The 111,322-nt window shown below is 41.5% G+C and overlaps 4 protein-coding genes across 5 annotated transcripts; 2 read left to right on the top strand and 2 right to left on the bottom strand.

Moving 5' to 3' along the window:
- Nucleotides 1–11,689: 11,689 nt before the first annotated feature.
- tns3.2 (tensin 3, tandem duplicate 2) lies at nucleotides 11,690–75,692 on the bottom strand. The gene is made up of 27 exons (XM_078169042.1): nucleotides 75,560–75,692; nucleotides 70,320–70,494; nucleotides 69,330–69,380; nucleotides 69,121–69,243; nucleotides 68,943–69,007; nucleotides 65,220–65,303; nucleotides 64,804–64,916; nucleotides 64,496–64,556; nucleotides 64,332–64,407; nucleotides 62,744–62,873; nucleotides 62,450–62,515; nucleotides 59,932–60,036; nucleotides 52,711–53,670; nucleotides 44,535–44,665; nucleotides 42,622–42,730; nucleotides 42,467–42,535; nucleotides 21,130–21,286; nucleotides 20,454–20,905; nucleotides 18,566–18,649; nucleotides 18,281–18,412; nucleotides 17,736–17,831; nucleotides 16,553–16,630; nucleotides 15,174–15,251; nucleotides 14,747–14,915; nucleotides 14,589–14,657; nucleotides 14,177–14,206; nucleotides 11,690–13,163 (listed from the first exon to the last, which is right to left on the bottom strand). Exons 2-27 carry the CDS (start codon nucleotides 70,485–70,487, stop codon nucleotides 13,022–13,024), a joined length of 3,798 nt encoding a protein of 1,265 aa, XP_078025168.1. The 5' UTR covers nucleotides 70,488–70,494; nucleotides 75,560–75,692; the 3' UTR covers nucleotides 11,690–13,021.
- A 2,346-nt stretch (nucleotides 75,693–78,038) lies between these two features.
- LOC117253982 (PH domain leucine-rich repeat-containing protein phosphatase 1-like) lies at nucleotides 78,039–98,991 on the top strand. The gene is made up of 17 exons (XM_033621924.2): nucleotides 78,039–80,023; nucleotides 84,164–84,360; nucleotides 85,099–85,224; nucleotides 85,417–85,565; nucleotides 88,749–88,895; nucleotides 89,406–89,633; nucleotides 89,852–90,054; nucleotides 90,158–90,218; nucleotides 90,322–90,417; nucleotides 91,783–91,938; nucleotides 92,125–92,325; nucleotides 92,583–92,745; nucleotides 94,646–94,776; nucleotides 94,896–95,012; nucleotides 95,776–95,970; nucleotides 96,098–96,335; nucleotides 97,090–98,991. Exons 1-17 carry the CDS (start codon nucleotides 78,415–78,417, stop codon nucleotides 98,248–98,250), a joined length of 5,178 nt encoding a protein of 1,725 aa, XP_033477815.2. The 5' UTR covers nucleotides 78,039–78,414; the 3' UTR covers nucleotides 98,251–98,991.
- A 1,583-nt stretch (nucleotides 98,992–100,574) lies between these two features.
- On the bottom strand, nucleotides 100,575–105,963 carry LOC117253540 (MARVEL domain-containing protein 3). 2 transcript variants are annotated; one of them, XM_033621047.2, is made up of 4 exons: nucleotides 105,698–105,963; nucleotides 105,183–105,285; nucleotides 104,180–104,298; nucleotides 100,575–102,150 (listed from the first exon to the last, which is right to left on the bottom strand). In XM_033621047.2, the coding sequence occupies exons 2-4, from the start codon at nucleotides 105,281–105,283 to the stop codon at nucleotides 101,492–101,494; spliced, it is 879 nt and encodes a 292-aa protein (XP_033476938.1). In that variant the 5' UTR covers nucleotides 105,284–105,285; nucleotides 105,698–105,963; the 3' UTR covers nucleotides 100,575–101,491. The 2 variants fall into 2 exon arrangements, with proteins under 2 accessions (XP_033476938.1, XP_033476937.1); XM_033621046.2 differs by having other exon boundaries at nucleotides 105,183–105,288.
- Nucleotides 105,964–107,282: 1,319 nt separating this feature from the next.
- c6h8orf82 (chromosome 6 C8orf82 homolog) lies at nucleotides 107,283–110,907 on the top strand. Its single transcript, XM_033620954.2, has 3 exons — nucleotides 107,283–107,581; nucleotides 107,683–107,731; nucleotides 108,789–110,907. Exons 1-3 carry the CDS (start codon nucleotides 107,417–107,419, stop codon nucleotides 109,283–109,285), a joined length of 711 nt encoding a protein of 236 aa, XP_033476845.1. The 5' UTR covers nucleotides 107,283–107,416; the 3' UTR covers nucleotides 109,286–110,907.
- The last annotated feature ends 415 nt before the right edge of the window (nucleotides 110,908–111,322 follow it).

Genomic DNA, 111,322 nt, shown 5'->3' on the forward strand with positions numbered 1-111,322 from the left:
CTTTAAGCCTTAACAACATTTAACTGGGTGAGTTATACTAAAAGTTATTCCCCATGCAGCTGGCAAGAATGGGGAAATTAGCTGTCAAGACCAAAATTGTTTTTTCTACCAGGCTGTAAATATGTGATGTGACGTGATGAAATGTTGTGCAACAATGTGATGTTGTGCAACAATGAGATGTATCTATGTAAGCTGAAATAACTTAACATTGACTCTTGCCAAGAACAGTGGTCTCCTGGGTCAAAGTCCTGTGATCGCAGGACAGCCTGCAGCACATAGTGTCATGTGTTCACAGCCTCTGGGCTCACAATTACATGAATTACGTATGAATTGCATTACTATTTGTAGATGCAAGTAAGGAAAGTGAATAAGATCAGCCTGCATAATAAAGTTCCTTGATTGTCCAGGGAAACAGTCAGACAGTGGAGGCAGTCAGGTGCCTTTCTTCCCTTTGTTACCCCCTTCCTCATTACCCCTGGCATCCCATGGTTAAATTTGAGGGGTGTGACAGGAGAGATGTGGGGCAGCGAGCATAGACACTGGAGGCTCTCCACACTGGTGCCCATTGTGCAGCCATCCCAATCAACCCAATTCTATTTCTGTCTGCCTCTCTCATTTTACTATTTTCCTAACCCTCCACTCAGAGTTTATTTGTTTATTTCTTGTTCATTTTCTTTCTCAATTAATCACTTCATTGATTTTTTTTTGTTGTTGATTTGACTCCAAGTCCCCCTCTGTCCCGGCCCTCTTTATAGGCTCTGCTTTCTTTCCTTGACAGCAGACAGAAAAAAAACTGGGTCATGGCATCCAAAACCTCACGAGGTAGAAATGCTGAATGAGAATACTGATGGGGCAAAAAAAGAGAAAGAAAGGAGGAACAGAAAGTTGGATGCAGAGGGCTGAACAGCTCAGGCCGCATGTGTCTTTCTCCACAGGAGACACACGTAGACTCACTAGTTTGTTCCCACATTCTGTAAAGTTTTTAAGTGCACAGACGAATCCAAATAAAAGACAGGAAATAAAAGAGAAAAGGAGAAAGAATGAGGCTGAAACTAAAGATGGAAAAAAACATAGTTGAAACGTGAACCAGAGGTACGTCGGGTCTAATAAAACACTGTGGAGGGAAGCAGGAAACAGCACAAAGAGACACACAAAAACACCATTCCGCTGACTTTCCTCACACAAAACAAAACTCACACAGCTCACTAACATGTAAGTTGTGCAGTCTTATTGGAGAATTAAACTTCATAACTCTGGTATTATTTTCATAGTTTGTTCTCCATCATTTCTATTAGTGCAGCCCACCTGAAATGTTGAAAATAATCCCATGCACACAAAAAACTGTTCACAACTACAGTAAGTACAGCAGGTCAAAGGTTAACCAGCAGCTGGATCTGCAGAATGCAATGGATGTTTACAGCAGACAGTTTTTAGGGCTGGACAATTTGGCTAAAAAATAATATCACAATATTTTAAGGCTATATCACGATACACAATATATATTGCAATATTTTGAAATCTCCTCTAAACTACGACTTCTAAAATACAAAATTATTAAATAAACTATAGTCAAATAAAGTTTAATGGAGTAGCTTCTGTCATAATAAAGTTAAATTAGTACTGTTGTGATAAAGTCAATAATATACTTTTATAGTAAGGCTAGATATAGCACTGTTATAATAAAGCTGAATAAAATATTGTTATAATTAAATAGATAAAAGCGGAACCACTGGAGCTTTATTTTGCAACATTTTTATTTTGAAGCACCCAGCTCGGCTTTGGCCGGAAGTGTTGAGGTTTTTTCTGTGATCTTGAAGCCTATGGTCAACAGTCAGACGTTAGCAGTTATCACAAAGTTTAACTGTTGCCACCGTGCCTTCAAATGTGAGGATTAACTCACTGTGAGCTGGAAACAAACTAACAGCTCTGCAGTTCATACACTGATTGATTTCTAAGTTGCGCCACTGCTCCATGGCAGCAAAATGTGATTAAAAATTAGGTCTGGAGCCCTGCAGGTGCAAAGACACATACTTCATCTGCTTACGCTATTGTTAATCTCATTAATTTAAACTGTTACTGCAGCGCCATTAAACGTGATGATTTATTCACAAACTAACAGCTCTCCAGTGCATATATTGATAATATTTATCAGTTGCAGTGGTGCTCTATGGTCACAAAAAGTGACAAGTGGTCTGGAGCCCTGCACTTAAAAAGACACACATTTTGCTTGCTTACACGCTATTGCTCGGGAGAAAGTGATCTGGACAGGCAGAGGAGTGTGTGTGACGCATCATGTTTGTGAGTCTTTCTTTATGTGTGTGACTGTGAGAGTGAGAGAGCCAAAGGACAGTACGAGAGAACTGAAATGCCAAAGCAAGTCTCTTGCCAGTTGCTTAAAAACTTTGATGTGACCATTTATACTCGATGTTTGCAATGTAGTCTTTTTATATACAGTACAGGCCAAAAGTTTGGACACACCTTCTCATTCAATGCATTTTCTTTATTTTCATGACTATTTACATTGTAGATTCTCACTGAAGGCATCAAAACTATGAATGAACACATGTGGAGTTATGTACTTAACAAAAAAAGGTGAAATAACTGAAAACATGTTTTATATTCTAGTTTCTTCAAAATAGCCACCCTTTGCTCTGATTACTGCTTTGCACACTCTTGGCATTCTCTCCATGAGCTTCAAGAGGTAGTCACCTGAAATGGTTTCCACTTCACAGGTGTGCCTTATCAGGGTTAATTAGTGGAATTTCTTGCTTTATCAATGGGGTTGGGACCATCAGATGTGTTGTGCAGAAGTCAGGTTAATACACAGCCGACAGCCCTATTGGACAACTGTTAAAATTCATATTATGGCAAGAACCAATCAGCTAACTAAAGAAAAACGAGTGGCCATCATTACTTTAAGAAATGAAGGTCAGTCAGTCCGGAAAATTGCAAAAACTTTAAATGTGTCCCCAAGTGGAGTCGCAAAAACCATCAAGCGCTACAACGAAACTGGCACACATGAGGACTGACCCAGGAAAGAAGACCAAGAGTCACCTCTGCTTCTGAGGATAAGTTCATCCGAGTCACCAGCCTCAGAAATCGCAAGTTAACAGCAGCTCAGGTCAGAGACCAGATGAATGCCACACAGAGTTCGCGCAGTCTCCTCTTAACAGTTGTTCTAGAGATGGGTCTGCTGCTAGAACAGACCCATCTCTAGAACAACTGTTAAGAGGAGACTGCGCGAATCAGGCCTTCATGGTCAAATAGCTGCTAGGAAACCACTGCTAAGGAGAGGCAACAAGCAGAAGAGATTTGTTTGGGCCAAGAAACACAAGGAATGGACATTAGACCAGTGGAAATCTGTGCTTTGGTCTGATGAGTCCAAATTTGAGATCTTTGGTTCCAACCGCCGTGTCTTTGTGAGACGCAGAAAAGGTGAACGGATGGATTCCACATGCCTGGTTCCCACTGTGAAGCATGGAGGAGGAGGTGTGATGGTGTGGGGGTGTTTTGCTGGTGACACTGTTGGGGATTTATTCAAAATTGAAGGCACACTGAACCAGCATGGCTACCACAGCATCCTGCAGCGACATGCCATCCCATCCGGTTTGCGTTTAGTTGGACCATCATTTATTTTTCAACAGGACAATGACCCCAAACACACCTCCAGGCTGTGTAAGGGCTATTTGACCAAGAAGGAGAGTGATGGACTGCTGCGGAAGATGACCTGGCCTCCACAGTCACCGGACCTGAACCCAATCGAGATGGTTTGGGGTGAGCTGGACCGCAGAGTGAAGGCAAAGGGGCCAACAAGTGCTAAACACCTCTGGGAACTCCTTCAAGACTGTTGGAAAACCATTTCAGGTGACGACCTCTTGAAGCTCATGGAGAGAATGCCAAGAGTGTGCAAAGCAGTAATCAGAGCAAAGGGTGGCTATTTTGAAGAAACTAGAATATAAAACATGTTTTCAGTTATTTCACCTTTTTTTGTTAAGTACATAACTCCACATGTGTTCATTCATAGTTTTGATGCCTTCAGTGAGAATCTACAATGTAAATAGTCATGAAAATAAAGAAAACGCATTGAATGAGAAGGTGTGTCCAAACTTTTGGCCTGTACTGTATATCCCAAGAGAAACAAGCTGCGGTACATCGAGTACATTAGATATATCACCCACCTTTAGTTTGGGTCATATGTTTTGCCTTCATATTTTCTTCCAAATAAGTTTGACTAATCAGGGTGTTTGGTCTAAGACCATGATTGACTTGTTTCTTACCCTGTTTAATGACCTTTTAGTCATACTGTCATGTCCCCTTGATAATGAACTTATGAACAATCTTTTTATTGTCCTTAATGGGAGTGATGGTTATGAAGGTAGCACCCAAGTTGTGATGAACATTTAAAGCTGCATTATTCATTCTTTGGGCCACTTGAGGGCACAAATTGGCATATCTAATATGGCTGATGTGGTGAGTGTGTTGGCAAACAATTTCTTTTTGACACCTTTCAGCAGATGTGATTTGGAGTCTGTTTGCAACCATCTGATGAGTGTAAGTCCAATATTCACTCTCTTTTAGCTGTTTTGGTCTCCACCAACTCCTAAGGGAAATATCTGTCTCTTGATGCCTATAGTTCACACCACACGACTTTAGCCCCATTTTTCCATTCGCCACAGTTTGTGGAGTTTCCCAACAAAAGCCTCAGATCAGAGGCAACACAGGGGCCTCTAGTTTCGCAGACCGGGCGAGGTGGAGGCGCAGCGCACCTGCACTTCACCAACTGGGTGTGGCCAGGCGGATTTCGCAAGTTTGGCACACCATGCGCACTGGCGCAGCTACTCCTCTTTCCCACCTCCGTCCCTCCTACCTGCGCAAGTCGGAAAGAGGGAGGAGAGAAGGCATGGAGTGAGTTTTACACACATCACACCAATCAAATGAGCCCCTCTCCTCGCCCTTAAATGCGCCGCGCGACGGCGTAATGAGAGTTTACTCAATTCGCCATGGCAGAAGAGAGCAGCAGCGTCAGACAGCCAAACTTCTCCCAGGAGGAAACGGATGTTTTGGTCCGGGAGGTCCAAGCTCGCAGTGTCTGAATATACGGAACTGCGAGCAGACCTCCACGGGCTAATGATGCAAAGGTAGCCTGGGAGGAGGTCACCACAACTGTAAATCAATGTTGCGTCAAAAAACGGTTCAATGATGTTAGAAGAAGGGCCAAACAAAAGCTCTCTGAGCACAGCTGCCACCGGGGTACGCATCAGAGGCCATGATGCGCGTCACCACTTGGACCACCTCGCGGAGTAGATGTAATTTGTTCCTATGTAATGAAAAAGAGTACAACATGAAATGACAATTACATTTGACGCGGCGGAATTCCAGTCATTATTCATGTGGCCCACCTGCATTCCAGCTCTGTCATGCCCAAATAGGATGTCCTTTGACGGTGCACCTTCTCTGCGCAAATCCTTCTCCTCCTCGCAATAATGTACTCCATCTTTGTAGATCACGTTAAGCAAGAACATTTTATCATTTGTATAGGCAATCACATGAAGCACGTAAACCCTTAAAACACCGAACATAACTTACAATTTGTTGACAGCGTTTCTCTTGTGCGCGCGTGCTGTCTCTTTCTCTCTGGCTGTCTCACTCTGTTTATTTTCTTTTGACTTTTCTAAGATGACAGATGCTGAACTCATTAGTTTGCAGTTGTGTTAATCAAATCAGGTTGGGTTTCCATTCCGCGTGCCAAACGTGCCAGACGGTGCCAATCCCCTTTGATCTGGCATCAGATGTGACGGGACAGTCGATATAGAGATACATCTATGTGTTGATTGCAGATAGTTGCATTGAATAGTGGGTTTTTTTTGGTATTTATTGCATCGTTAATGTGCCTGACATTCTGGAAACCTGCCTGTGAGGTTTGGTGACGTGTGCGCACTGTCCGCCGGTCAGCCAAACTTCCACTACACCAGCTGCGCTCCGCCTGCGTTGACGGTAGACCTGGTTTCAGCTGGTGAGCTTTTAGCGCACCTTTGGCGAAGCCTTTTGGCACGAAACTGTCACTGCGCCAAGCTGCTTCTGTCAACACCTCCCCCTGCTGCGCCACCACACCCATCTCAGCGCACCACGGTCTGCCAAACTACCAAACTGAGTGCGCCTTGGGTTACGCTGCTCGAAACGAGCTCTGCGCGGGGTTCACCACCCTGCGCCACCCTGCGCCATCCTGGGAAACTAGAGGCCAGGGTGTAGAGCGCTATGTCTGAACTGTTTGACGACACAAGTCGAGGGGTTCTCCTATGCTTTGCAGATGCATCCCAGATATCCAGCAGGTTTAATATATGGACCTATCAGATGTTTGTGAGTTCCAGCCAATGAGAGTGCAAGACACAGGTTGAGGGGAAGCCTGGGGGATACATCAGTACTACATCTATTTAAGACATCTACTTAAGACATCCCTTGAGTGGCTGCCTGTAAAAATAGGAACATAGGAACTTAGGAACTGTATGTGTTGCATTTGCAACACGGACCAAAGTTGCACCTAGAGGAAACAGCCTGTGAAGTCGTGTGGAAACAGGTTATTTTATGAACACGTGCCAACGACAACAAAAATCCTGCCTCAGGCATGGTATTACATCATTCTGTATGTCACTTCTTGCATGTGTTTTCATGACAAAATGTAGTTTGGAGACCAAGCATACTCATCTGGTATTCCTCCCAGTGAAAGATCTTGTAGTGTGTGACCCTGTGTCACCCGTCAGTCATGTAGTGTGAAAACCACAATGATATCAAGACACAGCAAGTTATGTAGTGTGAACTGCAAAGTGTAAACTTGGCATTTGCTGCTAAATGCTCCACTATGTTCACCAGCTAGTCTCTGACTGTGCCTGTCTGTTAAGTGCTGAGCAGGTAGTGTATTGTGGCTTTACCAAAACCTTTTTGCTGAAAACTACTGCTGCTGGAACCAAAAACAATGAGCTGAAAGATGCCAAAATGCTTCATAGAGGCGAGTTGGTGATAATTCTCTGTGGGTTTGTCACTAAAGGCAACATCTTTCACATCACACATAGTCATCTGATTCACTGTTGATATGAAAATATTGATTAGAGCATCTTTAAGGAGGCAAAATGTATGTTAAGACACAACCCCAAACATTTCAGCTTGTGCAGCTGAATGCACACTGAATCAGCAAAAGTGAGTCATCGCATTTAATTAGTGATGCAATGGCATGAGAGCCAACACACACACACACACACACACACACACACACACACACACCTACTCACATAATCCCTCCCTCATTAGGTGTATTGTGGGGATGCTGATGTAATGCAAGTTAATCTGTTGGCCTCTGGTTGGCTCGGTGGCCCAGCGGGAGCTCTTTGTGTGGGACATTACCCGGCCCCGCCCCCTGGAGACAGGTTCATTAAGACTGACGCTGATACCCAAGTACCCAGGCCTTTTGTGTGTGTGTGTGTGTGTGTGTGTGTGTGTTTCAGTCAGTTATATCAGAGACAATGCAATGAAGAGGGCCGCCATAAAGGCACTGCTTTCTCAGCTTGTGCCTGAGAGCACGTACACCAGAAATCTTGATTGGCATGCAAGTGTGTGTGTGTGTGTGTGTGTGTGTGTGTGTGTGTGTGTGTGTGTGAACTTTGTGAACCTGTGCACACTCACCATGTAAGTGTGTGGGTTTCTCACGCCGTTGTGTATTAGAATCATATTTCTGTGGTGCGTTCATGTTTCTCTGTTGTTGGAAGTGTCTTATCATTAAATCCAAAACAAGATGTTTCTGTATTAACTCTCATTTCCTGCACATACAAGAACACATATAGGTGTATGTGTGTGGAAAGGGTTGATTACCATTGGGGGTCAGTGATACGTCTGTCAAGAAGCTGTTAACTACACACACAGGTATCTCTTTTTGGCTAAATGCCTGATGATATCCATCACACTGACACACAAATCCTGCAGATCCAATATTACCATATAGCAGTCCTGCTCAATAGTCCCAACTCAAGCAGAGATTTTAAAGAAAGAGCTACTCAAATATAAACTGTACAGGAAATCTCAAATTTCTATAATTTCACAGCAGATTTTGTCAAATGAACCAACCTAGTTTTAAAATAATACAACCAGAGATAATGAAGAAATTAGTACCCCCATTAAAATAAAGTAGATGTTAAAAATGACACAATTTAAAAGAAAGTTACCAATGTAGCTTTACAGTTGGAGATATCATCTCATTCCATTATGTGTGACAGTATAAAATAAAGTATAACCTATTTTGGATCAGCTTGTTTCAAAAAGGAAATATTCAAACAAAAATATTTAAGATGTAATGTGTCATCATGGGTCATCATCAGGTCATACACATTTCCCCAATACTTTTTCGAAACTTTGAGATTGCCACTAAAATCTAAAGAAAAGTTTGGTGGGTGTAGTTGCACAGCATTTGGTGGCAAAACTTTGAAAATGCTATAAAACTTCATGGTAGATGTTCCTTTCCAATGCATACAGCACAGTTATTTACTCTTCTTCTTCTCTCGTATCTTAACCCTAAGAATGGTGGGAAAAGTGCTCAGAGTCCAGAGGTATTGACTCGAGTCGTCTGACTCGGACTCAAGTCTGACTCAATCAAAAATTCAATGACTTTAGACTTGACATGACGAAATAAAAAAAGACCTGGAACTTGACTTAAATTTTAGCATCAGTGATTCAGTACTTCACTTGGACTTTAGCCTTTTGATTTGAAAATACCTGATACCTTCCCCCAAGCCCAAAAATTAAAAATATGTTATTTTAAAAATTGTGCCACAAACCAATTATTTTCCAAATGAACAAACAAAACCACTTTCTTTGAACAAATCTGACAACATCAAATCAAGTTGTGGGAGAGAACCATAAAGACCTAACACTGAGTTAATGAGCACCAGTTCGAAAAAATGAATCCAAAGATAATTCTGTTTGTGTGCCAAAACTGTGTGGTTGGCAACAAAAAACAAACATGTGAACATATTTTCTAAAAACTGTGTTTTTTGTAAATGTAATATATTATTACTCTGTTGTTAAAATGGCATTACATTTGGTGAGGAGCACATTATGACTTGCTCAGAACTTGAAACTCAAAGTTTAGGACTTGGGTCTTGACTTGGGACTTGAGTGCCTTTACTTGAGGAAAAGTATCAATACTACAGAGTAAAACTAATCCATTACAAGTAAAATGAAGTTTACTTTAAAGTACTCTGCCAGCTAAATGAACTAAAGTATATAAAAAAACTTTCCCTATAAAAGGTAGCAGAGACAAATCAAAAAGTAGCATTGAATTGAAATATTCAAACAAAGTACAAGTACCTTGAAGCTCTACCTGAGTACAGCACTTCAGTAAATGTATCTTTCACCTATAATGAACAGTATAATTAGTGATAGCACTAATTTCTGCAGCCATATATCATATCTCTCAAAGCTAATTACATACTAACCATATTTGGTGTGGTAACAGCACCACATGACAAATAAAAAAGAAAATCACTACGTTTGTCAGCCTGGTCGCAGTCAGCCCTGCAGGCTGTGTCCCTACAGCCCACCAAATTAAAAATAGGAGAGGGATTATTTGTGGGCCGGTGTGGTTTTAGTGTGTGAGATGGAGTGTGTGTTTGCTCCCCTGTGCAGCCAGAGCAGCAGCACACTTAGCATGGGCTTTAAATAGCTAACTCAAATAAAGTGAGAGGAGGCCGGGGATCAGAGGCTGAGAGGGACTCTGTGAGGGAGGCATTCCCGAACGGAAGCTGGCCTTTGGATTTCCAAACAGCATTCGGAGCGAGCAATGCCAGGAATGTGATGTCGTCCAGCAGCAGCGGCGGCGGCGGCTGTGAAAACCGCCGGGCCACCAGGTGCTGGTGGGCCGCCTGACAGGAAGTGCGGCAGGAAGTGCAAGCAGAGGTCCAGCTAGGGGACAAAATGGCGGCAGGTGACTCAGCAGAGAGAGAGGACAGGAGCCAAACTGAAGGTTGCTACTGTGAGCAGACTCTCTCTCAGGTCTTTCTGAGCTTCTATCAAGCCTGAAATCTGTGAGTTGTTGAAAAGGGAAGACAACTCCCCCTCCGAAAGAGCCTCTTTCTCATCGACTAACCGCTCTTCCACACTTTGGCTCCTTTTTTACACACTGTGTTAAATTTCTATTCTTTCTCATCCTTTTTACCTTTTGACGGCCTTCTTTGTGTGCAGGCTGTGGGAAAGTTTCCCGTAATGGTGAGGTCATCCACCACCGACAACCACCCCACCACCACCTCCATCACCCCCACCCCCAACGCAGACACACACAAACACACACACACACACACACACACACCATCACTACACCCCCCCTCCACCCTCTTTGCTGTCCCTCTTTCTCCAGGCCAGCAAGACTGCAGGACTGGGATGTGTCCCCATGTCTCTGTCCCACTTCCAGTTCCACAGCTCTCTCCACAGAGACCAGGAACCTGAATAGAGCCTCATTCAAAACTGGTATCTGATGATCTGGCCTCTAAAAAAGTCTCAACCAGTACACACAGGCTGGAGACAGACAGATCAGCAGATCTCTGAGGCACCTGGAGGCCTATCAGGCATTTAACCACCTATTTCTGTCAAGTGCACACCCTCGGATGCTTTCTTTCCCAAATACACACTCTCACTCAAACTTGGACACACTTTTACATTGCCAAGTTTATTCAAGGGGGTGGTTCTTCCTGCATGTGTGGACCTGCTCAGGTCCTTTTGCAACTGTTTCTTGGTAAAAAAAATAAATAAATAAATAGTATGATTATAAAAGCATGAAGGAAGAGAAGAACTGATAATCAAATAAATAGTCATTCAGAAAATTGATATTTGTGAAAGACCTTCAAATTCTGTGCATTTTAGTAAGACCTCCACTCATCTGTACTTGGATTAAGTTTGCAGCATGAAATTTGGTGGCTGATTACTGCCATCTATTGGGCACACTGTAAGCTACAACGTTAGATTTTAAAGGGTCAGTTCACCCCAAAATCATTCCCCCCACCAGTTTATTTAGACATGCAGACAGTTTTTGTGTTCTTTGTAGAGGTTTTGAGATATTTGCTTTAAGATTAAATGACTTATTCTCAACCAATCCAACATCCAAAAAGTATAAAGTGTGTGTATCAAAGCCTGATATATATTCTTCCTCTGTGCCATAGAGTTCCATTGTTATCCAAAAACTACTAAAAACACATCTATGAGCCACACTGTCACACAGGGTGACATGTTCCTTCATTACCATGAATACACTGTAGTTTATTTTGATTCTGTCACACGTACACTGTCCTGCTGTCCCAAATACTCACTAAAGCACCAAATGTGGATTAATCTGCCACTGAAAATAGTCCCCAACAAATGCACGATTTCCTTCTGTTTGAGTAATGTTTGCTAAAAACTACAGTGCCCAACTGTTTTAGGAAATTACTAAGAAAATATAACTGAACAAAGATGAAAGCAGATTTCTGGCAGAATCTCCGACTGATATCTGAAAACCTTGACAAATATACTCCAATTTGGGTGCTACATGGATGTAACGAATTGTATATGTTGCCCTGAGCTTTATTCTTTTTCTTATCTTAGTCCTAAATGATTTGCTTTTTGTGCGTGTCCATCCATGAAGTTCTGCATGATGAAAATGAATAGCAATACTGAGTCACTGTGACAGGACTACTTTATTTGGAGATCTTGTGGTGACTATGGGGAGGGTTCCGCCACCATGGTTTGTGGGAGTGGCACTTTTTTTTATCTGTTTGTTTTAAATCAAAATTAAAACCATATTAAAAAAGAAAACATGAGCAAATAAAACCAAAACTATCTGCATGGTTAGATGCCACAAGTATGATAATGTGTTTTTCTTTATGGGACTTAGACACACCAATACTTTAATAAGATGCCAGAATTAGAAATGCTGCGGTAACAGATCAATGTTCATTTACAAATCAGCAAAAGAAGATGACATTGATGACAAGAGGAAGCTGTGCATGAAAAAAAACACTGAGGTGGACTAAAAGTTTGACATTTCTCACAGTGACTGCATTTGATCTCTTATTAGTGAAAATCAGAGTGACTTTTTCATGGCATAATAACTGTACATATATCTGTATTGGAGTTATTGTGAAAGAAACATATTGACATCTATATTAGTAATACAACAAGTATACATGGGCAGCCTGTGTAGTATCTTGTATGTAAAATACTACAACAATATGTGACATAATTATACAGATTCTGAGGTTCACTGCCTTTAATTCTAATGTACAGTATGTTAATATACAAAAATATATGACAAGTATATTTAGGAAAAAAGAGAGACTTTTACACATCTGTAAAAAGGGATAAATACTATAAACATAACACAAAAAAATCCATCTTAAGTATAAGGCGACCACATAACTGGCTTTGTCATGAGACAGTATTGTTGGTTTTGATTTAACAAATAAAATGGGTCTGTGGTTTGCTCAACAGTGATGTTGAAACCTGATTTACACATTTTTACTGGAAAGAAAAGCTTTCAGAATTATATTCATACTTAAAAATATGTGTTTATGCGCAGAATATCAGATATTTTCTGGGTGTAATCAGAATAAGAGTGTTGTATTTGTCAGCTGTGAGTGCCAGCAACAAGCAAAGTCAGTGTAATATGGTACATTTACAGAAAGTTTGAAGATACAGGTCTGATAAAATGGTCAAAATCAGATTTTCTTACTGGATCCTCTTGGAAAAGTGTGCATGATTTCATACAAATTTTATACAAAAACTTCTGAGGATGCATCTTAAAGTACTTTCAATGTCTTGCTGGTAAGTTTTACTTTATACATAACAGTCTCGGCTCCCTCTGGTGGCGGCATCCTGCAGTGCAGACGGTACAAAATACATGAGAGTGTCTGGGTTCATAGTTTTTGGCTCTTGGGAGCAAAAGTTGGTGTTGGGGTTGGCAGTTAATCCCCAGTCCATCCTCTCCAATCTGCAGTGAGTCTCTCCCTCCTTACTTCTTATGTGACCCAATCATGACTTTTGAGACAAAGTTGACGATGGCACTTGCTGGCTGCTCGGGGTCGTGTTCAGCAAACAGGTGGCACACGTTTTCAGTCTCACTCTGAGATTTCCTTGCTACAAATCCAAAGATCCTGGAGGAAAAGGAAAAAGACAAACATAACTATTAAACAAGAGCAGATTCTAGAGCTTAACTACAGTTTTATAAATTACGTGAGCAGATAGAAGTTCAGAGTCTTGCTTTAAGTTATACTCCTTCCTTTGAGTATCAGATTTTGTAGGATTAAAATGTCACTGTAAAAGGTTTGTTGTTCTCTCTTTGACAGAAATGTTTTTGTGGCAGAAAAAAAAACAATCTCTCAGACCACTCCTGCAGCAAAATTCAATTATCCATTGTATATTCTTCACTATGTTGCTTAAATGTGTTTTAGCTGAAATACAGCTACATGTTTGTGGTTTGGAGCACAGACCACAAACTGCAACATTCAGGAACCTTTGTTGCATTTCATCCCCCATCTGTCTCTATCCTCTTATCTCCAATCATCTCTGTGTGACTCTCTAGACTCCACTGACTCTTTAATAAAAGCATAAATGCCCCAGAATTATGACAGACATTTGGGAGCTTTGGAGAGCAACAATTTCAACTTTGCCATGAGAACTTGGCAGCACAGGAAAGTAATGTTATTCACATGGATTCAAGGTAACCACAACCCTGCTTCATGAGGAAAGAAATCACAATCTCTTTGTAACTGTACGGGTGGGGAGTGTTTGATATTTAAAGACAGATTTAGGATGGAGAATAACTTCAAGGCCGCCTCAGTTTTCAGTGCTGAACCTCTGAACATTATCAGTCAGTCTTACTAACTTGGCTGAATCAAGATGAAGTCTTGTTTGTTTGTTTTTTAATTACATAATGGTCTTTTGTTTTGTTTTTTTGGCATCTATTGGTTGCATGTTATTTCTTTCTTCCTGCAACCCCTCGGAAGACTCCAGAATTTTCAGATTTATCAGTGTGAATCAAGATGCAGTTCATGTCAGCAACTTTTTTACTAGTACTAGCACTAGTAAGAAAAATGTAAATACAGTGCATTATAACAGAGTCAAAAGAACCATGACAGAAAAAAGACAGTAAAGAAAAAGGACTTACTTCGCAGTAGAGCCGCTGCCTCTTGTCCATCTGTTTGGGACAGAGAAACAACAGTTTTCATAACATTATCAGCCATCAAATCTACAAATATATGTATCACATGTATACATTAATATCGCATTAACCATATGAGTGACAGTCTTTGTACCCTCCAAATATGGTCATAGCAGGATATCAAATTATATTATACAGCATGCCGATTTTAGTCAAATTCTGCAATCATCTCATATAGTGTATATTACACAATATTATACGTATAATATGAATTGTGACTTTTTGTGGTATTTTCAGCAGCTAATAAAGCTATTTAAATTACAGGCTCTAATCCTGTTTAATATTTGTTTATACTGTACTTGTGTACATGAATAACATTTAAAGAAGGATATGACATGTGCAAATATGTCATACTCACTTCCTGCCCTGTGGGTCCAGAGAACAGAAGATGACAGTGTTGACAGCGTAGTGTCTCCTGAAGAACAACCTGCAGAAGCAAACAGAGACCATCAGTGTGATCATGTTGATTCTCTCTGTATCTGTGAGTGTTTGTACTGCACATGTTTGAACACTCACTTCCTCTGGTTGTCAGTGAGCGTGATTCCCTGTGCCGACACTTTGAAGTGGACGACGGTGGACGCCGGAGGGGGGTCCATGGAGAGCGTCATTGTGGTCGCCTTCTGAACTGCCTGATGTCCCGTCAGAGATTCCAGCTCCACAGAGCCCAGGTACCACACATTGCATGCTACACAGTAACACAAGGAACAGTTCAGCACACAATAAAAAAATGAAGTTATATACTAATTTTGTTTACTGACACAAAACTATGGTGGTTTGTGTATTTTGTAGTAGATAGAAACTTCATGGAGGTTATAACTGATGCAGGGTGTGAAGAAAATAAATGAATGAGCTGTACACACACACACACACACACACACACACACACACACACAAGTCAAACAAACACACAGATCTGTGTACATATGTGGTGTCTGTCCCATACCTGCTCCCTGTTTGAGAAGCTCAGCTGCTGAGTTTGTCGCTGTTTGTGTAGACGAGTCATTCAGATCCTCCACTGGGTCTGCAAGCAACAACACACAGACAGTTTAGTGACACACAAACTGTATCTGTGCAGTGGCCAGTTGAATGCAAATGATGCTTTCGTACTGGGTATGTACGCGCTCACACACATACACTTACATGCATTGGTGGGAATGGCTGAAAACTGTTATTACCAAAAGAAGCAATTCAAATCTAATTGCAGTTTTAAAACAAACACATTAAATATTCATTTCTTTAATATTTCAACATATAAACAACATTACACTGGCTGCAGCAAGAAAACTATGGATGTGAAGTTGACAAATATAAATGCACAGAATGGTCTGTGGTTTGTGCAAAGTGATGTTGAAACCTGATTCACACATTTTACCTTCAAGAAGTCTCATAATTATAATCATACTCAGAATGACACTATTTAGTAAAATAAATAAATAAAACTTTTGCTTGTCATTGTAATCCAACATTGTTAAGAATTCTGATGCAGGCTAAGATCATCTAGCTGTCTGGGTAGTGAAACCAAGATTCCACTTTTTTAAAAACAATTCCACAGTATTATCAAAATTTTCTCCAAAAAAAAAAAAAAAGACAGAATTTCTTAAATGCATTAGTGTGGTGTGCAGACACTCTTCAGGTGATGTGCTGTTTGAATACAGTAAAGTTGAAGACAATGTCCTAAACAGTAGTAGAAGTGACAAATTACATCATTCTCTTTACTGTATCTTGGCTTAAAAGAATACGTCTACCTTAGTTTATCACTGATTTAATGCACCATCTGCTGAGCACCCGAAGTGACCAAAATCAAACACACCCACTATGAACAATGAGTGCATGCTGGGTCCGGCTAACATGCTAATATGCTAAAATGCCGTTGGAGTCTCTAGCTGTGACTTCTGAGTTTACTGATGGTGAGGTGTGTAAGGCCTTTTTGCTGTTTGTGGACTGGTTGTACTGGGACAGAGAGGCTGAGTGGACTGCTTATATTTTGCATTGACAATGGACGAGCAGAGAAGTTATACCTGGACCAGACTGTGAAGGACTTTGCATTGCACGAGACTCACGGAATGATGTACAGACAGTGTGTTCCACTACGTGGTGTGTAAAAACTGTGTAGGCTCTCTTTTTGCTTATGTGTTTGTCGTTGCAGTGGCTGCTCGCCTTGGTGATGGTTTGTTAATTCTATAAGAAGTGACAGATTATTCAATATTATGCAGCTAAAAATTAGTGTTGCACCCCCCGTGGTGTCCATAGGTGTTTTTGTTTTTGTTTGTTCTGGTTCATTCTTGTGAGGCTATACTGAGGAAGTTGTTGTTTGTAATTTACCTTTGTCAGGCAGGATGAGTTTACAGGGCAGAGCCAGAGGGGTGATGGAGTGCTGACACACCAGAGCTGTGAGACTTCCTGTAAGGAAAAAAACCCATTCATAATCAACATTTCACAAAAAGCCCCACCATATAGACTGATGTATAATGGAGCCAGCTGTACCTCATTACACTGACCAGTAGAGGGTGGCACAAGAAACACATTACAATCCTGGGATACTGTACTGTATTAACCTCAGTGGGTCCTCCCTGGTGAACTTTTAACAGATGGATTTGAGGAAGCAAACTTCTCACCGGACTGACTTACAGTCCTGAAGACAGCATTTTAAAATGTTGGCACAGATCAAAAGTGTTTTATTACATCTAGAGTGCAACAACCCTGGACTAGGCTCATTGGACAGAACTGGTACTTTACTGTAGCCATTAATATTTTAGTTTGATGCTATTTTCTGTTTTTCTACCACTAAAATTCAGAGGGAAATATTGCTCATTTTACTCCTAAACTTTTATCTGCAATGCTTTATTTTACAGGTCAGTAACCTCCTGATAACTACAGACCTGTAGAACATAGCGTCATTTTTCTGACAACAGTACTATCTAATTACTTTGCAAATAAATATTTTATAACACATGAGATAAGTTCTTTAAAGTCTGATGCAAAGCAGTAGATAAACTTACTAGGAAAAGCAGTTTGCATTTGTAACTCCTGGACCAGCCTCCACATTAGAATACTGCTTACATACAGTATTAACGCAACAGCACTTTAACTTGTTATTTTTACTTGTTAATGTTGAAACAGTTTGGTTTACTTTTCTTCAAGTTGTTATTTATATTTTCCACTCAGCTGACGAACAAGCCACTGTAATAATCCTGTGTAAAGGCTGTTTGATAAAGTGTATGAGTGTTTTATTCTGTATATCATTGCATCAGTGGGGTAAAGTATCTCAATTTGTATTGACTGCTGTTCAATTCACTGGATAAGCCAAAAAGAGACAATATCTATTTTATCCATAAGTAGCTTCTCAAATGAATTCCTGGAAAATCTGCAATATCACAGTCCATGTTCATATCATAATACCACATTATATGCATTTTACAATATTTTTAGAAAGTATTAGAATTCCACATTAGTTAAACCAGGGCAGAAAAAGTGAGACACTTTTATAAAACTTTAATACTCTCACCAAAGTACGGCTCGTTGGGGCAACCCTTGAGACGAACTCCTTTCTGCGTGCACTCTATCAAGAAGTGTCTCACCAGCTCATTGGACAGGTCCCCTACTGCAGAGACACAGAGAAAATATTTTGTTTAATTTACACAGATATGTTGTTACTGACTGGTAGATAGAACTTTTTTAAACGATTTAAACGAGACAAATATGTGTCTATCCCTTTGAAACTGTCTAAAAAATCACATTGTTTAACACATAAAACATAACTGAAAAAATGAATGAACTTCTCACTTAACTAATTTATAATGCTGAAAAAAGCTCAATTAAATTGGAAGTGCTTTCTTTTGTGTTCTACTTGTAGGTGTTAAACTTGTTGGTAGAAGTTTTTGGAACTTTGACAATTCACAGAAAGTTTTTGTATCTGTAAAAATCTCATGTACATGTATGTAAATCACAACTGAAGGCTGTGCATATTTCCTCCACATGGAAGACAGTTTCTGTAAAATAGCTTGGTTGCAGGGATCACATCCAGGAAAAAACTCGACATGTTCAGCCTACCTTTCTTACTCTGTTGTAACACAGACGGAGGAGGCGTAGCCACCTTCATGGCCAATCCATACGCCCCGCGAAATGAATGACTGTTTCTGACAATGAATGAGCCTGGCTCTTTGTCCTTCAACACTGCGATAGCTGTTCAGTAGGTCAACAGGGGGGAGGGAACACAGATAAGCTAAAGTTAGAATCATCATGTTCATACTGTACAAGCAGCAGGGCTTTGCACAAGGGCCGTATTATGTGCTGGGACATGTCCGTTAGGCTCTCCTGTCCAACACCAATATTTACCTTGGTCTCTGGAGATGTCGGGCTTGTACCAGAACTTGGAAGTGTCCTGAACAAACTTCACAGTGTCCTGCTTACTGCCAAAGTCTGCGAGACACAGATTAAAGCTCTACGTCAGGTTTCAGACAGGCTTTGGCACAAATATGACAAGACAGGGCAGGAAAAAGGACAGAGAGAGAGACTTGTTAAAGGGTCAGTAATCCTAAAAGTTTAAAAATGTATTATCACTCAACTCTGTTTATACTGTATCTAACCAGTTGTGTTTGTGGTTTTGAAAGCACTGAAATTTTCTAAAAACTCAACCTGTAGTTCCTGTGACGATGTCCCTGTTACTAACGATAATCTATAGACTAGTATTAGGTTATTCTCCAAATAGTAAACATTGTTTTTCAAAAAAGTAAAACCCATTTCTTGTAATATCCTGTCTTTATTCTCAAAATAACTCCATTTCAGCATTTTAACTTTTTACATATGACTTTTTCTTGTAAAAATTGTGATTTCGAAACTCATAATGTTACTTTTTCTCCTCTCTAAACTATTTCCCAAAATTCAAGACTTGTTTTATTGCCAAAAGTCCCTTCAATACTAAATTGGAGCTCCTTCCTACTGAATAAATATTGCCCATTTCTCTCCATTGTGTTGGGCTGGCAACAGGCGCTGCAGGGGAGGTGTTGTAATTTTTATAACCTAAAATGCAGTCTCCTCTCACTCCCGGGGCATCAACATACATCGCTTGAGCAGTGCCACCCTTTTGCATCTGTGTGAGACGCACCAGTCTTTCCACAAACTCCTAGTAAACCCATTCATGTCATTAGTAGACACTCAGAGCAATGGATGTAGTGTAAACAGTGTGAAAGTCTGCTTAGGGCGGGCAGGAGGGGAGGAGGATGGGTCCAGCAAGTACCCAGGGGACCAGTGTTTGAGACCAAAACACAACAACATTGGCGGCAGCTTTTGTGCCACTGAAAACCGGGTGTTTTTTAGCAACATCAGCAATCTTTTCCTAACCATATCCAAGTAGTTTCGTTGCCTAAAACTAACTGACAACCCCTTCTGCGTCAAGATGCAACACAAAAGGCTGCCAATGATGTCATTATAGTAATGCTGGGCTCCTGCAAGTAGTAAATCATCATGAGTACGGATGAGATCATGTTGCACCAAAATGGATTTGCAGCAACATACTGGTGATCAAATTTGCACCAGTTCTGTTTTAGTGCAGCAAGTAGCAGTAGCCTCTAGTCTGTGTAGATAGCTAGCCAGGAATGCACGTATGTAAGGTTTTTGTTCTCGCCCTGAATCAAGTCTATGGATCACCAACACAATCCACACACGCAGTGGTTAGTTTAGGGTAATAGCTTAGAGATGGTTCAGTTTCTGTAACTTTAAAAATGGTCAACTGAAGATGTTTGGTTGGAGCAGTATAAAGGGGATAAGTAAGTTCTGAGAAAATATAGTACTTCTGAGTGCAGTCAGAAGTTTTTGGTTGAAAACTGGATTATTTTCACAGGCAAGAGGGGACATTGGGAAAATCAACTCAACTTTATTTCTGTGGAAACATTGTGGTGATTAGAAAAAAAAAAATGCAAGCTCTCGCAAATATTGGAGAAGTTAGCTGAATTCTATTGAATTGATTATTATCGCAGCCCATTTTAGCCAGGACCAGAGATTTTGAAGAGAATTTTCCTTATTAAATAAACATTAAATTTAAAAAAAAAAAAAAAAAAAAGAGGATTTCGACTAAACATGAATTTCTTGAGGGACTGAAGAATGAGCTTGGGAATTGGTCAATGCTCGATGTTCTTTCTAATATTGAGTAGCTAACTCTTTATAAGAAGGAGACAGAACCAAACCACAGACAGTGACAGGAAGAAAAAAATCTTGGACAGTGTACCTGCTGCGGGCGATGGGGCCCCACTGAGTCCTCTGAGGGGGTCAGGGGTCATGGAGGAAGAGAAAGGGATGCTGAGACTGCTGCCACTGTGAGGGCTGGAAAACCCGCTCAGAGAGGGGGAGTGGGAGCCAAGCTCTCCTGCCTCACCCCCTCTCCTCTTCTCAGGCAGCAGTGGAGGGAGGCCACTGTCTCCCCCGAGGTTCAGACTCCCGAGGCCCTCCATGGCCTCCAGCAGGCTGTGCTCCAGGCCTCCGTTCCCCAACAACGAGGACAAGTCTGTGCTGTCTGTCTCTCTGCGCGCCCCTGGACCTCCACCCAGGCCTCTCAGAGCCCTCCGGGGAGAGCTGTGAGCATTGGGAGTGTTGAGGGAGAGAGGAGGTGAAGGCTGAGGGGGATACGGGGAGTTGAGGGAGTTTGGAGTCTGGTCGTGCCAAACAGGAGGAGGAGTGGAGCTGTAGAACAGAAAGAGACAGAACACTGTGCTTTGTTTGTCCAAGTCTTGTGTGATGAGAGAGAGAGTGTGCATGCAGCACAAAATTTATATTTTTACATTACAGTGGCCATGAATTATTGCTGGAACAATGTAACATGCTGCAACATTAGCAGACCCAAATCATGTACACTACGCATATAGACCAGACCAGATGTGTGTGTGTGTGTGTGTCTGTGTGTGTACCTGTCTGTGTGTGGGAGGGGGCTGTCTGATGACATGGAGCACATGGAGCCAAAGATCCTCTGACAGGACGCAGGAGTGACCGACACTTCTGATCTGAACAGCTCTCCCTCTGTGGAGCCGCCGGTGTGGTTCATACTGTCGAGGAAACTCCGGGAATCTGATAAAAAGAGACAAGTTCTCTGTTACTACACAGTTCTCAGATACTCAACCAGACACACTGTAAAAAGTGCAGAATGTGACTTTGTTCCATAAACTGCCTACTAACTGGTAATACATGTTTTCTTTTGTTTGGACCAGACGTTTGTTTGGATTATAAAACCACCAACAGACAGTGGCAGACTTAGACTGTCTGAGGGGCAGGGCAAAAACAATAAAGAAGGCACCAGCTTTATGCAGCCAGGCACCAGTGCAGAGGAAGTTTTCGAGCATGAAACAGCATCAAGTTTTCTCCATTTTAAGGTATTGCATCACTTTTTCTCCAGGGAGGTTGCCCTTCCATGTTTTATCTATCAAGGGAGCATCCAAGAGGGCACATTTTCTGCAATTTGTTTGATCATGAATCCACCAGAGTCTGGAAACACTAAAATAACCAATCATTTTGGATGGGAAGTTGGCAGTTTCTTTAACCTTTGACTTATTCAGGAAATTATGATTCCTGGCAGCAAGTGGAAACAAAAAGCATCCCCAGGCATCTCATGTCTACCTCTTGTCTGCAACTTCAGAGCTTCAATGTACTACAACTTTTTTCCAGTAGCAGTACTTTTATGTTAAACAAATATGGCAAGTGTCTTCTCATAACATCACCACTTCTTCCTTAAAATTTCCCAACTTCTTTCTCAAAATCTCAGCTTTTCTTTCCCCAGAAGAGGCCCTGAACCTCTGCTGTGTGTGTAAAGTGTGTTTGTGGTAGCAGGATATTGAAGCAGAAGAAAGAATCTAATTTCAACATCCACAGTTCCCCATATTGAACAGTCTGAATCATTTACATTAAATGTCCCCTGCCCCTCAGATGACCTGAGTCCCACAGAAAGTACTGGTAGGCATATATATATTAGATCTTTGGAAGGAGCTAGGCTAGCTGTTTCCAACTACTACTACTACTACTACTACGCTAAGCTAGGTTGCTGCTATTCGACATATTTAAAGTGCAGACATGACAGTAGCATCAAACTTCTCACCTCACTCATTATTATTTCTTTAAGTTTACACTGTAGATTTTGCACAACCTGCGTTGGCAGTATCCGTGTTGTTATAATAATGCCAGGAAAGCAGAGATTGACAGCATACAATAGCAGCAGATGTGTGTGTGTGTGTGTGTGTGTGAGATGTAGGAGGGACGGCATGCCAAACATCCCAACACGACATCCTGACATTCTGACAACACAGTGTGTCATTCAGCAAACACGAGGACAGGCCTCCTCAGGCCACAGACGGGCCTGTGAAGTACGATGAGTCACCGTGTAAAGAGTCAATCATTATAAAGAGCTCCTTGTTCGGCCAGCTCTCTACACCCACCCCCACCCCCCACCTCCCCCCTCCTCTCTTCTGTTCCTTCCCTTCATTCAAGCACTATGAGATGGAGGAATTTGGACTTTGTTTGTGATCATATTGGACGAGCTGCATCATCTCGAGTAGATTATATAATTGCACGTGTGCTGTTAATAAATGTGAGGAATGTTTGAGTGTTTGCGTGATGCACTGCCAACACACACATACTGCAAACACACACAAAATGTTTGTCAAACAATCTGAAAGTTTGAAGAGTAACCACTAAGCAACTCCAACAAAGTTACATGTCCTGTGTCCACACTGAAAGCAGGCGTTCTACTTGAGTATTTTTACCTTTGATCTTTAAATACATTTTATCGATGAGCATGAATGTTACTTTTTGACTTTTGTTAAGGAATTTAATAAACAATTAAGTACAATATCTATTTACTGCCAGTAGGCCCTGTCAGTATAATCTCATTCATTTTAATACATTTGTTTTGACATGTAATGGTGTATCATGACTTTGCTACTTTTATTTAAGTTAAGGATCTTTATACTTCCTCCACCGCTGGTCAAGGGTTTAGTGTTTAACGTGACTTTCCCACGGCTGAATGTTTCCCACACACATTTCTATAGTGCCAACATTATGTACGGTGTATCAGATGTCCATAAGTGCGAACTGCCTGGCAGCTGCTGTGAGCAGGACTCATTCAACTAATGAAATATATGTTTTGTTTGTTCAGTGTCTGTCAGCCTTTCAACTCATTAATTTATAGGAGTGCCCAACATATAGGTCGGTTTAACAGCAAATGTAGACCATAAGTACATTTACTCAAGATTTTGGGGTACTGTAGTATTGTGGGCTTTTTACATCGTCCATCATCCAGAATGTTGGCTTTTCCTTTTGATCTGATCTTTCTGATACTTTCTGCAATAATATCTTGTTGGGAATGCTCCCATGATTTTTAATCTAAATTATGAATAAAGTTTTTCTTTTTTACATTATTGTATCACTAGTTTCATTAAAATACGTAAAGGACCTCAACACTTTTCCCATCACTGTTTATCTGTGTCTGGCAATACTTGGTCAAAAATGTGTTACTAGTATCAGTGTTATGCTTAATACATTGCATCAGTTTGGATTTTGTCAATAAATATATGCATTTTTATTGCATTTTGATTTTAGTTCATACTTAACTTTCTCTCATACATAAAAACTTCAGAAATGATTGATTTGTCAGTTTGGTGCCATCTGATACCCCACATGATGCATCTGATAGACTACACACAGGCAGTCGACACTTAACTTGAACTCTTGGGGGTTAAAGGTCACGAGCACAGAGCAAGTTATGTTGTGGTCTGCCTTTCATAGGCCTAATTCTCTCATCACTGGCACACAGACATGTACTCATACACAGCTACAAATATAATCCATAGTTATAGTTGTTGTTGCTTGAAGTAAACAAATACAAACTGAGGGGAATGCACGAGGATTCCTCAAACATTCCCACAGTCCCTGTCAGTTTTCTCCCTCGGGATGATTCAGAGAAAGCAGCCAAGCTTCTTCTCCCTCTGTTCCCACGGCTGAATCTCCTCACTGTGGTTTGTCACATCTGCTGCTTCGCAGCTCATCCCAGCTCATCCAGTTTAATTACAGAGCAGCCCAAACTGTGTGTAACAACGGCTGACCCCAACCTGACCTCTGACCTCAGACCAGACTCTGCTCTGTGAGGCTGCATTGGTGGTTATTACACCCAAACACACCTTTCACCTCGTGTATCCAGGCTGCACAGTATCTATAGCTACTCACTCTCAGCTAGACTTTTATTAATGAAGAAACCTGGAGTGAAAGAACAGTCTGTGCCCCGTGTGAAGCACATTCGTCCATAAAAGAAAATTCTCTTAATGCCCAAAATATAAAGATTTCACTCATGAAATCCCCCCACACCCCCAAATTTTGGTCTCTTTCCCTTCCAACATTAAAGCTTTCTCTCTTTCAAACAATCCAATGGTGGTTTCAATGGTGAAACTGTTAACGTAATAAATGTAACTGGTCATTTGATACATATGACATGTCCAGGGAAACAAGTCCACATATAAATGCCCAAACACCAGGACCACATTATTTGTTGGTGCCTCCAAAAGGTACACACAGTCATATCTACAATTGTTCTCTGATCTTAATATGCTAAGGATAAGGTCTGGTTAGGGTTGGGGAGAGGATAATTGTTTGGGTTAGAATAATGAACTTCATTAATACCATGGGGAGCTTTGTTGCCATGATGACAACAGTAAAGACTTGGTTAAGGTTAGGGAATGATTGTGGTCAGGGTTTAAAGAAACAGACATTGCCTGTCAATTAGAAACAGGAGACAAACAATGTCTCTCATGTTTTAGTCAAACATTTTGTAGACTCATCCAACCACTTCAATCTTCTCCATCTAAAATATTGTTACACTACTGTTTTCTTTTTTTTTTCATGACAAACAAAAGACATCATTTCTACAGCTGCTAGAGGGTTTTATCATTATATCTGCTGAAACGACTGATGGTGACAGTGACGGGAAGACAGCATAGTTCTGGCTCTGTAGGGCAAATGGACTTTTGGATTAATCAATTACCCAAAAGTTCATTCATGTATACTGTCCACAGTTTCTAATTTATGTCATAAATTTGCCAATTTTAGGCTATTTTATTTAGGCAAAGCACTTGCACAGCTGCTTGTGTTTAGACCATTTCCACTCCTTTTCCACCAATGTGGACCATGTTCTGGTTCCCGCGCCTAATTTTGAACGGTTCGGAGCATTTCAACCAAACATGAACTATTTGTTTAGGATAGTCCTTATACCTCCTCTGTAACCTACCCATCTATCTAGTCGATCAACTACCACTACACCACTGGGTTAACCTTGACCTGAAGTGTGACCCATGATGACATCAGTGGGTGTGTCATATTCTACAGGTTGGAAAGAGATGATTGAGAAGGCAACAATAGAGACATTAAGAGAAAAAGGATGTGTAGTGGACTCATTAATAGCTGTTCCATGCTTGTTTTTGGATAACTATAAATATCTGTTACAACAGAACAACAGTTCATAAGTAATTAATGTGATCCCTCATGTTGCTACTACTATTTACTTCTGTGATGCATTGTGCTACGCCCTCTATTGATGACGCATCCTCCATTACATTGGTTTCGTTCAAAACCAATATGCAAATGCAGGCTGGTTGCTAGATAGCAGGAAGGTTCCGGGATTCCTGAACCGAACCTACCCATGAACCAGAGCTAATTTAGTGGAAAAGAAGTAATTGAGATGTCTGGCTTCTTTTGTTCAATGCAAAAAAGGGGTTGAGTACTTTGACTTAGTCAGCTTATCAGCTACTAGTACAGTTTTTCATTCCTTATACTGGACTGTTTACAAGCCCTTTTTTGTGGGTATTAATTGGTTTTACTTTAGTAAAGGAAGATGTACTTGAACATGTATGCAGAGTCATACATATATATACCTGACCAACTTTTGGTATCTATCTATTATCTATTTTTTAAACATTTGTAGAGTTTTCCCCCCCTAATTTTTATTCAACAGTGTTTTCTGTCCATTGTTCTCTCCTCACTTGTGCAGCTCTGAGTGAGCACAAAGCCTCTTCAGTCTGGGTCGAACCGTGCAAAACCAATTCCAGATGGCACAGGCCCATGTGGGCATGACTGCCAACCTCCACCAGCCAATAGGCCCTCAAAAAGGACCAATAACACACACAGATACACACACACACTTTCCTGATCGCAGTGAGTGATGGTTATATGGCGCAGACTGAAACTGTGTGCATACCTTCATGCTTGGTACGGAGATAATCCCATTAATCAATAAAACCACATTGAGGGTAAATGGAGCTAATATTTCTCTTCATGTTTCCCACTTTAGAGCACACTGGTTGTTTTATAAGCAGAATGATATAAAAGGCAAGGCAGAGAAAAAAATGAATTGCAGAAACATGAAAAACATACAGCTGTCACATGTTGGGTGCAGTTAAAGAGCTCCTGTGTTGTATTGTGACAAAGCAACGCCTCTCCTTGTCTCTCTTTATGTCTTCCACTCACGCATCCAAACATTTACTCTCTGAGCAGCATCGCATTAGACAGAAGGGTAAGCCTACACACATGCATAAACACTGTGATGCATGTGGAGTTATGCAGGACAACAGTGGGTTTGCAAACTCCCTGCTGACCACAGGAATGTGAGTGCAAGCACTTTGTATGCACACACACACACACACACACACACACACACACACACACACACACACACACAGAGTGGCTGACAGGTCTGAAGGTCTACAGTGTGTTACAGCTGTTCACAGCGGTCACAAGCTGCAGCTTCTCAGGGGGATGAAGGGAAAAGGGAGTGAAAGAACAACTCAGACAGGAAACTTGAACACAGTGAGGAGGAAGACACCTGCTGTGCTCCCGAGGCCCACTAAGAGTCCATATTACTGAGTAGTAATGATTGGATTTCCAAAAATTATTCAGGCTTAAATTAAGTGCTTTGAAAAGCCATGACATTAAATGCAAATGCCAGATATCAATTAACTCTGAGAGATCATTCATGATACTTGACTCTGATGGTCTGATGATACCCAGTAACTTACTGCATATGAAATGCTGACATCAGTATGACCTCTAGATATGATAAAGTGATTGGTGTCAATCTAAAACAGTATAAATAATATATTAGTTTCAGACATGTGAAAGAAATCCAGGTGCAGGCATACAAGTTTGGGTAACAAAACTTCCAGAACAACTGCAGGAAGTTGAGTGGTACGTTTCCGGTAATAGCAGTGAAGACTCAAGTTTCAGGTGCATGAAGCATGGTGCAGAGTGGAGGTTTCTGGCACAGTTTCCTGCATGCATGGTAAAGGGAAATGGTCTGAAAGGTCCAAACTCACAATAAGGTTGCTCTTTATACTATAAATGCTACAATGCTGCAACAAAATCCTCTGACAGTGCCTTAAAACTGCATTTATTTATTAATTTCTGTCCAGGAGAGCACCACAAACACCTTAACACCACAAATACCTTAGCTCTGGATTGGTCTCCAACAACTCCTGAGAAAAATACATCTGTCTCTTTAGCTACTAGATGTTCCAGTTTCTTCGCCAGATAGTCTCTAATTGTGTCCTTCTGCTGTTTGATGCTGAGCAGGTAGTGTACAGTGGGTCTACGAGAGACTGACCTACAGCGTATGTGTGTATTAAGACCAAAACTTTTAACTAGAAGAAGCTAAGGAGTCTTATTACATCAGGAACTTAAGCCCAAATCTGTGTACACTTGACCTTAAATTCTAGTTTGTTTGATTAGTGTGAACACTGTTCTGCATTTGAAAAGATAGTCTTGAGTACAGTTCATGTGTTCTCGGGTACCGATCCATTCTCATTCCCAGGTTGTCAAATACCAACGCTTTGTCACGCCCCTTGGCATCTGATAGCAATGCACAGGGCACCCATTAGCGAATCTATGTGATGCACAGCTGAAACACATTGTCACACATGGTTAATGTGAAATGGTTAGTCTTAAGCAGCAAAACTCCTTGGTTAGGTTTATAAGAAAATTCAGGTGGGGTTAGTTGAAAGCCCTGTGCATCTCATAAAGACGCTAAAGGGTGCCTTTGTTGTTGATATCACCCGCTGAGGGGCATGACAAAGTGTGGGTATTTGGCGACCTGGGAATGAGAATAGGCTGAAGGTACTGTCTGCATTAGGTGTGGAAAACCAACTGTACAAAAACACAGAGGTCGACTGCTATGTAAAGTGAGTAGCAGTCAGCAAGTAGAGTTGCAAAGGCATTTCTTATTGTTGCCTGTCTCCTCCAAAATCTGCATAAGCACGCAGCACCCACTGAACTCATCCTTTGAATTGCACGGCGTAGACAGACAGGCAAGAGGATTGTTTTTGAAATTGTCTCCAAAATATAAACCACAGTAAGCATAATGCAAAGGTCCACTCAGGCATGGGATTGTGTGGTTGGCATGTGCCACTGAGACAATATAATTTAATATCAAGTAGATGATGATGTGTACTTGGGAGGGGATGGGGGGTGGGACAATTGTACTTGGGCACAGTACGAATCAATTGTACTTAATATGAAAACACCCTAAAAGCTCAGTAGAGCTGCAGAGTCTATAATAGCTCTCTGCGGGTTTGTCCTTGTGGATGACTGCTTTCACGTGACTGGTAGTTATCTGATCCTTTGATAATAAAATATGAATTAGTAGAGCTTTAAGAATTCTTGAGTGATTTCTGCCAGAGAACGTGCAGCTCTCTCCCTGGTATGACTTGGCGCTGCATCAGAATGTGATCACTTGTCTCCCACTGCCCTCCCTCTCTCCTTGAGTAAAAATCAATCAGCTTCAGACCCTGCTGTGTCTTCCCTCCTCCTCCTATTCAGACAGAGAACACTTTTTCTGTAGAAGAGGACGAACTAGTAGGTGGTCGTCTGTAAATCAGATTCCTCTGTTCTCTCTGGGTGTGTTGACAGACAGCTTTATCGACTCAGTGAAGTGGCAGATGAGAAAGTTATGAGCCTGCTAAGGAGGGAGTGAAGAATAACAACGCTACAAACAAGTGAAGGGAGAGAAACAGGGTAACAGTAGACCAGGCGGAAATCACAGAGGTGTTTATTGGTGTCTGAAGTATACTGACAATGAGTTGATGCCTTTATAAACCGCAGTCAGAGACAGTTTGACGTAAAAAGAATTTCTGACTCTCTTCCTCAACACACATCATGCTTAGGATCAGACGTGACGATATGGAGAAATATCAGAGTGTTTTTCATGTCTGAATGAGTCTGAACTGCAAAGAAATGTCCCAGATATTTGATCATGTTTTGAAGCTGAAGTAAAATTCCTCAGTCTTCACCCATCTGGGGAAGTGATCATGGATCATAAGTAGTTCTCCTGTTGGGTCCATACATGTGGGTAGTTATAACATGGCGCTGTGCTGCAGGAATAACTCATTGTTCTAGAAAGATCTTTACACATGAGGCTCAGCTTCATGCTCTATCATATTTTTGACCACAAAGTTTGGTTTTGTTTTCACGACTGCTTTATAACCATTAAAGACTACCCACCTAAGTTAGAACTGGTAAAATGTGGGTAAAAAGTGAAGTATTTAAGACATCCAGGACATTTATCTATTGATACACCAGCATTTTAATAACTTTATTATAATGTGTAGTTTGAACCTGCTTTATGCTGTTCAAATAGCATGTATATGTAATCTTGATATCTTTAAAGCTTTAGTTTTAATCAAGACACCCAGACCAAATTAATAAGTTTAAGTTTAAGTTTATTCACTTTATTAATCCCCTGAGGGGAAATTCAATGTTTTCACTCTTGCTTGTCAATTACACACAGGTCTGAAAGACACACACATGCACAAACAGGACCTAATGTTTACTAGGAGAGGTGTCTATCTGCCAACAGTTCTGACGCCATCAGGTCACACTGACTGTAGGCTCCTGAACATGACTAGCACGGTGTTTGATGGATGCTCAGTACTTCCTAAACAGACAGCCCTCTCCAATGGGAAACTGAACTAAGAGTGAAACTCATCACTGCTCTCTTCAGAGCCAGACTTCACTGACTGCCTATCACTGCCTTGATGCGTTTGTGTTATTTTGTGACTTGGCTGTTTTTAAGGATACGTTCAGATTCAGCAAAGTGACACAATAACACAAACTAACTAACTAACTGATCAAGGCAGCTCCCATGTTTACTGAGGTGAAATTACTGTTTTTGTCAGTGGACTCTGGCTTCGAAGATAAGTTTCTGTTCAGTTCCCCATCAGAAAGGGCTTTCTATTTGTGAGGTATTAAGCATACGACTGTATTAACGAGACTTGGATTATACTGCACGAGTTGTGTGAGAGTTAGTTAGGTCAGTTAGTTAGTCAGTAGGTCCAGTTTGCCTATCAGGATCACACTGGAGTGGAAGATGCAGTTCTTTACATGCTGCACCTGGCCTACACCTACTTGGAGGAGCCAGGATGTCGTGTGAGGATCCTTTTCCTTGACTTTTGAAGTGCTTTTAATACTATCCAGCCCCCCATACTGAGAGACTGGTTGGAGAGGATGGGAGTAGGTTGCTTCTTGACCTCCTGGATAACAGACTACTTGACAGAGCGGCCTCAGTATGTCAGGCTTGGAAGTTGTGTCTCTGGGATGGTCAGGAGCAGCACTGGTGCTCCACAGGGAACTGTTTTAGCACCGTTCCTGTTCACACTCTTCACAACGGACTTTAAGTACAACACAGAGTCTTGCCAAATACAAAAATAATATATATAATAATAATAATAATAATAATATAATAATATAATGACAATACAGCTATCGTGGCCTGTATCAGCAGTGATCAGGAACGGGAGTACAGGGATGTCATGGATGCCTTCAGAGACTGGGGCAGTAAGTGCTGTCTACACCTGAAGAGCCTAAACCAAGGAGATGGTAATGGATTTCAGAAGAAAGAGGTCAACCCATCAACCAGTCTCCATACAGGGGGAGGACATTGAGGGGGTGCACACCTACAAATATCTGGTGGTCCTCTTGGATGATAAGCTGGACTGGTTCTCTAATACTGACGCCCTCTACAGGAAGGGGCAGAGCTGCCTGTTCTTCCTGCGGACACTGAGGTCCTTTGATGAATAAAGTTCTTTCTATTCTATTCTAAACAGACATTTTGATATAGTTTTGCTGTTACTAAACACAGACTTCTCTGACTTTCTTTGTTTTTTGGATTCTTCGTACACTGTGGAGTCATGCAAGAAAAACAAAGTTTTCTTTACAAATTCGACATAACATGGGGTGAGTAATTAATATACAAATGGTCATTTGGGGGGAAGAAGTATTCCTTTAATACTCATGAATATTCCTTGAAAAATGTAATGTAACTGCTCCAAACAACTCCTACCACAGCTCTCGTGTCAACTGATATTGGCGTCAGCAGGGAAAAATAAATATGCGACTTGGTACTGCTACTGAAATAGCCTCCCCAAGAAATCAACTAACATCAACACATTGGAACTGAATGAAATGAATTAAATACATAACTAAATATTTCTGCTTTAATACAGCTCTTAGATAGAACATGTCCCATATAGATTCCACACAGCCTGTAGCTTCACATGTCTTGCCATGTTGTTGCATAAGGCAGTGTAGATATACCAGACACCATTACAACATTACATGATGCTCTGCTACATCTCACACAGGCTGGGATTGTGACACCACAGACCACTTGTTGATTAATGTTGAGGAACAAAATCCTTGTTTCCTTCTTTCCACTTTGGTCTCTGCACCCTGAACTGGCCCTCTTGTCCACTGTGTCGTCAACATTTTCCGTCCTTGTGTTGTAGGATTTCTGCCTCTTTGCCCTTAATTTCCTGCTGTGCTGTGAAAGCCAAAATGTTCACACAGCAGACGTCTGTACAGCGTCTCAGAGCAGTACTCCCCAACAACTTTGTCCATAGGAAATTATCGATTTTCTCCAGACAGTCATGTAGCAACTCATGCCTTCAACCTGCTTTCAATGCTATCTAAACATTCCTGTTGTGTTTGGGGCTGCATGTATTTGATTTTCGATTAATCTGCCAGCTATTTTCTCAATTAAATCAGAATTGTTTGGTCTAAAATATGTCATAAAACATAAAGGAATGGGAAACACAGTTTGGTAATGCTTTCTTTTACTGGTTTTTGATTTCCTAATGATTGTATAACTTGTGTAGTGTGGGTCTAATTAAAGGGAAACAGAAGTTTTATTCAAATAACAATTTAAATCCAAGTGAACCAAGTACATATTCATTCACTGATCATTGATTCATATGTGTTGAATTACATGCTCACCTGTCGACACATTTCACATTTTTGGCAAAGACTTGCTTTACACTGACTAAAAGAGTCCCTAGTTTACACTGGCAATTAATTGGAATTTATCACTTTAAAAATGAATTGAACACTGTCTATTTTACCTGCTATTAGTGCCAATCAGTACAAATTATTTCTCGGTTACTTGGTTTGTTCAACAAAGAAAAGCAACAAATCTTCATAAACGAGAAGCCACAACTATTGAATATTTTAAATATTGGTTTAATAAATGACTTTAGTTTCTGCCGATTGACTAATTGATCAACTAATTCTCTCTGTTTGTCTAGTTGTCTAGTTGTGTTTATTCTCTGCAAAAAACACATGTTTTCTGTAGGGCATATGCACTATGACATCTGAGTGTAAAGGCTGAGGAATTTCACTTAAGTGGTATCGAGCATAAAATCAGTTTGGTCATTGCTGTGCTTAATTATTCCAGTTTTAGACACGTGGAAAATGTGTGTTACACTTCTGAAGTTCTTTTTGTATGACACTTATGCAGAGTTTGGAACTATTTAGCTTGTGGTCCAGCAAGATGTTGTTTTATTGTGTATGACATTTCTGGGAGATGTGGGAAGCAATAAGCACTCCTCCAAACAAAAAACCAACCGAATCATCAAAGAGTTTTTGGTTCAGCTTGGGTCAATAGTGCAGAAAAAAAGGGGGGAAACGGCCTCCATCGGTTAACCACCAATACATCAGCCTTCCATGACTGCACGATGGAGGCCAAAATAGCCTTTTAAAGGATGAGATCATGAACGCAGCAGTGGAACAAACCATGTCATCATCCCACTGAGTGTGAGATGTCAGAGGGGCTGCAGATACTGCTGTCCAGAACAACAAAAAAGCACAAAAAGACAGAGAGATGAGGTTTAGAAGGGGGTTATGTTTGCAAAAGAGAAAAGGCATCTGACAGAAAAATTCCAGAAGCTGTCTGCAAATACCAACGGCCTGGAGGAGACAGGGGAAGTGTTTCTGTGCATGTGTACCCTCCTTAAAATTCCCAGGGGGGGGGACAGAGGCAGAGATAACGCTATATAAACACAAGGGAGAATGGGCAGAAAACAGAGAGGAAAACGCCTGATGAGAGGAGGAGAAACACTGAAGAATGCATAGAGGAAAGGAAAAAGTTTTTACACACATGAGGAAGATCATTCAATCACACAAAGCTCTCTGAGACATGTGTGCATGCTCGTACATACCGAGAGACGCAGTCATGATGTGACACCCTCTGAAGTTTCTCTCCTCACTCCTTCACTTTCCTGTTCCAAAGCGTCTATCTCTCTTTGGTATGTTCTGCCTCCCAGCGTGAATGAAACTCTCCCTAATACCAGAATCTCCTCCTCTCCTCCTTCTCTAGAAAGCAATCTGAGCCTGACTCGCCAAAGGTTTTTTTTTCTTTTCAGGGGCTAGATCGTTTCACTGCCATGCCCAATTCCTTTCGTCCCCCAGATGGAAAAATAAGCTCCCCGTTTGTTCCTGGCTTGTTGTGACACAGCTCGACTTCTGGGTTTGTATGGAGGGAGGGACAAGAGGTAGAGAATGTCTCCCCCCACTCTCCTCCATACTTGCCTACATACCCTCCCTCCTCTTCCTCTCGCTGACCACTGAGCATTGTTCCTGCTGGGCCACTGCGAGCACTTTCCCCCAATCAGAATGGATTCCAGTGAGGTCAGAGGTCACATGTGGCCTTTTATGGACCAGAGAGACGGAGGAGGTGGTGGTATGGGGGGGTTGATCTGGGGGCTTAGGGCATGTGTGTCCACTCCCACCATCTGCTTGCCACAAACACAGAGACAAAGGCATGCAGACACACTGACCGTGTCTCCTGCCATGTGTCTAATCTTAGCACATCATAAATTACACCATAAAGCTCTTGATTGAATTGTGTTGAGTTTACTTTTGTGTCAGTGGAAACATGTGCTGCATGCCTTATTTTAACCCTCCATGTCACAGGAAATGAGCTCTACCCATCTGTGATGTTCATTTATCCGTTTAATGATCCAAAGTCTTCGCTTATGTAACTACAGGACAATTACAGATGTATTTTACAGATGTAAACAAAAACCTTTAAAACTATTGGATAATAACTTAGAGTGAGTTGTTGTCTAGTGTTTGACACTGTATGAATAGTCTGACATAACTGGAGATATGTTTGTTCTACCCAGTCTCACTCCCAACTCATCAAATACCATTGCTTGGTCAGTGCCCTTTGGCATCAGATGCCAACATACTCTGACCAACTGTCATCATATATGGTGTCTGCATAAGGAGGGTGGAAGGGGTAGGTTAGACTTTCACCCAGGAGCTTGCTGTTTATGTCCCATATGAAACCAAAGGTCCATCTCCTTATTTTAATAACAATGTAGTGTGCTAGTATGTGTAGCATACATGTCACATGATGTATGTGACGTACGTGACATGTGTCACATGACTTTATATTATGGTAGTAACAAACATACTTATTTGATGCCAAACCATGATGTTTTTTTCTAAACCTAACACACACACTGCTGTTGCCTGTACCTGAGGAAGTTAACCTAAAAACCTTGTTGCCTACAGTCTAACTTTATTTTGAAAAGAGACTGTATGCCTTTAAAGCAACACAATGGAGTTTTTTGAGCCCTCAAAATATATATCCAAGATCCTTGTGATGGTACATCAACTCACAATAGGTTGGATGATACCTCCGTCATTGCTTGAGAGCGTCTGTTTCGCTTGCACTGGCATTATGCAGTTTCGGGGTTTGGGTAGGAACCCGGACACAAAAAGGACTACAAAATATAGCAGCTTTACGGCATATGTCATATCCCCCTCCTCTCTTTAGAGTAGCATAGCCGAACAGAGGTGAACGAAGTTAGAGGTGGTTGTCATGGCATTCATTTCGGTTAGCGGCTCGGTGGAGGAGACATCCAGCTGCTCAGCTGTAGGCTGTGGGCGCCCAACCACTGGAGAGATTGCTGCTGCCACTGCTGTTGCTGCTGCTGCTAGGCTACCGCTGGTTAGTGGCTCAGTGGAGGAGATGGATGATGGAGGCTGGGTTAGCCGCCGTTCAGGCCTGAGTAATGGTAACCAAGCTGGCGACCTGGACAGCAGCAGTAAAAGATCTCCCCGCAGCGGTGAGGACCAGGCTGGCCATAGTGACAGTGGTGGCAGGTGCCCAGGGAATGACGGTGGAGTCCAGGTGAGTTGTTGTGGTAACGTTAGCTGATGTAGAAGCTGCTGTGGCAACCCAGTTACCAGCACAGGGAGCCAGACTAACATGGTTTGTTGCCGCGGTTGTGCTAACATTAGCCATGGTTGGGCTAGCCGAGTCGGTTGGGCCGGGTGTTGTGTCTCCGGGCTAGATATGTCCGTAGGTGTCAGACCAGGGATTATTTCTACATCTCCAGCCAGAAGGAGAATGAGAGCCAGAAATGAATGCTTGTGAGATGCACAAGCCCCATGAGACAGCCGGGTGCCTTTGTAGGTTGGTGTTTACCTGGTGGCATTCTTGCTCAGTTAGCGTTGATGACTCTTGTAAATAACAGGTACTGGCTGCCCATAGCTGAAGAGTAGGCCTGATCAAAACTTGCCCGCTACGTCTGCACTTTAGCGGGCACAGAAGTAAAAGTAAACTCACAAAAAGAATAAAAAGCAGAGATGGCAGTACAAAGTTTGTTGCTTTTTGTAGCAAGAGCACTGGAGCACTGGACCTGCCTGCCTGCGTCCGCTCAGCGTCCGCCATCTCAGTGTCAGTGTTTGAACTTGCCTTTGCCAGGCTGTGTTGTTACACATTACACGGCCAGCTTCAGGGAGTTCACCGGTATCGTTGGCTTGTCAACAAATGCACGCGCAGAAAGATTTTTGCGACAGTTGTAACAGACAATACTGTTTTTCGTCTGTAGGGGGACCCTGTGAGGTAAAAAGCACAATCCTCCAGTGTGTTGCTTTGATTAGTGGAAACTGTACATTTCCTGTGAAAACAGAAGATTATTTAAAAAAGTGGGCATAAATTGACACCCCGTCCCTTAGCCTCCATAACTCCATAACATGTGTGTGACTACTGACCAAGTGTCAGTATTTGGCAAGTTGGGAATGAGTTACAATACAATGGTACAATAGCACCAGTATCTGTCTGTTCAGTATAGAGCTGAAGCTAGCAAATGGTTAGCATAGCTTACCATAAAGCATAGAAACGGGGAAGGTGCTAGCCTGGCTCTGTCCCATAGTAACAAAATGTGCTTACCAGTACTTACAAAGCACAATACTTAGCATGTAACAGCTTGTCTGTTTGATGTGTACAACTGAAGGACACAGGGTAGGCTACACTAATGGGCAGCTGGCTACACCTTAAGTATTAGCCACAAAATTAATTAGACTTTAAAATGTCTGTGTTCTGGATCAATAACAGCACTTTAAAAGATGTATCATCTCTCTCTTGACAACAAATCCAATCATCTTGAGAGGTTTCCCTTGTCCTCTCTGCCCACTCCCCCGTACTTTCTCTTGCCCTTTGACCCCTAGAGTTCACACAGTCAAGTGTTTGTCTGAGCAGACCATCTGCCTCTGCCGAACCTCAGTTCATAACAACATCTACATTCCTTTGGCTGAAACCTGCTTCCGCTGGCTGAGAGCTTCTGCATATAACACTGTTTATTTTGATTTGGCCACAAGTACACAAAGGAAATGTTATTATGTAACATTTTAGAGCTGCGCTTTGCCGTCATGAGGAAATGAAAGTATACAAGTACGAAGACAGCAGCAGAGTTCATCTTCAGGTTGATACATAACAATATACTCAAATCACTTTGCAAAGGTATGTAAAGGATATAAAGAATGTTATCAATCTATTTACCATTAAATGAAAACTACAAGTATAATTATATCAATTTCCATGTTTCTCTGTTTATTTGAAGGGTTTCTCTGCTTTTTACTGGTTTCTTTGAATTTTTAGGTTCATGAAGTAGTTTTCAAACCAAATAGATTAAGTCAGAACCACAATGACTTCAAGGTAAACTTCAAATGACTGTGTAATCTGAAAGAAGTACCGCATAATGACAAACTAAAAAAAACCCAAACATTTTTAACAGCTTTTGGCTTGATTTTGTTTTACAGTCTTTACTGTTTTGGTTCACTCTCACCGCTCTTACCAACCACTGTTTATGCTGCAGCTTCAGTGAAAAGGTATAAAATCCCACTGCACTGCCCAGCACCAAACATCAGACAGATACAGTTAGAGACTAGCTGATGTACATAGTGGGGCATTTAGCAGCTTAAGAGCCAGATATTGTATTCATGATTTTGTAGAGACCAAAACAGAGCTAAAAAGGAAAGTGAAGATTGGACTTCAAAAGGTTAAAACAAGCATGACTCCATATTAATGCTGCTGTTGCTGTCTGCTGAATATGTAAAGTTGTCACAAATGGCCAACATTAGGTGACAATGAGTCAACATTGTATTTACTGTTTATTCTGGTGGCCCCAGGAGGACAAAAGATGATGAATGTTGCTTTAATTCACCATTTATGGGCAGATACAATCTGTTATCACTCAGAAATTTGGCCATTGGCATCTGATACAGATGCACTAAGGCACACCTTAGTGTTTGTATGAGACGCACCAGGCAACGTCACTGTTAGACGCTAAAGGCATAGCATAGGGAAATGGTCTGGGTAGATGGATGAGTCAAACAAACACTCTTTCTGAATTTCGCCCAGGAGAGCACTGTTTGTGTCACATAATTTTCTCCGGAGGAAAGATGACAAGAACACTGTTGCTGCAGGTAGTGGTACTAAAACTCTTTCCACTGTGAAAAACATGTCCTCAAACCCTCTGGTCTGAAACACCAACTACAACCAACAGCACAACAACATTAAGCTCCAGGAAATACATACCACCAATGGTGAGCCCTCCTCGGCCACAGAAATCAGCTGTAGCGCTACGCTGTGTGAACAACCCAATCTGGATTTTACTGGTGTAAAGCTGCAGGCTACAAAGAAGTAATGAAGCTTGTGACTAGATATGTTGTGGATGAAATGTGGATCCACGAGGGTCTCTCCATCCTTCAGACAGGGCCTTGGGAAAAAACTGTTCACAGGCAAACTGAGGACCCCCCAATGCTAACCTAGGACAATGTTAATCGCTATTCAGCCTGAGTCCAAGCTCTGTAGGCCTGTTAAGCAAACAGACATGGCAGTCAGCAACTAAGTGTTTTTCCATAATATCAAGCTATTCTGTTAAAGTTGTACTTTTTGAATTTTGAAGTCAATAAACTAACTGGGAAACCAAAATAAGAGCCAGTTTTCTTCCCAGTGAAACCCAGTTTTATAGATTCATGAATTTTTAACCTATGATTGACCCTATTAATACTTCAGTGGAATACTGAAATATACTCCCATAGGGTAACTTCACACAAAAACCATTACACACAACATACCAGGACCCCAGAATGGCCAGCGTGATTAGCCTGGTGATAACACAGTGGGAACACAGCTGTAGGGCTCAGCATAGCTGACTGAATGCTCCGCTGTTGTTTTGGAGCTGTCTGCTGCAGCCCACAGTAATCACTCCCCACATTACAGTAGCCTTGGGTCAAACTGTGATTAAAGTAATGACTCTAAACATCAAATGAAAATTATTTAAATGGGGAATCTGACTGTTTTGTCCTGACATAGCAAATTGTTTCCCAGACAATTGTCTGCTTTTAACGTGGGAAACAGGAAGCTCTCATCTGCCCCCCCAAACTGGGGTGAGCTGCAGATATTCTGTGTCCTTTGTTAATTCTTCTGTTCATCCAGCAGAGAAAAAGAATCAGGTGTTTTTTCTGTACACAAGGAATAATGACTCTTTCATCAGCTCCTCCTCCATCCTGCTGCCGCACTGTTCTGACAAACATGTTTACAATAAACAGGCGGAACTGCCCTTTAAAGGAATGAACTGATCTGTCTACAGCCAAATGTCATCATAAATATTACTTTGGTTTCAGTAAATGGACGCTGATGTCACAATATCATCCACTTAATTGCAGTAGAGGGAAAACTATGTATGGTGGGTTTGACTCACAAATGGGAACTGATAATAAACAGTTATGATTTTGACATTTTTACCATTACATCTGAAGATTAAAAGCAAGCTTGACTTGATTAACATCGAAACATCCCTTCAATAAAGGGCCTGGGCTGTTCCCTTTAAAGTGGAGGTTTAGAGTCCTGGTGCAATAGATTGAAACATTGTGCAGTTAATTCACTTTGTGAATATATCCTAGCTTTTAAGACGTGGGGCCAATTAGATTGCATCCATCTGCTGTTGCTCAAGCTCAGCCATCCTCACCAAAACTCAAGAAGTGGCCTAGCTCTGAATGTAGACACAGCGCATTTCACCATCCAGTTGGTTCAGCATTAAAGGAACATACAACCTGGTCTTGTTACAAGTAATCATAATGTTGAAAATTGAGTTTTGAATTTCAGATTATTGACTTTTCTGCATAGAGACATAATCTTTTGCATCTAAGAATCAATTTTTTTACAGCATCCCTACATACAATATGGCAATATAGGCCATGCCCACAACTGGTCAGAGATCTTCAACAAGTCCTCTTCAATCATGGTGGCTGGTTTTAATCACCTGCTACATTTGTTTTGGAAAGGGAAGAAACCTCTGCAATAATTTGGCTTCTGGTAAAAACTTGCTGAACAATGTACACTGAGGGAATTCTAATTGGGAGAAGTTTCAACTGGTCCTTGATTCTTGTATGCTCTGATGATTAGTATGAGTTAAGCAATACGTAGATGTACCGTAAAACTCGGAATATAAGTCGCACTGGCATATAAGTCGCAGTCTATTTTTTAAGGTCTCAAACAGGGAAAACAAGGTTTTATATTACTATTTGTTAAAAAAAACGTTATACAAGTTATTCCTACACTGTTTCCCTTTATTTTTAATTTGAAACACATTCAAAACACAATAACCTCTTAAGCAGCTTTGGTTACTTTTCAGATTGCACTTTTCCAAACAACCTCTTCAGGAAATAAAATTACGGTATAACAACATTGGTCAGCTTTCAGTGAAAATGTAGTGTAAAAATGAATAAATGAATAAAATCCTATTGTCTGTCCTGTTTATTGCTTGGGCACTGTTATTTACGTGACAACACCTGAACATAACACACACAGACACACATTGGCTGTTTGTTTCTACCTCTCCCCTCGCTGGAAGTCTTGGACCTCCAGCCGCCCGCCTCCGCCTTGATTAAACGCTGAAAATAAAATAAAAGAGGGAGACAGGTTTTTCCTATTTTATCTTATTTTGTTTTATTTCTCCCTCTCCTCTCGCTAGAAGCGTCGGACCTCCCGCCTCCCGCTCCCGCCTCCCGCTCCCGTCTCAAACACGGAGGTCTCCCTCTCCGCAGCTGAGCACCCACGGCATACGCCCGGCCTGTTAAATAGCCTGTGACCACTGTGTGACACAAACTCAGTGCTTTGGTCATTAAATAATGTCGGGCTCGGTTCGGGTTCGGACAGAAATATGCTGCCCGTGCCACACTCTAACACACACACACACACACACACACGGAAAACCGGACATTATCATAAGTTTATAAAAGACCCCCGGACGCCCCAGATGGGACGTGAAAAGTGGACATGTCCGGGCAAAAGAGGATGTTTGGTCAGCCTAACGTAGCGCCATCTTGTGGGTCAAATTACCTATGTCAGCATTTACCTTGGTCTATAGGTCGCACCGGTCTATAACCCACACCCAACTTTTTAGATGAAAAAAAAAAGGGAAAAAAATGCGACTTATACACCAAGTTTTACGGTAAGTGCACGTAAATCTTTTCTTCCAGCTGGTTGCAACCAGCAGTCCTCACTGCTTGATGCCACTGGACCTTTTACAAATGTTGTGTACATGAATACTATTTTCTTTGTTACCCACATGGGAGCATTTTTAGACATACTATGTCCTTTTTGAGGCTATTGTTTTAGCTGTTTCTGACCATTTAAAGTAAAGAAAAATGCTAATCGGTGTTATTTTCTGCACCATTACTTTACTATGTCCAGTTATATTCAGCAGCTCTCGTAAACTTTTAACTGAGGTCATGGCAGGTAGTCATGTCAGAATGCCAAGATAGAAAACTTGATTTTTTATTTACAATATTGTTATACTTGATAACAGAATCATGCATCCCCAAGCACTTAAAAAGAAACTGTTGAAATGACTTTTGTCAGTGATTATTTTAAATGGCAAAAAGATATTTTGATTGTGTTTCACTGTGGCCATTGACACAAATAATATGTTGTCTTTCCGGAGCTTGAAAGCACAAAATGTTTGTAACTATGACAGGAACACAACAGCTACTAATATCATATATGAGACACAACCATTGAAAGACGCTTGTGTTTTTTGACACTACAGTAAATTCCTTCTGCAGCTGTGTATTACATATCTCCTCAGGCAGGATGTCCCAGCAACAAAAGACCCTCCCCTCTCCTCCTGTCCCCTCCCAGAACAGGACGTGAGTGGACATCCTGCCTGCAGTGGTCTCTTCCTCTGTTACCCTCAACTATTATTAGCGGACGTCCAGTATCAGCTGTCCTTGCATGGGCCTGAGAGGATTTCCCAATCCATTTTTTATCAACTCCTCCAAACGCTTTTTACCTCAAACCTTAAAAATAATAAACAAGCCATCTGTCTGCCTCTCTGCCAGACATGACTTACCACAAACAGAGCCATGCCCACATATCCAGCCAATGGCAACAAAGGACAGGCCAGGTGTGTGTGTGTGTGTGTGTGTGTGTGTGTTTGGTATATTATGCCAAGAGGACATTCCAGCTGGCCCTTGAACCCTGTCCGGCAGCAATCAGGAGCTTGAGTGTTTGGGTTTAAACTCTAGTGCTCTCACCAGTCACACACACACCTATACATGTGTATGGTCACACACACACTTGAGAAAGTGTACCTTGTGTCCAGTTGTGTTGGTCCCACTGCACACCAGTCCTGAGCTGGGAAAATTCGGAGAAATGTTTCACTGGGAATAGAAAGCAGAAGCTGATAAGATTCCGAAATGCATACACACCCACATCAAGTAGTATCCATTTTGACGTTATCTCTTACCATAGGGCGTTGGAGGAGACACAGGGAAGGCCGGAGTAGGAGGAACGATGTCACAGCTATCTGTGTGTCCCTGATAGTCCACGCTATTGGTTTTGTAGAGATGCCCATGCTTTCAAAAAGAATAACAGAATTAAAAAAGTAAGAAAATAAATCAGGGGTGAAGTCAATAACATGTTTTTAAAGGGTAACAAGCCCACACAAACACACACATACACCAGCAGACATCAGTCTTGTGATCTGTGTGTGGCTACAGCCTGTGTTTTGGTGTAAACAGTCGGGCCATTCATGCCACCCAGCCATAAGAGTGAGTGCGAGAGCAGAAACCTCAAGCCTTTAAAAAAAGAAAAGAGAGAGAGGGGAAGGTAGAAAAAAAACATCTAAAGAGATGCACACAGTTACGTAATCATAATCTCAACAGAGAGAGAGAACTCTGTCAGTTTTTTCATTCATGTAAACCAGGAAAAAAAAGATTAAATTTACAGTTATTGAACCCAAAATAATTTGGTAAAAATATGATCAGAGCAAGACCAGTTAAACTGCATGAAAACAGCGATATATTTATCTGCAATCTTTAAAGCTGCAATAACTGATTTTATTTCTTTTGTTTTTTGGCCACTTGGGGGCAGCAGAAACAAGTTATATCGTCAGATTTGAGGGTGATACAGAGAACTTGTTAGCAAACAGCTGCTTATTTCCACAATCAGCAGTAATAAACGGAATAACATTATCATTCATTTTGAGTTGTGTTTGTGTCTGTCTGGTGAATGTAAGTCCAAAGTCACTCTCTTTTAGCTCTGTTTTTGGTCTCTACCAAGCTGCAATCTTTGAGGCTGAGAAATGAAGCCGTTGCAGAAGTGCGAAAAACTGCAGTTCCTCAAATCGCCACTTGTGGCTGGCTCTAGAAGCCAGTTAATCCCCATAGAACCTTATGTTAAATTGCCCAACTTTACAGCAGAAATAAACACATTTACAGCCTGGTACAAAAATAGTTTTGGTCTTTGTAGTTTATTTCAAAATTCATGGCAACTGTATGGGAGGTGAATTTTTTTTTATGTAACTCACCTGCTAACATTCTATGAAGGCTTAAATTTGCACATTTAAGGGTATGCTACTTTGGGCTATCTGCGAGGCAATCCAGTCCTAGAGTCAGATCCACCCCCCTGCATAGCTCCACTCTCGTGTCCAAATATGGTCACTTCTGGCTCCAAAAAACCCAAGAAAGTGATGGCCAAAATGCCAAACTCAAGGCTTCATAACTGCAGTCCACAAACCATTGGGTGACGTCACATTAACTGCATCCATTATTTTATAGAGTCTGTGGTATCTACCAACCCCTGAGGCAAACATCTCTTTAGCTGCTAAATGTTCCACTATATTCACCAGCAAGTCTCTAACTGTGTCTGTCTGCTGTTTGGTGCTGAGCAGGTAGTGTACTGTTGGTTTATAGAGCTATTTCTTTAAAAGCAGAGGCAACTTTTAGCTCATCTGCTGGACTGTGTGTACCATATAGGCTGAGTGCTTTGAAGGGGCCTGGGTTCAATTCCAACCTGTAGCCCTTTGCTGCATGTCATCCAATCTCTCTCCCGCCTTCCTGTCAACCACAGCTGTCCTATCTATAAAGGTAAAATGCTGCCCAAAAAAGAATTAACAATGACATTCTGAGAGCTATGAGAGTGAGAGTGAATTGTGGGTCGTACAGCTTAACAGTGTGCTGGAACTCACTATAAAGCTCTGGAAAGCTGAGGGAAGCCCCATTTCTCTGTAGGTTCATCCCTATTAGTGACCCCTGTGCCATTATGAGTATATCGTCATACTTTAACAGCTTTCTGCAGTTATAGCTGAGCATGGGTTAAGTTATATTACCAGCAGTCACAGTGTCTGTCAGGTCAGGTGAATAGCAAAACTGTGTTTACCTGAGATGGTGAGTAGGAAGGACTGTAGACTGGGGAGCCTCTGAAGCTCTGAGCACCACCCCCTCTCCATCCTGGACTATGGAGACCAGCATAGTCTGTCACATCACTGACCTGCATCTGCTGCCTCCACCCTGAGATAACAAAGGGGTGAGGGTGGGGACAAGGAGCGTGGGAGGCAGATAAGGAGAGTCAGACAGTCAGACAGATTATGATCTGAAATAAAATCAACCAAAGAATCAAAATCATTCATGCATTCCTTTATGAAATTAAATATCCACAGACTGTTATGTCTATTCTGGCAAGAAAACCCACAAGATTAAATGGATTCACACCTTGTTATGACCAGATGGCAATAAAAGGTGATGACATGGTTCATGTTTAGCGTGTTTGTCTCTGTCAGAAGCATCAATCAGTATGTTTATCATCAGTGTGCAGCTCTTGTCATCAGAGCAGACACTGTGTGACTAAGCAAGACCTGTAAAAACATCATGGCAGCTTGTCGGAAAAACATCTGTTGGAACACACAGTCGTTCTCTTTTCAGATCATCAAGAGAGACAACCACACATTTCAGTTTTATCTAGTTGGTTTTTAAAAAGATTCATACAGTATGAGAGCTCCATCAGTTTATTTTAGCTTCATGCTTTAGTATTAGATTATATGTCAGCAAATAAAAAACAAGAAAATACCACTTTGGACAAATAAAGAACACTGACAAATTTGTTTTTAACTGCTAAAAAACCCCTCTTGATGCAAAGGTTGTTCGCCATCCATTAATAAAACAAAAATGAAGCAATCCTTTTCAGAAATACTTGGTTATGTTACTGTTTATGTTAAAAGAAATATTGGCTGATATATAATGAGCAGATTTTTTATTTAACAGTCAAATATCAACATCTGTATTGGCATCAAAATTCCAGTATCACTCAGGTTCTGCAAAGTAGTAAGCTAAACCTTCAGTTTAAGTTAAACCAATGAAATGTTAGTAGTAAGGGGGTACAAAATATTGGCTATCAGCAACTTCAACCGAAAAATGTATTGGCCTCGAGTATTGCCATCACATACTGTGCTGCCACATCAGCATTCATACTAAATTATATGTATGGTCACATTGTTAAACTATCCATTGTCTCTGGTCCCAGTCTTTATTGTTAGTTGCAACTTCAGTTTTTTGCTTTTCTTTTTCCCCATAGACAACCAAGTATTGCTGTTATAAGACTAAAATCGGTATAAGAATCTGTGATATTATTATGCAAAGTAAAAGTCAGTGTGATTCCCCCATGAGCAATGAGGCCATTCAAACCATGTAAAAATAGAAATAAAGTTTTCACCTCATGCAGAGGTGGTGCTAGCAGTGTTATTACTGTACAGTGCTGAGGTATTCTATCACTTCATGTCTCTGCCACCTGTTAGTGAAGGTGGAGACTGAGAGAGGCACACGTTTTCCTCTTCAAACAATCATTTCTGGGGGTTTGAAGGGGGTTGAAACTCCTCTAAGACCGCCAAGGAAAAAGCCAAAAGTGCCTCTAGACACACATGTGGTCTATCCCTGAAATATTCAGGAACACTGCCTGCATGAGGCAGGGATTGATATTTAGGGAAATCTGTTCTGCCAATTTCCCACTTAAAGACCTACACCTCAAGGAAAATGCTGGTACGGCTGTATTGTGAATGAAAGCAGTAACACTGCAGGGACAACATGTGAAGAGTGACTTTCATTTGATGAAAGACACTTTCTCACAGGGCACTTGAATCAATCACAAGACTGCTGTGATGTATCCAAATTGTTTATGGTAAAGCATGAAAAAAACATCACTTGTCCGTCAGTCTTGTGGAATATTGAATAATTTACAAGAACACTGGCACCAGACAAAAACAGCTCCTCACACGCCATGTTCCTGAAAATAGTAATAATACATACATCCTTGCCCAATGCTATTCTTCTTCTGTTGAGTTTTATGGCAGTTGGCATCCAAAAGGCCCAGACACACCAAAGTGACAAGTGGCAATGAAGGCCAACTGTTGTGTTGCCTCACGTCACCTGTTTCTCAGCCAAAAAAAGCACTCTGTAAAGATTACAGTCAATGGCCAACTAGCTCGTGAGAGGTAATAACTCTCTGTACCAGCAGACACTGGTTGTCCGTATCTGTCATTAAAAAAAGAATTGGCCGAAAAGCCACCGACAAGGGCCAACAAGAGGTGATTTGTGCCAGCGGTGTGAGATACACCATAAAAACTAGTGTGACAGACCTTCACCAATGACCTGACACTGAAACATCAACTTGCAGTTTCTTTATTTTCTCATGTTAGTGGATTAGCCTGCTGGCAGCAGCGCTAACTCAGCTACCGACGCCAGTCTTAAGACCTCAGCTTGCAGATTGTAGCAGCTGTGTTGCTCTTGGAGTGAGCCAGGTTGGGTGACGTTGACAAATTAGAATCATTTTGTGGGGAAAAAAAAGATAATTTTGCGATACTGGGGCTAACTTTGTGTTAATATTTACATTTATTCACAAGAAACTAAAATTAGTAAGTTAGTAATGCAGACATGATAAAATAGATGTTTTTGTTCTTCTACCCAGCCTGAACATATTACCATGCTGCAGCCTTTGAAGACTGTGGAAACACCAAAACACACCATAACACTGAAACCAAAGTCTGGTGTGTGAGTCATGATAGAGATTGACCATATATGGGACCACACTCCATTGTGCATATCAACCATAAACAGCACTGTGGAACATTGTGAGCTCAGCTTTCATTGTGAGCATCCATCATCTCAAACTCACATGAAAGGCCAGGCTAGCCCAAGTGAAACTAATCCAGTTCCTCCTCTACACCAGAGGGCCTGCTGAGGGTGCTTCCACAGAGCATCCTTTTTTTTTTTTACAGTGTTGAGTATCACTTGATCCCCACTGTATTTGTAGGGAGGCTATTCTCTTTTGAAGACTGCAACTCAACAGATGATGAGAGGGAGAAGGAGGGCATGATGCAAACACACTGGAGAGCAAAGTGTTGTGTCAAACTTCAAAAGCATTCCTGATCACTTACAAAATCCTGCCTCAAAACATCGCCCAGAAAATCACATGTTACAAACAGACACTTCCACACACACACACACACACACACACACACACACGCACATAGTAACTAAGCAGTGAAATATTAGTGTTACTGCTTCCAGTATGCCCTCGGGAAATATCCCCCTGACAAACTCGCTGACCTACATACATACAAACACACATGCTCCATTTCCTGTGCTCAAATTCCATGATTAGAAGAAGAGCCTCACTGACCTGAGGCTGCACAAAAACACAGGGTTAGAGGTTAAACGTCAGCAGTAATGTAACCCTGCGTGGCACATGGCCGTGGGTCAAAGATAACCACAGCAGAGATCCTGACAGACGGGATTCAGGAGCTGTCACAGCTGCTCTCAACTGCGGGGAGCTCCCATGTGAACCATCGGGCCACTCTGAGGTTAGCTTTGATGGAACAGCTGCTCTGTATGCAAAGACCTGGGAAGTGATGACATCACTCGTACACCTATGACCCACAGTCTTCAAACAGAAAATGAATCAGGGCTAGAGGTCGCAGCAGAAATGTGCCTCTTCCTCCTGGGTGCATCCCAGTGGATGTGAGAGGTAGTAAATCTGTCGTGTCCCAGCAGGGGCAGAAGAAACAGTGAGGAGGCAACGCTGACACACATGAGTCATGAACACAGGCATCATCACTGTGATATGCTCAGGTTTGAAAGGTGGGACAAAGTCAGTGTTTGTCCTGAACAGGCTTTATTTGTCTGCACTTTTACACTTTTTTTCACACAACATGTCGAATCAATTCAATATAGGGATGTTGTTTTATACCGGTATTGACACTAACAGTGAAATTTAAAAATGTAATATTGATACCATGTTTAAAATACACATATAATAATATCGTGTAAATAATCCAGTGACTCTGAAATAATATCTGTTTCCTTCTGTTTTGGTTTTGTTTTGGTTTTGTTTTGACTCTGCTTTGGTCACAATAGTTGTGCAGTGAAAATCTGATATTGTGCTAGCCTTTTTCAATATATATTTTTTGTAAGGTAAATTAGTTATTTAATCTTTGGCTTTGGGGAGAATATCGGGTCATTTCCAAGTCAAAGGACTAAAGTACAAGTCAATCATTAGTTTGAGTACAATGCATCAGAGGCTCACATTTTGTCTTCCAGTGATTCCAGTCAGATAAAAAATATAACTGGAGGAATCAGACACCGTTTGGAATTGGCCACATTGAACTTCAGCATGGTTTAGTTAAAGTACAGAGTCAAATGAATAAATTACAGACCTGACTCCCTCTTGTAGATGAGAGACAGCAGTATTGATAGCCTGAGAAAAATTAACCTTCCTTGTACTTTTGTTAATGATTTCTTCACTCGACTAAAAGTCATGTGTAAGGACTGAATTTTATACTTCATTTTATGAAAAAGCAACCCTTCACTGCTGCATTTATATTTTCATTAGCTTTTACAGACAGTGAAATAACCAGCTGAATTAGCAAACAGGCACAGGCACTGGATGATTTTTGTTGCCCCACTCCAGATTCAAAATAATTAAAATAGATTGTATTATGTAGTGTGAGATCAGACATCTGAATTTCATAAATCGATTACATGAAGTGGAATTGCATAAGAAGGCATGTTGGAGACAATAGGGTGCAGTTATCTCATAGTGAACTGTGAGTCAAACTACTGATTGTCTTCAACTTTCATCACCGCTGAACTTCATTTCACATCAGTGAAGTTTTCACTTCAAAGACTACAGATTGACAGTATGGATGAACAAGTACACCATTATCTGTATCTGTAGCTCTTCAAACAGACAAATTATCTCTATCTGTATCCGCACTCAAAACAGGCGGAGTTTAAATACGCAGTGGGTGTGGCTTAAACCAGAAATGTGCGGAGCTTAACTCGACATTGTTATTTTAAGCCTGACATTGATATGAGCTGATTAGAAGTTGCTATATTTATTATTAATTAGAAAACTATTTACAGAACAGCATCAGAATTGAGTATCAGACCACTTTTGATCATCATGAGATTGAACACAGCTAGCCAAATGAGGTTTGTTTCTTCATCATCGAGTACAGATATTGACACATTATACTCTAATGATACTCGTACTACATACATTATCCTAACATGGTCTGTACCTGAAACTCATTTCATCCGAATATTTGGCTCAGTCCACATTGACTAGTCTGAATAATTTTGAAATCAGCTCTTTTTTTGATTTCCATAAGTCAGCTATCTGCTGTTTTTCATTTGCTTTTGTGGCCCTTTGAGGTAATTTTGTATGTTTGTGGCTGTTTCGTGTCTCTTTCAGTCATTTTGTGTCTCGATGAGTTTTTTTTGTTTTGTTTTGTTTTTTTGCCCATTTGTGTACTTATTTTGTGTGTCTTTCCTCTTCATCTCTTTGTGGTCTTTGAGGCCTGTGCCCGGTGGGCCTATTCAGGAATCCATCCATGAGTGAAAGCAACAGGCCTGCAGGTCTGAATGATAACTAGGCTAATAGATTCATTTCCTGAACTATGAAAGTTACAATCCCATCTGCTCCTGTGAGTGCTGCTGTTGACAGAGAAGATGTCTTATAGAGCAGAAACATTATTTTTTCACTGCAAACTTTTGGGTAAATTAAATTTAAAACAGATTTGTGTTACAGTACTGGTATTTCCTATGTAACATCATCAGATATGGGAACCTCTTAGGCATACTTCCATGAGGTTATTTTACATTGCATCTCTCCTTATGAGTTAGGATTTGGCTCTCTAACCATTAAGTTCAACTTTAACTTTGGGATCCTGCTTTTCCTTATCAGGACTGAACTATTCTGTTCAGTTTAATCAGAAGTTACACAGTGGAGTGTAGATCTAAATCTGCTCATGAGAAAGCTGTAGCAGTATTATTATATCCCTCTTTAACAATGTCAAACGTACTTGACTAAATCTTTTCTGATAAGAAATGACTCATTTAATCCCATTCAGCTGTTTGTAAAACTGGGGTTCTGTAATTATGTCAGTGTATAATGTTTTGATGGCAGTACTCCAGTTTCACTGTGGTGAGAGGTCTGACTGGTCCATCTTCACACATACTTTACTTATCTAACCGTTTCTTCCACTTCTGTAGATTTCCATTCCAAATAAGACAAAGTGGAGGGTAAACAAATCTTTGTGTAGAGACCAGATTTTACACTGCTTACATCAGCAGGAATATCTACCACCTGTTTAATCAAATGCTTCCACCCTTTCAGCAAACACCTTGCACACGAACAAACACACCTTCTGTAACAAACCCACATGTATTCGTCTCTCTCAGGTGGAGATTTCCAAAATGAGGCAGTGCTTCAGTCCTTTAGTCTGGATTATAAATGGGTCTCTGTATTGGCTGAGCTGGCACACGTGTATTTTCTTTAGTGTGGCATTCAGTCAGTCATAATGCCACAGTGGACTGTTTTATGTCTCTGTACAAGTAGAGCTGTGTAAAGGTACTGTTAGAACTTACCAAGGTAAGGGGTCAGTTTACCCAAAATACATACATTTTTAGTAATAGCTGTTTTTAGCAACTCAAAAAATGCTGGCTTTAAGTGCTGAGGGTTTGTAATATTCGCCTCTTGAATATCTGTGTCTGCAGGCCACAACGACGCTAGCAAATCAGTGAGTCTGCACCGCAGGGCTTTGAGCTAAATGCTAACATCAGCATGCTAACATGCGGCTGATGGGAATGACATTAGTTTTGCAGGTATTTGATCATAAATCAAAAGACTGGATCATGTGGCAAATTTCATGGCAATGCAACCAACAGTTGTTGAGAAATTTTACTCAAAACCACAAATGTCAGCTGGAGTTTTAACATTTCCAGTTTTGTGGGTCTGGTTTGGTGTGCGAGCTTAAAACAGTTTGATTTCATGCAAACTGACTGAACCTGCATTTGTCATTATGAAACTTTTTGGCAAATTAAAAAGTAGCTACTTGTGCTGATGGCGTCAGAGTGCTAAATCAAACCTCTATTGCATCAGTAATAAGCAATATTATCATGACATATTATGTTTATTCTATAATCAGACTAACAGAGTAACAAGTGTTGGGAGGGGGGGTTTAGCAGCGCACATTGTGTTTGTTTACTAGAAAGTTCATGTGTTTTTTTGCGTGACGAGGTGAGAGATGGCAGAGTTAGTCTCTTAAGAAAACTAAAGCTATATACACCAATATGGCAACACTGTGGATTTAAAGCTGACAAAAGAGGTGTCCTAACTGGTTGCAGGTGACACAGTACGCTGGTTTGAGCTGAGCTTTTGTTAGACACCCTGTTTCTGTTTATTCCTGTTACTTGCTTTGAAAGCTCCACAATGGAAAAGAATGGCTGATTCATGAAGTTGACATAAGGAATTATCTGTACAATAATTCCTTATGTCAAAAACCTAAATAAGGTGGAAGCTGTCTTGGGGGAGATTGCCAGGAAGCGAACAGTTTCTGGTAAGCTAAATGACCATTGCTTATAATAACCTACTTGCTGTTGGCTATATTGTCTTTCATTTCCAGTAAATATCACAATATAGTACGTATGCTTTCTGTTTTAAAAAGCAACTTTACAAATGTAGGAGAGACAGCAAGTAGGCTACCTTTCTATCTTTTCGGTGGTTACATCTCCAGTCTGATCTTGAGCACACAGCTGATAGCTATGTGGTTTAACAGAGGTGCATATTTAATGGATTCAGTGTAGATAGAGAGCTCCAGTGTAACACATTGTGAACTGATAGTTGGACGCTCATTTGCTGTAAGGACACAGTGTCATTTTGTTCCACTCGAGGGTTGCTGCTAAGTCAAGTGTGACACTTAATGGTAAAATTCTGTAAATCAGTCCAGTCTGGTGTTTGGTTTAATACACTGGCCCAACCCTAAGTTCAACCTCATGGTGGCGCTATAGGAAAAGCCAGAGGATCACCAACATCAGTGGGATTCATCCTCTGGGAACCATGAACGTCTCCACAATATTTCATGTCAATCTGATACTTGTTGACATATTTTAGTGTGTTCCAAAGAACTATGTTGTCAGCCAGGAAGAGAAGTTGGCGTTGTTTCAAACTAATTTTCTATTCTATGTTGTGATGCTTTTTTTTTCCATTTATTTTGAAGTCTTACCTGACCGATGGGTATTTCCCTTGTTGCTGAGGCCGTTGGTGTGCAGAGAGGCAGAGCGGGAAAGGGGGGCACAGCGGGTAGGAACAGGAACAAAGGTGGGATCCAAATCCAAAATAAGCTGGTTCAGCTGCTCTATGGATTCGTCAATGTCTGTGTTTAATGACGACAAATCCACTTCTTGGCAAGATGAAGGGTTTGTGGTATCAGCAGACTGTAGGTTGCGTGCAACATCTGTGTTCTGTGTGACATTGTGTGTGCCGTCCTCGTCCACCAGCACTCTCTGCACTGCCTCCCTGCTGCTGAGTCCTCGAGTTGGTGTGTCAGGAGCTGTCAGAGGTGACGGCCTCTGTTTCCTCACCCTGTTCAACTTCTCTTCCCCATCAGTTTGAAGGTAGGTATCAGTGACGACAACAACCATCTGCTGCTGTTGAACCCAGGAGTGTGTGGAGTACTCAGTGTGGGCTGATCTCTGGGTTTCAGGCAGGTTCTCGGAGGAGAGGGAGCAGATACTGCTAGAGCTTGGCAGGTCTGAAGCAGGAGCTGCTACACCATCTAACTCATCCTCATCATCTAATATATCAGTTTCCCTCTCGTTCGACGAAGCCTCTCCATTGACAGTATGTCCCAGTCCAGACTCATCTCCAGTCATCTCCCCCTCTCCTCTGCTGGATGCAGCAAACTCAGTCATGACCTCCAGAAGAGGCTGAGCAATCTCAAAGTCCACCCCAGGGAACAGCCTCCTTGCCTGGGTACACTCGTCCTGTGCAACCCCTCTCCTCTGTCCAGCTCCGGTTGGTCCCTGTGAGGCAACAGACAGGCCTGAATCACTGCTGGCAGACGGAGCTCGGTCGCTGAAGCTGGGGCTGCTGGCGGTCAGGCAGAAGGAAGCTCCTTCCTCACTACTCCTCTTCCTCACACCGTATAAGCTGCCATTTCCAGGGTCCTGAATATGAGGTGAAGCTGTGAAGACAAAATCACTGAGGTCAGTTTGAGGTTTATATGTTAACAGAAGAATGGAAAACAGATGCAAATATGACCTGTTGAAAGGAGGGTGGAGGTTTGGTGGCAGAAGTGAAGAGGGCATGATGAAATCAGAGGTTCTTCAACAAACAAACAAACAAAAAAAGCAGAAACAAACTTGAAAATTACCCACAGATATTAAATTTACAATAAAAAAAAGATAAATAACTAAGAAAAAACAGCTAATATTCATATTTAAGAAGACTGAACTGGATATTTTTTGTTTAAAAAAAGATTTGAATTATATATTATAACTTTCTTTCCATCAACTGTTCATTTAAGTGACTATTTGTTTCAGCTCTAACATAAATTAGTAATTTTCTCCAAAACGTGTGCAGCAGTTCCACCACTCAGAGGTTTACAGCAGCATGTACAGTACAGGCCAAAAGTTTGGACACACCTTCTCATTCAATGCGTTTTCTTTATTTTCATGACTATTTACATTGTAGATTCTCACTGAAGGCATCAAAACTATGAATGAACACATGTGGAGTTATGTACTTAACAAAAAAAGGTGAAATAACTGAAAACATGTTTTATATTCTAGTTTCTTCAAAATAGCCACCCTTTGCTCTGATTACTGCTTTGCACACTCTTGGCATTCTCTTGATGAGCTTCAAGAGGTAGTCACCTGAAATGGTTTCCACTTCACAGGTGTGCCTTATCAGGGTTAATTAGTGGAATTTCTTGCTTTATCAATGGGGTTGGGACCATCAGTTGTGTTGTGCAGAAGTCGGGTTAATACACAGCCAACAGCCCTATTAGACAACTGTTAAAATTCATATTATGGCAAGAACCAATCAGCTAACTAAAGAAAAACGAGTGGCCATCATTACTTTAAGAAATGAAGGTCAGTCAGTCCGGAAAATTGCAAAAACTTTAAATGTGTCCCCAAGTGGAGTCGCAAAAACCATCAAGCGCTACAACCAAACTGGCACACATGAGGACCGACCCAGGAAAGGAAGACCAAGAGTCACCTCTGCTTCTGAGAATAAGTTCATCCGAGTCACCAGCCTCAGAAATCGCAAGTTAACAGCAGCTCAGATCAGAGACCAGATGAATGCCACATAGAGTTCTAGCAGCAGACCCATCTCTAGAACAACTGTTAAGAGGAGACTGCGCCAATCAGGCCTTCATGGTCAAATAGCTGCTAGGAAACCACTGCTAAGGAGAGGCAACAAGCAGAAGAGATTTGTTTGGGCCAAGAAACACAAGGAATGGACATTAGACCAGTGGAAATCTGTGCTTTGGTCTGATGAGTCCAAATTTGAGATCTTTGGTTCCAACCGCCGTGTCTTTGTGAGACGCAGAAAAGGTGAACGGATGGATTCCACATGCCTGGTTCCCACTGTGAAGCATGGAGGAGGAGGTGTGATGGTGTGGGGGTGTTTTGCTGGTGACACTGTTGGGGATTTATTCAAAATTGAAGGCACACTGAACCAGCATGGCTACCACAGCATCCTGCAGCGACATGCCATCCCATCCGGTTTGCGTTTAGTTGGACGATCATTTATTTTTCAACAGGACAATGACCCCAAACACATCTCCAGGCTGTGTAAGGGCTATTTGACCAAGAAGGAGAGTGATGGAGTGCTGCGGCAGATGACCTGGCCTCCACAGTCACCGGACCTGAACCCAATCGAGATGGTTTGGGGTGAGCTGGACCGCAGAGTGAAGGCAAAGGGGCCAACAAGTGCTAAACACCTCTGGGAACTCCTTCAAGACTGTTGGAAAACCATTTCAGGTGACTACCTCTTGAAGCTCATGGAGAGAATGCCAAGAGTGTGCAAAGCAGTAATCAGAGCAAAGGGTGGCTATTTTGAAGAAACTAGAATATAAAACATGTTTTCAGTTATTTCACCTTTTTTTTGTTAAGTACATAACTCCACGTGTTCATTCATAGTTTTGATGCCTTCAGTGAGAATCTACAATGTAAATAGTCATGAAAATAAAGAAAACGCATTGAATGAGAAGGTGTGTCCAAACTTTTGGCCTGTACTGTATGTAGCCTAAAAGTGTAATGCTGGGACCTCATGGTGACATCTGATGGTGTTGGAGCATAGCAACATTTTTTTTCATTATTTGTTATTAACTCTGTCTTCTCTAATCTGGGTTATGGCAGCTACACTGAGAACAATGTTTCGAAAGATTTTAGGGAGTAATCAAAGTTATACTGTAAAATACAATTGTATGACGTTTTACCTGCAATACTACTGTATATGATTCACTGTGACGCGCGCACACACACACACACACACACACACACACACATCACCTGTTGGAACGCAGCCATCACCCCAGACACACTCCATGTAGATAACACAGAGCCCCTTTGTGTGTGCTGGCAGATGCATACGTGTGTAGTTGTGTGTGTGCATGTCAGGCAAAGGACATGTCCATCATAGAAGTGTACCTGAGGTCAGATAGAGCTGATTGCACATACACACACACACACACACACACACACACACACACACACGCACATATACTTGAACTGTCTGTAGCAACAAGAGAGCGCATTTCCATCATTATTTAAGTCTTTTTTGTTAAATATGAGAGTGAACTGATTAACTTTGGCTTTCTTCCCTATTGTTAGATATTTCATAGACACAACAATCAAATGCTGAACAAAATCCTTGGTCATGCTGCCAAAAACATATTGGACAGTATTGTATGAGAACTACACAAACAAGTTCTTTTCCTGATAAAGGCTGTTACATTCAGACGAGATAAGAAACTGCCTCGTACAGTTACTGCAACAATACATACAGTGCATACCGCAGCTGTATGAGCACAGCCTCTTAAGTCCAGAGAGGCAATAAAACTCAAATACCAGACAGGCATGGTAAACCCTCACAGCTGGTCTGTTAAGTCACACACACACATAGACACACAGATGCACAGAGTAGTACATTCACACACTGATAAACACTTTGTATAACTTTCACACTACTTTAAGAGCTTCAGTAAAAAGACACACATGCCAAATCTGCATCAAAAAGCTTACTTACTCTCTCACCGGCAGTCAGGAATAAACTTTCACTGTCCCTTCTGCTGACTAGAAACAGGATGGAAGTGCTTGCTGAAGCCTCCCTTCGGATTGTCAAAGAAGGAGGAAAAGAGAAACAGATGACAAGCTGAAAGGAAACAGGGGGCAAGGACGAGAACAGAATGAAAAGGATGAGGAGACAGATACAAAGAGAAAGGGAGGCTGAAATAGAGATTCAGAGCTAAGCTGAAGTTGTGTCGCCCTCTCAGGCTGCCACAGGAAGACAAGCAAAGAACATTCTTTCTCTTAAGGTGCTAACAGCCCCCCTGTGTCAACCCCCCTCCTACTCTCTCTCTTTCCCCTTTCTCGTGTCACTCCTTCCTTGCCTGCTTAGTCCTTGCACTACGAATCCCCGCCTTCACCGTCACTACAAAATTAGCCTTGCTTTGCTTCATCCCTCCTCCTCTTTCCTCCCCCTCGGCATCCTGTCCCGGCTGACACAGGTAGGTAATGCTGTGGGGAGAGTGCGCGCTCATGCATTTTTATGTCTGAGGGGGAAGGCAGAAGAAGGAAGGGTGGATCATTCACTAATACTGCATGCAGGCACATATTTCTGCACAGGTGAAAGAGTTTGTACAACACACATAATGCACTTTCAAGAAAAGAAACACAAAGCACGAGGGACCTTGAGCTGGCCAGATATGGAGAGGGGAATGTAAACATGGGGGCGGGCTCTGGAAAGACTTGTGTGCAGAAGGGGGATGGGGACATACTGGACAAATTGCAACCTGCAACTTGAACCTGAAAGCAACACGCTTCAACTGGAAAGAGGGAAACCAGATAAAGGGGGGGAGAAGAATAGGAGAGAGTAAAATAAGATGGAGTGATAGAGGCAGCAGAGGGGAGGGGTGTGAGTGGGCTGAGAGGGTAAAGTAGAACCACCTGTGGTTGAAAACAACATTCTTGCAACTGGCTGCATTGCTAACTGGCTGGCACCCTCATTATACTCATGTGCATGCGTGTGTGCTGGTGGTTAAACGTAATGGCCATGTGTGTGTTTGCATTCATGTGAGCGTCTGTGTAAATGTGCGTTTACATGCCACTTTTCTGCGTTTTTCCCCCAGTGATCGGTCCATCTAAATTACATGGCTGGCAGAGCAGATTTAGCAACGGCATAAAACAGCCGGAACTGAAATCTCAACCGCCGGTTTAAGTGATTGTTTCAGCTGTCTGGATGTGTATTTTTCTGTTGGTATTTTTCTTTGTGTGAACGGTTGTTCTAACTAAAAGGAAACTCTCTGACAAACAGCCGCCTCCAAATACACGGATCTGGCCCGGCTGCTGTCAAGATGAACGTCTTTGTGACCACAACAGTTGTAAGCTGTCACTCCGATGACCAGACAATTACCCACAGCACTGACCACAGCCAAGGCCAGAGTCTAAACAGACCTTTTCAGGGACTGGATCTGCAGCCACAGAAGGATGCAACCTCTGTAGAGCAGCCAAAGATACATTTACTGTTTTGTTTTGTTTTGTTTTTTGGCCACTTGGGGGCAGAACAGCTCCATGACAAGCTAAAAAAACTAATTTTCACAAATCTCTTTTAAAGTTGTTGCAGCTCTACAGCTGCCAACTCCCATTTTAACCTGATGATGTTTGTGTCAACCTGATGAATGTAAGTCCAGTATTTAGTCTCCTCGTTGCTCCATTTTGGTCCCCACCACCTCCTGAGGGAAATATCTGGCTCTTTAGCTGCGAAATGCTCCACTGTCTTCACCAGCTAGTTGCTAACTTTGTCTGTCTCCTGTTTTGGGTAGTGTATAGTGAGTAAAGTCTCGGCCATACTGAACGCATTGAACATCTGCAGACATGTACTGGTTGTATGGATGCGCACGCGGCTCCTTTCATACTACAATCCAGGGTTCATGTCTGTCTGGCTTTCTAAATATGCACCTTTCCCGATCCACACTCCATTCCAGTTGTCCTGGCCATCTTTGTATTCCTTTAAATACATATTATATAAATGTTGTTAACAAATGATCTCCATGCCCAACCTCTTTTTAAAAGAAGCTTGCAACATGTGTTGTGTTCTTCTTGGACAACCAGCTAGAGGTGCATACGCCACCAATGGGACTGGAGTTTGGAACAAGACATTATACTTAATAACTGGAAAATGTGCAGTTGGCACGCTTGATATGTGTATAGTCGACGCAGTACTCAAAGTCTGGACTGCACTCTGGACCACAAAGGGATCCACATAGACCCCTACGGACATGGGCGGATGACAACATTTACATCTCGCATACCTTAACAGACCCTATAACTATAAACTATAAGTTGGCCTTAAATGTGCCATCACACAAAACTTCTGACCTAAAAGAGGCTAAAAATCAGAAGGCAGAAATTATGAATGGGCCTTAAATGTGCCGTCAAACCAAAAACCTGAGCTAAAAGAGGCTATAAAAGGCTCTGTAGAGCTGCAGAGGAGATGATAATTCTCTGTGGGTTTTGCAGTCATATCAACTGGTTTTACATTACGTACAGTCTTTTTGATCCAAAATACTGGTTAACAGACCTTTAAAGGACTATACTCACGATTTAGCATGTTTTATCCGATTTACGAGGAGAAAACATATACTTAAAGCTGCTCTAATCAATATCAATAACAATGTCAAAGGGGTCACTCATAGTGATAAACCTGCAGAGAGTTATCATCCCTCGGCTCTATGGAGCTTTAGAGTGAGTTTCAGCTCATTGTTGTCAAGCCCACAACTTTATTGTTTTGGTGTACCCTCTCACGCTCCTGACTTACTTTCTGAACTTAGTGAAGCATTGATCAGCTAAAGAGCCAGATTCCCTCGGGAGATGGTGGAGACCAAAACATTGATTGTTACAGATGTAAACCTTACAAAACATTGGTTTGGTCCTTTAAAAGTCAGAACTAAGCAGCCCTGGATTGGCATTCTGCTTCCCTAAGAATGCCATGGAAACAGAATAAAGGTCACCATTATGTAAGAGCAGAGCAGACGTCTCCCATAGTGTGCCGTGTCTTTAAATATATTGTTGTCCTGTTAAATCCTGTCTAATAATTAAGTCGGAGACACAACAGGAATCCAGAACAGGAAAAGAAAGTGAAAGAAAGACACACAAGTAAAGAAGTATTTAAAAAATAAAGAGAGTTTACTAATGAAAAACCATAAAATGCACCTTACCTGTTTCAAGAGAGGATGTGTCTCCGTATGAATCTCGTCTAACCAAAGGGTCCAGGGTGTCATAGTCCACTATCACACAGTGTCCATTGTGCCACAGTTCTCTGCCTGCCCATGGAAATGACAAACAGAGCAGCAGACAAAGAGGCAGCAGCGGTCAGGAGTCAGTTAACAACGACACACACACACACACACACACACACACAAACACATGCACAAACACAGACACACACACACACACACACACACACACACACACACCAGCTGTTTCCAGATCTAATTTCAACTTTGATATAAGCAATAATGTGAGTTTTGATTTTAATTTTACTTCTACCTGTCTTCCTGTGTCTGAATGTGTGTATGTGTCCTGGATTTCCCCAACTGAGTGTTTACCCGTGTGCAGTATCTCCTATCTGAATTCCTGACAGATGTGTGTGTGTGATAACTCCTTATATTGCTTCCTGTTGAGAGGCAAGGAGTGTGATTGTGTGTGCTGAGGGCCAGTTTGACCGTTACGCCCTCATCATGGTGTCCAACACTGCCCCCACCTGGGTGACTGCTCAACTGGATGAATACTTTTTTCAATAATGAGTAGTGTGTGTGTGTGTGTGTGTGTGTGTAACACTCCAAATTGAGTCATTTCTGTCTCTTCTGCTTGGTTTAGGAGACACAAAGAAGCTTGGTGCAGTCTTTGTTCATCTGAGGCACTTATAGCCTAAATAATGTTTGTGTGTGAATGAGAGTTGGCTTTGCACGTGTGAGTGTGTTTAGTTTGGGGAGTCCAGGTGTTTGTATGCTTAAGTCTGAGCAATGGTTCCCAAGGTGGGGTCAAAACAAGATACATTTGAGGAGTCATGAGATGACTGACAGAAGAGGAAAGCTATTAATATTTTTTTCTCTTGTTTCTTCTAATCTTAACCTTTTTTTCTCATAAACTACTAGATAATGTTACCTCCTTTGGGACTAGTTTCTCTTTCTTAAAAAAGAGAAATCATATGACACATAATTCTTCTGTTGAACTGGTGACAAAGAAGCAGACATAACTGGGGCCACATACCAAAAATGTTGGGAACCACAGAGTTAGAGGGGATTTTTTTTTAAGGCAAATGTATAATTTGGCAATCATTGTTTTCACTTTACTATTTTTTTTCTCAGGGTTTTCTATGCAGGTAAGGTCCAGTTCACTTAAATTCCCAAAAGACATACTGGTTTACTTATCCCAAAGGTTGTCTGGCCATGTAAAAAGATATAATTCTATATGCAACATGCTGTCTTAGCTGTGTCAAAGTAATGAGAAATTACAACTGAAAAATGCTCTGTGAAAAATGTTCCAAGTTTTCATCAGCAGAAAAAAGTCTATTAAATATCTATGTTACTTGCTTTTGTATCATTCTTATCACCAGAAAGTGCCAAATTAAAGTAAAATTAAACCCTACACGTAGTAGCTTTAAAGGTCCAGTGTGGAGGATTTAGTAGGATATATTGGCAGAAACTGAATATAATATTCATAACTATGTTTCCATTACTTGACAATCATCGAAAATAAGAATAGTTGTTTTTGATACCTTAGACAGAGCGGTTAATATCTACATATGAAGTGGGTCCTCTTCCATTGATTCCAACATGTTGTTCTACAGTAGCCCAGAAAGGACAAACCAAACACTGGCTCTAGATAGGGTCATTCGTGTTTTTATGTTGGCTACCATCATTGTCCTTCACGCAAGGAACAAGTTTCAGTTGGTTGCAATCTGCTGCCTCACCACTAGATGCCACTAAATCCTACACAGTAGACCTTTAGTCCTGACAATTGCCATCCATATTTGTAAATTACTCACAAATAAGTGTTTGTAGCCATGCTAGCAACTCAAGGGACAGCAATATCAGTCTGTCTGTCTGTTTGTCCACAATTTTTGATCCAAACTGAAATATGTCAGCAACAACCCAATGGATTGCCAAGAAATTTAGTTTAGACATTCATTGTCCTGAGAGGATGAATAATAATGACTACCCTGACTTTACCTATTGCGCCACCATGAGGTCAAAATGTGAATCCGATACTTGTTGAGTTGATACATGCATAACTAAAAACATTCAGCCTCAAATGTAGGCCACTTTGCGAATCATGCTATTTAGCAAATCTTAGCATGCTTACAGAGTAGACAAAGATGGTAAACATGGTTAACATTATACATGCTAAAAAACATCAGCATGTTAGCATTGTCACTGTAAACGTGTTAGCATGCTGACATTAGCATTAAGCTCAAAACTATGTTGTGCCTAAAGCCTCACAGAGCTGTTCTCTTAATCTGGTTTCCTTTGAATAATAAAAGAAGTATGAAAAGTTTGAACCCATGTACTGTGGATCCTGGCTCAAAGCATCACAAAACCACCCAAAAACATCTGAAACATTTTCACATGCACATTTATTCTCAGTTCTGTTATCCAGTTCACTGTAATAATGTTTGCTGGTGCCTTTTGTTTTTATGAGCTGCAAAAAAATCTTTTGTTGGAGATAGTCTACCTGTAATTTTTTCAGGGCTGTCAGAAAGCAACAGCTCCACTTTTCCATCATCTGGGAACCGAGGATCTGAAATGTTAACAAAAAGAAAAAGAAGTTAACTTGGCACAGCGGGCAGATTTCCATGTGAACTTCACACCTGCACAGGCTGATAAAGGGTCCAAAGTTAGTGCAGGCAGGTCATATTTACACTGGAAGGAAGACTGAAACATTTATCAGTTACAGATTAAGATGGATATTGCAGTAGAGAATGATGGTGGCTGAGACAGCAGTTGGCAGTGTGCAGGTTATAAATACCTTCACTGGCACAGTCCAGCTCCGCCTTGCTGAAAGTGAGGGTGTGTCCGTGTACGAGGCCCGTATGAAACTGGAGACGGAAGACAACCTGCCGGCTGGCTGACTGGCTGTTTTTATCATAACACACCACCTAAAGCCAGAGAGAAGATGACACAGTGTCTTGCATGTGCTGCTTTTATCTGATTCACTCAGATTTATGCCTTTTTTTTCCCTTTCTTTTTATACATAGTTATATTCAAGCAAAGTAAGAGGTCAGTAAATTACTTCCTGTCAATTTGGTTAAAAAATGAGAACTGTTGAATTTGTTATTTAGATTTCTTTAGATTTTATTATAGGATTTGTTAGTCATTTTTTGTCATTTATTTTTTTCGATTTATATTGTTATTTATATTTTTCTAACTTCCAAACATATGACATTACAGTTAAAAAATGTAATGCTATATTTTACAAAACTAACACTACTGAATAATTTCCAATAATTCTCCTGGAAAGACTTTGCAATTTGGTGGTAATTACAGGAAGAAAGAGACAGTGATCTATTGGTACACTTCTGATTAAGTAATTGCAATTCATTTCTATTGCAAACAAGTCCTTTAATCAGGTCTTTCATTCAAGGTTACAGCTTTTAATTCAAAAGATATAATGTACATAACGTAAACAATATTATTTTAAAAATCAAACTTTTGCAAAAAGGGAAATAAAATATGGTTGCTGCAAGGTTAGCTTATTCTAATGATTCCAAGTAATGAATTATTTACATTTTATGCCATATATGGCAGTGGTAGTCATTACCTTTATTTATACACCTAAATGATTTAAAAAAAAAAAAAAAAAACTAGAATCACACCCATGTCTGTGAAAACATGGATGCTTCACACACATCTTCCCCTGGCAGCACAGAAGATCTATACAATCAACACTGTTTCAAGATGGGCACCCAAGATTAGTGTCACTAATTCAGCATCTGACCAAAAGTAAAGTTGACCTTTGACCTTTTGGAATCAAAATGTCATCACTTCATCAATTTATTCTATTAGACATTTGAGTAAAATTTTGTCATAATCAATGTATGAATTCAAAAACATGCTTTTTGAGGTCACAGTGACCTTTGACCTTGACCACAAAATTGTAATCTGTCATCCTTTAGTCCAAGCAGACGTTTTTGCCAAATTTGAAGAAATTCCCTGGTGTTCTTCAGATATTACATTCACGAGAATATGACCAACGGGGTCACAGAGACCTTGACTTTTGATCTTAGGCCACCCGATTCTAATCCGTTCATCCTTGACTTAAATTGGATGTTTGTGCCAAATTTGAAGGAATTCCCTTATGTTGTTCTGAGACATCGCATTCACAAGAATGAGAGGTTGTAACATCATAGTGACCTTTGACCATCAAAATCTATCATGGAGTCCAAGTGAACTTTTGTGCCAAATTTGAACAAATTCCTTCAAGGTATTCTTGAGTTATCGTATTCATGAGAATGGGATGGACGGACGGACAGACGCCTTGATAACATAATTCCTCCAGCCATGGCTATCGCTGGTGAAAAGGCATAAAAGTCGTAACAGTGTACATCAGCACTCACCATGATGTCCCCTTTGAGCAGCTGAGCTGGCTGCAGCACAATGTAGAGGCGGTCTGTCTGGGCTGCATTAACATGGCTGACATGGATATAAACACACATTACACACTGTATTCTCTTCTGAATAACATCCTGCCATGTCTATAGATTATTATATAATTTCTTACTAGACTGCCGATGTGCAAACAGCTTGTAGACTCTGGTAGACTCTCAGGAAGAGACAACATGCTGGGAAGAGGAAGAGTTTCATCATAAAAGAGAGCATTCGTTTGAAAAAGAAATGTTCAGGCCATGACTTGAGACTGACTTCAATCAGACAACTTTTGAACCTTAGGACACATTTTGAATTATAAGCAGCATCTTTCTTCTTCCTCAGTAAGTTAAAGGATACAGCCCTTTAGAGGGCTTCTACAATAGCCAGCTGCTATTTATCTATTTAGCTTCCTCTAATTCAGGTCGGACATCTGCTCCTTACCTCCATCTGGTTTTATTTTGGGAAGACCGTGAAGAACAACACACAGGAGGAAAGACGGAGAGGGACACATCCTCAGACCTCCCTTTAACATGCTCCCCAGCATCCACACATACCTGGAGAGCACAGAGAAATGTATTTAATCCTGTATTCTACCAAACGCAAGTATCTCAGATGACTTTATGATTGGATATAAATGTGCTTCTCATCAAGTCAGTGTCCTTGTTTCACCACGTTATTGTAGATTTATTATAGTTAAGTATTTCACAAGAGGATAAATCAGGTGATCAGTGACCTTGCAGTCTGAGGTCAACAGTCACAGCCGATCCTTTGGTCTACATCACAGATCAAAAACTATAAGACCTAACCAGAGCTGACCTTTGCCCTGTAGAGAGCCTGCTCATCAACCTTATTCTTACCGTTTTTGTGAGGGGGTCATCAGAGCAGACAGTGTGTCGTTGTAGAACCTCCTCATGGCAAAGTGGTCGAGAGAAAGGTCTGCACTGAGAGAGAGGATAATATTCAGATGGTGATGCGTCTAAACATCCTCAGTTCACCTACATTACAGTGTTTTCTAGTAGATGCAGCAAAACCAGAGATTTCATCTTCTATATTCCTTGCATTCTTCCTCCTTCACAAAACCTGACGCTAACATGACCCACAATGCATCTCAGCATGTGATAGTTCATTCTGGGATTTGTGTATGTTATGCCAGTAGTGGTTAATGTAGCCTGCAGCAAAGATGAGGAACTCTTCTTTCTAACTCCAGATTGTTCATTCCTTCATTCATCTTCTAACGGCTTCATCCTCTTGAGGGTCGCGGGGGGGCTGGAGCCTATCCCAGCTGACATCGGGCGAGAGGCAGGGTACACCCTGGACAGGTCGCCAGACTATCGCAGGGCTGACACATAGAGACAGACAACCATTCATGCTCACATTCACACCTACGGACAATTTAGAGTTATGAATTAACCTAGTCCCCAATCTGCATGTCTTTGGACTGTGGGAGGAAGCCGCAGTGCCCAGAGAGAACCCACGCTGACACGGGGAGAACATGCAAACTCCGCACAGAAGGGCTCCCACACCTGGGATTGAACCGCCAACCCTCTTGCTGTGAGGTGACAGTGCTAACCACCACACCACCATGCCGCCCTCCAGATTGTTTTCATTTTTAAATTTGTAGTCTTCAGACTCAACCAACACTGCCACTTGGGATTGCCAATGCTTGAGGACATTTATCGACTTCACACGGCTCACTCTAGAGCCACAGCAGGCTTTGTACTACTATTTCTGCATATGCAGTGGCACACCAACGCCTGGAGACATAAACCTGATTTATGGTTTGGTGCGAGACACTTTTGAAGAGTGTCGCTCAACACAAATTTATGGGCAGCACGATGTTCTCACGATGTTTGTGCTTCAGCGAAAGGTTTTAGTCATCTCCATGGTAACCAGAGACTCCCTGTGATTTTTCATGGTCCGAGGCTATTTCAGTTGCGTTTAGTGAAGCTAATCTGCACAGAGAGCTCTTTAAATCACACAGATACCCCACTGTATATGTGCTTTTAACTTATTACCTTATATTTACTGATTGATCTGTTCCCAGTGTGTCTGTGAGCGGCAGATTCCCCTCACCTACTACAGGGAGCTGGTAAATAAAATCAATATATACAAAGACTGTTGATTTTCTCTTGTGGTGCTGACATTGAAACTATTCTTGTTAAGTAAATGTCTGCTGTCAGTCAGCCTGGTGAAGGCAGTTTGGTCGACCCATAGATGTATAATGGACAGACAGCTGCTCCTGTGGACAGAGACACTGAGTGCAGGTTGGAGTCAGTGTGGATTTAAAACTACCTTCTCTGTGGTGAGTGCACCATGAAAGGCAACTGTCATTCAACACTCTTCTCTGTCGAAAATACGTCATTTCTGTCGAACAACACTCAACAAGGGTTTTGCACAACCGACCATAAATCAGGCTTTAGGTGTTTAAAACTCATGGAGGCTTCCTGTAAGAAATCGAAAATATTCCCGTGATAACTGTAGACAGTGTGTTCTGTGGATTATCCAGAGTAACAAGGACATTGTTTCTTAAAAAATATGCTGCTATTAACATTTTTAAAGGGATACTTTGCTGATTTTCAACCAGCTTTGTATCCTAACTATGCGAATAGTATGAGTAAATAACCTCTTGTAAACTTCGCTCCATCCTACCATCACCCAGATCTCCCTGTTCATCTCTCTGCACAAATCTTCCAGATGAATCGAAGCATGTATTTTTGCTGGCTCTAGGGCTACAAATTGTACTTCCACATCACGTACACAGAGCAGATTGAAAACAGAGAGAGATCCTCCCTTTTCTCTCTCTCAAATTCGGACCAAACTCAGCTCAAACTGTAAAACTAGGCAGTGCTGATTAAATATAAACCAAAATTATGTTACTGTTATATTTATATCTTTCCTTAATTTTCTTCAGAAAAATATTTTAAGTTATGGTTTAATTACAATACAAGATCATTTGTTATGGCCGGCCGACATATTGTTTCCTCCAACAAAAGGTACAAGCTTGCATTATGTCACCCAACAGCAGGAGTGTTATTGGTTTGGTGCAGCTCAGTGCGGTCTTTTAGTGTAGGGTTTTCTGCCTCTTGAACAAAAGTGAATGCCACAGCCCTCTTCCTCTGTTTTTTTCTAATCATGTAGCATCAATTTCAAGCACTTGCATCTTTCTACTGCATAGACAGGCTGTGTAGTTTGTAGTTTGCTGTTGAGTTTGCTGTTTTCTGTTCCTTATTGTCTATGGTGTTAGCTTTTGAGTCTGATGTTGATCTGTTACATGTCAATACAGATTAATAGTGTTCAGAACAACTACTTGTGCTCTGTGAAGCAGAAATTGTCGTATTGCTTTGTTAATTCCAATTTTCTCAACACCACCACAATCAAAAATCCATTCACCTCCACTGTTTTGGACAGCAGCCAAAATCTCACAGACAGAGCAAAAAAACAAAATTATTTGCATGACTTGATACCACCACAGAAAGTAAGTATGGCAGCAGGCTGGTAAGAAATATGTTTTTCTAATTTTGGAACTTAAAAAGTCCATGTCAGATTTACACTCACTCACAAACCTTTGCATACCTGCACTTACTCACACAAGGACACACCACAGAAGGACAATGGTCACAATCAGATATTTCTCAACACTGAGTCAGCTGTTCAGCCACGAACAGCACATACACACACACACACACACACACACACACGCACGTTCACACTAGTACAGAGGTCGACCTGCTCTTCCTCTTCTCTGCATTTTCAGTGGACAGACTTACCTCGAACTGACCTTTCCCTTCATCCCATGATTAGACATGTAAATGAGGATGTGCTTTTAATAACTCACATCTGAACCATAGAACAGATTATATGTGGCCACATAAGCTGAACAGGCTGTAATGTTTGCTTTAAAAATGCTTTCCACTAAAATTAATAATGCTTTATGTCTTCCAGGCCCGCACTCTGTCAGGCAGGTACATTAAGAGTAAATAAATTCACTGGTGTCCAACAGTATCAGGATCCCTGCCCGAAAATCAAATAACAGTCTAGTTCAAAGTCTCTTCATTTGTCCTGCCCTTTGGCTGGAGGAGTCGAGCGGTAGATCAGCCTCTGTTCACTCTATTGTTCTGTCAGTGCTCTTAGATCTGCAAACACGTCCGACAGAAAACAGTCTCATCAGGATTCTTCCTTTGGAAACCAGAAATATCTGTGCCAAATTTAATTGCAGTGTAGCTGTTGGTAATGTCAGTCTGTCAGTCATTTGTTGGTCCCTCACTTTGGTGCAAACTAAAATATATTACCCTTAAATTACATTCATGGTTCCTGCAGGATACACGGTGATAACTTTGCTGATCCTCTGACTTATCATCCAGCACCATAACCAGATTCAAATTTTAATGTGTCCAATATTTTGGTTTATGACCAAATAGCTGCAGAACTAATGACATCCCCATACGCCTCAGGTGTACTTTGTGTTTGGTGCTAACTGGTAAATGTTAGCATGGTAACACACTAAACTACGATATTGAACTTGGTAAACATTAAACATTGTACATGCTACATACTACACATTCCCATGGCATCAGTGTTACCTGGCTGATATGTTGCTGAAGTGGATGTAAGAAGCCACCAGAACTCCGAGCAGCCCTTTACGTCCCTGTGGACAACCACAGTCAGGATTAATAAACTTTACACACTCACCTGCAGTGTATAGATGGAGTTAAAGAACATGTCAGTGTCGGTGTGTGCAGAGGAATCGGTGAAGTTTACCCTGCAGTGTAACACCAGGACGTGCTTCGGATGTGTTTGCAGCCAGTTCTGCATCGTCGTGCACACACTGAGGATCTGATCCCGGTCAGGAGCCAGGAGGGCCACCCAACCTGTGTCCAAAATCTGACAGACAAACCACAAATACTGTAACTAACATTGCACTGCACCATTTGACCTCTGAAATTGGTACTTTGAATTGTTATCATTACCTTGTGGTTCATTCGGGTGAGGGTGTTATTCTTCTGTGAGAGGTTGATGAGCTGAAGAAGGAAGGAGAAATTGTTTTCATGAAAAGGGAATAACGGCATGAGGAAAGTTACACTTTCAATTTTATCCATTATTCAGTGTGAACTTTTAACCTTATCATTATCTAAATGTCTAACATGCAAATAGGACTGAAACAATAGTGAGTGCAGCGCTGGGACTTAGATTTACTTGTTTAAAATTTAAAAGGTTTTTATCTTATGTAAAAGTAAATTCATAATCTTTGGTGATCGTACAACCTACTTATGTTAAAATTCAGAGTACTGAAAATTACATTTTTAGTGGTGATAATACATACTAATCTACTCTGGACAAAGCAAAAAAACAAAGTGTATTGTAATACTGTATAACATCAAGGATTTCGCTGGCTGGCTTAAACATGATCTCATCCCAACTTGTCAAATACCGCCACTTTGCCAGTGTACCTAAATGTCAAAATATGATGGAACGTACACAAATATGTGATTTGGGAGCTGGTAAAATAAAATTTGACTTGACATGAAAGTAACCACAACAATGTTTAAAATGAAGGAAAGCCAATATAATTTTAGAGGAACATGCTGTTCCAGAAGTGAAGGGTGAGGACAAATGTAAAAAACAGATGTATTTATTGTACTGTAATAAAGTACAGTTTTCAGGTACTTGTACTTTGAGTAATTTCATTTGATGTTACTTTATACTTCGACTGCATTTCAGAGGAAAACATTGTACTTTTTACCCCTTTTTGTAAATTTCAGTTACTTTGCAGTTTCAGATTATTATGTAATTTATTCTGAAATGGGCCATTCTGCACAATGAGCACTTTTATTTTGGTATATTTTGATGCTAATGCTATTACTCAAGTGAATGCATGGCTTATACTTGTAATAGAGTATTTCTACATTGTGGTATTACTTCTTCAAGTACTTCCTCCATCTGTGTCTGTTCCATCTCACCATATAGTGGTGTCCATGCTTGGACTGCAGCATGAGAAGAATCTCCTGCAGGTTCTGCAGGTAGATCTCTTCCTGACACTCAGGAGGGCAGAATATAGTGATGATGCGTTCAGTGATGTAGGTCAGATCGATTCGCTGTGGCTCCTCCATGACTGACCTCGCTCGCATGTGCGCCCTACAGGAAGTGAAATGCATGTTGAGAATGAAAGTCGTGGAAATTTTAGGGAAGTGAGGGTTTTCACTGCAGGTCAGCAGATGTTTGCAGAGAATTTATCTGAGTTTGTGCTGTATCAGCTGGAACTCCTAAGTGAAGCAAATCTTTTTGGCCAACACAGATATGTGAGTTCAAGTCCGGTCAGCCTTATTTTAATCCTCAAATCCTTTTACGGGATGTGGTGCTACAACAAAGTGGGGTCAAGGCCAAACAAAATGGGGAACTGAACCAAAAGCTGAGTCACTGGAAACCTTCGTTGAGCATGTGACTGGAACCGAGGTAATGATGAGTCACCGAAGAATGATGCTGCCCCAGCACCAGATCCTAACCTCATGACTCATCAGCACAAACACACCAAAACACAGATTCACACAAGGACTGAAAATAATGACATCACATGACTGGAACGTTTTGTGTAGGTTTATTTTTAGTTTTACGCTCTAATGGGCCTAAAATTTGAAAAAAAAAAGTTGTATCTCATAAGTCATTTTCTAATTCAGTTTTTAAAAGGTCCAAATACAAACTAAGCTCTGTCTGTTAACTGTGCTGCCACGTGATTAAGTTATTATCTGTAGGTTAAAGGAGCTGGAGAGACTGTTAAATAATGGAAAGTGGGAGCTGTAGGGCCTTAAATTTGATAATTGTTATCAAAGGCAGTAGTAATGACAATGATACAAGTTAAGAGTCATTTTTTAAATCTTGTTTTAACTTAGTGAAAAGCTGATTTTTACTTTTAGTTAGCAGTCGGAATTAAGGGGGATCTACATCAATTTTTAAAGTCCACACACAGTATTCATGTGGTCTGAGACAGTGGCTCTCAACCAGTGGTCCGGGGACCTCCAGGGGTCTTTAAGGGAGTTCTGGAGGTGGGGGCTATAGGAGTGAGCCCAGTATGAATAAGGGTAGTAGTGAATACTCTAATCATAGGTTTCCATTCTTCCACAGTTCATTCCTCATCTTTAGTTGACAACGAGAGAATTCTGGTCTTAATCATATCTAACAACCCTTAATACAAAAAAGGTTGAAAACAACTGGTCTAAAACTGCCCAAAAAATAGTAAACTCTCCCCCTGATCCCAAAACTGGTGTGCTAAAACTATAATTTGTGATTGCTCAACTGACAGTGAATGGTGAAAGATGTTACAGATGACATTGAGAGCACCCAGGGGGATGTCCTGAGGATAAACTGAAACACAATGTAACTTTCAGGTAGAAAACTCTTACCTCATGTACATGAAACCAAATGGCACTGAAAAAACACTGCCTCAATTAGTTAGTTTTTAGCCACCAAAAAAAGCAATTTCAGTTTAATTGTACGCTGTTATCAGGGTATTTTCAGACAGCCTTTTCTTGAAGGTCAGAAGCTGTTATATCAAAACCACCAAACTTCATTGACAACTATAATTAAACTCAGACCTACTTCACACTGGTGTTGCTGGTCTACCACAGCATTGATTAGTTAGTGTATGAGGTAAAGTGGAGCAAGTATTTAAATACAGCATACACTTAAACTGACACTGATTTGTTTTAGGTGGTTAAAATACATGTTGCTGTGACCCCGTCCTCTGTGTTGGTAGATTTGGTTAACAAAGGAGATAGCAGCAACACTGTATGTAAAATAAGCACAGCAGAAACGTCACATGGGTCGCACCACTTCTATATATCTCTAAATGTTACAGATGCAGCTGAAAATGAAAACAGAAATAAACACATTTGCTGACCTTACACATCTCCACAATTGTGGATCACAAGTTTGAGACTTCTCTGGTTTCTGACTCTGAGAGAGTAGCTCATGTTCACAAATATTGAGCAAACTTTCCTAGGCCACAGAAATAACATACTGGAATTCTTAATTTAAGCTTTGTTCCCCTTTATGATATTATTAGTACGTCAAAGTTACTGCGTTAAAAGTGACAGCAGTAAAACCCAAAATCTCAAAAAAATAGTTTGACATTAGCTTAGAGTTTGACAGGTCAGTATGTGCTAAACTATTAATTGGCATGAAACAAAACCCCAAGTAAAACCACAGTTCATTATAATATTATAACTGTTCCCACCTGCTTCCAATCTTTGTGCTAAGCTAAGCTAGCAGGCTGCCTGATGTAGCACCACATTTATTGTACAGACTTGAGAATGATGAGAATGAGGTCTTAAAACTCCCAATAATTTAGTTTTTGTACATTAAAACAAAGACCTGTTCTTGAAAACCAAGAATAGGTGGGATTTTGAAAAGTCATATTCAGAGTACCTTCAGGGCACTGTTATTTTCACCTTGTAACTCCAAGTCCTGAAGACCTTCAGAATATGATCTGCTGCCACATTCTTCTGTAAACCATGAAGTGGATAATTCTGTGGTGTCTGGGCCCTGTGTTACAGCTTATAGACCAGGGCAATTACACACATGTTAGTGCATGTCTATGGGAAGGAGATCAACAGACGAGCGTACAAAGAGCCGTGGTTAACCTCGCCTTCACCCTGACCATGTGACCACAGCAGAGTAAACAGTGATACAACCATTTTTCACTGGAGCAACGTACAAGAATAACCTGCTGGGAACCACTGCAGCATGAATGAAAACACTCAGAGCTTCAGGTTCAATGCTGTCACAAGTCACTCCAATACTTCCTGGCCCATTTTTGGATGCTGACAAAGTCCACACTAAAGCAAACACTGGTGTATAATTTGTTAATCTGTATAATTTATGATGGCAGATCATGTTTGTTGGCATGGCTCATCCATATATGAGTACATTGGTGCATGGTGCATTAAAGATTTAAGTTGACTGAACTGAAATTTAATTCTTTTCTTTTCAATAAGTGCCATAACTAAATTAATTTGACTTAATCAGTTGGTCAAAAGGCTGAACTTTGTATAGAAAATAGTGGAAGCTCTCCAAGGCCCCTCTCACCCCTTAAAAGTACAAAATGGTTTAGTCCGCCCTCTGTTCTATGATTTGTCTCTAAATGCAGCTAGAGCCAAGTGAGTGACTGCTTATGCTGCTGGAGCGTCAGTGCACACTGTTATGTCTTTCCCTGCGAAAGGGAAATTGGGGTTTCAAAAAAGAAAAGAAAGATAGGAAAGAGGCAGAAAGCAAACTGACTTTGTAAAAAAAATCAAAAGGTGTGTGTGAGAGAGACATGAATCCAGAGAGGAAAGATGGGGGGCCCACAGAGACTGCTTATGCATAGGGCCCAGAATTTGGTGCTGCACCCCTGACGTACTGCACCCAAAGTCACAACCATGTGCCTATAAACATCTGTTTGCTTATTAGGGATTATTCAGAAAATCATTTTGCTACTTTATTTTTATTATTTGTTTTATTTCCCGCTTTTTCTTTCACTTCTGGCAGAAATAACAAGCAAAATAAAGAGACCAATTAGAAGAACTCACTGACGCTACTGTGTGACAAAGACCTGATCCTTCACTCACTTCCCACTGGAGTTCAATGGGGCCAACCCAGAGGACTGAACCCAGGAATCTGTCACTCCCACCCAAACACCTCAGTCAACATGCTGCCGACTTAATGAGCTGTATACCTTCAGCTGAGGCGGCATGGGTACAAGTCAGTGCCAACGACCATAAGTAAGCCCAATGGTGGTTAAAATGGTACACATCTGGGGCCCAGGCCTGTTTTGCTACGTGTGAAAAAAGTCCTTTTCAATCCAAACGTGCATTCCTCATGTCCTTGTGTTTCACAGTGTGTATGATGTGTCCCTACTGAAACAGTTGACAGGGCTGGGCAAACACTCTTAATGAGTGACTACTCTCCAATTATGTATTTCTGCTCTGTTTTTTCAACATTTTTAGACTTGCTGCAATCTAAATTTGTCAGTGCTCCGCCTGAGGAACCATAACAAACGGAAGTGAGTGACTTAACCACACACACACACACACACACACACACACACACACACACACACACGTTGCTATAGGGAGAGCTGCTTAGAAAAGTCCTTGAGCTCAGAGTCACCACATCTAATTATAGCCTCTATTTCCCATTTTAAAGGACGGCATTCTAAAATGGATTAGCCATCTTTGTTTCTTTCTTTTCTCTCCGTTCGGCACAAGTTGGCAGCAAAAAAACATCCTTTGCCTTCTTAAACACGGCAGGAATAAAGCCATCGGTTTGTCGGTAATTCAGCTGACAGATTCTTTGAAATTGAAAGTGTTTGTGCAAATTACCAGAACTGATATTGACAGCAACACCTCACTGTGACCAGCTATTGTTTCACTTTCCTCCTCCAGCGTCTCTTCCATTTAGATCCTCTTCTTCTCTGCCCTCTTCTTTTCCTGAATGCTTTTTGTTAGAGCAGTAAACTAATCTCCCTTTAGTCCATCTGATCCCCACACAGACTCCTTATTGAGTTATAAAATCTTATTTCTTGATAAATACATTAAATAAAGCCCACCAACAGGGTGAGGTAATTTCATTTTATTCTACATGTTTCAAGGATATCTCAATCAATTAGCACTACGTCTAATTAGTATCAAATTCATGTCACTTGATTCAAGGCAAGTTCATTTGCATTGGTAATAAATGTGATTATCACACCCCCACCGGCAGGGTTTTTCACTTGTCCTAAGAAAAAAAGGCTTTTAAGACTTAATGCAAGATTAAATGACCTCTTATAATGGACTGAATCCCAGTGGAAACATGTCTCCTGGGGTTCAGTGTCTTAATGTGTCAGTAGGCTAATCCCCCCCCCCCCCCCCCCCCCCCCCAGTGCATCTGCAGGGAGGCACTTTTCACTATTAATCCCCCCGAGATTTACCATCCATCACATGCTGCTTTGTTTACTGAAAGTGGCAGGCTATAATAACATTTGGATCAGCACCAGTGGCCGTTAACATTCACTCAAGGAGAGACATAATGTCCAGTTTGTCCCACATGAATGAACACTGAACCGGCCATGCTGAAAAAGAGAGAAGCCTCATGGGAGCAGATCAAATTTTACTGTAGTTTACTGTAAATCAGCTCCACTGAAGGAGAGTCATTAAACATTTGAAACAACATGAAGGGGTCTTACCTTTGCAGATGTTGTAATAAACAAGAAAATCACAGCAATATGAAGCCTGATGAGTGGAAGTCTGCCTGGTATAGAGAACGAGGTGGAGACTTGACAGGGGGAGGGAGGAAGAGAAAGAGAGTGAGAGCGAGAGAGAGAATGATAAACTATACAGTCACAGTGAAGCTTGCACTTTGCCCTCTGTTGGGCTGCAATGTGACAGCAGTCCACCCTGGTGCGCATGTGAGAGCGACAAAGACTGAGACAGTTATAGCATGCTAATACCTCTTATAAACACTCATTAGCACACACAGGAGCTGATTAAACGTTATCTGTGCCACAGAGAAGCCTAGAAACACAAAGATTTCACCAACCTCTTGATGTCCAGGATTCACAAATTCATGGGTTTTATATCACCGACCCTCATCTGATAAGGGAGCGTAACTACATCAAACCATATGAATGATTTATTATGTTGTGCTAAATAGCAGTGGTGGAAGGTAATTAAGTACATTTATGCAAATACTTTACTGAAGTACAAAGTTGAGGTAATTGCACTTGAGTATTTCCATTATCTGCTACTTTGTACTTCTACCTCACATGCTTGGGAGACATACTGTAGCTCTTGTGTGGTTAAAATGTCAAATATGAGGCTTTGTTATGGATTAAACTACAAAATAAAGTTGTTTAAATGAACTTCACCATGACCCATTATACCATTTACGTATTGCTTACACTCTAACACATCTGCAGTGATAAATAATTAATACATATTAATGTGGCACTGATCTGGGTCATTCTGCTGCATAATGAATACTTATACTTTTGATATTTTATGTAGGTAAATTGTGCCTTTAAGTAGCCTAACACATTGACTGCAGGGCTTTTAGCGTACTTGTAATAGAGTATTTTTATGTTGTCTTGTTAATACTTTAAATTAAGTAAAAGATCTGAATACTTCTGACCTGTAAAGAGTAAAATAGTGAGTGGTTCCTTAATTACTGCTCGCAATGGTGATTCGGCCTTTATACCACTAGGTGGCGCCAGAAGATGAGTTACAGCTAGGCCTACCCCGTGTTTCCTATTTGGCAAAAAAATAAACTAAAGAGCGAATCGTCGGGTCACTTTCGTTGTATAAATATACAGGTTAAAATATTATGAAATATTATTCTTAGTTCAGGCTACAAGCATGTTGTTTAAATGTGACCCGCCGAGATAAATAACAAAGTCATGTAACTGCACTTTATGTTGCCTTCACTGCCTCATTCAAGGTCGTACTTCGTGGCTTCTGTAGTTAACAAAAATACTTCTCGCACTTTCTTCCATGTGCTTTGTGAGGAAAAGCTCATTAATGTATAGGGCTCGTGGCGGATAACTTAATTATATTTTTGGGATATTGAAATAGATATTACACCATAGGAATATTGTACGTTGAACTTCACCACATGAATTTGACAGCATTGGGTACTAGTTATTTTTTGCACACAAGGTGTATGAAGAGCTTATAAAATATATTTTTAATGAATTATACTACCCAACTGTTTATATAAGTACAGCTGAAACAATTAGTCGATTGATCATTTCAAATCAATTGACAGAAAAATAAATAATAAACACATTTTATGGTTCCAGCTTCACAAACGGGAAAATTTGCTTCTTTTCCTTTTAACTGTCTTATTTTTCTACATATATTACTTTTAATTCTTTAAGTAGGCTACATTTTCCTGATTATACTTAGGTTACATACTCTTGTTTAAGTAAGATTTTTAGGTTACTTGCTTTTACTTGTTACAGTATTTTTAGTGTATGGTATTAGTAGGCCTGTTTTTACTTCAGTATACTAAAGGATATGACAGTGGTAGAACAAGTATTTGGATCTTGAAGTAGGCTAGTAGTGGTGGTGAGGAAACAGGCTACTCTGTCACAAGTAAAATCTTGCACTCAAATTCTTACTCAAGTACAAAAGTATTAGCATCAAAACATACTTAATGTACCAAAAGTAATTAAAAAAGAACTTGTACCAAATGAACAATAAATATTGCATTATTGGATAATAATAATCGATTGATGCATTTATGTGTTGATCACTTTGATTGTGCAGCTGTTAAAGTTTAAGCTAATTTCAGCTACTTTATTGCTATGTATTTTTATCGATAGTAATACATTATAATTTATTGTTAATTGTTGTTTTGTATTAATAACCTGAATCTGCAACGTCACTAAACCTATCAAATAAATGCGATGTAGGCTACTTACTTACATTCCACCACTGGGATCTGAGTACCTTCTCAGCCACTGGCTCATAATGTCACTTAAGAATCTAAAGTCTGCACCGTGGGTTTTGTTGATATCAGAACCAAACAGTAATCACTGGGAACATTCGCCCTTCCCCAGCTGTTCTAACCACGTTGAGAAGTCGGATCCCCTGTCATGTACACGCCTATGCGAATTCCGAGCTTTCGGGTGTACCTGAAGGTGTCATAATTCATATCCAATGAGACCCCGCCCTGTCCACCGTGTACTGCTGACCGTCACTCTCATCTGTCTATACAGTTGCGGTCGCGCCTTCTCGCGCTAGCTTCCATGGCGACCAACTAGGAAAAAAAACGTTTTCTCATCTCGACCAGCCGGTTAGCTCCCTTAAAGCGAGCTAACGGGCGTGTTACGAAATGGGATGATGTAGCAGAGCAACTCTTCGGACGAACCGCGCAGTACTTTAGCATGCTAAGCTAACGGGGAGCCGTGTACACATTTGCCAGGAGAACTAGCCAGCAACCAGAGCAGGGCGAGCTAACTGCTGTAAGCTAACGGAGGCTAGCATTCACCTGCAGGCTGTTCTTGCTAACTAACTGGCGCCGCCGTAGCTAGCTAACAGAATGGAAAGTGCGAAGGAAAATGAGCCTGGGGCGCCTTCAACCTCAACAACACCACAGGGGGTACTCGATTCTGGCAGTGACAGTAATTCCGTCAAGCCAAGTGGATTAACACCGCTGTCTGCGGGGAAGAGACCCTCAATCGGGGAGGATGACGGTGGGGGCGCAGAGGCGAAACTCTTCGGGAAGGGACTCGCAGCCACCTCCCTTCTTCAGATTGCGATAAGGAACGGGATCTATCAGAGCCAAGTTGCCAACGCTATCGGCGGTGCGGCCAAAAATATGAACATTCCCGCCGTTAAAACAGCCAACATCTACAGCCTGACATCAGCCAACAGCACCACTTCTGTCAACTCTTTGCTGAGCAGGAGACGACAGAGACACAAGAGGAACCTATCGCTGGGTGCTCCGCCGACCAGCAGCTCGCCCGGCGTGTCCTCTGCTGAGACGGCCAGTGCCGCGCCCTCGGTGTCGCCGCTGAGCACCCTCAGTCTGGATAGGAAGACTTTCCTTCGGCAGAAGCAGTCCAAGCAGCTCCAGGCCTCCGATAAGACATGGGTGAGATCGGACCTCCGGCGGGGCTGCATTCACGTCCATGACTGGCTCACGCCCTCCTACCCGCGGCCGGTGCTGTGCACAGTGGACACCACTGCCTCAGAGGTAGCCAGTAAGCTGGAAGGGAGCAAAGCTGGGGCTGTGTTGAGAATTAACTGCAAAACTGCTGCTGTAATTGACTTAAGTGATAACTGTAAAGATAGTAATGGTCATGCTGATGAAATCAAAAGTCTTAGTGACAGTGTGGATGTGAAAAACCCCAAAGCAGAAGAGAATGAACAAACAAAACAGTATTATCCTGATACTAAACTGTCCTCTAACTTGTTGGATGATAAAACTGCAAGTAACTCTTCATCTGAGCTCTGTCTCAATGACATTGGGGTGGATTTGAGCCTGAGTGTGGCAGACTGTTATGGAGTCTACTCAGGTTCAGATATGGAGAGCAGCACCTGTGAGGACTTCAGCCCCGGTGGACCCAGAAGCACAGAGCTACGGGACTCGCTCAGTGAAGGGCAGGGTTTGGGAACAGACTCCTCAGTGGTGAGCCCAAATTGTGACAGTGCCACAGAGGGACCTGACCCGTTCGAGAGCTCCTCAGATGAAGTAGATCTCACCTCTTCTCCAACACATTCAAGCAGCAACTCTGCTGCAGACCTGCCCGCCACAGACCCCTGCAGTGCTTCCAGCCAAGTTACAACCACACTAGATGACACCGAAGCTGGAACTGGTGATAATGTAGATACTCCCAAATTAATCAAACCTCCTTCTAAATGCCCCAGCAGCTCTCAGACTCGGCCCCTGTCCAGCCAAGCATCTGTCCAGCCTGACCTGGAGATCCCAGGGGGGAGCAAAGGATGGCCCGAGCCCATTAATACTAGTCCGACCCCGGCTCTTTTCGTCCAGCTGCATGGTGGAGCTGTGCGACGGCTGAAGGACGATGAGAGACCTCTTCAGATATTGAATGAGTACCTCACTAATCTGGGGTTTGAAGACCCATGGAGGGTGCAGGGGGAGGGAATGAACCCAGAAATTGGCTGCCTGATACGCTTCTACTTTGGTGAGTATTTTGACAAAGTTGTACACAAATCCAAGTTAATTTTTTTTCCACACAGGTGGATGATTATCTGTTTCTAAAGAAAGGTCTGCAAACATGTCCTGTATGTTTTTGAGACAATCAGAAATTTTTTCTCTTTTCCAAATGCACTGTATCTTAGCTGTCAGAGAGCCACTGGCTGTTAGTTACACCATGCCACTTTAGTTGTGCTCGACTCGTCTCTGCTCATTCATTGTTCATCCATTCTCAGTGTACCGTGAGCACTGTCATTGTGTTTGGTCAGTCAGACTGTTAAACAAGTGTATTCAATTGTCCCCGTGGGACAATACACAGTGTTTTGCCTGTAAACCCACCCAACCCCTCTGTGTGTAGGCCTGTAGGGAGACACATCTGGAGGTAACAGGTGTGCTCTGCTCTTTGGGCACACCAACCACCAATCATGAGGCATTATGGATCCTGTTTCACCTCTGCTGCTGCTGTTGTTGTTGATGTTGTTGTTATTGATAAAGATCCTGTTTTGCTGACAAGCAGGGTAAGAGGATGGAAAACAGGCATGATCTCTTCTGGGATTAGCACAACTGGATATTGTTTTTGACCTTGTTTTTAACACCATCAGCAAAGACAGAGGGGATAAAGTGTCGCACTGTGATGATGAAGGAAGAAACAGAAAATCTTTTTTTTACTAAAATTGATACCAAGTTCATTTAAGTGCATTCTCAGTTCTTTTTGAAGTGTTGTAAGTGTCCTTTTCAAGTCCTCATTCAAGAGCTTTCAAGAACACCTTTTTTCTTTGTCTTCACCCTTTGTTATGTTTATTTTTACACAACAAGAATGGGCATCCATCACATTATTACCACACATACCATTAACGTAGAGATCCATTCAAGAAGTTGTCAAAACAGGCTCTGCTCTATATCCTGAAAATATTCAACGGAGAGCTGGGTAAATTCCCCCGCCTTCCTCCCCCCCTCCGACTCTTGGCTCCCACAGTAACATGACAGAGGAACAAAGCATGACGTAGAGTTAGGCCGCTGAAAGCAGGGGCCCTTCCAGCTACTGCAGACAAACACGCAGCCGTGAAACAAGCAGTGAGAGGCTGGTACAGCAGGAAAGTGGAAGTGCTGCTGGCATGATGGGGACAATTACAGAGGAGAAGCAGTGTGATAATGTGAAGTGACTTTAAAATTCATGGTGCTGGCACAATGAGAAATTTCAAGTAAAATTGGAATAATTAACCACAAGTCTCTACTTGTTTTGATTTGTGAGCCTTTTAAAAACAAAGCACAGGTAGATCTGCAATGCAATGCTGAATGATTTATTTACTTCCAGACTGTTATTTAACAAAAAATACAGGCCTGAAGAGGAAAAACTATCTAAAATTTCACAAGGAAGCATTTTCGCCCCATGCTGCCCTGGCCTGTTGGTGTGAGCAGTATAAATTGTTTGTTAATGTTGATGTTCAGAACCACAGGAGTTTGAGTCAGCATAATCCTTCTGGCAAAATGTACATTACCAAGTATTCTCTTTCTCTCTCTCTCTCTCTCTCTCTCTCTCTCTCTCTCTCTCTCTCTCTCTCTCTCTCTCTCTCTCTCTCTCTCTCACACACACACTCACAGACACACACACACACACGCACGCGCACATGCACGCACACGCACACACACACACACACGCTCACACTGTGCTGACAGTAAGAGAAAAGTGACCTCAGTGAAACTCAGATTTCACTTCCTCAGTGTTTCGGATCTCATTGAGCAAATCGCAGCAGCAGACTCCTCTTCAGCTCGGAACTGCGGCACCCAGAGGTCACTGCTTTACTATACAAGGTTAAACAATCCCCCAGCAAATATGTCTGATTCTCGTACCCAAAACTCACCAAGTGCCCGCAGGCTGTGAAGGCAAACATCTAATTTTGTCCTCAGGGTGTGAACATCATGCAGCACCACACCAGCTGCACAGCTCAGTGATTTAAGAACTATGACGCTGGTTCACATTTTTAGCTGAAATCCAAAACACAGCCTCCAGCAGAGTCATGTAACTGCTGGACATTCGGTGCACTTGGGGACATGAGGCTTATCAAGGACAAGATGCACCAGAAAGTTTTGCTGGACAGGAAATGGCTTTCTGCTGCTTGATGAGAGACAGGATGTTCCCCCAGTTAGAGAAATGGCCGGACGGAAAGGGCATGTATGAGTGTGTATATTAACACACTATGTCTCGCCTGCACCGTCCAGGGAAGGGTGGACCCCACTGTATACTGTACACATTATTGTTTAGTTTAAAACAGCGTGTGTTAAAAAGAATCACATTGATCTGCTTCATCAGTGCAGTTATGTCACATTTATTCAGTCATAAGGCATTTGTGACAAAAGACACCACATGATGTCACCAACTGATTTTGAAATGCATGTGTGTGACACAACATATTGACACATGGAGGCTTTGACTAAATATAAATCAAATCTCATGAGACTTGTTTGTGTTTATAACTACAAGATCTAAGTTTACCGTGAATTGTTCTCCATCATGTCTTTATTTATATTTACTGACATCATTGGTGTTTGCACTGTCAGGACTCCATGTTCCTGTTAGAACCACAGCTACGTACAGAACTCCGTGTTCTTAATGTGTGCAGAATAGATCCATCATCTTGGAATAAACTACAGAAAGCTCTGAAATTATGGATGGCAGTCACCCAAAAATGATTTTAAACACAAGTAGAGCTGAAACGATTAGTTGATGCCATTTTAATAATGAATAAGGGCCTAATGGATGAATTTTTTAAGCAAAAATGTCAAACATTTGCTGTTTCCAGCTCTTCAAATGTCAGGCTTTGCTGCTTATCTTTGGCAGTTTAAGTATTAAATTGAATATCTTTTTGTTTTGGATTGTTGGTCTTATAAAAGCAGTGACAGAAATAAGTAACCCTGGGGTCTTTTATTGTTATAACGGGCATATTGCGCCATTTTCTAATAATTTGAAACGAAACTGATGAATTGATTAATGGGAGAAAAAAAAATCAGCAGATTATTTAATAATAAAAATATTATTGGTTGCATAAGTCATTGACATTATAAAGACCAAAATGGACAGAATGTGGATATATTTTTCAGGAAACTGAGTTTTAATGCCTTGCTATTAGGTTTTAAATTTTCCGTGTGTTGGTGTGATTTAGATCCGACTAACGGATGACGGATGACTCTGAGGGATGAAAGCCTGTTTTCCTACAAAATCCATTTTTTTATTTGACAAAAGAACCAGAGGCTCTCAAATGTTGTTCGAACACAAGCAACTGTACAGCAACTTTGCCTGAATAAAATACAATCTAAAAATGTCAAATTTCTGATTTAAAGCTGGAGCTATCTGATCAAAGATTCTTCTGCATATGACCAAGCATTCAGTACCTGCTCTCTGTAACTGAAGTATTCAGGTTTGATACCCAGCCCTCCTCAGAAGTTGGTTAGTCCCAGTGAAATCCAAGTGACGCTGTGTCTAAGTCAATGGAGGAGGCAACAGTGAGGATCAAGGTGCTGGTGTTGTAAGACATTACATAACAAGCTAATCTGATTTCAGGCCTCTCAGTGGCTCAGGCTCTTCATGTGTCTCCCTTTCTCTTATTCTCTGGTGTGAGTGTGTGTGATCACCAGAGCAGACAATGAAAAGCACCGACTGGAAAACCCAGTTTAATACGACACTGTACATTATCAATCAGTTTATAGTTGGTTTTACTGTGTTTAAACACACAGGGAGATGAAGGGGAACACCGCGCCTGGGGTTTCTGGCCAGTCCCTCGCTCTGCCCTGTGACTGTAACTGAACTGTGGCTGCTTTTTGTGTCAGCAAGGGGTTAATGTAACAATCACGCCTGAGTGACTGCTCACTCTCGCAGCCCACAGGCTATTAGCTACAATTCACTTACATAACCACATAGCTCTCTGTGGCTCTACACTTTCTGAACAAGAAGCCCAGTGTGAGACAGCTCATTCGCAAAAACCCAGACAGCTAAAAATATCATCTTCTATTGTGCAACAAGGCCATTATGAAATATAGAATCAGTGTGTATAATGATTGCTCCATTCAGGATCATCAGCCATCTCATTTAGTCTCACGTAACAGGGTTCTCTCTCTCTCTCTTTCTCTCCAGGCAAGCCTCGAAGTGTGGGTGGTTCTGAGCGCGTACAGCTTTCTGGGGTGTTCAACGTGCGGAAAGGGAAGCTGGCGCTGCCAGTGAACCGCTGGTCGAAGCGTCAGGTCACACTGAGTGGAACCTGCCTCATTGTCTCATCTGTGAAACACGCCCACACCGGCAAGATGCACATCCTCCCTCTCATAGGAGGAAAGGTACTTTCTCAAGTGTTGTCATGTGTTTACTTTGTTTGATTAGCACCCTGACTTGGTACCTGTTTATCAGCCTTAAAGTGACAGAATCTCTCTATGGCGTAGAGCAGTTTTAAAAAACATTTTTAAGTTGAGCTCAGAGGTCGTTCACCACTCCTGTGTGCTCCTGCTGCCCCAGGTTATGCTGCCTCTCCTGCAGCCACACAATTCCCACCTAACTACTAGTCTTTATTGAGATTTGGGCTGAGTGTTAATCAGTATTATTGTATACAGCTTATATTGTAGTTACACTGTGTCAAACGTTTTATGTCTCATGTCTGTGCAGTAAAGCACAGAGCCATGAGACAGTAAGTGTAGCTTTGCATAAACACTGGAAACAGAAAAAAAATGCTTGCCTGACACTGTCCAGATGTTAAAAAAATGCCCATCAGCACCTCTACAGCTCACCAATTAATATGTTGTATCTCATTTGTGTACTATGCGCAAATACCATAATGTAAAATAAACTAGTAACCGGTATGGCAGTGTATCAAAATTACGTGTGTACGTTGTGCGTTTTTAAAGATTGAGTAACTTTACCTCACCCAAAAAGATGGATTTAGGCCATCTCCAAAAGAGGTTAAAAAAGATGAATTTTTATATCATTAGATATACTTTTGGGAAAACAAAAGAGATGCCATAGCCATAGGGGGATTGGTTTAAATAAAAAACTGGGAAACTACTATATCCTCTATGTTGCAGGTGGAGGAAGTGAGGAGACACAGCCACTGTCTGGCTTTCAGCTCAGCTGGTCCTCAGAGTCAGACTTACTACATCAGCTATGACTCGTATACAGAGCACCTGCGCTGGCATCGGACGGCCTCAAAGGTACTTAAAGTGTGATATGAATGCGTTAGTGTCCACAGTTACACTCTTTGCTTCTATAACTGATTTTTTTATGGTCACATAAACCCAAGATTGACTCATGATGATGATGTTGGGATTTTACAAATCTTTACTGCCTCTTGTGGTCGCAAGTTGCTCATCATGTTGTCCTGTCCGTCCCCTTCTATTTGTCAGATTGCGTCCCAGAGGGTGAACTCGGTCGACCTGTCGTGCTGCAGCCTGGAGGAGCTGCCTGCTCAGCTCTTTTACAGCCAGGATCTCACACACCTGAATCTCAAAAATAACTTCATGTCGCAGCACAAAGGTGTTCCAGCACTCACCAGGTGAGTTTCCGTCACCGACACCATCCTGTGTGTTTTGGAACAATGTGACAGGAGGAGCCGACAGATGAAAAGTAGTATTTTCCTCTTTGTCATTCTCTCCTCTGGATGTGGACTGTCCCTCTGTGGTTTTTTTGCTGTCCTAGGGAGCTACCATATGGTCTAAAGAGGAACCAGCTTAGATCAAATGACAGATGACGTGTGTGTGGGCTGCTGTGTGGTTTGGATGATTAAAAGATTCCTGCACTGGTGATGAGAGAGTTGACATCCAGTCACCTGACCTCTGAGACAGAGGGCTTGTCTAATTGGTTACTGATGTAATTGTCTGATGTAGCAATGTAATTTTCAGCGTAAGAGAATTTCTGTGGGTCTCTGCAGTTATTCACTTCAGCTCGTCATCTGCCACTGGACGAGTGCCTCGTTAAAATATTGAAGTACAGGTAGCTACAACAACATCAGCATCTGAGCAATATAAGAATGAAAGAGGAGTCCCAAACCTACAATGCGTTAGTCTGTCTCTCAATACTTTCTGACTTCCCTACCTACTTCCTGTTTGTAGCTCTCAGTTCCAAGTCCCTTGGTTCCTGCTAAAACCTAAATCTTTGAACACAGGTATATACTAAGATTTAAATGACAAATATGCTGTGGACTGTTTGTTGTGGCAGATTGATACACATTTGGTGGTGAGTATTTCTGGCAGCAGGACAGAGTATGTGGGATCAGTAGTTGTTCATAGGATCAGTTTATTATTGGTTCTGGTCTTTTCACTGCTTTTCACTCGACAAGATGTAAAACGGAATTGTCATTTAAAGATGACGTCTGTATGTTTCTGCATACATATGCGCCCTATGGCAGGAAGAAATGGCTGATGTTATGTTTTGACTTTCATATTAAATACTATATATGACAGACCTTTCAGTATTTTCATCCTGGTGTAACAGCTTTCTAGCTAAATTAAAAATCCATCACTGAAAAGCAATGTGCCCTTCACTTGTGTAAGAATGAATTTAAAGGAGCATGGGGTCTGCCAGGGTATCAAAAAAATAGGGTGTGGTGGTGTGTTTTCCTCAAGCTCGGGTCCTCTACCAGAGGAGGAGCAGTATCTTAGCTCTTCCTAGGACTTTTCTGGACAGAGACCTCAGATGTTGTACCTGGAATCTGCTGGAGCCACTCTCCCAGTTTGGGGGTCACAGTCCCAGGTGCACCACTGTTGCCTTTACTCCCCACATCTTTTCTAGCTCCTCTTTCAGCCCTTGGTATTTTTCAAGCTTCTCGTGTTCCTTCTTCCTGATGTTGCTGTTGCTAGGGATTGCTTCATCTATCACCACTGCCTTCTTCTGTTGTTTGTCGATTAATACAATGTCCGGTTGGTTAGCCATCACCAGTTTGTCAGTAGGACGTAGTGACAACTAGCGATGCGGTTGCAGATTGCAACAGACTGAGTACACTTCGCTCACCCCTCCCTTTACAAGCATGTAGGAGAACCTACGGTGGTCTTCAGGTAACAAAAATGTGAATGGCCCTATCTAGAGCCAGTGTTTGATTTGTCCTTTCTGGTCTACTGTAGGAACATAGCGATGCAACATGGCAGACTTTGTGGAAGAGGAACAGGCCCCCAGGAAAGCAGCTCAGCTTTGCAGCAGATTTTTCCAACAGTTACTCACGAAAAAAATCCCCTGCAAAAGCATTTTAACCATAGGCCACCATTATATTAAACTGCAAATAAGGTCACATAAGAATCTCTCTATTCTGAATTTTTGAGCCATGGTGGTTTTATATTTGTAAAAGTTTCCTCAAGCCAAGAGAAGCAATTTAAAAATCTGTGACATCATCACAATATGAAGTCTGTGAGTAGAGCAGAAACTCGTGGGCGGGGCCAGCAGGAGAAGCACTACTGCACATATTGGGCAGGACGCATGCTATGGAAGCAATCCCGCAAGCTAGAAAACTTGATTGGTGAATGTGCTGGGCAAGCATCTCCATTAGAATGTATAGGCACCATCTAGTTACCATTAAAATCTTTGAGGAGGACCTGCTCCCAATGCTGATATAAAAAGCTTTTTCTAAGGTAATGAAAACACAACGATTTTTGGTTTGAGGTGATTATACACCAATGAAAACATAGTTATGAATATTATTTTGGCTGAAACTATGGATTATTTTCAATATCAACTAATCTGCCAATTATTTTCTTGATTAATCGATTATTCATTTTGTCAATAAAATGTCAGAAAATAGTGAAGCATGCTCTGTGTAATTTTGTAGAGCCCAAGGAAACATCTTCAAATAGTATGTTTTATTCAAACAGCAGTCCAGATATCCAAAGCTATTCAATTTATTATTATGTATGATCAAGAAAAACATGAAATTCTCACATTTAGAAACATGACTCGTGACACAGTATATATACACAGACGTGGTTGCTGAGATAATTACAAGTTGAGAAGCATTTATGTGAACACCTAGCCATACATACATTTTTTTAAACTGATATGTTAGTCACTCAAAAGAATAAGTGCAAGATTTGTACACGTCTCAGTCTAGTTTAGGCTTCTGATCCAATGTTCACCTCACAGCAATTTCTGTTTCTCTCACTTTGGCTCCTTTGTAGCCACTCAGGAGAAGATTAAGTTGAAGCCTCACGTTTGCTTGATGATACAGTGATTATACACTGCTATTGTTCCTCCATAAACACACACTTCCCAGGCGGTGTTTTTGAGGAATGTGTTTTTCCCGTGGCGCGCCTGTGACTTTCCCTCGGAAGGACGTGGGTCCGGCTCAGCCTTTCACCCCGACCCCTCCGTGAACTGGATTAGGTTAGGCAAGGGAAGCCAGGAAAAACACATGGACACACGCACACACACGCACGCTCCTACCTGTACCACATGCTCAATTGTTATGGTGAAACCTTTTAGTCGTGTAAACATGTAGCTTTAAATAGTTTGTGTACCCTAACTGCTATGGAGCTGCATCCTTGAGACCTTGCACAAGCTTCCTCTCATAATTTTCCTTGTTTATGAGACGGGTGTTATGTGACTAAAAAAGTTTTTCAAGATGTTTGTTTTTGTTAAAGCCTCAATTCAAAAGAAGGCTAAAGTCTGATTATAGCACAGAGATTAACATCTTTGTCCCTTTTTTTTTGTCTTCCTGTCCCCTCCCCCTCTCCCTCATTCTCTACCTCTCTAGGTTTTGTAAACTGAGAAGCCTCAGTCTGTCAAATAACGCACTGTCAGACTTTCCCCTGGCCTTGTGTGACATCACCTCACTTACAGAGCTGAACCTGTCTGGAAACCGTCTCTCATCTCTGCCTGCAGAAGTCGGAACCATGCACAAGTAAGTGTGCAGAAAGAAAAAAAATGACCCTTGGGCTGCGGCTAGTAATGGTCATGGTGTTGATAATGATGATGATAATTTGCCAGGTATATGCCTGAGAGCAGAAAGTATCCTCAGTGACCTGTACACTGCTGACATCAGACAGGAGTTGTTGTCATTGTGGCTCCATCAGTGCAGATTAATCCCTTTCTGTATTAAGTGAACAACTGGCTGTGCACCAGACTTCTGTCCTGATGGTGCAGAGGTTTTGTGCGGGTGATCAGAGTGCAGAGTCATGCTGATGCTGTCCCTGCATTACAGGGTATTTGGGGTCAAGCCCTCAATTACTGTGTGCACCAGCAAAGTGTGTGTGTTTATAGACTGTTTATATGTACTACAGTATTGTTACTCTCTTTACAACATTCGGCAGGACTTTAATTGTAAGAATTGATATTTTTTAAAACATATATGCAAATTAATCAGGCTGTTTTTGAGGTCAATCGTCCCATCTTCTCTTGTTTTTGTGTCCAGCCTGCAGACTTTTCTCCTGGATGGCAACTTTCTGAGCTCTCTGCCCGTTGAGCTGGGCTCTCTGGAGGGCCTGACCTACCTTGGCTTGTCCTTCAACTGTTTCAGCTGCGTCCCCCCCGTCCTGGAGAAGCTCAGAGGCTTGGAGAGACTCTGTCTGGCAGGGAACCAGCTCTCCGTCCTGGATACGGCCGGACTGCAGTGGCTGCCTGCTCGCCACATAGATCTCAGGTAAACATTTCCACAAGGACTCGCTGACATTTTTAGATGCAACACTGGAACAAAGCTCATCAGAAATCTAACACTTCCCAAGATGCTGCAGGGAAAATCTGCACTGTAGTTCTGCATCCCTGCCTGTTTTTATCCTGTGGATTTGGAAATCTTAACACCATAAGTTCAAAAAGTTCTGTTTACCCTGTTTCCCTATGTTTGTGTTCTTTCTCGTACAGGCTCAACCGGCTTCAAAAGGTGACAGCAGGAGACCCGGAGCAGCTGGTCCACATCGTCCAGCTGGACTTAAGGGACACTGGGTTACAGGAGCTGGATGTCAGGCCTCTCTGTAAGCTGGAGCTCCTCCGCTGTGACAGAAACACTCTCTCCCTCCTCAGAGTCAGTGGCCACGCCCTCAAGAGCCTGCATGCTGCACACAACGGTACTAACATTTATTATGTGCTGTATAAATGGATAATGTCTGGCGCTATATATATATACATTCAGACACAAATTATTAAGAATTATGCATGTTTTGTTTGTAGAGCTGAAGCTGCTGGAGGTGCAGCCGGTGCCAGAGAATCTGACTGTTCTGGATTTGTCTTGGTATGAAGTCTCTATGAATACTTAACTGTCCTATTTACTGTGAAGCAAAGAAGGTTGTGTTCTTGTTCTAAGCTGCATGCTGACTATATTTATTTTACTAAAGGAACAAGCTGGGATGTGTCCCCGCCTGGGTGTGTGAGAGCAGCAGACTGGAGGTGTTGAACATCAATCATAACTCTGTTACAGAGCTGCCCATACAGTGAGCATTACACAAACACACAAACACCTGCCGCATAGACACATTTTTCACAAATACACTGTGTACAAAGAGCTTCTTAAAATACAGAGGAAAAAGTGGGCAGCTGCTTGGATGTAAAACTTAATAGTTGAATGGCTAATATAAGATGTGATTACAGATTTCTTAAAGGTGCTGTATACAACGTTCTACAGAGCCCTTAAGGGGACATGGGCAAGAAAAAACAGATGGGCAAAAAAAGGTGGGGGAGAAAAAATGAATGGGGGAAGAAAAAAGATAAATACATTTGCATTTTCCCGAGAAACTTGCTTTCACCTGAGAAATATTGAGTCTCGCTGCTCAACTCCTGCAGCAGAGCATCATGCAAAGCGCTTGGTGGAGGTAAATATACCCTAGATCAGTGGGTGTGGTGGTTATTTAATACTCTATCAGTAAGTTACATCACTCTTCTCATATCTTTGAAAAAGCTGTGTCACATGTAAATGCGATATCAAGCTCGGCAACGGAAAGTTTTAGCCTACCTCAGGAAATGAATGAATGGTTCAGAGCATCACAGCATGAACACACATTACCACAAACACAGATGGTGTATGATAGCAATAATTCTAGTATAACTCACCTCGTACACTGTGTTTCAAGGACAAAACATGAGATGCTACTTTGGCTAAAAAGATGAAAAAGTTGAGCCCTGGATGTCCCCTTAATAGAAAAGCAGAATATTGAGTTATAACAAACCAGTCTGATGTATGTTGAGGTCTTTATGGTAAAAAAATGTAGCAGCCCTTTTCAGGTGAAAAACAAAAAAGAAGACAGTTTTAATAAAAAAAGTTTGTAATTTATTAATAAACAGTGAAGGTTATGATATGCAGCATTCTTTTAGGAAGCAGGATAATTTCAGGGTAGACTTTCCTTCAGTATGGTACAGACACTACATACAGATACACTGGATGGCAATAATGCTGGTAAGTCTTTAAACTTTTTAAATAGACATATTATTCCAAAATGTGTCTTCTGTACCTGTAGCAACACGCCTACTCCAGTGCAGTGCTATTTTCAGTCTGTGCATAGCCTGTGGCAGCAACTGAAATTTGTTTCCTTCACAATTTGATCATTGCTTCTGATGACAGTGGTCCAACTACAGGCTACATGAAGCACAAAATGTTATTCCAACTTGAGGTCAAGCTCTTTCTTAGGTCTCTCCATCTAGCCAGCCATCATTAAAGAGTTAATTCAGTGTATTGTACCTCAATGACAAAATTGGGTCATTATAACAGGAACTACTGCTGTGTCCTCATCGGGGTAAAACAGAGTTCACTCTGACGGATTACACAGAGAGAGGCTGAGCTCGCTATGTTGTCTGTTGTGTAGGCTGCTGTCCAGTGGGAGCCTGAGGAAACTGCTGGCAGGCTGGAACCAAGTGTGTCGGCTGGCAGAGAGGCTGGAGAGATCACAGCTCGAGGTCCTGGACCTCCAACACAACTATCTGACTGAGCTCCCACACAATCTGTTCATCAAAGCACAGAGGTGCATGCAACAACACAACATCCCCTTTCTTTTTCTCGCCACATTTGTTTCTTCCATGTGAATTTCCACATCTTTCTTTCCATCCATCTTTCTCTATTTTTTCCACTCCCATCTGTCAGTTTTAGTTTTTGTCAAGCCATTTGTTCAAGTACTAAGTTTGTGTTCTCTGCTGGGATTTCATCACAGCTTGAGATACCTAAATGTGTCGGCCAATAAGCTGGAGAACCTCCCTGCAGCCAGCCTATCAGAGGACAGCTTCAGCAACCTGGAGGAACTCTATGTGACCAATAACGGCTTGACAGACAAGTGTGTCCCTCTGTTGACTGGACACGGCCACCTCAGGGTGCTTCACCTTGCCTACAACCAGCTGCAGACCTTCACTGCCAGGTAAAATACAGAACTGCTCTCAAACTCAGCTTGCAAAAGAGTAAACCAGTGTGTGACACCGACATTGAAGTGGCAGATTCATACCTTGACTTTAGCTGTATTGAAGGACAAATTAAAATAAGAAACAGAAAAAATCTCAGCATTGCTTCAGAAACAGGTTTAGGTCACAAGAGAGATGAGTTTGATAAATGTGGTTCCCTAAAAATAAAGTTTGCAGTGCCAGCGCTCTGATATAACCGTACCTCCACCTCCTGCAGTAAACTGGCACGACTGGAGCAGCTGGAGGAGCTGGACCTGAGTGGCAACAGACTGAGAGCCGTGCCCACCACCATCCTCAGCTGTCAGCGTATGCACACACTCTCCGCCCACTCCAACTGCATCAACGCATTCCCCGAGGTGCTCCAGCTGCCTGAGATCAAGGTTAGTCTGATATACGCTGGTATTTTAAGCTCTGTTTCCTTTCATTCATTTAGCTGTTCTTTCTTCTTGACACACATCCACACAAAACATCCACACACACCTCTCCACAGGAGAGTATTTGCTATTGTCCTAGTTTGGTGCCTTGTGGAATTAGTTTTGGAAATAAAGGATGAAAGTCAACGTCATTCTACTCAGATGAAAGTGTGCTCCTTCTCCCTCTTTATCTCTCTTTCTATCTGTCTACCTCTGTGTTCATCGTTATTGGGTTGGGCCAGATCAGGAAATCCTTTGTAATCTCAGAATAACTCCCTAATCTCTGCCTACCCAATTGACAGTTCCGTTCTCCTGTCTGTGCATGTGTGTGTGCAGAATAAGGGTGGCAAAATAATCTATTGAAGGTTCTGACGATATTGACGATTCTGTATTGATGCAAGAAACTCCTCAATCAGAATTTTGAAAAGCTTCGTCGTGAATTAGCGTCAGAGCTTTTATGCAGAACAGAACCCCTGAGGAAGGGAAAAACGAATCACTACATCTGATGCAAAGTTGTGGTCGTGCTTACAATGAAATCAAGCAAAATAGCAAGATGAACCCACCGTTGTCTCTTTCTCTGTGTTGTGCTTTATGTTCAGTTTTAAGCTATTTTTTAAATATAGTCTTAGTACTGTGTCAAATGTCCTTGTTAATTTTTTTAATCACATTTAGTCAACCTCATCCTGTTTATTTATTCCTCTGCGCCGGCTATGGCCACAAGCATAATGTTTTCAAGTTGTCTGTCTGTCCATCTCATTCTTATGAATACAATATCTGAAGAACACTCTAGGGGAATTTCTTCAAATTTGGCACAAGCATCCACTTCAACGCAAGGAAGAACTGGTTAGATTTTGGTGGTGAAAGGTCCAGGCCATTGTGACCTTACATCCGTCTCATTCTCAAAAACGCCCTCAGGGATTTTTTTTTTTTCCTTCCAAATTTGGCACAAACGTCCACTTAGACTCAATGATTAACTGATTAAAATTTGATGGTCCAAGGTCACTGTGACCTCAGAAAACATGTATTTGGCCATAACTCAGGAATTCTTATGTTAATTATGACAAAAATTCACACAAATGTTTAATAGCATAAAATTATGTTGTGATGATATTTTATATCCAAAAGGTCAAAGGTCAACTTCATTGTGATCATCATAACTTTATGCAAAAACACTTTTCTGGCCATTACTCAGCAACAGGAACAGAGGGGGAGACATTCGGTCAGATTCTGTCACTAATCTCAGATGTTCACCTTAAACTGTGCTGATTGTATAGACCCTCGGTGCTGCCGTGTTGAAGATGTGTGTGAAGCCAACACGTTTTAGAATGTGTAGCTTTCTTGCAGAAATATCGCTGTTTGAAGCATTGTCTACTGGTATGGCTACATATGAGTCTGAACAGATGTGGATGTAAATTTGTTCATTAATATGCACTGTCCTCTTCAAATAAACTGTAACTTGACTGGTTTGCAGAGGCATACAACCACAAGGCGGTAATTCTAGTTTTTAATCAAGTTTTAGTTGACTAAAAGTCTGACCATTTTAAACTCAATCAAGAACAGTGTAGGTATAGCCATAGTGAATGAACTGTTGACAAAAAAGAGGAGACAAATTAAAAGTCAAAAATAAAGAGAATTTAGTTGCCTTTTTTCATTTTTTAAACTAAATTACAATCTTGTCTTTTTCGTCAACAATAGTGCATGTTGATGATGATGACGAGATGACACCACCGTCATTAAACACTAACAGTGACTATACTGTTAGTGTTTAATGAATCATCTCATCTTATTCATGGGGGGAAAAAGCATTGATAGACATATATAGTCATAGTTTTTGTTAACGAAATTAACACTGGTTGTGCCTCCGCAGTGTGTCGACCTGAGCTGCAACGAGCTGACTGAGGTGACCCTGCCAGAAACACTTCCTCCAAAGCTTCAGGAGCTGGACCTCACAGGCAATCCTCGCCTCAACCTGGACCACAAGAGCCTGGAGCTCCTCAAGTATGAGCCTCAAAGATCCTGTATAATTTTAATAAATAATCTATGGAAAATATATATGTCATTGACTCATGAAACCAACTAGCTGACCTTTTCTTCTCTTCTCCTTCTCTTCTCTGCAGTAATATCAAATGTTTCAGGGTGGATCCATCTCCTTCGGCCCCATGCGTGAGTGAGAGCCACGGGGCCCCTGCAGTCTGGAGCCACGGCTACACCGAGGCCTCTGGAGTCAAAAACAAGTTAGTCCTCCTCCCACTCTTTCTTTGTCTATTCATCTACTCACTGCCATTTTTCCTTTTGAACTAAGGTATTTTATTGATCTCTCAAAGTCCATTAAAACACACTCAGGTCAGTGAGCACTTTCCCAAACCACAGGTACATGGTGCTTTCAAAGAATGAATAAAAATACAATAGTAATGAAATAAAGATTTTTCAATAAAAACATAAAAACCAGCATAAACTAAATTATAGAAATGCCAATGTATACAAATATGCATTTAATGAATTGTTCAGAAACACTGGCTCAGCTGACCTGACCTCAGCTGAAACAGTAAAAGCAAGTTTTCAGGCCAGACAGCAAAGTTTTGGTCAGCAGATCTATGTTGGCGCAGATCTGACAGATGCAACTGTTGGCAATAAAATGTTTTCATCTTTAACCTTGGACATGCAGGATCATTATCCATTTCCCCTGCAGAATATGAAGGCTGACGCTCAGAAAATATACACAAGAGAACCAAACTCCTCAAAACTGTAAAATGTATTTAACAAGAGCTCACATTTTTAGAATGCAATGAACATTACTGCAGTGCAGCTAGGACTACATTCATGTTTTAAGCATCTAGTGTGTCAGAAGGCTTGCTGCTGCATTCTGGACCATTCAGATGTAAATGAAGACCTAACTCATGTAGATGTGTTGAGATGAAGTCAGGGATGTTCAGCTATATTTCTTGGCAGACTTGTTGCACAGAGATCAGTAGTTGATGTCCTTGTTGTTGTTCTCAGGCTGTGTGTGGCTGCTCTGGCGCTGGACAGCTTCTGTGGAATTCGTGAAGCTCTGTATGGAGTTTTTGATGGAGACAGGAACGTCGAGGTGCCTTACCTGCTGCAGTGCACCATGGGAGACGTGCTAGCAGAGGAGCTGCACAGAGGCCAGAGGCAGGAAGATTACATGACCAACACTTTCCTCACCATGCAGCGGTAAACAAACAGCTTATACGATTCATAAAGAAGTCAAAACAGTCACCCCTGAATACTTCCACAGCTTGTTGCAGTGACTGTGATCATCACTTTCTTCACAAAGTGTTTGTGTGCTGCATTGCTGCAGGAAACTGGGCACAGCAGGCCAGAGGATGGGCGGCTCCGCGGCTTTATGTCACATCAGACACGACCCAGTGGCTCCAGGCGAGCATGGTGGCTGCTTCACCCTGAAGGCTGCCAATGTCGGCAGGTGCCAGGCTGTTTTGTGCCGTGACGGTAAAGCTATGCAACTCTCCACCACACACACCGTCAAAGAGGAGCTAGAGTACCAAAGGGTCCGGAAGTATAACGCCATCATCACTGAGGTAAAGACAAGCTCATGTTCTAGATACTGTTGATGGTGATTTGTGTGCACTGGTGCTGCTGAAACGTGTTTATTAATAGATTTGCAGATTGATAGCAAGTAAATAAAATGTTAATGATTAAAGGGACATTTCACCCAAAAATAAATACGCATATTTTCCTCTTACCTGTAGCTCTATTCATCAATTACGCTGTTTTGATTTGAGTTGCAGAGTGTTGGAGATATCACCTGTAGAGATGTCTGCCTTCTCTCCAGTAAAATGGAACTTTTTCCATTGATGAATAGATTAGGGCTATAATGAATTATTATTTTCACTATTTCTAGATATTTTAAACACTAAACAATTAATTGATTAATCAAACAAATAATCAAGGGATTGATCGATTGATAGTTCAGTCTATAAAATGTCATAAAACAGTGGAATATGCCTTTAAAGGTTCCAAGAGCCCAAAGTAACATCTTTCACTTTCTATTTTTGTTTGACCAACAGTACAAAAACAGTAAGAAAAATACTAAATCTGAAATTAATAAAATGAAAAACAGGTCAACAAATGACAAGTCATCACATTTGGTGTTTTCGCTTATTAAAGTAATAATAATCAAAATTGTTGCCAATTAATTTTCTATCAATCTTATGAATTGTTTCAGCACTGTAATAAATTAAGTGATAACATTATCATTATTTGCAGTTTGTGTTCATTTGAGGTTTTGTCTGAAAGAACTACATGACAGCTCCTTATCCTTCTCTTGTGCAGGATAACAAAGTGAGTGGTGTAACGGACTCCACCAGAATTATGGGTTATTCCTTCCTGTGCCCGTCTGTGACCCCCAGACCGCACGTCTCCACAGTGACCCTCACACCCCAGGACGAGTTCTTCGTCCTGGGCAGCCGAGGCCTGTGGGACATGTTGTCTCCCAGCGAAGCAGTGGAGGCAGTCAGGAATGTCCCAGACGCTCTGGCTGCAGCGAAGAAGCTAGTGACACTGGCTCAGAGCTACGGCTGCTCCGACAGCCTCAGCGCTGTGGTTGTCCAGCTCAGCATCACCGAAGACTGCTGCTGTTTCTGTGAGCCGCCACCTCCCCCTCCCAGCCCTGGCCTGGGCGCACACACCAGCACACACCCCTACTCAGCAAGTGGTGATGGCGGCATACCGCTGCCGCCGGCCTCCTCAGGAACAGTGAGCGAGCTGAGCAGCGAGTTCAGCACCTCTGAGATGAGCAGTGAGGTGGGATCCACCGCATCCTCAGAGGAGCCACCACCTCAGACCGAGCCTCTGACATCCCACCTGAACCTGCCAGGACGAGCCGGCGTGCGGAGACCAGCCTGTGGAGGTGGGAGCTTCCACAGACAGTTCTCTGGAGCGCTGTCTGACAACGGAGTCGACAGCGAGGACGAGGAGCCCATCGCTGGTGTCTTCTCTAATGGCAGCCGTGTAGAAGTGGAAGCTGACGTCCACTGTTTGCGCCGCCATGACTGCCCAGCACCCCAAACACACACTCAGCCAAGCACAAATATCCATCCTGCTGTAGCCACACATCACCAGCCTTCACCTCTTCCCTTCTCCTCCCCGTCTCCCTCCCCCGTCCCTCCCTCTTCTCCCTGCCTCAGCGGAGAGGTTCAGTCAGGCACTCTGGGCCGCAGGGCTCGAGCTAACGGCTCGGTGGCTTGCCAAGGAAGAAACCAGGACCTCATAGAAGAGGCAGCTGATGCCCCCGTCAGGAAGCAGGGAGGCTACTTCAACGCTCCTGCCCAGCCGGACCCCGACGACCAGCTCATCATTCCGCCAGAGCTGGAAGAGGAAGTCCGGCAGATCATCCAGCAGCAGCAGCAGCAGCAGCAGGAACAAATGCAAACACACAACCAGCAAGCACACAGCTACCAGAAACCTGCAGACTATTTTGTCACACCCCTCTAACTCCCCCTCCCCCCCAACAGCTGGTGTCAACCTCTTATCCAGGATTTTAGATGGAGAACTGTGGAATCAGGACTGTTGGTCTTGATGCTCTGCATTAATTTGTACGGCTCCCTCCAAAAACCTCAGAGTATTCTGAACATGCTTCTGGACCAGAGAGACTGTGTTTTGTTATTTACTTTATTTTCTACTGTTAACTCTATGCCCCTTGAAACGCAATGCAATTTTTATAACACTTTATGTTGATTAAATCTTCACATGTAATTGATTTTTACCATATCTTTAATTTGAAGAAGCACTTTGAATGCTTTTTATTAGACTTTTGAGACTCTATGTTAAATGGTACTTTGAGATATGGACCATTCTGTTTTTGTGTTGTAGCAGACGTTTCCTCCGTTTGTTCGCGGCTGATGGCCTTACAGTTGTTGGAGTTAGTAAACTGTTAAACTAACTCCTAGGAGTTTAATACTTTAAAGTGACCTAGTCACTGAAGCGTACTAATATTCTCTGAGAGAAAAGATGATTATTTCAAAAGGCTGATATTCCAGGTTTGTGTTCTCGGGGGCGTGCAGAGTTCAGAGTGGTGCTGCAGTGGTGAGTAAATGCTGAACGGGGGGGATCCTACAGTTCTTACCAGCTCAATGAATGTTCTCAGAACAGTGTTACAGACTTCTCAAAAATGGCAAATCGCACAAGAGAGCTACTTTTGCTATATAATAAATTAAAGTTTTCAGATAACCACAATATGTTGACTTTGACTTCTTGTGGAGGGGGGATACTTAAACTTAAAGGGTACTTTGTGCAGCTACCAGTCACATTTTGTTTTGTCAGTATCCAGCCATGCAGAAGGCTTGGGATTTTTACTGACTTGCTTCTGAAACTTTACCCAGCTCATTGCAGGTCAATGGAATTTTGTTTGTAGTGATCCAGACATGAAACATTACATTTGACTTTCCTAAAAGCGCACAGGATAATCCACAAAACAGTGCTGATCTGGCCTGTGCTTTCTCCACATTTCTAGAAAGTTTGCTCTTGAGTTCTTAACTTTTTTACTACTTTTGAAAATAAAAATTCTATTCCAGAGCTCAAACACTTTGTCGGTTAGAGGATGGAAAATTAATGTTCATTAACTTTTTTTTTTTTAAGATAGATTTTTTGGGCATTTTAGCCTTTAATTGATAGGACAGACAAGCATGAAGGGGGAGAGAGAGAGGGAGTGACATGCAGCAAAGAGCCATGAGCTGGAGTTGAACCCGGGCCACTGCGGCAACAGCCTTGTACATGGGGCGCCTGCTCTACCACTAAGCCACCGACGCCCCGATGTTCAGTAACTATTTATCGTTCAAACCATTTTTCAAGACAAGAATGCCAAACAGTTTCTGATTCCAGCTTGTCAAATGCTGTCACTGCTTCTCTCTATTTTTTATCATTGTAAATGTAATCATTTTAGGAATTTAGACCGATGGTCAGACAAAAAAAGCTACTTGAAAACGTCATCAAATTTAAGGAATTTGTGTTGAGCTTTTTTTTTTTTTTTAATTTGGTGACATTTTATGTATCACTCAATTAAGACAGTAATTGTCAGATGAATCTAAAGCAAAAACCAATTATTTTCCTGATCAGTTTCACTACCAATTTTTTTTCTCGGTTTATTGTTTGTTTGATATAAATGATATATTGGACAGCTTTTTGTGTCCAACCAAGCATCCAAACCCCCAAATTGTCAATTGACTGTCTTACAGGACTGAGAAAAGTACAGATCAATTAGATCCTAGATTAATTGATTCTGAAAATACTCGTAAATTGCTCATGTCAGAACTCATTACATAACACTGAAACTACTTTGCTGGATACTATCAAAATGTATTTGTAATTTGGATGAACTGGCCCTTTTCAAAATCTTAAAAAAGAAAATGTGCATAGTTAAGAAGTGCACAACACCGAGCAACAAGCCTGCATTTCTCTCGGCTAATGTCACGTAGTCTTGGTAGTGCTGCTGTGATACAATCACCGTATTGTGTTGAAATCTGAAATGGTAAAATTAGAACTTGGGTTATTGCTTCACTCTGGAGAATTTCTTTTGTTAGTAATTAAGTCCCGATTGAACAGTCCAGCAGTTACATCACTGCTGTGTCCTCTGTGTATGTGTGGCCCATTGTGTGACAGCGGAGAGTGGGGGACATACAGCAGTGATGTCATGGCTGGCAGGAAGCCTCTGGAGGGGATACAGAGTGACCACAACAGGAGTTGTACAGAGTTCAGGTGCCCCCTATAGGCTGTTTTCTTTATCACACTTGTAATCATAAACAGAGCAGTCTTAAACAGAATCTCATTGATGGAGGTTTAATCTGGAGTAGATACATTCTTGTACAGTTTCACTTTTAAAAACTTTGCATTATAAAGTCACACTTTGATATAAAAGCACATGAATTAAACATTAGTGTACATGTTAAAAACATTCATATAAATCCCTGACTGAGTTCACACAGTATAATCCAACTTACAGTACAAACAGATTGGACTTGTATCACAAAGCAAGTGAAGGTTAAGTCTGGCTCTCTTTGACCTGGCTTCACTGAGCCCAACATTGATGATCCTGGATAACTAAAGCTTAAGACGCTGCTCATTAACTGGCTCAGTTCACTGTGTTTAGTGATCCAGCCACAAGTGCACTCTCAGAAAACTTACAGTGGAGTATTTAATGTTTTATAAAATGAAACTGCTATAGGCAGCTGCAGCAAAAACTGCTGTTTATCAGGATTAAATACACAATAGAAATCACACACCTAGAATGTGACACACTTAAAGCAGTGAGAAGCTGTTACTGCTGTCAAAGCAGAGCAGTACCAAAATTTTGTATTTGTAATTTACAGTGCATGTGGAGTTTTGTTCTGATAAACAATTACTTTAAAGTTATCTGACTGACTGAGTCTAAAAAACTTAAATACTTAACTTCATGTCATCCTGAGCTGCAGTGATGGCAGGAAGGGTATAAAATCAGCATCAACACAGACAGTCAGTTTGTTGTAAAGTAAACTCATTACTTTTATCCGTGTTAGGATCCTTAAGGAAAGATGCTGCTCTGAACATAACCTGCTTCAGAGCAGGTTAGCTGTGCAGCATAGGTTTCCATGGTGATCTAACCCTGGTTAAGAGTGAGCCAGCTTCATGATACCAGAGAGCCACAGTCATATTGGTAACCCACTGATCTTATTTGTGATATAGGCCCCAGATGTCCGTTCTCTCACACAGAGGTGGTTTCAGCCCTCAGTGGGTATCCCTGTGGGTGGCCCCGGACCCGCTGTTTTTCTGCATCTCTGCGTTTCCGCTCCTGCAGATAGCGCCTCACTCCTCGGATCGTCTGGATGGTGAGCACCGTGCCGGCGGTGTACAGGATGGCTGTGATGAGCCCAAACAGAGCCACAGCTGCATCTGCCCCGCTCACATCACAGTTCATCCACGTGTATCCATTCCTGGCGTAGAGCCTCTCACGCTGCTGACACACATCTGTGGAGTTGACCCTGATGATAAAGTGCAGGTAGAGCCCCACAGCCACTACGTAAGCCACCGCACCCACCGCCTGAAACACCAGCGCTCCATACAGAAGCTTCCGGGACATCAAGTGGGGCGGTCTGTTCCCGGCGACAACAAACAGCAGCGAGAGGACCCCCAAGGTCAGGCTGAAGGCGATGCCACCGTAGATGCCCGGCGCCCTCATCTGGCTGTACTGCATGTCCAGGTCTCGTACCTGCTGCAGCTCGGTGCCCTGCAAGTTAAAGTTTGAGTTGATGTTGAAGCCGCCCAGCCCGCCCATGGAGGACATGCCTGACGTCACCATCTGAGCTGCAACCACGCAGATCAGGACAAGGCTGTTGGTCAGTACGGCACAAATCAGCACAATGCCTAAAACAGGTGAGGAATGAGATCATAAAATCAGATCAAGGTACAATTTGCTGTTATTCCCTCCATATACAGTGGACTGCTTGGTATAAAAAAGAAACAGTGTTCCTGCAGTGCCACAGTGCACAAAACAAAGAAACAAACAAGTGTGAAAAACAAGAATCCTTACAAAATACAGTAAATTACACTAGTATTAAGTCATATAATACAGTAAACTAATCTGCCTCCATGCACTTAAGTGAGAATCAGGGTCACAATTAATGATTATTTTATCATTAATTAGTAGGACAAAGGTGGCACGGTGGAGTAGTGGTTAGCACAGTCGCCTAACAGCAAGAGGGTTCCTGGTTCAATCCCAGTAGGGGAGTTTGCATGTTCTCCCCGTGTCAGCGTGGGTTTTCTCCGGGTACTCCGGCTTCCTCCCACAGTCCAAAGACATGCAGGTTGGGGATTTTAATTGGTGACAATTGGTGACTCTAAATTGTCCGTAGGCGTGAATGGTTGTGTGTCTCTATGTGTCAGCCCTGTCTGGCGACCTGTCCAGGGTGTACTCCGCCTCTCGCCTAATGTCAGCTGGGACAGGCTCCAGCCCCCCGCGACCCTCAAGAGGATAAGCGGTTACGAAAATGGATGGATGGATGGATAGTCTGACAAAGTAGGTTACCAGCCGGGCAAATTGGAGAACTGCCTTTGGGCCCCACAGCACCAACTTCCTCATGTTTACTGTGACACATCTGTGTGCTTTTTATCAATCTAGACTGTTTCAGTGTGAGTTGCCGAGTATTGGAGATACCAGCCGTAGAGATGTCTGCCTTCTCTCCAATATACTGGAAGAGGATGGCACTCAGCTCAGAAAATACATTTGAAAAATTCAACAGCAATGTCTCTTTCCAGAAAGCATTCCCCCGTTACTCAAGATAATCCACAGACCTTGTTGTGAGACGTTTTATGTGGGAACTATTTTCTCTCTATCAAAATACACCTGCAAGCTGTATCATTGAGCAGAAGGATGTGTGCATCTCCTCACTAGCGAGAAGCTCGTGGACATGACAGTATGGGGTGTAACATTGATGGCTTCCTCCTCAGCTGAGCTTTATCATTAGCTAGCTCAGTGGTATAAAGTGAGCTTGCAAAAGATACACGCTCCCTTCTGTGCAGTGATATGGTTGACAGGTTTAGTTTGGTAGAAAGAAATAGTCCCTACATGAAACCCCTCACAACAAGATCTGTGGATTATCTTGAGTTACCGAATCAGGATTTCTGGAAAGGCACGTGAATTTTTTAAATGTATTTTTGGCGCTTTGAGAACCACAAGCAGAGTGTCATCTAGTTCCATTACATTGGAGAGAAGGCAGACATCTCTTTGGGGTGAACTGTCCCTTTTGGCTAACATATCAGTGCTGATGTTAATCATTATGAGGTCACGTGTGTATTTTTATAGGGCTGCATTAATGGTTATCTAACAACTATTTTTACACTTTTTAAATTGATTCGTCATTTCATAAAATGCCACAGCAAAAATGCTTGTCCAAGGTTCCCAGAGCCCAAGGTGATACCTTTACATGCAGTGCTCTGTCTGATTAACAGTCCATAACCCAAATATATTGCATTTTCAATGACATGAAACAGACCACAGTCACATATCCTTACATTTGAGAAGCTGGAAACCAAAACCTGTGAAGCACTTTTGCTTGATAAATGACTTAAACTATTAATTAAAATTCCATGTTATTAACATTCCAAGAGGATCAACGCTTTATATGGAAATGAACAGACACATGTGATTAATCTGTTAGACTCAGCTATCAGGTTATTCGCTTTCTCTTTCTTAAAAGGGCCATGTTGCTGCCAAAGTCTAAAGTGTGAGAAAAGAGGCCTATAAACACCAGAAACCGGTCAGCCCAGTATTCACAGAGGGAAGGACTGAGCTGCAGTGAGACTGAAACCAAAGTCCGCCCTGTGACGTAGCAGCTTCTATGGGAAGAGCTTTCATATGATTAATCCAGATATTTCCACTCTGATCTGGACTTACCTCTCCTGGAGCAAATGTGTGTGCATTTGGACTCATGGTGCTCAACTCGTGGGACTTCCCGCACATGTTTGGGAGGGGAGTCGGCTTCTCTGGGGTAGTATGGAGGTCGAGAGGAAGACCTGGAGCACAGAAACACACGCATAATGACACTGAGGAAGTTCTCCTCTACTTATTTTTCTAGCTTGGTCTAGCATATTTAAGACTGATATAGAAAATGTGGACACTTTGCACCACTGTAGCACTGAACCTCTCCATGTTTTTGTTTTACTGTGAGAACAGTATGACAGGAAAAAAAAGTTTTAATTCAGCAATATTTTTTACTTTGCTGATTTCAAATTTGTTTTGCAACATTGTAAGTTACATGTATAGTAAGAAAGATATTGAAGCTTGACATATCCTTTTTGTTAGTCAGATCGATACAGTGGTAAGATAGACAGATAGACAATCCCTAATTGGATTGTTACAGTAGCCAATATGCATAAAACCCCCAGAAACAAATGTGACATTCAAGGAGGAAGATGATAAACAAAAAACAATCAAAGGCCATAAATAAATAAGATACAGTGAACTACAGTTATGTGGCACCTGAGAACATTGGCTTAACTTATGATATACTGTACAATGTGCCCTAAAATAATAGGCCAATATGCCTAATAATAATAATAACAATAACAATGCACTCTACAATAGTGGTGTTGGACTGAACTTTATTCAACTAACTCCTTATGAATGACTCCTGGCCTAATGTAAATAGTCAATAGTCTTTTTTTTTTTTTTAATTCTGGCGAGGTTTCTTTGTAGTTTTTGGATACTTTTATTTAATTTCAAACCTTTTAAAATAACTACAATGTGACAAAAATGAAAAAGATGATTACAAATACAGAGTTTAAAACTAAGCACTGACATCCATTCACATATGAACTCAGGACAGGTCAGATAAGATATAATATTAGAAGGGAAACAGTGGGATTTCTGATCTTTACTGACAGCACATTAAACACACCTGTCGCCTGATGACTGTCTGTCATCGTGGGAGTCCCGGTAGTGTCGGTGGTCTCCGTTTCTCTCCCGGTGTCCCCGGTTTGAACGGGGCGGCTGGCTCATACCTGCTGATCGAAACCGATACAGAATTGACCTTTGAACAATACAGAAACTGTACGCGCTACTATATAAGAAACACGTAACGTGGAAAAAATGTGTTTGTGCTAATATTACCGTGGTTTCTTTAAAGTGAATTTCAATAGACTTGACGGAAGCCGAAGTGAGGACATAAACATCATCATTAAAGAGTATTTGTGATGAAAAACAAACCAGAAACACTCTTTCCTTTGAAATTAAGCTTTATAAACTTCACGTCGAGAAACAGCGGAGAAGGTTTGTGGTGTCAAAAGTGGTCAAAAAAGGAAAACATGGCTCTGCAGCCTTTATGGTGTGTTAGCTCGTTAAATTAACGTTAGCTTAAAAACACTTGTCTCGCTAATGAAGTGTTAATTAAAATCCCAGACATCAAAGACTTACTGTGAATATGTGTCGTTGAAAGCACTCCAAAGTCCGACTATAACGCCATTTTTCTATCTCTTTCCTGTCCAGGTACAAACAGCTCCACCCTACCTGGAGGAGGAGGAGGAAGAGGAGGGGGAAGAGGAGGAGGAAGGGACGCTACAGGTTCAGGTAGGTGAATGTGTCTTCTGCTCACAGCTGGAGCTTCACAACTGAAGGCTTTTTGGATGGTGTTCAACTCATTACCAGCTCCTCTGAATCAGCCGCTTTGTGTTGCCAGTCCCTATCAGTGCAGCCAAAGAAGCCTCTGTTTATACTCTGTTTTAGGGGGTGTTGGCCTTTTAACATGAGCAGAAGCCTCTGTCTGTCTGTCTGTCTGTGTGTTGTGGAGGAATGTTGTTGTTTGTGTGCTTCTTTTTTTCAGTCAAGAGATTTACATGCAGCTCCCTGAAGAGCCCTGTTGTGTCCACTCAACTGTATTCACATCTTTCTGCTTGGAATGACACATTCCCAAGTTACTGTACAATGTGTAGGCTGCTGGCACTGTTTATGGCTCATGCATTCATATAAGTCACTGACTTGTTGAAAACCAACTATGGACTATATATGGACAACTATAACGACTAAGCAATTAGGGATCCATTAGTAGTTCAAGTCATTATTCAAGCAAATATTACAAACATTTGCTAGTTGAAGCTTCTCCAATGTAAGGATTTGATATTTTTCTCTGCCATAAGCAAGGTCAGTAACCCTTATTGATATCTAAAGGGGACATTTGTTTGTGTGTGGCAGCATAAGGACAAAAATAAGTAGATAAACATAGAAAGTAAAAAATAAACAGTAAAAGATAGGCATATATACTGTAAAACTAAAAAGAGAAAAACATAGAAACTATCTCACAAGATTAATTGGCTATCAATGGATGGATTATCAAACAGGTCTACAGGGCACATGCAGGCCCAGGGACCCATGTGTTCACTGGGCCCCTAATCCGGTGACTCCACTGGAAGTTGTTAGCCTACTTCTTTTGTTGAGACAACACAGGACTCAGTCAAAAGTATGATCCAAATCCTTTCATTTTTAATTCAGATTTTCTACATTAAAATTACATATTTTATATTTCTATATTATATATTTTAATACAAATTAACCTGCTGGATGTTTGTGCATGATATTTTGTGTTATAACTGTGAAGAGGGCATGTCAGTGTTGGTCCACTTTAACAGAATAATCTGCGATATTAAAATAAAGTTTGGATGATTGGCTGTTTGATAAAAAGAGGGGAAAACAGGGAAAAGGAGGGGAGAGACCAGCTCCTGGTCCAATTCTACATCCAGACCTACTTAATTATTGGTTAATTATTATCTTTTATACTACTACTACTACTGCTACTACTAAATCATTCTATATAAGACCTTTGAAAATGTTTCTATGATTATTTTTGTATGTTGACTCTGTACCTTTATGTTTACCTTTGATGTATTGTACTGAATATGTATTGTATGAAGTTGTGAATATAATAGAAGGAACTACACAACAGTCTGATGAATATCCACTAGGTGGCAGCAGTCAAAACCTGACGCTGTTGCTGCAGTAAAATACTTCCGGGTTACAGCTTAGTAAACAATAACATGAGGTCAAAGCTAGTGTAGTGTAACTTCTGCTGACACACTGGTCGTCCTCTCTGTGTCTGGGCTTATTCAGGGACATATTTACCGTCTGTGCTCCTGTCCGGCCATGCTGTTCCTCCGGACAGCGGCTCTCAGCTGCAGAGGTCTGACCGCTCTGCGCTGCCTGCCCACCGTCTACACCACCTCCAGAAGCACCGCTACATACATCCAGGGCCAGAGCCCGGAGCCACGTATCCGAGAATACTTCTACTATATTGACCACCAAGGACAGGTGAGCGTGTGAAGTGACACAAAACAAAATCTTAAAAAAAATATATCTATGCTATAGATTCTCCCGCCAGCATGACATATTGTTGTGTGCTCCACTTACAGCTTTTCCTCGATGACACTAAAGTGAAGAACTTTGTCACCTGCTTCAAAGGTAAAAGTGAACACCCACACACCCACAACACAGATAGAGCTCATAAGTCAGCCAAAATCCATCCCTACTTAGATCGTGTGACTATTCCCAATTACCTCCACCTGACTATAACTCAAGTATAAAACAGCCTAAAGGAACAGTCTGACAGGTTTGGGAATATGCATGTTTACCATGTTAAACAAGTTGGCGCTCGAACCGAGCAAGTTACTTTGAGAACAGCAGAGCTGAATCTGTACAGGGGACACTGTCACATTTTAACAGTTTACTATATATAAAAAACATAGAACTGCAGGATTAACTTCTATCAACCACCTGTTCTTCCACATCTCTGCTCACTGTGTACAGTAACCCTAACCTGGAATATCATATAGCATCAGGTTTGCAGTGTGGTAATTTAATAAAACTTAAATATATTTAGGATATGCACCATGTAATCGGTCACAGCATCTGCTAAAATAGTTTAGGTTTTAAAACTGGATGTGACACTCTCTCTTAAGATAAGGCTGTTCTTGTCAACAAATTCAATGAAAAGACTAAAACCAAGTATGTGTTAGTCTGTCTCTCAATACTTTCTTATTTCTCTGTCCTGTCTGGCTGTCAGCTGCAGGCCCATTGGTTCCTTTTGAAGATCTAAATTCATACATATTTAGTTTTATATCAAGAAGAGGCTCAATGATTTCCCTGAAACAGCTGCCCATTGTTAGTAGATAAATCATTGTTTAATGAACTTTGTTGGCATTAAGAAAAACAGAATATTTTTAAGACAGGGTCTCAAGATCAGATAATGAAGTAGGACCCAGATCCCTCCTGATGTCAGGGAATATTGTGCTTTAGTGGCACGTATTTTCCTACAAAATTACAAGTAATCAAATTTGTTCTAAGAAAGGCTGAACATGTGACTGTGGGTTGAAGTGTGAAACCACTGCCAATGCCCTTAATATAATTCTGATCTGACTAATTATTAGCATTAGAGCAAAGCTCATATTTTCCATTGTATGGTCTTTGTCTTGCTGTATTGCTCAGAATCTCTTCATCATCCCTGTTTCTTTACTGCTAGATAAACCGTTCCTGGTCTTTTTCTTCAGTCGGCTGCGCACAAATCAGAGCGGTCGTTATGAGAAGGACTTCCCCTACATATCCTTATGTGGCAGGGAGAGGAACTTCCTGCGCTGCGATGACCGTCCTGTGGTCTTCACCCATTTGCTGCAGAGTCCTGAAGGGTCACCAGAAATCAAGGGAAATCAGGAGCTGCTATCGTACTGCGGCGGGGCGGAGAAGCTGTCCGCCCCGTTCCGCCCTGAGGCACTGTACATGCATCCTGTCACAGGACGAGTTTACCACCCCTGCTCAGAGCGCGGAGGAGGGGTCGGTCTGGTCAGGTCAGCCCTGGCCATTGAGCTCAGCCCATTCTTTGTTTATGCTTCGGAGCATGGCCAATCAGGACAGCCTACACACTTTCTCTGGGGAGGACAGAAGCACTTGCTGACCAATGAGCTGGCAGGCTGCTTTCCCACTGAGGAGGAGGGCAGCGGGGAACAGGGAGAACTGGGATAATGACCAGAACAGGTTTAAAGGTGTACCTTAGATTTTGAAATGCTGCCCACATACGCCATCCGTGTCCCATACTGGCAGTGTGAAATGAGACTGCACTCTCACTATTGTGATTGTTACTGTTTGAGGCAAGAGCCGATGTGTCCTCCTAACCTCATTTACATGATGTGTGAGAAGCGATATTCACTGATGATGCAGAGTGTTTTTGGCTCAAGACCCCACAAACAAAGCATTGTCTCCCTTCATTAGAGGTTGCAGTTTAAACTTATTTTCCCTTTAGTTTCTTTGGATTAATTTGAATGATATTCATGGTCCTGAACAGGTTTAATTATCCAGTATGTCACACAGAAAGATAAGAGAAAAGTCTCTTAAGATTAACATACTGTAGCGGGGTGTAATAGAATTTTATCTTTTTTATTTGCTTTCCTGTAAATCATCTCAATGATGACTGTATTTATCATCCTGCCCCCCAGGTTGGAGAGGCTGAAGCTACAGTGTGCTTGAAGCTCAGACTTGGTGGCACTGTGTCTGCATGTGTAAACTGCATGTGTAAAGAGGACATTCAGTCTCAGGTGAAACCTTAATCGAAGGTCCAGTGTGTAGGATTTAGGGGGATACATCAGCAGAAATGGGATATAATGTTCATAACTATGTGTTCATTAGTGTATAATCACCTGTAACTAAGAATTGTTTTCTTCTCGTTACCTTAGAATGAGCCATTTATATCTACAAACGAAGTGGGTCCTCGTCATGGTTGTAGAAAGAGAACTGGATACAGCTTTGGAGGTGTGGCCCCATTTATTTTTTATGAAAGTTGCTCAGTGACGTATGAAGCTAAAAAAGTTCAACTTCTGTGTGTAAAATTAGCCTGATTGTCCAAACTTCTCTTAAACCCTCTGGTAACTTGAATGGGAATAAATTGATTTGATTGTGCAGCTTGTCTACACTTTCAAAATGTCATCAGACTGCGGGGATCAAATCCCAAGAGTTAAACGAGTCATTTCATGGGAGTTCTGACAATAATCACGTGATGGACCAGGAAGTTGGAGTTACTTGGTTTGGACACTACGTCACATTGACTTCAAAGTCGGGCGCACTCTCTGGAGGCCTGGTCCCCATGTTGTTTCTACAGTAACCCAGAAAGGTAAACAAAACACCAGCTCTAAATAGGGATATTCGCATTTTGCGTTGGCCACTACAGTCCACCTACACATGGCTCATGGGAGAAATTTCAGTTGGTTGCACTTTGCAACCTCACCACTAGATGTCACTAACTCGCACACACTAGACCTTTAATCCAAAGTAAAAAGTAGGTAATGAAAGCAAAGCTGATTTGAAAAAGAGAGCAGTTACTTGGCACATTGACTACAGATAGTTATATGTCAAACAACAACTGAATAAAGTATATTCTGATGCAGATGTCTGCAACAGAAAGTACAAATTTGAATTGAATAGTATTCAGAGTTTTTATTATAGCCTATGGTAGAAAGAAAATACTATTAATTTGTATGTGAATAACACCAGGATCATTTTCAGTGGCAAAGCAACTTCATGAGAAGCACTTTAGAATAAACTACTGAATGTTCACAGTCAGATCCTTCTTTAATAAAGTGATTTACTCTGAATATCTTGTTTGCTTTTTTTATACTGTAATATTCCTGATATGAAAAAAAATGTTTTAGCTGAAATTGTCACTGAAGATTTTTATACCAATTCCCTGAAGGTAACAAAGTACATTTACTCAAGTATGGCACTTTGTAATTTTAATACATTTATATTAATTCCATTTTGTGCTGTTTTGCACTTTAACACTACAACATGATGGAGTCACTTTGCAGATGAGTTCCAACTTTAAAATGCATCTATCTACAATTCAGCACTATCTGTGTGGAGTGCTTTTGCTTTTGATACTTTATACTTGTGTACATTTTTTTCCAAGCTGTTTGTACATTTTGACTGCAGGATTTATATTCTTAACATTGTACTCAGTGAAAGTTTTGAATCCTCTCTCCATTCTGTCAGAACATTACAAGCCAACAT

This window comes from Epinephelus lanceolatus, chromosome 6 (genome assembly GCF_041903045.1).
Source record: "Epinephelus lanceolatus isolate andai-2023 chromosome 6, ASM4190304v1, whole genome shotgun sequence".
Lineage (NCBI taxonomy): Eukaryota > Metazoa > Chordata > Actinopteri > Perciformes > Serranidae > Epinephelus > Epinephelus lanceolatus.

Bases quoted from the DNA above. Each gene is read 5' to 3' on its own strand.
- c6h8orf82 (XM_033620954.2), top strand. From the start codon at position 107,417: ATGCTGTTCCTCCGGACAGCGGCTCTCAGCTGCAGAGGTCTGACCGCT. The intron at 107,582-107,682 runs GTGAGCGTGTGA...CTCCACTTACAG, and splicing joins ATATTGACCACCAAGGACAG to CTTTTCCTCGATGACACTAA. The intron at 107,732-108,788 runs GTAAAAGTGAAC...CTTTACTGCTAG, and splicing joins CTTTGTCACCTGCTTCAAAG to ATAAACCGTTCCTGGTCTTT.
- LOC117253982 (XM_033621924.2), top strand. From the start codon at position 78,415: ATGGAAAGTGCGAAGGAAAATGAGCCTGGGGCGCCTTCAACCTCAACA. The intron at 89,634-89,851 runs GTAAACATTTCC...TTTCTCGTACAG, and splicing joins GCTCGCCACATAGATCTCAG to GCTCAACCGGCTTCAAAAGG. The intron at 92,326-92,582 runs GTAAAATACAGA...CACCTCCTGCAG, and splicing joins CTGCAGACCTTCACTGCCAG to TAAACTGGCACGACTGGAGC.
- LOC117253540 (XM_033621047.2), bottom strand. From the start codon at position 105,283: ATGAGCCAGCCGCCCCGTTCAAACCGGGGACACCGGGAGAGAAACGGA. The intron at 104,299-105,182 runs GTGTGTTTAATG...TCTGTGCTCCAG, and splicing joins AGACAGTCATCAGGCGACAG to GTCTTCCTCTCGACCTCCAT. The intron at 102,151-104,179 runs GTAAGTCCAGAT...CACCTGTTTTAG, and splicing joins ACACATTTGCTCCAGGAGAG to GCATTGTGCTGATTTGTGCC.
- tns3.2 (XM_078169042.1), bottom strand. From the start codon at position 70,487: ATGCGAGCGAGGTCAGTCATGGAGGAGCCACAGCGAATCGATCTGACC. The intron at 44,666-52,710 runs GTAAGACTTCAA...TTGTTATCTCAG, and splicing joins GGGAAATACCCATCGGTCAG to GGTGGAGGCAGCAGATGCAG. The intron at 18,413-18,565 runs GTAAATATTGGT...CCTACTGAACAG, and splicing joins CGACATCTCCAGAGACCAAG to CTATCGCAGTGTTGAAGGAC.